Raw genomic sequence first — 144,179 nt, 5'->3', positions numbered from 1 at the left:
AAAGTTTTTGAAGCTCACAATTGCTAACGAAGCATCTGCTCTGCTCTGTCAGACTATCAAGACATCTTCCGGCGTTCCTTCGCCGCATGCCCCCGTGGTGGGTGTTTGTGTGAGGAGAGGATCGAAGCAGGACCTTTCTTTGCAAGAAGAATTCTAGTCTGATGTGAGACACATCAAGCAGTACAGGAGTGGTGTGAATACTGCAAAAACTCCTACTGCAAGCCTGCATGGAGGGGATGCGTAATTAACTTTTCATAGGGTCATAGAATGGTTTGGGTTGAAATGGATTTCAAAGATCCAAAAAGCCAAAGCGGCTTTTTGTTTCAGCAGAACTTCTTCTGTGGCTTTATTAAACAAGCTCAACAATATGTCACACTTGTTCTGTAACATCCGGCAAGGGCCCTTAAAACCCAGTATCACTATCCAGGCTGAGGCTGTACCAGAATATCTTTGATGTCTGTCTGCAAAGATTGTTTCAGAAATGGTCTCCATGATAGCAAGTTTAAACACAGTGTATTGCTCCTTGTGCTGTAAATATTATGTAAAATATTAATGGTTCATACATATTGGTTAATGGATGGTTGTGGGGGTTCTCGATCCCCACATGTCCTCCCTGGATGGGGGAGAAAGTCCTTGCCAGGAGTAAGAGACGAACAGGACTTTTGGATCTTCTCGGTCTTCAGATTGTTTATTATATCTTATCAGCAATTTACATGCCACAGACATAGCATGAAGCAGAGCAAGTACCAAAAGACAAAATGCAGGAAACTCAAGGCCCTTTTAAAGATAAATCACCCAATTGTCACTAAGAATGTACATTATTTTGACTTCTCTACCAATGCCTCATGAACTATCTATTCACGTAGCCCTGTACTGCAGCATTTCCTAACCAATCATTCTGTGCTACCAACACTGCAGAAAATGGAGTAGGTGAAGAAGATGAAAGAGACATGAAAAATGACAGGGATCCTCCATCTTGCCTTCATCTACTTACCATACTAATAAACCTAAAACGTTAAATTTTGCACCATGTGACAAACTATATATTGTACTACCACCTAACTCACACCCTTGTAGATTCTAATTCATCCCAAAGCCTGGGCAGCTCTCTCCATGGACCAAGGTTAAAAACAGTGTTTCCCTGGGGGGGTGGGTCCCTCAGGACAGGCAGAGAAACATTCCCTGCACTCTGGGTTCCAACAGATGGTAATGTAATAAGATATATATGTATGTATAGCAGTGTATACTCCTGCATCTTCAGATTAATATTGTCATGAGGGACAATAGATAAGATCCTAATTTTGTTCTATCTGCCCAAGAAAGAAAACCAAAAAGAATGGAAGCTGTTGCTGAATGCATTACCCAAGAAAGAAATTTAAAAAAATAAAAATTAACATATTCATTACAGAGGATTGAATCCCATAAAAATATGTGCAAAGCTTCTTCCTTTGAATAAGAGCATCCACTGCATCAATGGAGCAGGGGTGCTGCAAGGTGAGTACTAGTCCTACAGAAAGGGACCTGTGTATTATTTTGGACACACATTGAGCATGAATTAACAGTCTTGTTGCCAAGAAGAAGGGATAATCTCATACTGGGGTGCAAGACACAGACATGTGAAGTAGTATTCTACTGCACTGAAGCACAACTGAAGTACCGAGCCTAATTTTGGTCTCCATGCTTTGAAGGTAATGCATACCCATGTGAAAAATTCCACAGATAACAAGAATGATCAAGAGATCTAGAAAACATAGCATCTGCTTTACATTGTCAGACAGAATTACTGTCCTCAGCACATCTCTTTACTGAATCAGCCGGTACTTTAGTCACCCCTAAAGTTTATTGTAGAAACAGAATCCATTATCTTTAAGTAATTCAACTTTTACTATGTTGGTCAAGGGTACTATTCATTATAATTGATGTTGCAGTCATGAAACAGAACAAAAACATAAAATAGATTATCCCAATAAAGCAGTAAAATTCTGGTTACATAGAGTGATTCAAAATGAGTCAGTAGGGAAGTGGACACGTTTCCTTTCACCATGGGTTTTAGTCTGGATATTTACTTGATGGCTTTAACCTCTCTTCTAGAAACATTCAGTACAAATTTCAAAGTTTGTAATTTTAGGTCTTTGAGAACTTCCTAACATATTTAATACTGAAGTTAATAAAGAGTAGGAATAGCTTACTAACAGAATAAATGTATCATTACTTGAAATCATCACATCAAAATTGAGTTTAACCTGGTTTATAATGACAGCATTCATATGAGTTAATTCATAGTTTTTGACATGGAGACTATTAACTCAGACAGCAGAAAGAAATGAACCTCTTATTTATTGAAATTGTTGAGAAAAACTGTGTCAGCCTTGTGATTGTGTTCATGTTTAGAGTGCTTGACTAGTGTGGTCTGTTTTTTCCTCACAAATGATTTTGTGATAGATAAAGCAAAAGCCCCAAATTAGGTCAAGGTCCACTCTCTATGACAGTGAATTCCACATTAAGGTATTTCAGTAATTCGGTAGTGACCATGCTTTAGTCTTTATACATTAAACAGGAATGGTAATGAAATATTCACAGAACAGATTGAAAAGCTGGGGCACTATTTTTCTGGCTGTAATGTACCTCAGCCCTATCACAGATATATTATACCTCTTCAGGTATAATTATTGACATAACCTCTTGTCCCTCTCTGCTAAAATATCTGGCAATCATGTTTACCATAATGGCAATGATTTTCTACACCACATTTATCCTGATAATAACAAGTGAATAATATTCTTCTGAGAAGCAAGGTATTTGTCCTCCAGATACAACCTTCTTTCTGAAGAAGTTCCCTCCTTAGGGATAGGGGCTATCCTTAGAAGAAAGTATAGAACTAGAAATCCTTTCATTTCACAAACCAAAAGACACCCATTATATCCTTTGGAAGCTGGGGGAAAGAGATTCCCTGGGAACAGCCCGCAGGTGGGGGCTGACAGCTTTCACTCCCCTTCAGTGGTCACTACATGAGGCACTTGGGCTGGTTTAGCTATTTTCTAGGGCAGCCTAGCACTCAGCTCCCAGGGGCCTCCATGGGCGTGTTCCTTCCTCCAGAGAGAGAGTGGCATGAACAGCTTCCATAGAGAGCAGAGCCAGGCTGCCAGTCTCCACAGAGAAGCTGTCCTTCAGTTTACCAAAAGCTAGTGGTGCTCAAGAGCCACAGATTGGCCTACTATGCTGTATAACCACAGGGCAATGGTAGAAGACTCTGCCAGTCTGTCTCGGGGAAAATAGGGTACACAGGATCCAAATGTAAATCTCTAATATGTTTAATGATTTGGATAAAATTACCAAGAAAATAAATTATAAAAAAAAATAAAACCAAACAAAAAAACCCCACAAACAAACAAACAAAACAACACCCAACCCCCAAAAAATTGAGAAGCTGCTGTGCCTATTAGCTGAACTGATTTCATCCTACCTTTGCATCCTTCACAAGTAAGGGCATTGTAGTGGTACCCAGAGGCTTTGTCACCGCAGACCACACAGAGCTCATCTCCTTTCACTCTTCCTGTGGAGTGACCCAGTCTAGGCCTTTTGGCTGCAGGGATATCCATTATCTCTGTCTCCCTTGTGAAAAAGGTCTCTGAGGGTAACCTCCTGAGTTCGTACATCCCAGGGGAATACCATTCCTCATGCTGCGGAGGGTAGAAGCCTAAGTTGGAGTAATAAGGTGGCGATGAGATCTGAGGCTGAACTTGGGGAAATGGCACATTGTTGTACTGTGCATAAGGTGACACATCTGCCTCTTGCACTGGAGAACTCATTGGTTCTGAAAGGACACCTGGAAAATAGCAATGCAAAACCAGTTTCTATTACTACCATGAAACTGTAATTATCAGAGAAGTTTCCACTTCTAGATGTTTATCTCAAAAACCAGGCACAAGCATAAAGATTGCATTCTCTAAACTCAGATTTGCTACACAAATACACTGCAAGAAGTTTTAAAAATAATTTATTCCTTCTCAGACACTCATTTATAATTGGTGGAAATGTCCAGCACTGGCAGTTACATAAAAAAAATCTTGAAAAATATTGTACAGGTAATCATATAATTGTTCAGTTTACAGGAAAGAGCAATCCACACCCCAGGGAAGCCAGCAGCCCAAATTAGGCCTTAAAGCAGAATGGAACAAGTCCAAACAAATGGCAAAAACCCCATGGCACTGGTGAAAGCTAAATCAAGACTCCATGTTAATTTGTATTTAATTCTGAATGAATACATCATGACAGACAAAAACTGCACTGGGGAAAAAATGACAAGGGCGAGGCTTAATTAGAAGACTAAGAAAATGAAATAAACATTCAAGAAGAGCCTGAAATAGGAAAGTGAGGTTACCAGGAAAGAACAAGAAAGATATTCCTAATGTAAGTGGTGAAATGCAACCTTCTCACCGTCCAGCCTCCATTGGCCAGCCAGACCCTACAGCCTGGTCCCCAGCCCCTACAAGCCTGTGCTGTTCGGTGCAGCTGTGCAGTTCTCATAAGAAGCACCTCTCTAAGTCAGCATTAGTCACCTCTGAGCCAGCAACAGGCCTGGCAGTGGCACAAGGAGTGGCAAAATTTCCTGTCGGGAACAACATGGTATCTGGAGGTTACCTTAACCTTGCTTGTTAAATAGCATGTTTAAAATTGCAAACAACTGAACTCTCATTTCTTTTCTGTACTCCAGACACTACAACATCTAGCAGTCCCTGGATGGTGTAGCTAAAATCAAGCCCATGTCAAACAACTGAAAAGCTGAATTTGAAAGTTATTTGCAAACTATTTCTTATTTTCTGTTGGAGAGAGCCACATCTTGCTGTTTCATGAAAACACTGACTCAATTCCTTCAACAGTTCCAAGAAGAGTCTGAGAAAAATAGTGCATATTTCCAGGCAGATGACCAGTCCACTTTTATTTGAGTCAACAGCAGTATTTACAAGGAAATCATAGATTAATGTTCGTTGGTGACCATCACTTAACAGTGCTTCAGAAGAACTCCAGAAACATTTTTGCTGACACAAAATTGGTCCCAGACAAGTGTCCTTTTGCAAGGAATCAGAAACAACAAAGAAATGTCAACAATTAAGAGGAGGGAACATCCGTAATGACAAAAATAATTAAAATCTATAGTGGGGGATCTTCCCCTCTCCTTTGTCTCACTTCAGTTAGTGCCACAAACTAACCTTTTAATTACACCTACTTTTTTGCTTTCAAGGTCTCACGCTCTTGCCCTGCAGCTTTCTGCATTTCCTACTTTACCATGCTGTAGAAGCCATGCAAGTGTTTTGGGTTTGTGTGGTTGCTCTATTATTGCCCACAGCAAGGGTTGAGGTCCCAGCTCCAGAATAATCAGCAAGATCTATGACTGGAAAAATGTGACACAAAACTGAGTGAGAATAATGGTGCCCTTTGTTACTTGTAATTAGTTTAATTATGGTTGCATTTCATTGCCCCAGAAGAGGCCAGGACACCAAGTGCTACACTGGCAGAGCAGAGTAGCAGAAGGCACTCCCCAAACCCAAGGTTATGCCATTTAAACCAAGAGTATAGACATACAGAGGGCATCTGGGGACACTATGGAAGAGCCTGGAAGTGAAATTACAGCTTCATGCATCAGATGCAAACTATCACTGATACCTGCCAGCCACAGTGGTGACAAAACAAGTAAAGGGTGAGGACAACGATGAGTTGATATCCAGTATAGGTTTAATGAGTCTTTAATGGGTCTTTAGCTATATTTACCACTTGTCAGGGCCACTGCTCATGAAGACTGGTCAAGGTACTTTAGGTACAAAAGCTGGGGTTAATTGTGGGATACACATTCATTTAATCTCTCTTTGGAAAGGAATCTGTTCACCATGGAAACCTAAGTTTTCACTTGCTAGTTAGTAATTATTTAATTGAGTTTGCTAAAGGAAAGTGGGACAATCCCAAAATGAAAAAGAAGAAACTGTTGATTTTTAGCTTTCTGCCTCCACAGGAAACTCCACAAAAGCTGTGTACCAGCCTCCTGAACTTCTTGGACCTCTGAAAGAGCAAGAAGAGAAGGCAACATTCCTCCCCCCAAAAAAAATCTCAGGGCTTGTTAAAAACTCAGAGCTACTAAAGAACTGCAGCACATCCTGAGACAATACTGGGGGTGTATTTAAACAACTGTAGAGCCATTTGGGTTACAAATATGTTTAAAAAAATCTTCCCAACCATTGTACTCCGCTTCCAGAGGAAACAAACAAAAAAAAGAGTCTGAATTAGTTAAGTTGAACACAGGAGAAAAAGCCAAACAGCCTATATAATGTCCTTTTTCCTTCTGTATCAGACTCAGATTTAAACAATTTAGCTGAACTGAGTCCATGCTCAGGTCAATGGAAAGAAAAAGGAAGAACAGACAAGGCTGAGGCAGACTGAGAGAACATGGTCTTGTTTTATGTAAAGTAGACTTATAGCTAAAACTCTGGGAAGTGCTCAAGGACCAGTATGAATTTTAAAGATAATTAGGTTGCATCTATGTAGGTTTTCCCACTTTAGCTTGAAGTTCTGAGGATTTTTTGTTTGGTTTTGGTTTGGTTTGTTTTAAGTAGACCTGAGCATGATGTACCTGTAGACCTGCACATGAGAGTCTAGACCAAATAATTTCTTATCACAAAAGAAAAGTAATCTTATCTTACCAAGCGGAATGTACATAAGCTTTTCTCCAGATATATATATTAGTAGAAATCTGGGATGGACTGGTTTCATGCAGCTAAAGCATGAGTAGCCCAGTAACATCATTGAAGTTGCAGTACTATAAGCAGTGAAAGTGAAATCAAAAATGAGCTCACTGGACTACACCGACATTTTGTTTGTGTGGTCTTAAATATTTTGTAACATTTATCAGTTTTTCCTTTTGAAAGCATACTTTTCAGAGTTTTAAGGAACAACTATTTAAGTACACACAAATGTTATGCTACTTATAGCTGCAGACTTTTTCAATTTGCCAATCTTATATTTTGCAAGTAAGTGTTTTTCAATGAAAACCTTTTACAAAAATAAGGAAAGCTTACTAAAAGCAAAGTGAAACCTTCACATATATGTGATTATTGTCCTACAAATATTTTTTCTACTTGCAACTTAAATTTATTAGAGAGTTTTACTTTTATTACTTTAAATTTTACACAGAATATTCTACATTAAACTTGAAAAAAATATTTGACTTGTAGAAACAAGAGATAATTTTCCTTGCAGGAATAAACTGTTTTCAGTTTGCAGGGCTAAACTGATGTCTTGTGTAAGCTAAAGGGGATTTTATGCAGAATATTAAATAAATTACAATGAGATGACATTTTAATGTAAAAGTTATTGTTCCACTCATACAAAGCTAAACAAATTCTAAGCAGGTTTAAAATATGAACCCCTGTCTCTCCTTTGTTTTTTTATGAAGGAACATAATAAAATAATGATATTCAGAATTAGGTAATTTGGAAACCATGGCATAGCCATTAACAAAATCCTGGTTTAATTCCAAACAAATTATTTGTGTATCTTTTAAAGATCCCTTGGTTTAAAAAACCTACTAGCATCCTACAATTTCAAGGAAGAGTGCAAGAAAAGATAACAAAAATATCCAAGTGAGAATAGAGCAATATCCTACCTCAGGCTGTGTTCAGTCTGACCATTTCTTGACGAAAAATACTCTCCTTAGGGTGCCTCAGTCCTCCTTTCCTTCTCTTTTTTCTTTTATACCTCCTAAAGTCTATATATACATGAAACTTCTCAATTCTGCTTTGTCTGTGTCCTGTTAACTTCTTTACTGTGAGAACTTTCTTTAAGATTAGAAAGGAGTGACACAGACCAGAGGTTATATAGTTTACTAATTAACTTCATTACGAGAAACTTGTTTGTAAATGCCGGAAATAATGTCTGTTCCCAGTGTGGAGTTACCCGGATAAAATTGGGTTACCAGCTGAGGGGATGCCTCCAAGTAGCCTAGCCATTGTATTTTTGTACCTATTGTGGTTTAGTTACAACAAAATTTTATATCAATAAATATTTGGTAAGGCCAGGTGGTTCTGTGCAATAGATTAACCACTTCAGTATCACAGGAAGCATGTTTCTAAGCGCAGAAATGTTGCATTCTCAAAAAAAGGCCAAAGTGCTCAGACCCTACTGGACACATTTGTATGACAAGATAGAATGGTTTGGGTTAGAAGGGACCTAAAAGATGACCTAGTTCCAAACCCCCTGAAATAGGCAGGGACACCATCCTCTTGAACAGGTTGCTCAAAGCCACATCCAATCTGTCCTTCTCATTAAATTTTTTACTCACATTGCCACTCTGTTTGGTTTGGCTCTCTTCATAATTATTATGCATCCAAGATTTTCTGTTTTAATTTGTGTTGGTTTGTTTCCTTTTGATTTGGGGGTCAGTTATGAGCCTAATTATCTTCTCTGCAGGGATGATGCCAGATGTTGCATCAAATGCCAGGTGGTGCTAAAGACAAGTAGTTATTTAACATATCTTGTGATCTTGAAGCGGTTTAATCAGTTTGGACACTTGACCCTACTACCTTTTTTATTACTGTTATTTATTAAGAAAAAAAACCAAACCCCAAACCAGAAAAAAAATGCAGATTTACCTAAAAGGAGTCAACCTTTTAAGCTCCTCTTAGGCACTGTTCTATGTCTACAACAATTTTCAGTGGCATTCGTAGTTCTTTCATTAAGAAGTTTCAATATATTGCTTTTTTCCCCGCTTTGTAACATGTCATTTTTTTTCTTATTTTTCCTCATCCTTTTCAATACAGCTTTTAAGAGTGTTCATTTCCCCTAAAAATTCTTTCCCAGCTAGGGACATGTACAAGGAGGGTAGCATTTCTTGTCTTGTTATATTTTAATGTCACCTTACAGGAAAACATTTTCAGGCCATCAAAAATACTTAAAATAGGTCTTCATTCAAACCAAGCATACAATAGTACTGCATTATCTTTTCAGGTTCTTAGAAATAATTCCATTTCTGATATCTGAAGTTTCACACTTAGTATCTTGCATATTAACTTCTATATAAGGTAGATACCATCTATTTATCATAGAAATGGCAGTTTGAGTCATGTATTTCAGGTGCCACACAAATATATAACCTTACACATATAAGATTTGAAGGAGAGATTTTTTTGGTGTCTGAAAATTCATTCAGTCCCTTGTGATAAAAGACAAGTGAAGACCATTGAGAGAAATAAGCTAATGGGAATATAGGTATTTAACAATGGATTGTCTCTAATATGAAAAAATTTCAAAGGCAATTGAAAGATGTTATCAAACACCTTTTTGCAACAGTCCTGCTGAAGTGCCAAGCCTTAGAGCAAGGCTTGTCACAGTGCTCTGCTAATGAGCCTCAGCATGTTCTACGTCACAGCTTGTGTCCAGCCAATTTGGGGCAAAGTGGAGGAGCTCAGATCAGTCTAGGTTTGTCATGGTAGACATGTCCACAGAATAAATTCATGGCTCCAAGGTGAACTACAAAGCTTCCAAAGATTTTAAAGGAGATTTCAGTCCTAAATTACAGAGGTTAAAAAAGGAAGGTTGATAGGTGTGCCACTTTCTCTTAGGTCAGGATATGAAACTGGCCCAGTCTTCACACAGCTGGCCCTGCTCAGTACAATGGGACTTGTGAAATGAAAACAGGATTTGACTGAGGAAGGGAAGAATCTCAACAGGACAGGTCTTATGGAGACCCACACATTTCTGGGATTTCTTGTTACCAAGAGTCCCTTTCCCTCACTGGGAAAACCAGAGCTGTAAGAAAGATAAAGTTGATTTTGTGTGCAGATACTATAGAGGTTGTATCATTTTATATATTTGGTTTTGGCTACTTCTTCAAAGATATATTTCCTGTAAAGAGATCTAGGATATTTCTAAATCACCTGAGTAGGGAGCTGGAAAAAGAAAAGCAGTTTTTCAGGAAGAGAGGGTGGAAGAGAAGCACCCTCACTTTTACTAGGCTAAAGATCCTTCCTCATTTGCATTTTGAGGCCCTTTTCCCAGGGACTCATAACTGCAGAAGTGAAAATCCATAGTTAAAACACACTAACTCCAAAGACATACAGAGATACTTTACCTTAGACATACGCTCTTCAAAGAGCAGCATAAAATTTTCAGCTACAGAAAGGTGAAAACCTTTTTTCTGAAACCTGCTGCAACTAGAAGCCTTGAGGCTAAGTATGTAGAAGTGCCTTGGAATCACCATGGTGGTGAGGCACAAGCAACTCAGAATTGACAACATTTCTTTTGAAATACCTGAACCTGGAGCTAATGTTTGGAGATGCAATTAGATTTGTTTTTGAAGAACACTCTCCCTGTAGACTGAATAAAGCATAATGAAAAGAAAACATATTTCCAGGGATTTTTTACAGAAGGCGAGTGTGCATCTTTGAATAAAGGAGACTGGTTTGTATAAAGGCTAATGCTTGTAAGCCAGCAATTTTTAACTTGTGAGTTACAATGTATGAGAAGACCTAAAAGAAACGCGCATTATAAGGACCATCTAAAAGAAAAGCTTTCTTCCTGTTTTCTGGGGTTCAGAAGTCACTTCCTGCCAAAACTGAATGTGAAAAAAATGCAAGTAATTTACAAAGATAAAAAACTGAGAGACAAAACCATTTCCTACAAGTGTTTTGGAGAGATAGAGTCATATTTTCACAATGAGTAAGTTTCCCTGTGGACTCAGTTGCATATTATTTCTGATAGGCTTTTTTCCAGCTATAAAAGCAAAAAAGACACCACATTAGAGTGACACCCCACAAAAAAAAAGTCAGGTTAAGTGAAACACAGCAGGAGAGCTAGGTTTTCTTTCTAATGGGACCCCGATTCAACTCCTTAATACATTATTTCTTTCTGTTACAGAAATGTCAGTTTGAATTAAATCTCCATTGTGCTGAGCTCTGAACACCTATAATGAGAGACACAATCCCTCTTCCGAAAGCTTCACAATTTGTAAGTAAGATTACCCTGTGGAGGGCAAGTATTTTACATTAACATTCTTCCTTGTGTTTTCAAAATACCTTATCATTACTCCTTAAAATAATTAAACAATTAAATAAAAAATAGATATTGGGTCAAATTTCTTGACAAAAATCTGAAGTAGCTCGGATAGGCAGGGGTTTTAAAAGATGACTGGATATAATATTTGACACCCTAGATTTGAACATCATTCTCCTCTCTGTATATCATGGCCTGACATTGGAATTAAGAGGTAGCAAAGAAGTTGTTTAGCTGTTAGCATATTATTTTTTAACAACTCCAAAACATTTCTCCCACCAAACCCCAAAACAAAGAGGGATAAAAACCAGTAACACACAATAATGGAGTGGGTTCTGCTTATCATTAGTGATCATGCTTTAGTTTAGCTGTATGGAGCCAGGACACTGGAAGTGGTCTGACTTTTAGAGATGTTCCTGACTTCTAGGAGCTCTGCAGCTGGAGCAGCTCTGGGTGTCAGAGTCCTTCCTTCCATGCCCCAGGCACTACTCTTGCTCCAGACAGATGAAACTGGAATATGTTCAGTTTTTCCAGCACTCAAAAAGGCAGAATTCTGGTGTTATTTGGACTGTAAACTTCTGAGGTGTTGCAGCATTTTGTGGGGGTTTGTATTATGTGTGCATCCCTCAATGTGCCATAACTTACTCAATGAAGGACCCACTCTGCTGTGATGTATTATCCTCTTTTTTTCCCCTTAGCAGTACATATATCAGAAAAGATAAGCTTACCCATGCTTATAAAATATTGACCAAGAATTTTTCACTCATTAACAAACTCATGCTTAGCCTTGAAAAATTCAGTGGAACTGGAGCAAGGAGGATCTTCCAGCCTGCTTTATAAACTTTCTTGTGTACTGAAGTTAATAGGATAAGTTTTTAACGGTGTTTTAATTTAGGTGAAATTACTTTCATAAATTTGCATAATATGGCAATGCAAATACATTGCACTGTAATTTTATTACAGATTTACTGGAAATATATCTGCTCAGCTTGATTTAAGTGACTCACATGAAGGTAACATCCAGCCTACATACAAAAGTCTGTCTTTGCCAAATGGTCTCCAGTACTAGAAGAGTGTCACAAAAACAACCCATAGGTTCTGCTAAGAGCAGTGATGAAAGCAATGGTGTGCAAGATTACATTAACACCACAGATGTATTGTTTGTTATTCCTTTCACAAGTGTTGAAGATTCAAGAAGGTTGGCACATTTCAGCCACCTGTCCTTGATTTGAAATTTCGGTGCATTTTCCCCTAGGTTTCTGAGTAAAGGACAGCTTACTATTTCAACCTAATTTGGTGACTTACCAAACAAATGAGGACCTTCAGCAAGAGGAAATCCATCAGCTGTGGCTAGCTGATGATGTCCTATTAAATTCATTTCAGATCCCATTTATTCTTCAGTTCAGGAGGAATATGCTGATTAAAAAGGAGGTTGAAAAGAGACCCTGAAAAATATGAAGCAAAAAGAGTATTTAGAACAAGATAACTAACTTTTGTGTACCTAGTGTAAGGCAGGATGCAGGAGGCTAGTTCAATATTGCTGTAACAAACATTATCTTGAAGTTACAATACCTAATTCGGCCTTTAAATAAAATGCTACATCCAGCCTGTTGGGTTTTTCCTTGATGTGGCATATTTTATTTACCCTCTTTCTGTTCATTTTAAATTAATGGAGGTTTATGCCCAAATTTATTCAAATATTCAGAGTGAAGCACTGGCCTGACCTCCTGAGGGCATGCTGCCCAGCCCTCCTTCCATGCAATACCAATTGTTTGCATTATTTTTCACCACCCTTTCATCATGTCATTGCTTTCACTTACTGAAAAGTGCAAGTTTATGGTTAGATCAGAAGAACACAGACAGGAAACTTGAGTTTAATTTCCAGGGACCAGCTCTTTATCTTGCCTTCAGTGATTACTGAACAAGAGGAATGGTGGGAAACGCAGAAAGCCAAGCCTGGCTCTGGTAACCAGGCTCGCCCATCCGCTCTCTCGGTGGTCTCAAGCAGCCACACAACTCTCACCTGGGGGAGGCTGGGAGAGGTGGGAAAGGGGCTCCCTTGCCCAGGCCATGTGGGTGGAGTGAGCCAACTCCAGATTGCCATTGAGGCAGGACCAACAGGGGAATACAGAGCTCCAAGGAGAGGTCTCAGGGGCTTCTACAGACACCAAGAGGATTCTGCATAAAGTTGACAGCAACCTGTTTTCCTTTGCTTCATAGTCTTAATTCTTTATTTGGTTTTATTACCATGGGACTGTCCCTGGGACTACATTTCCACTTACTGAATACATTTGAGAGTTACAGCCTAGTCTGCTTCCCAGTGAGATCTCAGCATGTTTCTTGAGCAGAAATGAAGTCATCTGACAAAAACGTGAATGCTGCAGGAGGCCACAATGCTGAGCAGACTGAGAAGTAGCTTGTGAAAGTGGCAAGCACACTCTGTAATTATATGTCGTAAGGATTCATTAAATTCTTTCTTAACATAAACAGAGGCCCTCTAATTAGACAGATGCATTTTAAATGTCTGCCCACAGATAATTTAAAACAGTTTACTTAGAAATGTCAAAAGCTACTTGTATCGCAGACCAGATAGGGTTCTTGTGGCAAATAACATGTAAACACAATGTCTCAAATCTAGCACAGAAACATAGTTTTGCAACAGCAGAAAAACTCCATGTATCTTGGATGGGGTTTGGCAATCAGCCCAGCCACCCCACTAGGTCCACATTTACTTCCAACCATTTTACTGCCTTGCTGCCTCAGTTGCCGGGGAAGTTATCTGCCGAAATCAAGAGGTGGGGCTACCCACATAGCTCTAAGGTCTTAAAATTCCTGACAGACAGTTTTCTCATGAAATACCCGTGACAAGCTCTAGGGATGCAATTCCTCTTACAGTGCATTACAAGTGTTCTGGAAGGAGACAGCAGCACAGTCAGGACTGCCAATGTATAGTCAGACTTTCAGTGCATAACTTCTTAGCTTCTAAGGTTTATATTCTGCATCCTTCTAGTTTGTGATGCAAATAAAGAGGAAAGCAGGCAAGCTATGTTTTTAAATGCTTGTAAAGTGCCTGTGTTTTTACAGCCTCTTTGATATGTCTATAAACTACTTTCTTGCTTCATTGAGGCCATTCCCTTTTTTAACATATATATAATGCCCCTCTTTAACCTCAAGATGGACTCCTTAGAATCTATTATTCTTTGCATACACACACAAAGAGACCCAACCCTCATGTTATTAATACTGCCTTGTTTATAGTAAGAATCTTGAAGACATATTTGTAAGAATCTGTGCTTTTGTAGGATGTTACAGGTTTTGTAACTTTAAGCCTTCTGCCACGTAAATTTTGGTCTGGATGGATTCAGTTCAAGCCAAATGTTCATGATAATTTTAAAGTTCCCAGAATTTTAATACTTCATTTTATTTAATATATCCAGCTGATGTAGACCATTTACTAGATTTCATGAAAGAGATTACTCCTATCTTCTTGGGATTTCTTCAAGGCACAAGATTACCATAAAAAAAGGCTGGATATATATTTTCCATTGCATGTAGCTTTGCTACTGTAAATTTCACTGGACACCAAACTCTTCATTAAATACTTATTAATGTTTGGCTTTGATTTTCTCCTGAGTCCAGTCTGCTGTGATCTAACCTATATTAGATTTACCCACATAATTAATTTAACGTGTATTTAAAAGCAACAGATGCTGATTTCTAGCTGTAACACCTACACTAGGTACACAGTACAGAGAATTTAAGCTACACATTGTTCAGCTCTGGGAAATAATATAGGTCTCTATATTGGGCTGATACTCCATTCTGAGGTGTAACAACAAAAAAGAGCATCTGATATGTAAAAGCTGAAATAAAGGCAATAGAAGCACAGGAAATCAATATTGCTCTCCAAAATAAGATGCCTACAAGAGAAAAGAAGAGGCATGTGACAAATTAGAAAGCTTCTTTTTCCAAATAATTTTTTTAGTTAACTTTTTAAATAAACCTATTTACCCTACCACCTTTGGAGATTATCTTCATAGGCCAAAATATATAGCAAAGAAAAACAGAGATCAGTATGTATAAAGTAAAATATGTGCCAAACTGATTGAGAGTATTGTCTTCAATTACGTGTCAAGAGCTCTGAATTACATAAAATTTTATTACATTTTAACATACTTTAGAACTGTCAATCTATGTGTGTTTACACATTCTATGTTTGACTAAGAAAATTTACATGTATATTATTATTTATGGGGCTTGTTTTTCCACTGTATGGGTGCATATACATGTTTATTCAGATTTCTTATGGGAAATGTGTTCATTGAGGTATACAAATATGTATGTATACACAACTGGGCTTACCACTTAACTCTAGGTTTCAGATTTATTGTGGGCTCTTACCTGTGCACTACCTCTGACCTTGCTATGGTCAGTAGTAAAGCTCTCCCTGGCTTCTGTGTAAGCAAAGCCAAGTCTCTTAGTGAAATAATTAAAGTTAAATCAACTGAGATCACTGAAAACAAAAGCATCATGGCCCCACACTTTCAAGTAATGTAAAAATATGTTTCATCACCAGAAAAGCTCCATGACAGTCTAATTGTAATTTACCTTCAGAAGAATGATTGAATCTATTTCAATTACTCAGCAAAGGAAGATCTATCAAAGCTCTTACAAAATTTTTCACGAATATTAGTGAAGTACATTTCCTTCCACCTTTCCCATAATATTTTACTATTCTTCATACATCTGACTGCCTACTGCTCAAAGAGAAATTTCAGTAACATCATTAATCTATGGCCCAATCCAAACGTTGTTAACATCAATGGGAAGATAGATTCCCATCTCATTCACAGGCTTTTGATGTGGCCTCATAGCCTTTTTGTAGAATATTTAATGCAGTGCCTCAGTTATTTGAGAAGCTATTTTATTTGCTTACCTGTTTGTTTTAAAATGTATCAAAGAGACCTGAAAGCATTAGGGAGATTTATGCTCTCTATTTCCAGCCTGTTGCTCTCAGGTCATTTTGGCAAGAACAGCACTACAGGCAACTGCACAGCAACTGATGCAAAATGCAAGCAACCGTAGGAGCAAGTTTGAGAACCAGAGGCAGGACTAGTGTTACTGTGTTTATTTGAAATTTTCTGTTAGATTTCTCAATATGGCATTTAAAATCAGAGCAGGAAAGAGACACCGGACACAGAAAAAAAAATTCTTGCTTAATTCTGTAGCAAATCCAGGTGTCTGAGTCCCATGTAGAACTGAAAACTCTATGAGAAGCATCAGTGGCATTTCTGTAAGCAGGTAAGTAACTGCAAAAAGTGGGGCCAGCTTCTGACTGTCCCTGGGATTACCTCCTAAACACCATTTCTGTGCGTCTTTCTTTCTCCAGCATCTCTTTCATGTCTCACCTGATAAAACTGCAAGCCCTCCATTCCTAACTTGTTTTTGGACTGCCATTTAGACTAGTGGAATTCCAATTTAATTCCCAGTCTCTAGGTTCTCTGTAACACAAGCAATAGCCATAAAAATAACAAAAGCAAAATGTATTCCGCCACAATTACAGTTTTCTGAAGATAAATGAGTAGCAGAACACTCAGAATAGAATTACATTTTCTTAAAAACTAGCAATGGATTCAAATGGTAATCACTTGAAATTTGAAACCCCCTTTTGCTCTTCCTAGTTACGTGAAATATGTGCTAAAGTCTTCAACTTTGGAAGACACACTTGGAATCTGTACGCAGAACTGTCAAAGAAAAATCTACATGAAACAAATATAATTTTCCCTTTCTGGATTGCTCTCAGCTCTCCCATTAATCACATTGATAACATTTTCTGTTTCTAAAAGGATAAAAAACCAACAAATACAATTTTAGAGCTAATGCACACAATTAACTAGATAGTGCTGTTGCAAGAAAGTCTCATTATCGAACTTACGCCTTCTGTTCCAGTGACACACAGAAGCCAGCTTTCTAAAGACAAATTTCAACATGACCTTATTTTCCACCTTACCATTTTTCCCAAGGGGAATTCCTACTGTTGAGACAGTTTTGTGGATGAAATGACTTCTTACATTATTCTTCACTTTAATTTTTTTTTTCTGATCAAAAATCCATTAACATCCACTAAATAATTCAGGTGATAAAATTACTTCTATGCTACATAACAGCAAGAACTATCAGTTTAAGGAATTATTACTTACTGTTCTTTTCTGGAAGACTGCAGATGGCAGGATGTAAGACAGTTCTGTGCTCAGTTCAGTATCCTAATGATTCTCACATAGGAACATTTTTGTTTTGTTTTGCTTTCATGTTTAGCAGAAGCCTGTAGTGATAACACAATGCATCAAAGCTTGCGTTTGTTGGCTCAGTGCCCTAATGGACAAGGATTACTCATTAACAATTCTTTCTTTGCGAAACTCTCCAAGCATGGGCTGTATTAAAATGTTGTGAATTCCAACTTGACCAGCAGCGCAGAGACTTGAGATGCTTGTTAATACTCTGGTCGGGTGCAGAGGGGAAGTTAACTCAAACAGTGGGGTGATAGCACCTCGTTGCTCATCATAAGCCTTTCCTTGCACATGTACATTTTTATGACATTCTCAGCCTCCTTGTCTTTCCCATCCAAAGAGTCCAGGTGTAATTCCGAGACATAAACTTGATTTCTAAGTATTTCTGTTATTTTTTACCCTTTTTAGTGAGACTGAGCATTACACTGAGTACTGAAGAAAAATAGGCTATAAATTACAGCATCACAGGGACATGAGGACATTAAAGTTTAATTCCTGTATCTGCAAGAATCTCTAAAAAACTGCACCATTTTGATTTGGGCTCATCACGTAGAGCTTTAGACAAGAAACTGAGGCCCCTAATTTTAAATCTGTTAGATTCATGCACTAGTTGTGCACAAGGGGAAGAAATTGGTACCTGTAGATTGAAAACCACATCCTTGAGTGAGCTGCACTGTATCTGAAAACACCGATGTGTTGTCACTGGCAGAAAGGGGACCTTGAACTACTACATCCCCATTTACCCTGCAGAGGAAATTAAAGTGAAGTGGAATGGATTGAGGCTATTTTATTTCAACATCCCACGTACACAGGAAGCATAATAATTCCCGGGTTTGCATTGCTAAACATATCCAGTGGGCATGAGTTGATCTGGCAGTGATACTGAGACAAATTTCAGTCAGAGGAGACCACTGACAGCATCACTCATGGTAAGTGAGTTCATGATTGCCACATAGTATATGATCTCCATCCTTCCCTAGGCATTTGCATAGTCTGAGCAAGGTTGAATACACAGAGAAACAGGCTGTGCCTCCTGCTTGAGCAAAGAGAGGCATTGGGCAGCCAACACAGTCCTTTCTATGTGAAAGGTGAGATCTGCTGGCCCTAAAATTACCAAGAATAAAATTCCTTCACTTTGCCTCATTTTAAGAGAAAAAAATAATACTTTAAAAAGGTATATTCATCCTCAAGCTTTTATCAGAGAAATTCTAATTCTCTATAAATTCTCCATACTTCTCATAAAAATATTATTAATAAAGAGTCCCTTTTATGTGTTCTGTCCCTTGCAAATTCACCTGGTAGCCAGCCAAACAGTCATGGTATGACATATTTCTGAAGAGAACAGTGAGAGAATGATGCTATAAGGCTGTCACTGGACACTGACTCCCAAGGGGTTACCGTTTTCAGGGAGTAATGCCTACAGCTCATTCCAGCAGGTACTGGCCATATGATAAGTATATTTAAGACTATGGCTCTCTCAGTCCTCATTTCTGACTCTCTGAACACCATCTTACTTCTGTAAACAATGATGTTTCTGTTTGACAAATTCACGTTTAGCAAAATTGACAAACTACTTTCAAGTAAGGGAATTCTTCCAAAATAACCCTACCCAGAGGTGACAGAGGGTCTCTTCAACCAAGCATGCCAACAGCCCATCTGACACTTTCCACTATACGTCCACTCCAGTGGTGCCTAGAAAACACATGCCAAAAAAACCAATTTCTTTGGTCATCCTGAGGCCAGTGATGGGTTTTGTCCCACATAGGAAAAAAAGCAGAAGTGCAGCCAAGAAGTCCAACAAATTTCATTATGTCTCATGAAGCTTTCTGTCTTTTGGCAAGTTCCAAGGATCTGAAATCTCTTTTCCATCTTTCAACTTCCCCCAGCATTGGTCTGATGTAGTTGGTGGCACAGAGAAATTGCTTTTTAGAAGTCCCTAGAGACTAACTATCAATAAGTGTTCTTTCCCAAAAAGCATTTTCCTGTGTGTGGATGTTGTTTGTCAGACAGCAAATAGCTTAGCACAAAGGAAATGGAATTTAGTCCCCCTATTCACCAACACATTTGTTGCATTAAAACATTTTTTTCTTTCCTTATGATAATAAAGAGGCAAGTGCCAAAATGGTCCTTTTTCCACTAATCGATACATTCAAGATATTACTGGAAACAGCAAAGAAATAATCCACGTGGTCAAAAGAGGAAATACTGCCTGTAGCAATGACATGTGGCATTACTGGTTAAAGCCAGGTGTTCATATTTATTGTGGTTCATGTACAAATGAGAATTGAAGAGAAAGGAATTAGAGCAAATCAAATATATCTTCTGTAGTGTTTCAGGAGATTACATACACAGCATCTCAGGAGAGAAGAGAATGAGAAAGTATTCAAACACAGATATTTATAAATGGAATATCTTTCCTAAGATATCATTGCATTCTATAATTTTTAAAATCTCAGAATATTATCTGACATCCTGAAGCTTCTATGGACAGTAGTAACATTACTTCTGTAACTGACAAAGAGCATGTGTTCTACAGTACATTTATGCCATTACCAGTCCAAGTACATGTTCAGCAACAAAGCCAGGGATATAGAGAACATTCAAAGCTAGAAATCTGTCTGCCTAGAAAATACCACTTCATTAACTTCACACTCCATGAAAGAATGGGGGTGTTTGCCGTAGCTCGTTTGCTCCTCCTCCTGCTACTCTGTCTTTTCTCCACTGAAATATTTGCTATTCCGCACTTTCACTGGCAAGGAAGCTCCATGGCCTGGGTCATGGAAAGGCAAAAATAATCCTGGCAACAAAGTAGTTTCCCATCAAAAGTGTGGATGGGAAAAATCTCGTGCAGAAAGAGATAGGGGGAAAAGAAGAAAAAGTAAGCTGGGCGTTCACCTTCAACATATCCTTCTCTTCACATCTGGATGAATGCATCATCACACATTAAAAAAATTATGAAAATAATACACACACAAATGACCAGTACCTGCTCCTTTGTGCTCAGAAAAATTTTCCAGCAGCTGAAAAGCTTTCTGACTACTCACAGCCAGTTTTCTGGAGCTCCAACACCACTGTACACATGACAGTTGTAGAATCGTTCAGGTTGAAGAAAACCTCTAAGGTCATTCAGTTCAACCATTAACCTAGCACCACCAAGTCCACCAGTAAACCATGTCCTTAAGTGTCACATCTACACACCTTCTAAACACCTCCAGGGATAGTGACTCAACCAGAGTTGAGTAGTAGAACTCAACCAGTTCCCTTGAGTAGCAGAACTCAACCAAGATTGTGCCAATGCTTGACAACCCTATTGGTAAAGAAAGTTTTCCTTTTTTCAACCTAAACCACCCCTGGCACAACTGGAGGCCATTTCCTTCCTGCATTAGACAGTCATTACCACAGGGAAGGTGAGGACAAGGAGTTAAAGCCAGATAGATCTCTGCCAATGGATTAATTTCTCTGTTCCCCATGATTCAAGGGGAGAAACCTCCTGCCTTTCCAGTGGGAAAATGTATCTTCTTGGCCTCAGGATTCTTGGGAACATCTTGGGGCAGGTGGGAATTGCAAGAAGGAGTAGATCTGGTTTGGCTGAAAGATAAATCAGCATTTCCAACTGGCACCTGGAGCTGTCAATACCCTGAAAACACCTGGGCATTTCTGACAAAAGATCCAATTTGCAGCAATCACAATGAGTGAGATACCTTGCACCTGTGTTTGTTTTATAGGCCAAGGGATCCATCTTGACTGAGATCTACTTGTGCTCAAGGACTTCTTTTTCCCTATTCTCACAGCTCCCAGAATGAATGGTACTGCAGGCACCTGAGAGATCATGTGAATGAAACTGTGCCTCAGTACAAAGCATCATTTTCAGCTCAGAAAGTGCTCACAACATGATCATAAAAAGTTGCCGCTAAACAGCAGTCACCCTCAGCTCTTCTTTCATCCCTGCAGCACCCCTTATTTATTATTGCTACACAGATGATACACACCATCTACACCACTTTGGGCCATGGTCTGTCTCCTCAAACCAGCCGTTTCTTACTCTCAGACACCCTCAGCTTTCCATTTCTGGAAAGATGTCCAAGCTTACAACAAGCTTACAATAAATTTTATCATCTAAAGATAATTAAGTAATCTTAATAGAGATGGCTGTTTCTGCACAGGTTGAAAAATTGGTGAGGAATGGGTGCAAAGTTTCAGTGAGTTAACTCTAGTGTCTGTCAATTTTTTTTTTTACCTCCTGCATTTCAAAAGTGGAGGAATAACTGCTTTTAAGATTAGTTTAGTTTGTTGAATAAGTCTTTCATTAATCAGAACCTCTTCATTTTAAGTTGCTCTCTGATTATTCAGTTTCTGAGCAGGGCAAAATTTATTCAATAATCTTATATTTCACCCTGATGAAATAATCTTTGTCACTCACATATTTTAAGTGGAATGTCATGAAGGGTAAAATGACCACAGAACAATCTGTCTGATGAGGGGGAATTCCTCCCTGGTGGCAGGCAGTTAATTGTTAGCCAGCATGGTCTAGCAAGAGCATATATGTAAGATACCATCTTATGGCTGCCTGGGTGCAAGAGGAGAGCTGAGTATACGTGGCATCAGCTACAGCATCAAAAGCTAAGTTTCAGTAGGGGAAACTTGGTCTACTTCCCTCCAGCTGACTTAATTGAAATTTAGGATGTGTTTTTCTATGAATAAGTTCTGGTATTCCACATTAGATTATCTCTTATTATTTTAAATTTTAATTGAGACACTGATATTACATGTTCTTCCCCACCCCTACCCCCTGCTAGAGGTTACAAGTTTACAAGTTCCTAAAGAAATCACAGCTTTAAATTAAACATGTTGGGACAGTATTAGCTGATAAGAAGTTCTTCTAGAGGCCTTGAACTAAATATATACTCTAGTCTTACAATTTTTTCTCTTGACATTTTGATGTTTTACAGTGTGATAGTGTTGAGTTCAATAAGGGTTAGCCTTCATTTATGTAAATATTTGGAGAGATAAAATTATAAAGAAATGTTGATCTATTCCAGTAAATGACAGCACTGTCCTTTCATTAATAAGTAGTTCTTTTAAACTAAATGTCAAAGGTGACAAGTGAAGTATTATTAATAAATAAATATTAGGATATTTTTAGATGAGTTTTTGAATTGTTAAAATAATCAGTCTAAGTAAATTCATTCTGCAAACTTTTAAACCTCTACTTTTTTCTCATCCTTTGTATAGTGTCAAGGAAAAAGAGATGTTTAAAAGAACCAGCTCAGTAGCTAGCAAGAAACCATTTCTTTCTGGATGGGAGAGGAAACGTAGACTAGATGTCATATGAATGGACAGTGTAAATCATTGGAGGTGCAGGAGGAGTTCTGCTAACACTATCTAGCAAGCCAGAGTCACTGTTAACCTCTTAAACCCTCAGTTCTATCATTTATTGTTCTAGAGGAGGCTTTACCATGCCTTGAAGCATTGCAGGCAGATGACTGCTCTCATTATTCATTGAGAGAGAGGGCTGCAGAGCCAGCATCAGATGCCCAACAGGTACCGAGGGCAAAGCCCGGGGGAATCTCCCCATCCTATCTCAAGAAGTCCATGATAACCAGGGAAAAATGGGAATATTGCACACTCAGCAGCTGATGGAGATCTCATTACATCTTTCTTCATATCCAAGAGAAAAGGGAACGTCAGATTCCACTACAAGTAATAATGCAGTGCTCAGTTTGGGAGAAGCTGCCTTCTTCCTTCAGCAAGGCAGACACTCATACATCAGGAAGGAGCAGGAGTGGTTCTGTTCCATGAGGGGATAAAACTGGAGCTAAGGATAGCTCCACAGTACCTGAGGAGCCAGGGTGCTGACAGCAACAGGCCCAGGGGAGGGAACATGGTAAATGAGGATGAGGGGCTATCCGGGTATCAACCAAGAGCAGCAGGAAGAGGTAGGGCCAGATGGAGGCCTGGAGACACACTGCTTGCAGCATCAGCCCAAGGTCCTTCCAGGAGGCAGAGCAGAGACAGGAGATAATGCAGGCTACAGTTTAACACCTGCAGTCCATCTGGGGAAAAATCCACTCATGAGCCAGGAGATGACAGGACAATACCAAACACACTTCCACAAGCTTATCACAAACCAGGGTTAGAAGGCCAGGCTTGAGCTTAAACAGCATCCTCAACACCCAGGCAAGGCATATTGGAGGCTCCAGATGAGGCTGATCAGGCCTTTTAAAGCCTTTTAGTGCCTCAGGACCCTAATGAAGGGCAGCTCTCAAAGCTTTGTTGACTCTTCCTTGTTCCCTAACAGAATTTAGACAAATGATGAACATGGTTATGATCACTTGTGGCAGGCAAGAGGAGTAGCAGCAGAACTAGACCTTCAACATCCAACTTGCACAGAAAATACTAAGACATGTCACAAGTTTAGCTGAAGAGTATTTAAGACTCCACCCAGCTAAGAAGAGATGAAAGGAGCTGGAAATCAGATAATATTAGGACCTGGATATAGCTGAGTTATTTCCAAACTCAGAAAAACAGTTTCATGTACCAGGGCCCAGGTCAATCTGATCATCCTTTTAGTTTCCACCTAGTAAAGAGTTGGTACTGAGGAAAGAAAGGGAATTGGAGGTCAAGGAAAAGTGTGGTCATTGAAGGGAAAATTAAAGGGATATTGAACAATAGATCTTGGAGGAATTAGTTTATTTTCCTTTCTTTCCTAATCTTCGGTTGACATCATTGCATTCTGAAAACAAATTGCTTCCCTTTTTAGAAGAAAGAAACTAAATACGGTATAAAGTTTATTAAATTTAAATAATGCATATCAGGAAATGGAGAGGTTACTTATCTCATACCAGTATTAGCTTGGGCTCAATCTGAACAAAAGCTTCATTTATCAATATCTAATCTGAATACCATTTTTGTCCAAAATTGGGTCTCATCCCAAAATATGGGATCATTTGCATTGGCAGATCCCTTATTTACGTCAAATCTCACTTGGCTGGTGTCTTTTATCTCCCCATCTCATCCCAAAACACAAAATATGTAACAAAACCAGGTTATCTAGAGTAGATTGCATGCATGGGAAGTTTAGCTAGTTCTGTTTCTCATCTTTTGTGACCCCCTCCTGCAAAACTTTCACAAGGGAGGGAATCTTACAAATCCAGGAATTTTAGGCAATTAACTGTTTCTTTAAATAGGCAGGTAGGATAAGACAATTTATGAGGAAAAGGGAAAAAAAGTCAATTCAAAGCATGGCAGCTCACCTACTCAGCAACTGAAGCCATTGTTTCTCCCTCTACACTGGCTCCTCACAAATATGGAGCCAAATTAGATGTTTCTACCCTTTTCCTTGAGGTTTCCTCAAAATTGCATCAAGTTAGTGTGGGACTGTGTCTACTGCTTTCTGAATTTACAAGCCTTCAAGCAAAACTTGTATTTCCCTTGGTCAATGGAGTTGCCTACCCAGAGAATGTGCTGTGCTCATAAGGAGATGGCCCTTTCTCAGCTGCTAATCCATGGCAGAATAACTCTGTGCAAGCCTGTGGGATTCATACCTACATATCACAGCCAATTTCAGCCATATTTGTGCTTCTTGAACATAGTAACTGATTATCACAGTGGCAAATGGGGAAAGGAAGGTGCTATCCTTACAGAAGTACCACCTAGGAAGTTCTTCAGAGAAGTGGCTGGATCGAGGTGTTAACTCTTTTGTCTGGCAGGAACTGGCAAAGAACTGGGCTCCAGTAGTAATCAGGAGCCCTTCTACCAACCTCTTTGATGTACAGAACTGCTTAACAAAAACATCCCCAGGCCACACAAACCAGCCACCATGTAGTATGGAGAATACAGCTCCAGTTTCTGATCTATTAAATTTGAGTGAAAAATTAAAATGAGACAGCACCAATAATGAGAGATGCTATTCTGGTTGTCATGAGGACTACAGCTAAGTCTTAGCTGCAGCAAAATTACCCATGAATTTTTTTGGGGGTGAAGCACATATGTGTCTATATGTAAGTGCTGTTAGTTCTACTATTTCTACTAAAGGAAACAGAATCTCTACATGTGATTAAATTAACGTCACCAACAAGAGGGGCAAAAGTCACGCCCTATTCTCTTTCCAGTAGACTTTTCCCATAACAGCTACTGCTGATAAACTCAGCAGCAGAAGATGATGGAAATATCAAAGGTACCAAATATTGGAACAATAGTGTGATTATTAGATGTGACTAATCCTGTTCTAATATTAAGAAACTGATTACTTCCAGTATGTAATGTATACCTCCAGAAAGTCATCCTCATGTAAACACAACAACAAAAGGGGTTCCTTCCTGTATGCATGAAAATTACCCAAATACCAGCAGATGATTCTGTTCCAGATTGTGTCTCGCTAATGTGCAGTCACTACACATGCATGCTGCCAAATAAAAGATTAATAGAGGCGGAAAAAAAATGCATGTAGCAACATTAGTTTTTCAAAACAGAAAACAATTTTCTCCTGGATATGTGATGTCAATCTGGAACTGCATTCTTTTTCCTCTACATCCAGTTCATTTCAGAGAGAGCAAAGGAAGAATATACCTAGCTCTTACTACTTTTAATTTAGTCCAAGGGATGTAAGTCAAAGTTAGAAAATGTGAGGGAACTGCTATTTTCCCAGTGACAGAACTGCTGTTGAAATAGGTGATGAACTATAACCTTAACCTATGCAAGACCTTTATGTCACTGCTACAGCATGATACTGTCTATAGTCAAAAATATTTGCTCTGAAGAAACATCAAGTCTTAAATCTTTTTGGAAAACTGGCAAAGCATAACCTTTCTGTATTGTAAAGTTGTTCTAAAACTGGAATTTGCCAAAAAGATGCCTCTCCTGAAGCATTTAAAATTATACAAAAATTAATTGCCTGAGAAAGAGGATAATTAATAAATGTCAGAGGCTTTAAATAAGCAGAACAGAAAAAATTTTAGTATTTCAAATTTCTTACAACTCAGAGAACTGTTTTTTTATCTTCATACTTTCTAAATACCTTTTTAAACTAGCAGAGCTGATACTCATTTTATCCGTTTAATCATTGACTTGTTGCTTAACTTGTCTTGTTACCTAGGTCTTTTAAAGTCAACAGATAATAATATGAAATAAACAAAACCTTTGTCACTTATTCCTACATCAAGTTTTATGTAACTCTCCTAAATATGAGTTGCAATAGAAACCTTTGAACAGCCTGCCAGTAAAATGGACTGTATTGCAAAGAAGCTGATAAAGTCTTGTTTGGGATATCATCATTTTTTTCCAGCAATTAACCAGATATTTTAGGCTTCTTGAGCGTAATAAATCTCTGTTCTGTTAATATACTGCTCCTTGCTTCTTCAGGTGGAAAATCTTGATCCATAATTGCCAGAATACAGTTTTTTGAGATTACCAGTAAAAGTGGGCAGAGACATAAGATTTTTCTAATTGGACTGTCAGCCAGCAGGTGCTAAAATGAAATGAGACCTTGACTGCCTTTAACCTTGGATTATTTCAAGGCAATAACTGAGGTATGGAAAAGCACTCTTTTCCTGTACCTATGCTTGATCCCTCCACTTAATTTCACAATTCAACAGTATTTTAGCAATCTACTTCCCAGTCCAGAGTTTTAGAAATTAATTAAAAATTTGGGGTGTCTCCATTCTTTGTCTTTAGATGGTGGATCATAACTCTGCATATGTCAGCATGTTGAGGAATTGTTTGGAAGAATATCATGGGATATGGCTCTGGAGAGAAGAGAGGTCCAGAAGAGCTGGTTATCATTCAAAAATCACCTCCTCCAAGTTAAAAAACAATCCATCCATAAAGCACAAATCAAGCAAAGTCATCAGGGGGCCCGCATGGATGAACAAGGAGTTTCTAACTAAAATCAAACATAGAAAAGCAGCATAGAAGTGGCAGAAGCAGTGTTACATGGTCCAGGAGGAATACAGAGCATACAAAGCTTGCAGAGACAGTTTTAGGAAAGTTAAACCACCCCATTGCATATGGCAAGAGATGGGAAAGGCAACAACAGAGACTTCTACAGGTGTATCAGCAGCAGAAGGAAAATTAGGGAAAATTTGGGCTTGCTGCTGAATGGGACAGGGGACAAGCTGATAAACATAGAGAAAGCCAAGGTATATGATGCTGCCTTTGCCCCAGTCTTCGCTGATAAGAGCAGCCTCCAGGAATTTCAGGTACCTGTGTAAAAGTCCAGAACAAGAAAGACTTGCCGTCCATAGAGTAGAAGCAGTTTAAGGAGCATCTACACAGACTGGACATGCACAGGTCTATGGGTCCTGATGGACTAGGAGTGTTGAGGGAGCTGCTGATGCCACTGTAAGGTCACTTCCAATTGCCTTTGAAGGGTCATAACTACTGGGAGAGATTCCTGATAACTGGGAAAAAATCAAACATCACACTGGTCTTTAAGAAGGGAAGGAACCAGATAGCCTTCCTCAGGAAGAAGACAGGCTCAGTGAATAAGGGCAGAGCTTGAACTTAACAAGGCTTTCAGCACTGTCTTCATTGACAAAATCAAAAAGCACATACTAGATAAGTATGAAGTGAATTTAATTTGAAACTGGCTAAACTGTCTCAAAGGTTTGGGATCAGCAGCATGAAACCCAGCTAGAGGCAGTGATTTGTGGTATATCCCAGGGGTGAATTTCAGAGCACACCCTCAACAGCTTTGCAGATGATGCAAAAGTGGCAGGAGTGCTTGGCAGCTCATCATGCTGCCACTCAGAGGGACCTTGATACGTTGTAGAAATGGCCTGACAGGAATCCTATGAACTTCAACAAAGGGAAATTCAAGTCCTGCAACTGGGGAGAAATAGCCCTGTGGAGTAGCCAAATTGACCTGGGCATCTTTCACTAAGACGCTAGCTACAGAAATCTATCTCTCCAAAGAAAATGTAGCATTAAAATTAAAATGTTAAGCCTACCCACAATTTGGAGAGAACACCAGGTATGGAAACTCAAACTCTACACAAGTTTGGTGGACTTTAGTTGCTCCTCCTTAGATATTTCATAGTTTCTTGGGAGAAGCACTAATGAAAATATTACTGAAGGAAATGCTTTTTGTCCTAGTAGGGTTTATACAAGGCGTTCCTGATGAGGAAATCTGCATTTGTGGTGTGTTGGGCTGGAGGTCTTGCTGACCTTCAGGTCTTGCAGCAATTTGATGGCTCAAGAAAACATCCTGTGATTTTTTTTTTTTCTAATTAATATGTGTCTGTGTCCTCTGAAACCGATTCCAGCCATTGACACAAGCAGAGAACAACCTGCTAGCCAACTTCTTCTATTTGCCTTTTTGAAGAGGCAGATTCTTTTGAGGTAAGTATTTCCCAATAACTGAGTCAGCATGAGTCAGCACCATATCTTCTCTGAAAGACATAAAATTGCCCAAGAATCATAGAATCATAAAATAGTTTGGGTTGGAATGCACCTTTTAAAGGTAATCTAGTCCAACCCCCTGCTATGAGCCAGGACATGTTCAACTAGACCAGGTTTCTCAGAGCCCAATTTACCCTGACCTTGAATGTTTCCCAGGCTGTGGCACCTACCACTGCTCTGGGGAAGAAGAAGGGGGCAAGAGGGGGGCATTTACCAAAGGTACAGCTCAAGGGCAGTGAAGGAGGGTTGGACTGGGAGCACTGATGCATAATGGACTCCTGGCTTGGAATACATCTTGGGACAGAGAAGGAATTCGATGTGGGGCTACTCCTCATCCCAGGTAAATACAGCAGCAGAAGATGCCAGTTGACAAGAGGCATTTTAATCTGCTCACAGTTTTCCATGAAATTGCAATAGAGGTTGTTCCTTGGGAATAAGATTGCGTATGAGGAATGCCAAAACTTACTTGGAAACACCAGGTGTTTCTCAGGTCTTACAGTTCCTGTACCCAGGCAACCAACAAGGGTAGGGGACAAAGATCCTGAGTGCTTTGTCAGCAGCTTTGCCCTTCAGACCCCTACAAGCGTGACAGTTTGCTGTGTGCTCTGGCAGAGCAGAGGGAGCAGGACAGGCCAGCATGGCCTTGACCTTTGGCCAGCCAGGGTAACATTTCAGCTGCCCACCATGGACCCACAGATCCAGCTGCTGCTGCCAGGAACCTTAGCACAAAATTTACCACTTCCTAGCAAAAATAAAAAATTAAAATAAAATAAGGAATACACTAAAAAGTAAACCCTTGCTGATTTTGACTTTGGGTTGCCCTGGTGTCTTGTACACCATTCCATCAGTTAGCAAGGGTCAGGGGAAGCCACTCATGAAAACAAGAAAATACAAGGTAAAGATAGGGGTCTGGCGTGACTGCAGCACTTTTCTACAATGCTCATTGTAACAGGTAAACCTGCAGCCAGTATGGGGCACTGGGAAATGGGAAGTGAACAGTGCAGGAGAGGTAATTCCATTACACTCCCTTGCTGAGGGAAAACCTACCTGTTGGGGTTACTCCCAGTTGCCCGTGTCTGCCCCACACAGCAGCATTATTCCATAGAAGTAACATTACATCCATTCACACTGATTGTCTTTCACCTGTTTGTCCTTAATGTTAATCTCTTTCACATCTAAATTCAAGTTTCATGTTAGTACTATGATTTCCCCCTCACCCAACATACATCAGTAAGGGCCCATAAGCCACTTCCAGCCCCCTGCAGATTTGTACCAGCACAAACTATACAACTGATCATTGCCAAGAAATAAATGGGGTCGCTCAGGACCTGCCGACATCTTTCTTTTGATTACACACCAGAGAGGGGGCAGGGAACAAGCAGATGGGATCAAATTCCCTTCCCTAAAAGAAGAGAAAGTCCCCTTTCCCTTATCTTAAGCACTGTGTCAGTAAGTTTCTCCCACTAATTCCTCTGCTGTTCATTACAGTTATTCCCAGCTCAGAGAAAGCACCTGGCATGTTGTTTTTGGTGATGACTGCCAGCTCCAGAGAGCAGAGGTATCTTTACTGGAGCTACTAAAATACTTCCTGGTTTACAAACGTCGTCTTCCTGGCTGGTGCTTCAAAGATTTGTCGGATACCTCTGGGCAACCAAAACTCTGAGCCAATGGAGATGTATTTTTCATGAGTTCCAGTGATTTCCAAACACATATTTAACAAAATAGCCATGACCTATTCAGAGGAGCTCTGAATTTGTCATGCAGGTAGAACAAAGTCTAAAACAAGGAGCAAAATAGTTGTCAAAAGTTTGTACAGCAAGTGTCTGAGCACTGACTTTATTGAGCAGATAAATATGATTATAGATAAACAAGTGTAGTCTGTTAGCTGCTGCAGATATCCAGTGCAGTAATTAAATTGAGGGGAAGTACACGACAACATGGGATAAGGGACAACGAATTAAATGGGTCAAATTTTTATTTTGATCAAGACTTAAAATAACCAAATATTCTGTGGAAAAAGTGTGTTGGCTCTTATTATGCTATAGATCTGCGCAAAGAAGTACAATCTTACCACATTTCTTACATAAATTTCCTTCTTTCCTTATGTAATTTTGCATGCAGAAGGACTGTAAAAATGATAAGCAGTATAAACACAAAAATAAAAAATGTTGAGATAAAAAAGGGACAATTTTTTCTCTCAAAGCTAAACACTGTTATCAAATGGAAGTTGAGAAATAACTGGTACCAGTATGTAAGTAGTTGAAAGCATTTTTACTAAGGAGCCTGTCAGACTGTCTTCTACATGTACGTATAGAGCTGCAATAGTATTAGTAGTGTTACCTTTCCAGCAGTGTTATCTAATCCAACATAAGCATTTGGAAGACATAAGAATGAGGAGTTTTTAATCTCTCCATTTATTCCTGATTTCATGAGAGTTAAGCTTTGACATGAGACTGGAGTGAATTCTCTGGACCCTAGGATGATGCAGAATATTAGATCTTGGCACATCCTGTAGTTTTTTAACTCAAAAATCTAGAGAACTCCAAGTTCTGTTTCCAGGATTTGAAAATTGATTTCTTATCCATCGTCAGCCCTCTGTCTGCATTGCCTTGTGGCTGCAATTTGCTTTCTCTTTTTCTCTAGTCCTCTTTCTATTCTTTAAATCACAAGAAATACTCCTCTCTCTTAAAATATGAATTATTAAATAGCAGTCTAAAATTAAGATCTTCAATATAAAATAAAAAGAAAAATAAGATAAAAAATCTTGGTTTTTACAAACCTTTTCTTAAAATAATGACAAAACTTACAGATCTCTGTAACTGTCAAAAGAAGTCAGTTGGAAACATACATGTGAAGCCTTAACACAGTTTGCATTTAAGTTGATTTTTACCTTCTTGCTATCAGTTAATTATGTTACACATGAGACTCCTCCTGGCACTTTGTTAACATCTGGATGCCCTTGTTATATATTTTACCCCAAAGTCTGTACATTCTTTTGGACTAAGTGATTATTTGCCTGGAGAAGTTCCTACTCAGGTGCATTTTTCATAATTTCTGTCATTAATTTGTCCTTTCTCACTACAAGGAACATTTGGTTTAACTCTCACAAGAATATAAGAGAAGTATTAATTATCACTAAACTTCTGCTAGTAGTGCCTAAAAAATATAAGCTGTCAAAGAAATAAAAGCTACAGCTTTCTTTTAAGGAAGATCAGTAGGTAACAACACTGAACGACATATTTCTGGGACTTACTGTACTGCTTTTTCTCTCCTCAGACTTGAATTCATGTTCTGTGGACTATCCTACCATTTCAACTTACGGAGAGCTGAATCTTCCTCTGGCTTACTTAAGATCTATATTCCAGTGCAAAGTAAATTCTACTTCCTTCTACAATTAGAAAGCCATTTTCAAATCAAACTCTGACTTGTATGAGCACTGTCATATATGAAAATATGCAAAAGTTATTTTGGACATGGGGACAGAAAAATATTCAAGCAATGTGATAAATGAAGTTTAATCAAGCTATTCTCCATAGAAAATATCACTTGAGTTATTCACATCCACTACCATTAGAGACACGACTTTTTAGAAGTCTGAGTGGGATATGCCAATTTCCCATATTGTTTAAATGTTCCAAGTTCTAACAGATTTTAAGAAGACAGTTTGTAGGAGAAACACCCTCAGTGACTGTACTTTCTTAGACTCCACAAGAAATTTCTATTGGAGCATGTTGCAAATAGAAACATCCAGCAAAACTGGAGCTACAAAGTCAGTTTGTTCTCAATAGGTTGTCTTTATTCTTTGTCGTACAGGATTGTGGAAGCCACTGTGTAAATCAAAGAGTTGATTAAGTACAGAGATTTCCAGGAAAAAGAAGTAGTTTTCAACTAGTGCTGATGTTTACACTTCATGCAATATACCTGAAATATTTAAACAGGTGAAAAGGAAAGTGAGAAAGACAAGCCAAACATCTGACTGTGAGTGCCTGGAAAAGCACTGTGGCATGTATGTCACTTGAACTGGTAAGGATTGATATATTGGGTTAGTGGAAACAGTTAAATTTAGAAAAGAAAGAAAGGGGTTTTTTAAATGCAAAAGCTTGTCCAGATGTTTTTAAGCCATTTCTTTCAGGGTATTAAATAATGCTCAAATGTCCATTGAAGTCAAACTTCCACTGAACTAAATCAGTGCAGTCTGTTTGGGGATACAAAATGATCCTGCTAAACCGAGCTGTGGCTTGTCACTTGTGACAGCTGTGACACATCTGCAACAGTAAAAAAAATAGCAGCTACACTCACCAGATGGGCAACTGAGCTCTCATGGGCCAGTTGGCTATTTCCCAAACTGTTGGGATGTTTGTAGCTCTTTGTCATAACAACATTTTCTTCCTTTATGTTCCTCTTAATGACAGGAAAGTTACCCTTCATCATTACTGGAAAAGTGATGCTGCTTCTAAGCAAATGTTACTGTTTCTAGAATAATACATTGTCTGATCTTCTCTTTTCTCCATCAGATTATACTTACACAGATTCTTACATTAAATCCTTTCATAATATGGTTTCCTCTATTGGACATCCTGTAGCAACTATATGAATACTACATTATTGGAGAGGGAAGAAGAAGCTGTTTGCTTTACACATAGGCAAAGCAGTGGCCCTTATTCTTTTGTAAATTGTGGTGGATGTTGCAAAATAGTTTGACAGCAGCTGGTCCTGCTATTGTGATAGACTGATGAGAACATTTGACCCAAGCTCCTGCCAATTAAATCTGCCAATGCTGACTATAACCTGCAAGAAATAAGGTATTTTCTTATACCTATTATGCCTAAATATCAGTAGTGAAATAAGCAAGTCCAGTCTAAACTGAAGTTTTGAATTTAAAAAAAATATTCTTCTCTGACTTAACACAATAAAGTGACAGGATTTTTTTTGGAGTAGCTGATTAATAAATTGATGTTTTATAAAGCAGGGTTGAGCTGTACCATAAAACTACCCCTTTCATTAAATTATCTGCTCATACCAATTAAAAGTCTTCACTGTAGTCAAATTAGGCATGTATCCATTCAACTCACTTTCCTTCTTATTTATATACAGTTGCAGATTGGATTTTGCTGAGTAGAAGAGAAACAAGAGATATGAACAGAGAATTAGCTAACTTCCCAATATACTTGTTTGTAGGGAAGATGAATCATCCATGGATTCAAATGAATGTACAAGTGTAATTGCTCTCATGCTATTCAATTGTGCTTCAGTATAACAGCAAAATGCATCTGAGAAATGTTCAAATCTCATGTGCATCACAGTGGCTGCATATGGTACATGAGATCAGTAACACTGAAACATCACAAAGCACAGCCTAGGCTAGACAAGATAGCTTTCACTTGAGTTTAATGAGGCAGTAGTCATAATGAGAGACAAATTAAATCACAGCTTACTGAAATTATCCATTCTGAAAAGAGTATTAATGCCACAATGAGTGTCTGAGTTGCAGGTAACTGTTTGAGATGATACAGCATGCTCCACTGGCTGATTCTAAAAATGGTAGAAAAAGGCTAAAGCCACTTTATACTGTCAAATATATACCAATGGCAGAGGAGAATTACTTTTATACATAGGTACCCTGTTAACTCTCAAATGGTACAGTGCTTCATTCACAGCAAGAACAAGACTGAGGCATTGAAAAGTTACAGATCCAGAACTAAAGACTTTACTCCTGTAAGTTAGCTTGGTCACCTAAATGAGGACTCTTGGTGTCGAGACCAGGAGCTCTATCAGTATAATACTAGAAAAATATATTCAAATTACTTCACAATAATGAATTGAGTGAGAATTCTAATCAAAACAGGGCTAAGATTTCCTTTCATAAGGATTAATAGTATTGCATCACTAACGATGATTTTGTATTCAAAATTATTTCATGCCAGCACAAAATCTTTGGAGGGGGAGAAATTTTACAAATATCCATTTCATTGTCTTATCCATACTCTGTGGACTGCACATATAAAGATATCTGTCAATCAATTTGTAGGAACTGTTGAAGCAATCCTATGTCACCTCTACTACATGTTCCTCTTCCCCTTGTTGAGTGGCCATTAGTAATTAATTACAGCCTACTGTCATAAATCTGCTTTTCCCTCTGCTCTGATCTTTTAGCATGAGCTTGTGGTTTGGCATGGATTAAGCAGTTCAAATGCCACCCTACAGGAATCCTTAAAAGGCAAAGCAGGGCTGCTCACTACAGACTGTGACACCACTGGAGACCCAGGGATTACACTGTGGATACACCATCTGATATCACTTGTCCTTTCTCTGTTTAAATGAGGGAACTCCTTGCTCCTACAGTCAGTCCTACAGCTTGCATCAGGCAGGAGCCCTGCCAGGGCTGGTCATCTAACTGTCACAGAAACTCTCCCAAGGTGATACAATGGCTGGGAGAGGATCTAGGATCACTTATCCCAGTTCCATTGCCGTTAGCCCTCTTACACACCATTACGAGGGAACTATCACCCCTCAAATCTAGTCATGTGGCCAGATGTTACATAATTGAATACGACAATAAATATGGATACTTGATGATTTGGGGCAGCTAGGCAGAAGGAGTCATGGGAATAGCTGCTATACAAATCTTACAGTTTCGAGTATTAAGACAAATCTTGAAAATTTCCATTTTCATAATGGTAAGAAGTCTGTTCCTCCATGTCTTGAGTTACTTGCTTTTGCTTCCTCCATTCCCTTCTCTGTACTTCACTATTTTGATTGGTAGCACCATATGTTTTCTTTGGACTTACAAAAGTTTCATTGTTCATCTCTGTTTCTTCAGCCAGTTCGTCCTGATCAATTATGCCACATTTCTCTTCGCTGAGGTTTTCAGGGTCAGCCCACTCCTGCTTCTCCCCAGAAGCAAAGACAGCGTAGAATATCACACCACTGTAGTGCACCAGGGCTGCGATCAGAAAGACGTTCTGCCATTCTTCACGGGTCTGAAAGAATGGTGCAGGTCTCATTAAATTTCCAGTAATAAGAAATACTACTCTCTGAATTAGCATGGATTAGCATATATTGAGGAATGACCATGATCACTGTTTGATTCTTGATGCTGAAGACTGAACAATTTATAAGAATCATTGAAAAGACTTTTTTTATTTTTATAACTACAGCAAATATAATAAAACTTGGGTTTCTTTGTTGGGATCTTTCCTCACAGTGAAGTTTCTCTCTTGCACGTGAAATATTAATGGAGTTGGAAATGCAGGGATTTCTCTAACTACATAAATACTATTGTAGATCAATGATTGCTTAGGAACCCTGCCATGGGGGTATGGATGCATTGTAGAGGAGTTTTCCAAGTCATATAAGCATTGCACAGTTATATGGAGATATTGCAGGGACTCAGGCTCAGGTGGTATAAAACAAAACCCCCCTGCACAGATATTTCGTTTATAATAGCTGAGAATCAGGCCAAGGCAGTATTAAAAAGTGCATGTTTAAGACAAACAGAGACCAATGATGAAATGGAATCCCCAGGAATCTTTGAAATGCATTAACTTTTGTTGCATTACCTAACCCTTTTCCTAGAAAACATGGAGAAATATTACCTTATGTTTTGTCATTGCACCAACAATGAGTGGGCACACCATTCCCGACAGCGTCCCCACACCGTTGGAGATGCCCATCAGAATGCTGGCATAACGAGGGGCTATGTCCAAGTGATTCACATTGAATCCTACAAAAAATGAGAGACAATGGTCAGCTATACAGCACTGCACTACCAGGCCAACAGGGCTTTCTACAGCCATTCTGGCTGAAGCAGCCTGAAAAGGGTATCAACGTTCCTATTACACCTCTGAAGATTATGTTGTACAGAAAATAAAGTTTAGTTTGGCTCTATTTAAAGTGTCTGTACTTTCCATTTTCTCATACTGAAGCAGTGCACTTGGAAAATATTTTTAATTAAGGAAACAATGCCTCAAAGTAGTCTTCTTTTTACTTACACAGTAGAGTTTTTTCATTCATTTATTTCAGTGGTTTAAGTAGCAGTTTAACAACATGATAAAAAAATAGAATATAAACCAGTAGGAAAAATAAGTACCCTTACTGTAGTGTGTCTTCTGAGTACATATTTTATTAAGAAATAAAAACAAATGCTAAATATCAGCTCAGATAATTACCATTCCTTAAGTAATGAAAATTAGTCATATTAACTGTAGTTGATCACAAGAAGTGACAATGAATTCCAAGTGCATGGTAATAAACTAAGTAAGAAGTAGACTACTGGGAAAATCCTGCAATAAAAATTGATTGATAGAAATGGCCAGCTATGAAAGGACCTGTAACTGAGCAGCAAAACCACTTCCCATCTGCAGAATCCTGAAACAAATGAGGATGAGTAGTTATTTTGCTGGTCAATTTTGTTCAATAGACCCATGTTATTGGCAGTCTTCTTGGAAGATCTTCAATCTTCATAACAAAATCTTCACTCTTTGTAACAAAAGGGGTTTTTTTCAGTCATGCTGGTACTGATGGTGCTACAAAGCAGCCCGAGACTACAAAACGTGGGTGATACCCATGAAAGAAACAACTCTTCTGGAGAAGGGCTGGATGTAGGATGCAACAGAGGGAGGGCTAACACAGAAAGCAGAAACCAGATGCTAGGGCTGGGGGCAGGATTGCAACTGATAGCCCTTGTGCAACTATTCATTGCAGAGTAATTCTCTCTCTCTCTCTCTCTCTCTCGATCCCTCTTTCCCTCCTTCTCTCCCTCTCTCTCTCTCTCGTTTTAGAGACACAGCTTAAACAGGACGAAAAGGTGACAGACACTGTAAAAGTATATTAGAAAATAACAGCAGAAAGCTGATGTAAACTGGCGTCAACAAAGAGCAGGTTCTTCTTAAATCTTCATGTCCCATGTGCAACACATGTCATAGATACTGAAGTAAATTATTTCTGATATGGGAAGAAATACAGAACACCCCATAAGTAGCCACATTAAGAGCAAACATAATAGAAATTATGACATTAAAACCAGTCAGGATAATAACATCACTTTTGTCATGAATAGTAAAAGCAGGAATAAGATTAACTCTTACCTGAAATTGCAAAGCCGCTGAAGCCTACTGCTAACACCAGAAAGGAAATTGCCACACCTTTTGTGTGAGAATAGCCAACCACCAAAAGCAAGGTTGCTTCCATCCCGAAGCCTTCAAATGAAACACATGAGAATGAATTACATTTAAATTATTGTTGGTCATGAAAATACTAGTAAGCACTATCCAGAATAGCAGCTTAAAATCAGAGAAAATTCTTTTGTATCTTTTAGCTATTCTTGAACATACTTGGGAGCTTTGTGCATTTGCAGAAATACTTGTGTATTTGCTGTTTGAGAATATACTATTTTTTTCTCCTCATTCACTGCTGTATAAATGACCCAAGCAGTTGGTGAAGTCAATTCACAGAGCAATAGAGGAAAAAACCAAGAATGTGACTCTGTGCAAAAGGCAGAAAAAATCACAAACACACAAACATTATAGAGAAAAGAGAAAAATGTCTTTGATTTCTCATGGTTGTAGTGATGCAAGATATCCTTGGTAAATAGAGCAAAAGAGAGTTTTACATGCAAGTGTGCGAGCAACACAGCAGGACATCCCTGAGCATGAGGGTCTATTTGATCATACCACTCTATTGCCCATTCAATTATTAACCAGGCTTCTTGTCTCCTCCCTTTTTAAAAGCATGCTCATATAAGTAAGGATTTATGCCATGAGGCATCAGCTCTGCTTTTAGCACTTCAGATTAACCAGCTGTAAATGCAATCTTGAGTAAATCGTCTCTTGTTACAATTAAACATGGACTAAACTATGATGCTTGGATCAACTGCAGCAAACAATTGAATGTCATATTTTCAGAATCCAGTAGTACCTCCACAGTTCATGACCTTCCTTACAGTGGTAGTGGTTAAGATCTTCCTGCTCCGTAAGAAGTCAGCTAATTGCCCTCCGATGGGCACAATGATCGTCATGACCATGTGAGGAACTGCTGACAAAAGGCCAACCTGCAATTAGACAAATGAGTGCTTACTATCATTTCCTCTTCAAGATTTAGGGGCAAGAGAACAGGAACCATAACATTTCTTCACCTCTTTTCTTCTGCATTAGACGCTTTATCTGATTAGAGCAGATGCTCAAAACTGGGTGAGGGAAGAAACATCTCTTTGTGGTCCAGGAGGAGAAACCAGAGCACAAGTGAGAATTTCACCTTAGAAATGCCATGCAATATCCCTAGTACTCATGGTTACTCTAAAGAGCTGCACTGAAGATTTTATATTAAATTCTGCCATAGACATCACAAAGGCCTGTCTGATGTGTCCTGATATTGGAGTGCTCTATCTTGGTTTTCAACTGCTTTTATATATTTTTGTTATTTATGTTCTCAAGAAGCTCCTTCCTGAATAACAGATCTATCCCTGTTACCTGCCTCTGTGTAAAGGAAGGAAGAACCTGCACATTTGCATACGGACTGAAGATCATACAGCATAAAACTTGACACTATTATATAATTATAAATTATTAAATAAGCTTATATGTAAAGAAATGGATTTATTTTTATTCTTGTGGGATTACAGCCTACAAACTGATGGTCATCTTCTTTTCATTTTCACAGAAACCCATAATCCCAGAATGGCTGAGGTTGGAAGGAGCTTCCTTCTGCTCAAGCTGGATCACCTAGAGAAGGTTGCCCAGAAATGTGTCCATACAGCTTCTGTATATCTCTGAGGATGGAGATTCCACACCATTCTGGGGAACCTGTTCTAGTATACAGTCATTCTAATAGTAAAAAAGTGTTTCCTCATGTTCAGAATGAACCTCCCGTGTTTCAGTTTGTGCCCAAGGCACCACTGAAAAGAGCCTATTTTCATCTCCTTTACACTGTCCCTTCAGATATTTGTACATATGGATGAGAACCCTGCTGAGCCTTCTCTTCTCCAGGCTAAACAGTCCCAGCTCTCTCAGCCTTTCCTCACAGGAGAAATATTTCCATTCCTTACTTTCATGGCCATTTATTGGACTCTGTCCAGTATGTCCATGTCTCTCTTTTACTGTGGAGCTCAGAACTGGACACAGTACTTGAGGTGTGCCCTCACCAGTGCTGTGTAGAGGGGAAAGATCACCTCCTTTTACCTGCTGGCCTTTGCATAACACAGCCCAGGGCACCATTAGTGTTTAGTGCAAGGACACACTGCTGGCTCATGTCCAGCCTGGTGTCCAGCAGGACCCCCAGTTCTTTTCTGCTAAGCTGCTTTCCAGATGGGCAAATCCCAACACATACCAGTGCATGGGCTTGCTCCTCCCCAGGTGCAGAACTCTACACTTTCCGTTGTTTACACATTTCCTTATGAGGCTCCTGTCAGCCCACTTCTCCAGCCTGCCAGGGTTCCTCTGTACAGCAGCACAACCCTGTAGTGTATCAGCCACTGCTGCTAGTTTTGTGCCATCTGCAAACCTGCTGAGGGTACACTCTGCTGCATCATCCAGGTCATTAATGAAGATGTCAAACAGGACCAGACTCAGTACGACCCCTGAGGTAGAGCTTTAGTGATCAGTATGTCATCTTCGAGAAGCTTTTCTGTGAAGCAGTACTTTAGTGAGAAGTTTGAGTTTACTTTCTGGGGTGTGCAACCTCATTACATTGACAGTGGGTTTTACACTGGTTTTAAATTAGTGAGGTTCACAGAGATGCAACTCTAGCATTAATGAAAAGCAGCCCAGAATAAACACACATCATTTTTTTTAATATTCATCTCCATGCTGACTTGGCCGTTTAGAGTGCCATTGCTACCATGCCATAACCACTGCTACTCTTGCAGAACCTGGGCACACAGTGCTCCCAGAATAAATAATGATGTTCTTTGTTATCGGCCTTAGACTTGCTTGAAAATAATTACCACGTAACAAGTATGTATGCTAAAGGAAAGGGGTTTTAAAACTTTTCTGAAAAAATTATTGTGTATTCCTCATTCATGCTCCAAAGAGGGAGCGCAACTATTTGGATTTGAATGAAATGGCGGTGGCAGGGAATATAAATCTATAAAAAATTTTATCTTCATTGCTAATGAAAAGTCACAAAAATCAAGAAGAGGATAAAAATTACCTGGTGAAATGCTAAACAGTCAACACCAAACAAAATGTGCATTTCTATTTACTTACTTACTTTGTGGTTTTTCATGGTAAGTGGTGGCTTTTAATCAACTATTTCCCAAAATTACTTCTCCATTCTTCCCTTTTTCTAATAATTTGATGCCCACATACTTTTATTTCTATTAGGGCAGAAGAAGTACGTCATCCCAAATACTTGGAATAACCTACTGTAATGGTTCCAGGTCTATCTGGTTTCTCCTCAAACAACTAAACTGTAGCACTAAGTGCCACGTTCAGTTATTTCTTGAACATCTCCAGGGATGATGTTCACCTCCTCTCTGGGCAGACCATTCCAATATTTAACCACCCTTTCAGTGAAGAAATTCTTCCTGATCTTCAACCTAAACCTCCCCTGGTGCATCTCCTAGGATGAGGTCTGAAGGTCACTGCTTCATCTCAGACATTTACCTTGCTTATTGCAAATCCAAAGACTTCTTCAAAGTAAGCAGGCTGACTTATAAGGAGCAAATAGAAGGTCCAGCTTCTGCAGAAGTTTGCCACAATGATTGCGTAAACTGGCATTGAAGTGAAAAATCTCTTCCAGGGAGTACTAAATTTCTAGGGGGAAAATACCACAAAATTGGGTACACAGAGGCAACATAAAAAACCAGTATCTTTTATTATCAAACCTGTTTGGTACATTCTTACACCAAGGATAACTCAGAATGCAAGTGAAATATATCTCTTGAATTAATGGCAAAAAACAGGTAGAGAAATTTTCTTAGAACAGTTAGGATTTTTAAGATGAATACTGCACTACTATTGCCCTGCTTACTGAAATTACATGAGGTCTTCTGGAATCCTGCTATTGGGATAACAGCATCAGTAAAAGAATCAAAGGAAACTAGAGAAAAACTTGTGCTATTCCCCACTTCTTGAAATGATGCAGTTTGAGACATTCTATTGAAAGGAGTGTGAAAAAAGGGTTGTCCAAGCTAAGAGACATGCAGGGGCACAGCAACAAGCAGCTACCTGCTTCAACCTAATTAATTTAATTCAGAAAAAAAAGGGTCTGTCATACAGAATTTAATTTCTGTAACTTGCTTTTTGGCATTTTCAATTAATATTTTTGCTCCAATACTCCACAGAGCAGGAAACATACTTCAGAGACCTATTGATTTGTAATAGAATTCCAATCAGAAGATGAAATCTGTAGCTATGGCAGTACACATTGATATTCTCCTTTTTTTTGAAAAAAATGTTAATTGTGTTCTACAGGCCACTGTATGCCTGTGGCTGTGTGTGTACCCATGAAGGTGGTACTAGTTTCCTCTGCAGTAAAACCACCGTACTGCAAGGAAAATCCATGATCTAGAACAAGTGTGTGTGTCTCCAGCCAAGACCTGAGTGACTTCAGCCAAATTTCAGAAGCATGCCCAAAAGGACAGTCTGGTATTTTACACTCCTAGCAAGGCTGTTGCCCAAAACATGTAGAGGAAAGAACTGGAGTTACTTTGTTCCAGAATGTTCAAAACAGAAAGCTAAGAATGAACGGTTTATCAAGAAACACCTTTGTTTTTCACTACTAGCAAAAAAAGTTACCTAAGGGAATGGAGGGAAGTTTGATGGGAAAATAGGTTTTAACTCAAAGTTTCCAGGATATTCTCAGAGAGAGGATGAGAAGTCTTAAAGCACCTGAGCTGCTGTGAGAGTGAGCAGGGCAGAAACTCTCCTTAAGCTATTAGATTTGCAATCATCCCTAACAGGAGTACAAAAGGCAGATGGATAATTTAACATCTGCAGTCAGATTCTTATTTAGCTAAATCCATTAATATTTTTTAGAACAAACATGACAGTTACTCAAGAGCAGGAGACCAGAATATGTGGTTCCCCCTGCCAACCCATCCCTTCCCTCCCTAGCTCAGAGAAGCTCTGTAAGCCAAGAGCTTAAACAACATTACGTGTTTTCCTGTGCTCATCCTGTCCAGCTGCAAGAGCCTGATTCTGTAATTTTCATGAAAGCAAAAGCCCCTAGTTCCACCACTCTTATACAGCTAACAGTATCCATCCAGTCATATGCTCATCTTGTGCAAAGTGCTCACAGATGACAACAAGAAAAGTCCTTTTTTTACTTACACTTGCAGTAGCAAGGCTGGCTCCTTCTCCTATACTTGTTTCTATATATATCCTTTCTTCATTGGTTATTGTTGGATGCGCAGCAGGGCTCTCATAGGCATGAAGCAGCCAAAACACGTACCAGACAATCCCAAACATTCCTGAAGGGGCAGGAAAAGCAACTTCATTTTAAAAGCCAAGGAAGCTGCACTTCAGTATCTGCAAGCCTTGAAGTTTGTTTCAAGTGCCAGTTAAACCAAACCTGCATAGAAATTATGCCCGGGGAAGTAACAGAATATGGCAACTAACTCTGTGTGTATTGTATGCCTGCTTGCAAAGCATTTGAGTATTTTGTCTCTTTTATTGCGTTATGCATGGGGCAAAGAAAAGGCAGGGTGAAAGCTCTCTGTAGAAGCTGGGAAAGGAAAAAGCAGACAGGCCATAATGTGGTCACAATCTGCATGAAGGGACTCCACCATAAGATGGCAATGGCAAATCTTGTGGTGTGTCCTGAATCTCCAGAGACGACAGAGAAAACCCATCTTAACTGAGCTGCTGATGTGCAAGGCTGGGTTGGAGCCACCTCTGCCACACTGTGAGGGGAAGAATGAGGCACCACAGATCAGCCACAAGGCCATACCTATGGGACCGCTTTGTAAAGATGTTTTATTAAAGATGGGCAGCATGGGGAGGATTTCTCAGGGCAGAAGTTTTCAGGTCCATTTGGCTCCCCATCAGCAGCATTTGCTGTAGCATTCGCTGTTAGCATGCACTCCCACTTGTGAGGCAGGTCTCACACAAGTGTTTGTGCTGCAGAGGAACTTTCGCAACCACATCCAATCCTGTCACTGGGTGACCATGAGCTGCAGCCTGATCATTGCAATTTTACATTTTGTAACAGATGATTATGAAATAAAAACTCTTAGAATCTGCAATTAGTAGAGAATTAATTGGAGTACCCATTTGCAACCTCTTCATTCATCACAACAACTTTGATCCATCCTTGTTAGACCGGTTTTAGTAAAAAACTGGCAGTACTGATCTAGTGGCAGAGGTCCTTCATGTTAAACAACTCACCATAAATATAAAAGACTGATGACCATCCTATATACTGTACCAGCACACCTGCCAGGGGCATGGCCACCACTGCACCTGCATAAGACCCTGAAGAGAAAACAGATTAGTAAAATATGTCAGCTATGATAGGTGTGCCCAGCTTTCAGAGCAGATGATCCAGACAGGTGTTCATGAGAGCAGAACTGGAGGGATATGTTCGGCTGATTTGTTATGAACATGGAGAATGGGATGGAAGCTCCAAAGTTTTGACTGGGGTGACAGGAAGCATTGACCCCTCATGGGTCACCAGTCTCATTTTGCAGAGTTGTGCCCTGTAGGTAAGTAAACAGGATTTGCAAATCCAAGACTGATGACAAACCACCACAGAGGCATAAGCTATATGTGTGCACTTGAGTGGGAAATCCCACCTGGAACTGTGGTGTATGAGGTGGGTTTTGGAGAAGCTAATGGCCGAAGTTTCAGAAGCCTTCGTGGGGTTCGGGAATCCTGATGACTGCAGATATGTTGGGAGGCTCTTGTCATGGCCCCAGACCCATACCCACACAAGCACTGGTAGCAGAGGTGGTGTTCAAACCAACCCTGAGTCTGTGAAACCATGTTTAATTCATAGCAACACCATAAACAAACAGCTGGAATAAATAGGCAAATGTTGACATGGGGATAAAAAAGGATAAAAACATGGTCTGTGCCAAGGTTTCTGATTGGGAAATACGTAACACTGGTGAAATAGATTTCTTAGTGTCTTGTGTAAAGAGATGAGTATATAAGTGCAATCTAGACATCAGGTTTCAGTGCAAGACAGTGACAGTGGCTTTTCATGTGAAGAGTGTTGCCCTGAATTATTCTAGGAAATGAGATATTTGTGGTTTTGAGAGTAGTACAGAGTTTTGTTAATAAACATTTGTTAATGTTGTACTCATTTGTATATTACTTCTCTGCAATGATTCAGTGATCCTTCTCCCTCATCTTCATGTAATTCATTTTTCCTATAGCAATTGAAAAGCTCTAGGCCAGAATGTAGATAGAAGAGCCAAGAACCTGCTTAACCTGCAGTTTCCTAATTTTTTCATTGCTCCTATGCACCTTTCAAGTGCAAGGATCAGTGATCTGTAGCCACTAAAATGGGTGTCAAGCTGAAGGATGAATCTTTCTCTAGAGATCCCATGCTAGGAGTTTCAAGGAGACAACACTGAGGGTGGGGAGAGGCTTTTCTTTGGATCTGTTCTTCTGCAGAAAGTAAACACCTAAATAATCACTAAAACCTGAAGTCGTCTGTAGTAAAAATAAAATTCCCATAATATGAAAACATTTTCCACTTGCTTCACTCCTCCTTTTATCCTTTATCTTGTTTTTAGTGCTGTATTTTCCCCAGCCATACAACTCCACTGCTCATGGACAAAATTTTTTTCCTGTGACTTTTACATTTTCTACTGAACATTTTCTCCTCCAGACATTCATCTTCAGCTGTCAGCATTGGAAAGGGACTCAGAGAAGAGAGCAAAGTACATGTCTGATCATAACTCAAAACAGAATGAAGCAGAACAGCTACTGGCAAGAAGTTACAACACCTCCACTGCAGTATATTGAGCAGCCAGCCTAAAGTACTGAAGTGCTTTTAAGATATTTTTTAAGTGTGTGTTTGTTTAGGAGCATCCATTGAGTATGTATAATAAATGTAATCCCTAAGGATGAAGCAAATTAAAAAACACAATATAATTTCACTCATGTGAATCTCTAGACTCAGTTTATTATGAGAGCCATTCTAAGTGTTGGTTTAAAATGATAAAATGATGACATATTAAACAAAAAAGGACTCACAAGTTCCTAAGCATAGGGTACAAGCTGATTGTAGCAAAGGGCAGAGGGTTTGCACATCTCTTTCAAATAATGAAATTAATAAAACAAATCTAACAGGAATATGTGCTTCCATAAACCATATAAGCCCATCAACTCACCACAGAATGACGTGGTAGCCAACCTGCTTCTCTCCAGCGGCGGAGCCCACTTACTCCACATCCCGTGGCAGGCTGGGTACGTGACACCCTGGCAGACATTTCACACATCACATGATTTGCTTTCACTGCATTCCACTTGAAGTAGTTGCTGATACTATCCCTACTGCCTAGCTGTTTGTCCTCATGGAATGATATAGGAAGGGTTAGCTAAGTCTGGAAGAGTTCTATTGTTTAAGTATGAAGATGTCAAATCAATCAGGATTATTTATTACTTGAATAGTAATATGTTCTGAGGTAAAAACAGTTTAGTAGGTCCAGTCAATGGCACAAGAAAACTAAAATGGCTCAAACTGCAGCACTAGAAACATGAATTTTTCTTTGCTTTTAAGTAAACTTAGGAATATAAATCAGTATAATTAAAAAATTATCATCTAAAAATGAGCAACAAGTAAAACCGTATGTCGATCAGAAACCCTAATCAAGAGATCTTACAACTTTTAAAACCAAATCTCAAAATCAAACTCTGTTTGGAAGGACCAAAATTGCGTGTGCTCCTACCTCCACCAAACCTTGAAGAATCCTTACAAACATTACACAGCCATAATGCACTCTTGCTGCAGAAGGGATGATCATGTTCAGTGTAGATGTTAGAAAGATAGCTGCCCCAAATACCCTATGGAGAAAAGTAACATGAAAGGGAATACAATTATTATCTATTTTTCAGAAGTGTTTTCATGTTCCACTTCGAAATATTTAAAAACTTACTTTAAAATATTTTGTTACAATTTTTTCTTTTTTTTTTAAAATAAGTATTTCAATTGTTTGCATTTCAGTCTCTGAAAACTTATTCACAGGAAATATATGTGACTTCATTTTTGTGTCTGGTCTTAGTACTCACAGTAGGATTAATGATTGTGTTACAGCATGAAAAATTTACAGTCAGAGAACAACACTGTTTCATCTAAATTCTCTACACCTATTGACAGAAGCAACAGCCCATGCCTAGACAACTCATTATCTGAGTGACAAGAAAGCACTAAACAGATGAGCACAAAAGCAAAGAAGCTGAGTAGGCTGGCAGAGAGAAGTGACAAAGGAACTGATTTATATAGAGAACAGTCTGAAAATATGAACTAGAATACAAAGCCCACAGTCATATCTTGACATTTAGGAGACTGCTTTCAGAGCCAAGTAAACATTTAACTGAGAAATAAGTGTTACTTATCTCTCTATTGTGATCCCTGAAGAGAAGACTTTCACCTTTTTCTTTCTTACCACTAATAGAAACATCAGGTCTGTTATCATAACACTATTGACTCAGGGAGCTACAGCAAACCGTGTGAATTAGTAAGCATGTGAAAGAAGAAACTGTAACAAACAGAACATGTTTAATTATCCAAACAGCTGTCTCTAAAGATTGAGTTTCCAATCTCTGCTACTTCTTTTAATGCCAACTCTTAATATGCCTAGGTTGTAAATTCGTGATTTATACTGAATTAGAACCAGTCACTCTTCTGCTACTGTTTAAAGGGTTGAGTATTGTTTCCACAGAGGCAGCAGCTTTTCATCAGTTCCCTGACATTTATTCCAAAGAAGTTGGTCTCCATCTTGATGAGAAATATTCCATTTTTTTTCAATTAATTCACATATTCTTCTGTCCTCTCTACCACGATCCCTGGGCAGCTGCCACTTTGGGATCAAAACAGACTCCTTCAGCTACAGACTCCTCTGCCCAGCAGAGTGCTCTTAGTGAAAACTGATATCAAGAGGTGCCTCATGTTTCATGCATCCACCAAACAATGCTGAAATCACATTTAGATGCGTGTTTGAGGGTAAGCAGCAAGTTAAAGGGATGGTGTCATTAAATGGTTCATGAACTCTCTGGTGGAATGGAGATCTACATCAATTTGGATAAATATATAGAGTAAATTACATAGTGTTAGAGGGTTTTGGTGCAAACCATAAAGTACTCGATATTTTCAGCCATTATGAAATCCACTTGAATCCCACATTGGTATGGATAATTATGTGCATTAAAGAAGTGCCTGGGGTGGATCATCCAAAAATATGTTCAAGGTTGCACAATTTAAACAGGTGGCAAAAGAGTCTTTGCCTAAATCTGTAAGGTCAGTAATAGGATAGAATCTCATTTCCAAAGTGCAGCTGGGACAAAAGAAAGTTTTTGTCTTTCTAGGGCTGGTGGGTGCATTGGCCACAGAACCCCTGGTGTTCTGCCCTGTGTCTTAGCAAATAACCCCTCTGAAACTGAAACTTGGCACCACTGGTGAACCTACCTAAGCAGAAACTGGTTGGGTAAACAAGGAATAAAGGAAAAATATGGACTCAGTGAATCCTATTACTGCAAATAGAAATTCTGTCTGAGCTCAGCTATTTTTGTTCCCCAGCAAATTCTCCTCCTAAACCCAGTTATGATGGTCAAATCCATAATATGATGTTGTGGCATTAGATTGAGTTGGAAACTCTCACAGGGATAAATACAGAGCTTTCTGTGCTTGTGCCAGCCTGTACTTAAGGAAGCACTCTGCTGACAGAATACATCAAGTTACAGTATAAACAAGGTTAATTTTACTATTCACAAGTAAATTAAGGAAACAAAAGCCAAACTAATAATATGCTGGATTATTCAGCCAACAGTGTGCACATCTGTGTTTTGGAGCCCTTCTGCTGCAAAAGCTGGTGGCAAGACTAGAAAAGCTGGAGAAGAAATTAAGCTTAGCTAATTTGATTTGTCTTACTCAGCAGATGGAAAAATATTCTGCCTAGGCACTGCTACGTGGTAGAGAAATGAATAATTGAGGATGCTAACAGTGCTGAAGAAGCAGTGAACACTGAACTCTGAGTAACTTTTGGTTATGCACAGGAGAGAGTTGGGACTGAAAAATCTGAGCAATTCTGTGGGATGACTCTGCTCTGGAGCAATTTTCACAAGGGGATATGGGTGGGAAGAACATTCAGGCATTCTTGTAACCCCTATAGCTCTTTGAGAATGCAGAAATTAAAGTACTTTGATTTGGGGCAAAGTACAATATATAACTGGTTTTAAAGACCTTTTCCAATTCTGACAGAATTTGTAGATGTCACATCTTGTTTGCAGAGAATGAAGTTAGTACCAGCCATCTGGGTTTTTTTAGCTGAAGATCCCAAATACCCTTAATGTGCACATCTCATGAGTTCATTCACAACTAGCTGTCTTCAGACAACCTCCCTCTCTCTTGTGATCATGTTCAAAGTTCTGAAGACCTTTTGAAGCAAAGTACAAAGCCAAAGTTAACATTGACAAAGTTAGCTACTTTTCTTATTCACATTTTCAGAAGCAGTTGAATTTAAAAAAAAAAAAAATTGGCTGGCAAACACATTGATCACAAAAAAAAAATCTGTACAGATTCTCAGAGTTCACCAAGCAGAAATCAGGAGGATCTACTAGAAGTTCTATGCAATCTTAATTACAGTCAGTACTGTATCCAGCCATGGCAAGGATATTTGTGTGCATGAGGATGGATTTGTGACTTCAGAACATAAATATTTCTGTAATTCCTTTATGCTCAGCTTCAGTTCACAGGGAATTTTTAAAGGAGAAAGGTCAAACTCTGATGGAAAACTGGTGTTAAGTTGAGCTAAAAAGCATTAAGGCAACTTCTTAAAGACAAATGCTTCAACCATGGTTGGAAGCATTAGGTGTGATTTTCCTAGAACTCTCCAGAATACATTATTGTTTAGAGAAGAAATGTGTAAATATTTGAGATGAACAAGTTAAATTGAAAGAGTCAGCAACAGACCCATAATGGAAGTCTTGTCCCAGTTTTTGATTACAGACATAAATACTGAATGTTCAGTTTCAGATGTGCATTTCTCAAACACTTTAATTCACTATTTTAGTAATCATCATTTACACAGCGTAAAACAGTTGTCAGGCTCTAAAGCTTAATCCTTTTGGTTATTGTTTTCTTACCTGTTAGCAGCCAATTTGTTTGAGATGAACCCTCCTGGAATTTGTGTCACAATGTAACCCCAGAAAAAAGAGCCATGAATGAGTCCTACAGTCTCTGGATCCCAGTTGAATTGGGCTGTCTGTAAGGGAAATGGGACACGTGCTGCCAGTGAAGCATACTCATTGAAGGTAACTATTGCTTAGAAGTCACACAGAAGTCACCCCATGCTCCAAATCAAGCCCCTTTACACTGGCTGCTCAGGGTTGCTGAGCTTGAAAGGCAAAGCTAAGGCAAAAGGATGTTCAATTCCCATTCGAGATTACTGCTTTTGCTCTTAGCTGTCAGTCGAGTGCAGGGGGAAAGGTTTCAGCCATAAAGTAGCTAATGCTGGACCTTCAACTTTGCCACATTGCCGCTGCTTCCCCCTGGGCTCCTTAATCTTGAAGCCTTTGTTTTCAAGACTGCTCAGAGTTATAAGAAGGACCTGATGCCTTTCAATGGACATATCCATTCTCCCAAAATTATCAAGGTTGCTTAAGTCCTTTGGGTTGATTCACTTCCTGGTCAGATTTATTCATGATTCTCCCTGTCAGGGCCAAACTCTGACCATCTACTGTCAGCATTAAATGGCATGGGAGCAGAAAAGAGTTGGGGGCAAGGATATCTGGAGACAAAGCAATCTGAAAATGAAACTAGGTAACACTAGCCACTGATTAGTGTATCTTTTATCAGAAGTGATGCCAGTTGTAGGGCTGGATTTGGATACATAAGGACAGCCACAGGCTGGTCATAGGTCGTTCCTAGTCAAAAATCCCTGCAGCCACGAGAAATGCTTTTACCATGTACTTTATCTTTGAATACCATGCAGTTTCAGTGTTCCCAAATTTCTTCCTGAACAAGGACTTTTCTATTTTCTGATGACATTTTTTTACATACATTGCTGAGAAGATGGATAGCCGAAGTCCAGGGCAAAACATAGAGAAAATAAAGCAAAGAGAGGGAGATCCAAGGTGCCTTTCTGCCCTCCATTCTGGGCCTGAATCAGTATACACACTATTGTAAGGTCAGTGTTAACTTTTTCTCCATGAGCCCTCAGCTCTGAAGAATGCTTTTGGAGCAATAAGAAACCACAATGCTGTGCTTTATGACTGTTTTCATGCTAATCACACGTCTGGGAAAGGTGGCTAAGCATTCTGTGAGGAAGCAGCACAGATGTCTTTTAAACTCAGAATTAAAACTGTCACTAAAATACCACAGAGAATTGGCAACTATAGTGATAAGCCTTAACATCTCTTTTTTCAATATTACTTTCTGCATGTAAAAAGAACAGTTTTCCCACTACATTGATTTTTTTACTCACAAAGAAGCAAACTGAAAAACAGCTTATTGTTTGACCTGCAGGGAGATGCCATTAATTGACCAGACATGTTTACAGAGGGCTAAAGGGTTTCCCTCCCCATAAATATGCATTTTTATGTGTCCCACTTTCTTGTGCTGAAACACTTCTGTTTAAACATCTAATTTTCTACTAGCATTTTCCAGCTGAGTTTCTAGGTAGTGTTAATTTCTAAAGGCAGAAACACCATGAGATATGGAAAAAGTTCCTGATTGAGGAGGTTCTCATGCCCAGACCCTATGAGTTTAGATTTGTGGAAGGAATTTATTCCCATTTCCTGAAATTACCTCTTCTGAGCTTCCCAACCTATGCAGGCACATAGTTTCTCTTGCTTAAGTACAGAACCTGGAAGTCCCAGCAGGACCACAGGGAGAAGGGATTGGACTGAATAAACACAAATTCAGCAGGAAGTCTAAACATGGCTCCTATGATTATGAGTCATGGAGACTGGCACACTTTTAACATTGGAAACTTACAATAGACATTTTCTGCACTCTCTAACAAAAGTTAAGATATCTAGGAGAAAAGCTGATGAATAATTGCACAGCATTTCACTCAAGAGTAAAGATTCCTGTGAATTCTTTAGGACAAAAACATTCAAAAGATATCCAAAAATAAGTCAACAAGTAGAGCAAATGTAGAGATTCAAGTTCATAAAATCCATAAAGGGACACTCGACATCACAGCTAAATACAGAGGCAGGATGGGCAATGCTGAGGTATGGATTGAACCTGCTTGGGTGCATTGATAAAGCTGTGTAGGATCTTCTGCGGACCACATGCCATCTACTGCAAATTTGAAAATAGCTTGGCAACTAGCTCTTAATAGCTCCAGAGAGCAATCCACACTGTCAAAAACCTGATGCCTTATTGCCAGTGACTGTTTTAAGATCTTGAAAACTATCCACTGATATGAATAGAGTGGCTGCAGCCCTACACAAAATAATTGATGATTCCTTCTGTAGTGTAATCAGAGCACATTTCCCTGAGAGATAGTAAAAAGCAAAAGCTTCTGCCACCACAGCAAAATCTGTCTACAACTGACAGATCAGGGACCTGGTAGACATGCAAACTAATTTAGTTTTCATTTCTGGTACTTACATCCTCTCTATGACAGTGCAAATCCTCAGATCTTACAGATTTTTAATATGACTTCATCACATAAATAGGAACTAAGTGCCTGCACATCTATGTGCATCAAGACTGGTGTGTCTCCCTCCTCCAGTTTTTTAATCTATCTATACGCAGGACTTTGCTGTGTGGCGCTTGGATGATTTTGCAACGGGATCTGCTCAGAAGAGTGAAAGGAAGCTGTTTTCTTACCTGCAGCTCTGGCTTTCCATCGATATAGACAGTGTTATTGTTGACCATTTCCACGATGGCCACGCCCAGGTTGCACCTGATGCCGAAGGAGATGCAGAAGCCCAGGCCGCTCATGATGGCGATGATGTAGCGCTTGGGCAGGCCGCAGCAGTAGCACTCGCACCGCGCCGGCCGGCGGCTGCTCGCCAGCACGGGCCGCCCCTCTGCTGTCAGCTCAAGGGGCTCCTCCTCCACGTTGGTGCCATCAATCTTCCTAAATGGATGAAGAAAGAAGAAGTGAAGATGCCCTCTTGTCTCAGTAAAATTTGCTGAAACATGGATGGACAGTTCCATGCTCTGGTCACCTGCTAATTCCTGTTGTGAGGCACTTGTCTCCTGGTAGTGAGGTGAGTTAATGATGGGCAGGCTGTGAAAGGTTAGCAGAGACTACACTTTTTCCTGAATGACCTCTTGAAATTTGCACATCTGAGCCATCTAGCCAGACAGCCAGCTGCAAAAATGTTCAAAGGCTGCTCATGAGCATAACTATGAGACCTAACTGGAGGTCTGTTGTGATGAATTCCATTGATTCTTAGGAAAATTTACACACGGTTAAATTAACCATAATTTCTAACTGGATCTACTAAGCAGAGCTGCCAGTAGGTTTCAAGAAGAGGGCAAATACAACACAAAGCATGGTTTCACTCAGCCCCAAATTTGTTTTCTCCTGTGAGACAAAAATCAGGGCTGTATTGCAGAGGAAAAACATCTCTGGCATCAGAGCCCCTACTAAAGATGTAAAAGAGACAGGCCCAAGTCTTTCTTTAGCAGAGGCATTTGAAGTCATGTGTTCGTTGCCTCTTCTCTGAAATACACTGTGACTGCAAGGACTTCATTTGCTCCAAAGCAAACCCCTGCAAATCCTACTGTGGAACATGTTGCCCTTTGTGTAAAATACTTACTATGAAATGAGATCTGAAGGCAGACAGGGACTTTCTGGGCAGTTGATTCACAATTCCTCAGCAGCAGAGGCTGAAGGGCTTTGCCTGGGATCAAATTTGGTGTGGCAACTGCAGTGCAGTTGAGAAGAACTGGGAGGGAAGATGCCACAGATGGGGCTTGAATAGGAGCAAATGGCACCCAGTCATATCAGCCTGTGAGAAGTTGCCCATCAGCTACCACCAACTAACACAGGAGTGCAGCTCCTCAGGCTTTGCATATCCAGCCTTTCCTTTTCCTACAGGCAATCTAGCTGAGAGATTCATATTAAACAAAATGGCACTTCCCTGCAATCTGGAATTGCATGACAGTGCAATTAAAAATTAATTTGGCCTCTCAGTCTGATTAACATCAGGCTGCAGGACCAGGCAAAGTCTCTGGTAGAAAAGGTGAGGTAAGAAAGAACTAGACACACCCACCAGACCAGAGCTAGATAATTCCTTTCTGAACATCACCTTCCCATGCATTTTTTTTAAATGCAGAGTATGGTTTTTCTGACATGCTGAAACACTTAAGGACATGGCTAGCTGTGATTACATGGTTAGCCCACTGAACACCATCCATGAGCTTAAGGTTAAGCCTTTACTAAGAGAGGCCCTAATCAGCAGCCTTTCAGTTTTGGCATCACTCTGAAGCAGTGAGCTCAGGATCCAGCTGTTTTTGTGTCTGCAATGGAGTTAAATGGAGTACTGTGAAAATCTAAAGGAAGCCCAGCTTGCCATGCTTGATGAAATTATTTCATTCACTTTTTTCTGATAAGGAATAAATTACTTCCTTCTTTCACACATCTGGCTGAGTGTACTTAAAATCCGATGCACTTCAGTTTTCTGTATGAAAATCTACTGTAAATTCTGACAGAGCATACATGGATGGGCTACATCTGACTGGGTTGGGTTTTTTGGGACAGTGTTGGTTTAATCACAACTTTCTCCAGTTGCTGTAAGTCTAATGTACTACCCATAATGTAACAGACAGTACTCTACACTAGAGAGTTTGTAGATATAGGTGGTAAGTATGGCTTCTCGTGCACTTAAATATATCTTTCCAAGATAAAGTTCCACTTAAAAAGCTCATCATTTTTAGGCTTTAGAGAGAACTAGTGCATCATTTACTATATTTCTCCTTTTAACATCACTACATAAACCCATTATTTCACCCATAGTCTTAGCAAAAAGAAAATAAGCATGCTAAAGTCCATCAGCTGACATTTTCAAGAAACACTAGAATCACAGTGTTTTGGGCCAAAAGGGAGCTCCGGGGATTATTTTATTTAATTCCTTTCTCAAACCTGTGCTCACTGCTAAGTTAGATCCTCAGCTCATTGTCAGACTGGAGCAAAGACTTTCCATTAAAGCAAGGTAACACAGAGAACGTGATCTTACTGTGGTGTTATTGGGGGTGATTGAGACCTTATGATTCACCTGCAGGGAAACAGCATTTGTTAGTGAAATGGGAGCACAGAGACTAATTCAGTCAGGCACTTTAAAAGGAAGACAGATATATTCCATGCATGTATATTCCATTCCGTGTCTTAATAGAGGCAGGTGTAAACAGAATGAGATATCAAAAATAAAGACCTCAGGAACTGAAAAAACAATTCAATAATTCTTTTTTAGAACTGTTGTCAGTTATTAACAAGCGTTATTAATAAGCCAAAAGAAATAATTTAATTGTTTTCTTCTAACATAATCTAAAATATCGATGGAATTACATCAATTAACAATTTTTCAAATTTTTTTGTACATTTTCCAGGCTCTATTTATAAGAGAAATGTTAGACTTTAGTGGGTGCATTTTTTTTGGCAGCTGGCAAAGATTAGACACTTCATGCAAAGCCAAAACATCTGGATGTTTTCAGCTGGCTGTCAATTCCGATAGGCATGAAAACATCCTTCTGCTCCAAATTCAGTGGACTAGGACTAGAACTATGGACCAATATTGTCTCTGCAGAGAAAGTAATTATTCTGCTATTGCATTTCACTAAGTAAAAGAAGCAAGTTGAGGACCGATCCATGATCCCAAATCCACACAGTTTATTTCCTATCCCCAGAGATTAATGTTAATGCCTCTACACAAGGTTTGTCTTGGAGCAAACTATTTTTCAGTAGCAGTCCAAACCCACAGGTATTAGAGCAGTTCAGACATTCTCAGAGCCAGTGTCTGCCCTGGCTTTTTGGTTTTATTTTATATAAATACATAATGAAGATATGGCAACTCCATGAAATGATGAGAAATTTATCTTCCAATTGATCCATACATTTTGGTACTGTCAGTGAAAATTTTTATTTGTTGTAGACCAATGACTTGGATGAAAACTACTTCAGGGTCAGTGCTCTCCTCTAATTTTCTGCCCCATGCAGGAGATGCAGGAGTGCCTTTTCCTGCACAGGAAATGTTCGGTCCTTAGATGTGTTTCTCCTTTTTTCAGCAAATGCACAACACTTGGCAAGTAAGAAGAGCTAAGTTACTTGAAGGTATCTGCATCCAGATTCTGTGCCCAAATGCCATAATAACTGTATGCAAAATTTCTCTTTTTTATTGAATACCTACTCCGGCATATACAGAATTTTGAAAACTTAAAGAAATTTTAAAAATTCCTATCAGTAATAAATAAAATCCCTAGAACACATATACATTCAGCACTCTGCATTTTAGGGGGGTTTTATCAGAGGAATTAGTTCTTTCTTAAAATGATAAATTAGGTGTACTAGAATTTAATTTCATTTGTTTAAAAACTCATTGATTCTACAGTAACAGGCAAATGTTAATATTTTTCATGTGTTAAAACACATTCTAGAATGGATTTCACCAATGCTGCTGTCTTTCACAGGCAGCTGGAGCACAACCATACATAATGTTCACACCCCACAGCTACAAATCCAGTAATTACATTGATCCCTGCGTAACTTCAGAAACCTATACACTGATTATCAAAAAACATCATTAATCCAAGAGCAGATACAATCTCCTGAGATCCTATTTACTCTTCAGGGATTTGTCCAGGTGATAATTTTCCACACTAAATCCTGTGTTTGATGCATTGGTACCAAATCCCAGTAGAGACATGCAAACTTTCTTAGGTTACTCAGGGCATGGGACCTTTCTTGCTGGTTTCTGCATGGTATTTACATGAAACCCCTGGCAAGTCTCAGAAACCAAGGGACTGCATGTCCCAGGTGCTGCACATCTTCTAAGATCTCACAAATTAAACAGCTGCCAACAACCTAAAGAAAGGATGGCTCTTGGGTCTCCCAGTTCAATCCCCCCTGCCTCCCTTCCAGGATTCAGACACCCTAAAGTCACCTCCTGTGAGCAGACTCTTTATTTTGCAGCACCCACCAAATAAGCACATCTGTGAGGAGGCAGTAAGATGCCTTACGCTGCTTGTGCTTTCGCACTTGAGCTGGGCTGTGGACAATTGCTATGGACCAGCTGCTCTTGCCAGGCATCAGCTTCTGGGTCAGCTCTGTTGTTTGCAAGACAGAGGACATGTGGCAGGAAGGCATAGACCAGTCACATTTACCAAAGCTAAAGAGTATTTTTCTACCCACTTTGCCAGTTTTGACATCAACACATTACAGTCAGTGAAATCACACTTGGAGCCCTAATCAAGGATGTGCATTAATACAATTCATCATCAACCAAATGCTAGAAGATAAACCAAATTCTTCGCTGATTTACACCACATTAAAACCAATTGGACTGGATGAAGAGTAAAGTCAAGGTAGAAGCTGGTATATAGGTACATGTGCAATCATGTAAAAACACAAGTGTATACTCTTATTTGTAGACTAAGCTGTAGAGAATGAAGTTCAAATTAAAAACATGCATGTTTCATTCATTTATGGAAACTTTCAAATATGACTGCGTATTTCCTTCAAGACTGCTCAAGTTGCAGCAATTCTTACTTAGATCTGACTGCAGACATACTAAAAAGATTTTATAGTTTGGATTATTTCCTCTGCTGATTGGTACATCTAAGGAAGGCTCTGGGATACTTACATTTAAAACAAAAAATAATTAAGTTCAGCAAACTTTCTTGTATCTCAAGTGATATTTGGGTTAATTTGATTCAGGAGCAGTGTTGCTGAAGCTGGTTGCCTGTACTATCAACTGTGTAGGAACCAGCATGACATCTTTGATACATGGCTACAAGAGGAGAGCAATCTGGATAATGTAAAGTGAGCCCAGTGTACTGCCACATCATGTATTCACTAGATACAAACCTTACATGGATTTGGTCAAATTGGCCAGAAGAGCCCACAGCAAAGAGAATTTGTCATTGAATAAATGACTTAAATCAATGTTCTAGAAGATAAACAGATTCCCTTGAATTGCTGTAGAGTATTGTAAAAGTAAAAACAGCAAAACATCAGGCTTCATCGGTAACACTGTAAATTAAAGAAAGTTAAGTTGAAACTGCATAGAGCACAGATATTCTGTTCATGTGATACAGAAATAGAGTAACTGCAATCTATCAGTCTTTGTTATGAATCTTTCAGAAGTGTATATACTGTAGTATGATATGTGTAAATTCTTACACATTTTCTCATGATCAAAGGCTTCTTTAGATACGGCAAGAACTATTTCTTTACTCAAAATAGCATTCCCAATAGAAGGCAAAGGGATGCACATGAAAGCAAGTACAATTCATTCACTAGAAACACCTTCAGTTAAAATGTTGGCCTGATACACACAAAGATTTAAAACACAACATCAACATCAAGCATGGAAGGAATGCCACTAACCCCTCTGGCTCGCATCTATTGATTACACAAATAAGTGTTGTCAGTAGCCATTACTAGCAGAGATATTCTTCTATTTAAATGACAAATATCTTTCCCTTTATGAAACTGGTCATTTGTTACATCAGATTTTAATTTCTCTAAAAATAAAAATCTTCCATTTCTTGGTTCATAAAATTGTCAGGTTAAGATGAAAATCTTTAATCTTTTTTCTGCTTTTGCTAGCAAACAGCTGCTTCTCTTTATTCTCTCTCTAATTTGCTAGTCTCAGTAAACACACACATACACATCTCTATTTAATACATTTTCTCTTACTAATTTGGAACAAGTTTTTAAAAACGCCAAACCTGTAATTTAGGAACATTAAATATAATTTCAAGAGTGGCATCACTGGGAGCGTTAATTCCCATTAAATTATTGCTTTTTCTCATGCGAACTAAACCACAGAATTATTCATATTTAATTATTTAAATTTTTTAATTAAACACTTTTTCAAGCTCTTTTTAATATTAGAACATTATTTCATAATTTATTGTCACCTTTGTTGTTTAATATAAATATTCTATGATCTACAGTCCTATGCTGTTGTAACTGCTCCTTTTACACCTTCTGTCTTACAGCAAGGTGTCTCACTCCCTGAGCTCGGATATTAATTTTGCAACTCTATATTCTGTTCTATGTTTATACCTTTTTTCTATACTGCATTTCTCTTAATAAATTGAATCAATGGACCTGTCTGGGAATATTCTGTTGGGTTTTACCTTCTCAGATTCCCCAGCGAGTCACTAATGGTGTTCTTCACCTCTTCCTTTCCTGGGTTAAAAAATCTTTCTTTCAGTGAACCGAGCCCTTTGAAAGGCATTTTGTCTTTCTTCTTCAATAAATCCCTTATGTTAACAAGCATTCACTTCTGCTGTCATATTTCCCAATGCCAGAGTCGGGAGCCTCCACCAGTCCCCTCGGTGACCTCTGCAACAACAACCAGTTGCTCAAGAAAGGAGGGGGTAAAAAATAATAAAAAATAAGTCAGATCTTGCAAAGCCAGAAGGGAGAAGCTGTGGAGCGAAGCCCCCTGAGAAGCACTCGGGGCCTCGGCTGGCCCGTGGAGCAGCTCTGCCGTGCCGGTCGGTACCTGTGCCGGGCAGATGTCCGGGGCTGCAGCTGGCGAGCTGCAGGTGCTGCTGAGGGCCAGCGTCCCTGGGCAGGACGTGCTGCCTGCTCCACAGGCAAACCTCAGGCTGGTTCGCTGGGGCTCATCCTCAGTGCATCCCTCCCTCCCTCCCTCCTTCCCTCCCTCCCCTGCCTCTTTCTCACCGAGATCCTGTGCAAGGTGGTGCTATAGTAACAGACACAATACCTGTCCTCAAGCCACTCCAGTTCACTAATAAGACCTCATCTATGGCACAGGCCAGAAGTTTATTAAATATTTACGAGTCCTTTCTGCAGGGAGGGAATTACTACAAGCTATAGTTCCCATTCGCTGTGTACCCTCCGCCCAGGGGAGGCCCCCTACCCCAGTGCACTTGCTGGTTTGAACCCAAAGCTGCCTTCCCATGTCTGGTCATTTATTATTGATGTTGCTGGGCCCTTGGGCAGACAGACATGGAGGTGCATTGGTGCGATGCTGTTTGAATATGCAATGGAAGACCAGCCATAAATTAAATCCATTGCATTTTTAAAACACAGAGCGGGTCAAAGAGGTGAAGCAGTCCAATTCGGTGTGACTTCATGACCACAACACACTTCTCCTAGCATGGCAGAAAGTACTTAATGAAAACTCTTGTGGAAATGCAGCCCACCACTCCACTGATCATGCCTACACATTGGCTGGAGTCAAAGGAATAATTTCTGCTTTTGGCAAGGCCTCAGATATTGGATTTGGGATATGGACAACAAGTAAAAAAAAAAAAAAGAAAAAACAAAACAAAACAAAACAAACAAAGAAAAACAACCAAACAACCAAACAAAAATCCCAAAACAATTTAATATATCCCTTCTCTATCAGCCCCTCCCTTTAGGTGAGGGGGAAGGCAGAAACCTTGTAGATGGCTAGGAAAATGGAGAGCTTTGAATTTGGCACATTACCTCGCTCCTACAAGTACAGTTAAATTAAGAGCCTGTCAGTGCCTCATCAGGCCACGAGCACAAGAAGAATTGATTTTTCCTGGAAGTCCCCAGCTGAGAGTTGCCATGTGGAGGCCAGGCAGCTGCCCACCCACCAACCCCAGCTCTTGTTTTGCCACAGGCCACCTGGTGTCCCTGAGCCAGTGGCCATGGCTCTGGTCCCTCTCTCCTGCCCTACACTGTCCTTATCCTTTCAGGCTCAGGAGCCACACTTTCGCCCTAACTTCTGTTCAGAGCTTGGTCTATCCAGACTCTAAAGAGAGAGAGGAGAAAAAAAGAAAGCCAGAAAGCAATTCCTCCAGAGATAGGAACTGGATCTGTGTTCTTTTCACTTAAAAACTCCTCATTTGGGTGTTTGAACTGAAGGAGTAGGTTTGAATGGGATGTAAATCTGGGCCAAAGCAGTGCAAGGACTATGCATCCACCACTACATTCCTCCCCAGTCTCTGGGTTTTATAAGTCTCCATAACACAAACACCAAATGTCTGGATTGTCCCAGCTCCACTTTGAGGTAGGCAACGTTGGAAAATACATTTCCCCAGGGTTATGTGAGGCAGGCAAACACCTTTCACTGAAATCCTTTATTCCTAGTATGAACCAGGAGGGGAGAAGAGAGGGAGGGAGCATACTTAGGAGCTGAGAGTTAGGCTTTGCTGCAGTCTCTTTTGTTGCAGCTCTGGTTAGAGTTTCTTTATCCGCTTTGAATAATTCATGTGATGTAGAGAAGTGTTGGCTCAGCACGGCCAACACATTTGTCCTTGCAGAACAGTCCTTCCATAGCAAGCATCTAGAGCATGGGTACCTCCAGATCTCAGCACTACCTACCCACATGCCTCTAGCAGGGGTTCACTGGGTGTACTTCTGTCTAGTTGGGTTGAACAGCAACTGCTCTCACTGCCGAATCAAGGAGCGACCAGTAACTCTCCCTGAAGCTTGTCCTGCTGCCCTGGGAACAGCTGCACCTCCTCTTCCTCCTCTGCCTCCTCCTACTCACACTGCTCAGGCTTGAATCTGGCCATCTCCAAACTGAGCAAAAGGAAGAAATTCCTCCTGGTTTCTCACTCCAGACCCCTAGCCCTGGTTTACTGCTGGGGTGTGCCAACAGGCGAAGCAGCAAGGTCACCACAATGGAAAGGCCCAAAACAATCACATGTGTGCATTAAAGCAGCCTCTCCAATTTTCACCAGGCACACAGATAATAAGTAGGCCAACTGCCAGACACCAGACGTATGTATGGGTTTAGGAATATATATATATGTGAAACAACATCATGAAATTTTCTTCCATTTAAACAAACATGTATTTGCTGGTGTTTGAGATAGTTTCCTGAATGCTCTTATGGCAGCTGAACACCTGAAACTGTGGAAGAACCCAGCTCCAAACTGGAAATGGTGTGAACTTCAGTGCAAGGAATTCACTTTAGAAGACTGAGCCTCAGGTTGGAAAGTGGTATTCAAAACCCGTATTTCCTGGCAGCTGTGGAAAAAAGGATTTTATCTTGCCATGCTTTCTGGGCTTCTGGTCCTGGTTTGGATAAAGAGAGCACAGAGCAGATACAAGAAAGGGGTTATGCTTAAAATTTAGTGCTTTGTTCACTTATCTACATATTCTCTAGTTGCATTTAGCACAGATATCTGAAGTCTGTCCTTCACTCATTTGGGACTGATTCAAGTAGCTCCCTCAGAGATATATCCTGGCTGGCCCCTGGCAGGGTACTTGCCCCTCGTGGGTGTAGGTGTCTATACAATACCACCTGCCTCACCATTAACGGAATTACACATTTCTCACAGCAGGTTTCCTCTCTCCCTTGTCTTTACTCTTTGCAATCCTTCACTGCCTGCACTTCTGCAGTGCTGCAGCAGTAGCCCCTTTTGAAGTTCACTGACTCTTTCTCTAAGGTCTGAAGAAAGCGTGTTACTCATGCATCTCTGTGGGGAGGCAGCTCGACAGGAGCAGTGCTGCTTCTCTGTTTCCTGCTCCTCAGGCTCACAGAGTAGCAAAGTGCCTGGATTCCAAAACACTGCTGCAGAGACTGTCACACCAGCTTTGCAGTGCCCTGTTCCTGCTGGAGCACCATCCACAGGGGCACTACCCAATTCCCAACAAGAATGAGCTGGGTGAGGCCATGGCAATACCTAGGTGACTAATCCCAGCACACATTTTGGAGCATCAGCTGAGGAACTCTTTCTTCCTAGGTAAGACCTAATATGATAACCCTTATGGACCCAGTTGTCATTGTTACTACTTTTTTCTTTCCTGATTTAACCCTATGCCCTAATTTTCTTTTTCAGAAATTATACCACATTGTGATCCTCCTTTTGCTATCTCAGACCTTTTCAAAACACAGCAAATTACATACATGTAAGTCTGCTGCTTGCAAGCTGGAGGCTAAGTCGAAGACACAGCATTTGCCTACACTTGCAAAGAAATATTTTGCAAAATTAAAACTATATAACTCACATAACTTGTAGATTCTACTGAAACTACAGGCTCCTATCCCCAAAGACCACTAGTAAGTGTGTTAAAACTGTATTTTAGACCCAAGATAGACCTAAACCAGCATGCAGACAGCCGCTGCTGTGGGCTCATATACCATCATTACCTCAGGTGTTCAAGAGTAAAGTGAGTTGCAAGAAAACTTGAAACGGATCAAGTGCACATACAGGAGATGTGCCTTCCTAACCATAGCTGTGCCTTGCAGACACAGGGCTTGATTCAGAGTAAGAAAACCAAGCATGCAAATATCAGAACTAGCAATAAACATAACTTATGTGGAAGAGTAGTTTCTAGTAAATGTACACCTAGAGGCTGTCAAATTTTTTAGTTATTTCGTTTGTTGAAAAGCCTTGAAAAAACATCTTTATGCTACTCCTACCTATGATTCCTCAACATAATGGATGGGGTAAACTTTGCCACATTTAAGAGAGATTTTTGCTACTGGTTTCAGTGCAGACTGGATAGCATACACATTTTATGTGCCGGTTGTCTTGCAAGCAGCCACTTCTCCTAATGCTTGTAAAATATAAAATTTTGAACTCTTTACAAATGTTTAATTATCACAGTAATTGACACCCTGACACTGACATCCTGGGAAAGTCAATTTAACCTTTTGGCATTTCTGCTGAATTAACACAAAGATGCTTCACATTGTGCTGAGCAATCAGCCTTAACAGTAACCAAAAGCTGCTGGGGTCTTCCAGTGGAAATACACGAGAATAACTGTGAATTTTTAATCAGTTTCTTTTCAGTTCAAGGCCATGTGATCACATCCCTGGTGCTTGTGAGATGATTTTTGGACCACAGCTTGCTCTTGTTATCTGGAGGAACCTTCTTTAATTAACGCAAGAAAACTTTGCCTTTTTAGCTCTCACCAAGAGCTCAAAGGCTAGAAAAACCTGAGTGACCTCTCTTCCTAACTGAAGATTTCTTAAAATTAAATTGAATTAAAACATTTTGATGTTTCAAAACTAAGCTTCTTTGAAAGTTTTAAATGCCTCCATATCTTCCAAATGGAGCAAAGTAATTAAGCAGAGATAATGAATACTGGTTTCATCTGCACATAGGCCTTAGGGTTGGCAGACTTTAATGTTCACAGCACTGTTAAGTTTGACAGTGCTTTGCCCAAGAACAAGGCCTTGGTAAAAATTGGGTGGTAGCTTTCATTGAATCATGAAATCATTCTTTCAGGAAAAGACCTTTAAGATCATCGAGTCCATCTGTTAACCCACCAATGCCAAGTCCACCACTAAACCAATGTCCTTAAGTGGTGCCTAAGAGGTCCACCCAGGTGATAAACATATTTTATTGTTATGCATGAAACTTTGGGCTGAAGCCAATTCTTCCTTTGTATTTGTATAGTGTCTGGTGTACTGGAGATCCTTATTGTATTGGCACCTGTAAAAGTCATTGCAACATTACATAAAAAAGAGGGTACTGTAGGAATTCAGCCGACAAGATCTACAGCATCTGACGTCAAATAGAAGAGGTGACCTGGGATCTCATGTTATACAAGGGTTTAGAGTAAATGATCGATCTGGTCCCTCAGATTTTGAAACCTATGGCTTTACATCTACAATTTTCTGCCGTAAATGAAGAGGGACTCAAAGACTTCAGAATCCTGGTTTCTATTTTACCACATATGAGAACTGAGTACTTTCCTGCCAGGTTAAATGCTTTGTGTTGAGTCAGCCCAAATCAATGTTTCAGATGTTGTGTTTGTTTCTCTGATAACTGCAGCAAAACCAGCACTAATTCCAAATAGTTAAAAATTCATCTTTAGTTTCTCACTTCTACTTCCCGATCAGATTGCCAGTAGGAAAGACATTTGATCACAGTTGGACACAAAATAAAAATAGTGGTTCGTAGCATGCTATGTAACATATAAAATAATAATGGAAATAAGAAATCCTATTTATAATTTTCCTTACTGAAAACTGCTAATTAAGTACTCATTTCTTACCTTACACTGTAAGAGGCTTTTAAAGCATTTCTATGTGGAAAGTTCCTATGTGAAGTATGTCTGTTTCTCCACAAAAAGAAAAAAGGACAGAGCTTCTACACCATTGCACTAATACAGATACACTTGATGATGATTTCTGTGCCTACAGGAATAGTTTGTTAATTAAAAGTAAGTCCATTTTTACTTTCACAAAGCTGTATAAGGAGAGTCTTGTAGCTGGGCAAGAACATTTCTATTATGTTTGAAATGTATTTGAAAGTTCCTTGGGTTATAGTGACACCTTATGGCAGTTTTCTTGTATCTTACAAATAATTTTGAAATTAACATCTCATAACCTTTCACAGCCTGTCACTATCAGTAAGGAACTGCTTTCATGTTTTTAGAAATCTTTTTGTTACAAGTTATTTAAAAGATCATTCCACCTCTTCAAATTTGTGTTTTCCCTTTTCTTCTTACTAGAAAAATACATTCAAAAGGGGAGTGGTCTTTGGTATTGTCTTCTTTCCATGTTTAACAGATTATCTATGCCAGGCAGTACACTTATAATATACTATTAGTAACTACCTGCGGTGATACCCAATCGTGAATAGTTGTGATTGATTCACCAAATTATAGCATGTAGCTCATTGTGTTTCTCTAATCCTAGATCTGAACTCTTTAAAAGAGAACATAATGATAGAAGTGAATGATACAATTCTTTCCTTTTAAATACTGTTAGAAACCAAAACTGTGGGATATGAAAATAAAACTCACTACTACATGAAGATCAGAATTCATAAAACCTGCCTTCCTGGGGGCTCTCCTTTAAGTGAATTTTCTAGTGCCTAACCAGAGCTATCTCTGCAGCCCTTCCCTCACCTGAAGTGCAAAGTCAGTCTGTCTAATGAGGCAACAGTTACCATAAAACTTACATTAATTCTTTATCTTTGGTATTTTAACAACGCTTTCATTGAACAAGGGTTGAAAGTGGGCAACAGGTTTGAAGTTGCAAAGGGCTGAGAAGGAATGAGGGAGAAGGATGACTGAGCAGTCACATCAATCTTAAAAACAGAGATGAAAATCTATATATGCTCTAGTAGACTTGAAGGGAGAGTTGAGTTTATGCTCAACTGCAGCTAGGGCTTAGTTATGTTAGAATAAAATAAGCTCCAGAATACCTTTCATGCAACCTTTTCTCATTTAAAAATTATGACATAGAGACAGCTTAAAATGATAAATAAACTTTTCTTTGAGCAAAATATTTGTTTAAAATTAATATTTTAAGTCCTAACAGATGTGACTAAATCTGTCAAATCTCTTACCATCTATAAATTAAAAAACTAAACCTACATGCCTTTGCCTGTGTTGCAACTTCAGCTCCCAAACCTCTTGGTTCTCAGGTAAAAGATAATATTTTCATTGATGTTGTTAAAAATGGAGGTTCTTCTTTGATTATCCCTTAGATGATTCTTGCAGGAGAGTGTAAAACCTAGTCTTTTGAATGTTGTGCAAAAAGTGAAGCATTTTAAGAAATTCCATGAAAAAAGGCCAAATAATAATTATGGCAAAAGCAAAAGGTGGATAAAAACCTCCAACCTTAGAAAATTGGTAAGTATAGGTAGGTCACTAAACTTCTACCATTTCTAAGTTTCCAATCATTTCACATCCACAACTGCCTTAATTTGCAGGAAGAAACTGCAATAGAGCCTAACAGTACAGTTCATAGGCAGGTGTCCTACAGAGGAAAAAAAGAATTTTTTTGAAGTCTAGAGTTCAAATTTTATGCCTAGAATTCTTAGTAAATTGTTTTAGAGCTTGAATAACTAGTATTTATTATTATTTAGCTGCTCTTGGGTTTGTGCATGGATAAGAGTATAAACTGAATTCCTGCTTTGTCAGTTTGGCACAGGAAAACAGAATCCACCTTGTTACTCTATGAGCCATTTTCCAACCTACTGAGCTAGTGCAGCGGTCTTCAGCTGATAACACAGCTTTACAAATGCTGATATAAAAAAGATTAACCTAAAGTTCTGGTATATAACAAATCCAAAGGTCAGACTAGAGATATTTAAGTGATGAAACACAATTAGCTGCCAATATCAAAGGATTCCAGGCAAAGAATAAACAACTGCAAAGATCTCCAGCTTTCCCTGCTTGAAGGTTTATGCCATCTGAATTAATGAAAGAGTTTATAAAAACATCAACTTTACACCACAACAAACCAACCCAGAACATCTGGATTTCAGCACTTGAAACCTTCTTGCTTAAGAAACGGGTAGAAGTTAGGGATCCTACCAATATCCAGACATGGAGAGACAAAGAGAACATTTCCAAGGTGAAGGACATACCAGTCAGATCAGGACTGTGATTAGCTGAGCAAATTAAGGCGGGCATTTTCTCAGCAGGGGGCTGGCGTATGACAGGACTGTGCTCACTTGATGGATACAGCTGTGGAAGGAACGGGTCTGCTGCCATCCTCAGCAAGTGAAAATGAAGAGAGAACTGAAGCCACCTGGCGCTACTTTTCCATTTTCACCGAATCTATCTTTTTGTTCTACTCTCTTCTCCCATACCATCTCCAGCCAACAATGATGCTTCTAAGCAGATCAGAAGCCAGATGTCTTGTACTTGAAGAATTTGTACCATACTAAAAGCTGAGAACCACATTCCTTCGGAGTGCTGGCAAACTCTAACCTTACAAAGCAGTGTATCTTGAAAATCGGGTTTAGAGAAAGGGTTGGTTTCTGGGTCAATGAGCTGTGAAAACGCAAACTGAGATCACTATGTATCATCAGAATCCCAGCGTGGGCTTAGAAAAAGTAAATGATAATTTTAGAGGCATCTAGTGTGGCAGCTTTCCCCCAGAACTTTTATCCATTGCATGAAAGCAGTATCGATGACATTTTACAAATGTCTGGACAGCAATCTCTAAGAAACGAACATGAAAGTATGTAGGATAATATATTTCAAACAAAATGTACAGGGAAAGAGTTTTCTACAGAAGTTACTATTAGTTAATTTAATGACAATTTTCAATAAAAATATCTTCCAATGTGAAAATATGAAAAGTTCATTTATTTCCATAGGCAACCTAATTCAGAATACAAAGTAGTGTGTATTTCTCAAAACTGTCACTGTACCTTTTACATAGCTTCAAAGTAACTGATCTAAAAGATCTAAAAGAATAATTTTGGTTTTGAAGAGCTGTCCAATAAACCAGATATACACTGATGCCATGCTATGACAGTTCTATTTATGAATCACAGCTGACACAACAATATCATTTTATAAATCTCATGAGAATTTTAATGTTTTACAATCAGAACATAAATCTGCCACTAGTACAGAGACTGTACAATTAGACAAATAAACAAGTATTAAATATTTTGCTCAAGGCCTGAGTTCACTATAACACATTTTGATTTACAGCTTCATCTCAGGAATCTGTACAGCAGTTAGACCTGTTTCAGAGAACTTAAAGACAGTACAACTTCGGGGCTTGTTTGTAATGTTGATACAAGGGTGAGGCCTTAATGGCAAGAGGATTTGGTGTACGAATCCAAGGTTTTACTGCCTTGTGTAATTTCCTTGCAAAGCAGTCAAAACCTAATGGAAGGTAAGGTACAAGTCAGAACCTCACTTGAAAATCAGCTAACTCATCTGAAATTCTCCAGATAGGTTTTCTCACAGCTATTTCAAAGGAAAAGTTCACAATGAATATATAAAATGCAGCATATCTCTTAACAAAGAACATATACAACAGGGTACTTTTTTTTTCTGTACTCCCCCTCCTTATTCTTCTTTTGTTGGAAATGGCACAAATCAGCAATATCCCACCCAGCCCCAATAAAAAGCCCCTAATCAATACACAAAGGTCACTCTGAAGTCCAAAACCTTTACTGTAATGCAAGATCCAGTGTTCATAAACTTATGTTTTAAAAACTTTCCTTTTCTGCTCAAGTCACACAGATGTAGGCAGACTAAGCATGTATATTTATAACAGATAACACAAGTATCATGTCATTCTTAGCCTGCATGGAAGTTTTATGGAATTTGATTCAAATCTAACTTCTCATTTAGTCTCTGTTTTTTTGGTGCAGTTGAACTGAAAAATCCAAAAATCCTATAATCTATAATATAATCACACTTATGTATCTACAGATACAGGTAACATAACAACAGAGGTTATAATACAGAAGTCAACATACATTTTTCTTTAAAAGGCCATCAGGGTATTTGTTACGGTTTCACATAAATGTGAACCAGTTGTAGCTAAAAAGACAAAACAGAAAAGGAAAGTTTTAAAGAATAAGGCTTGAAATGTTGTGCACCTACACATCCAAAAATTCAGCCTTTTACTTGGGAGTACTCAACACCTGTGTAAGGCCACAGCTTTCCCACAACATTTCTTATTCACAGTGAGGAGAACATTGTATCTTCATTAAAACAAACCAGGGCACTCTACCCATGTTCCCAGTAAAATTTCTCTCCCCATCTCCCAAATAATTGGTAGATTCCATTACATTTCAAGAGACTCCTCTGGTAGTGCTGCCCTCCTGCATAAGCAGCTTCCAAGGCCTGTTCTGTGCCTTATTCACACTACCTGTGTGATGAAAAGGAACAGAAGATTTGCTCCCTCCTCCAGTGACACCTATGCCATTTCACTCCCAGCTTCTCTCAAGAGTCAGAATCATAGGTTTCTAAGCTAATCTGAAACTTAGTAGTTTTAAGGTTCTCCATCAGCCCAAACGGAGGTTTTTCAAGCCTCTAATACAATGCTTCCTTCTGACAGGATTAGTTTGCTTTCTGTGACTGAGTTTTGAGAGGATACTTCAGCGGCTTTCCTATTTTAACCCAAATGGAACCAAGAGCTCTAATATGGAAAACACTTCTGTCTTGGTGCAGTCATGTTCATTTAGCATACAGCAGAGCCGGCAAAGCACAACTGATGTATTTAAGATGTGCAGCTATTTTCACTTAGCTTCTCCTTTTGTACTAAATATAATATAGATGAATCACTTAAAGAATAGGAACTTACTCCCTTCCCTTTACCCCCTCCTTTACAAATGAATGTAAACTAGGTGGGCTGGGCACTTCAGTGCAGACCCTGTTCTCATTTCCACAGTAGAATGAAGATACGCTCACAGTGGGTGAACGCAGTGGGTGCTCCCACATTTTTTCCTTTAAATTAGGTTGAATACAAAGGGCAGAAATTTAGTGCAATTTACAGTCTTGCAGTCTTGCTCAAGGCATTGTAAAGAAGAACAACTTTTTTACCAGGTTACTATTTCATTAACAGCATTTGTAGTTTCTTAATCAGGTACCAATTTCAAACCTGTGTTCTCCATTTTACTTTGCATGAGACCCTCTGCTTCAGGCCAAGCTAGGTGTAACACCGCTTTCCATCCAAGTTCAGATGCAGGAGGCTCCCACAACACCCACATTTTGTAACACTGTCCCTTCACCTTCCTCCTTCTCAAAAAAAAACTTGGATGTGAAGCACAATCGCTGCTCTCAAACAATTCACTCTGGCCACAACTCTTCCAGCCTCTTGCAGGGCCTCACAATGATGACTTGTAAGTGGAGAGCTCAATTGGACAAGGCTTTCTAAAGAAAAACTATTGTAGCAGGAGCCAAGGGGCATGTGGCCATGGTGACTTACCTCTTGCAAGTCCTCTTTCCTTTATGTTAAGAAGAAATAATTAGAGAACTTCACACACACTGAGTTTCCTGACACACTAAGCAGGAAGCATCAACATGGAAGGGGGATTGGAGTCACTCATTTTAACTACAGTTTGGTTTTTTAAAATTTTTAAAAACCTGGAAGATTTTGTTAGAAGTTTTATAAGCACCCTTTTCAGTTTTCTTTGTTGTTCTTCTACTCTGGGCATTCTGAAAATTGCAGCAAACAAGAGAAATCGAAATTATGTTCTCTAATATAAATGGAAAAATGTCCTATTGCTTGAGTCAGATAAAGAGCTTATTCCATTGCATTACCACTTCATCAAAGAGCCACTTTTAATTTGAATCTGTAGGGTTTTTTTCTACTTTGTTCTTACAAAATGGATTATATTCTCATACAGCCCATGCCAAAAGCACATACCCCAAACCACACAGTTTAGGAGGTCTAGTATATGAAATCAGATCAATTTTTTTCACTTATCTTTCTCTGCAATAGGTTAAACTAAATCCAGTTCTGAAGAGCCCCCAGTCCAGAGAGACCAGTGACTGAAACCCCAGATCAGGACACTGACTTTTACGACTGCCCTTGCCATAGATGTATTAATTTAATACATTGTAGAGTCCTATGAGATGCTGCTTTTAATATAAACTTATTCTCCAAAAAATTTAGAGGAATACAGATTCAAGTAATTCTTCAAAGGCTTGCCTTAGGTTACCCTAACAAAACACAGCTTTCAGGAGTTGACATAAAAGACAACATTAATTAAGAGTATAGAGTGCCAGCCACCATAAATGAACTTAAATAGTTCAACAGTTCTAGTTTTGAATTTAAATTTACACAGGTATTTTAACATAACCTACAATGCTTACCACAAATATTAACAGCACATAAGCATCACAATATGTTAGGTATTGTTTTCTAGACCACAAATTCATTGGTCCCAAGTATTTTAAAATAACAGGACTAACACAGCAGCTATTAATACATAAAGGATTCTTTAAGAAATATGCTTAATGCTATAACTGCTTAGAACTGTGGAAGTATAACAAAATACAAGTCATATTTACAGCATAAGGCCCTTTGGTTTCTTAAGCAGCAAATGAAAGAAGAGTTTCTTCAGTGAAAGGCTTTGAAAAATAAAGCAGGTAGGCTTTCCGTAAAAAAGGTTAACTAGTTCTTTCCTTCTCAAAATAACCATTTACAGTCTTCAAAATATTAGTTAAGAAAGCTCTCGAAATTCTTAGGAAAAAAAAGTTAAAACCCAACAGTAGTATCTGACAGAGCAGAGATTCCATCATGGGCAAGCTGAACATACACCTTCTGGGAAGTAGAAGAAACTACTACTTGGATTTCTTGAGACCTTTATTGAATTTAGAGTAATACAATAAAAAGGATCTGAAATACCTGTGAATTTATCATATATTCTAGAGCTTACAAATCCGTATTTAAGAAATCACTTAATGTCAATCTATCCTTCATAAGGACTTGATTTAGAACAAAATTAAAATGAAATAGTTCACTCTAGTCAAGGCAATTTATGGCAGTCTGCTTTTTCACACAACCCTGTGCAATTTGTATATAGCCATCCTTTTCAATCTTCTCAATTGAGTCCAAAATTATTTATTAATTCAAGATATTTCTGTATAACTATATAAGGTGTGTTTAGTTACACAGCTGGGGCAGTCAACATGTGAATTTTACATTTACATTCATTTTGTGAAGTTTCATAACTACAATTATTCTTTTTACACATCTGTTAGAAGCAGTATCATATTAGCCAAAACAATGGAATATATAGTAAACGTGATGAAATCACCACATGTATTTTAAAATCCGGCTTAAGTGGTGTGTTGCTTTTGCTATGGGGCTTCTAACAAGGATCTGGCATTATAAAAGAGATTGTAATCCAGCATGACCTTTGAAGCAGTGTTCTTACTCTGTTTCAAACCTGAACCACATTTTAGAACAACTCCTTATGCCTTACGAATCTTGTTACAGTTTACTACCACATTCATTACATTAGCTTACATGAGAGAAGGAAGTCAAAATATGCTCCCTTCTTAGTCTTGCCCCCACTTATCGGTTAGAGTTCTCTCTGTATAATTCGGCTATCAAAAGTTTTGGGCCAGCGTAAGAATTTTCGCAAACTGTCATAGGGCAAAATGACAGCTTGTTTCAAATCCAGGCAATACAAATAATTCTCTAGGTTTGCATCCACTAGCATCATTATCCCCTAAGTATTTTTGCTTAACTTAAGAAACAAAATTTTGCAGGAAATTTCATAGGAGTTGACTGAGTTCACCTATGAATAATTTTGATATACTTCTTTTTCAGTTGAATATATGCATCCTACCTTCAGTACTCTCATGTTGGTAAAGAGACAAAAGACCTTTAGCATGTAAGATGACTTTGCACTTACACAATTCCACTGCAGTACCAGGTGAATGCAACATCAGCCTTTTTTCCTGTCCAAAAGTCATTACTTTGCCGGGTTGAAAGTTTCCCCGAATCATGCTTTTACTAATCAAAACAAGATGTTAATCAGCTTACCCATGATCCAAATTTCATCAATCTTTGAAAGAAGAGAACAAAACATTTTACCCAAAAAGATCTTTTAAGTCATTGCTAGCTGAACTGCTGTTTGTCATTGTGTCTGCTGGTTGTGCGAAGTTCTGAGGAGAAAAGAAAGGATTACCCTGTATGCCAAAGCCCGGCTGTCCTATCATGTTCATCTGTGGTCCCAAGGCTGTATTGCTCGTGTTCGGGGACCCTGGAGGTGGCACAAACTGATTAACCCACTGGCTTGATTTCTGCTGAGCCAACTGTTTCATGCTAACTTTGGGTTTTTGAGGACCAAAAAGATTATCTAAAGCAGACATATCTGGGGGTCTGTTTTGTTGTGTCAGTGGAGAGATTGCAGATGCAGCATTCATAGGACTGTAATTTGGCATATTGGCAGGTGGTACTATGTTCATCTTGGTTGCTCCTGCACTTGGACCACTGAAAAAATTCTGAGTGGCAAGACCTGCTCCCATAGTGAATCCAGCAGTCTGAAACCCCATATTTGTGTTTAGTCCGTTTGTCATATTTCGTTTTGTGTTGTCAATAGGTGATGAAAATCCCATTCCAACACCCATAGAAGGAACAGAAGAGAAGCTGTTTGAAGATGCAACTTGAGCTTGGTTGATAGGACGGCTACTCAAAGATGACATATTATCTATCAAGGTATCTGTCAAGTCTTTTGTCTGCAAAACACATAAAATGCAGTTAAATGTTTTTCCTGTAAAGACATTCTAGCAACAGTATTTTATCATTACTCCTGCAGACCTGGCATTAAGTTTTCAGAAATTAGAATTCACTGCATGGAATTGGGCATGAAATGTAATAATACACAAGAGAGATTGGATTATTTTTGTGCGTTGCTGCTTAGAACTAATTGTTAGGCAGCTTTAATTTGACATCTAAGACTACACAAAAAGTACTACTGTGACTACTTGCTTAAATGCCCCATTCCTATCCCCAAATCCTTCATTTATTTACTTAATAAACTCTTCAGAGAAATACCTTTCTTAATATGTCCTTTCCTTATCTAGAATGATAACCCTCTGATAATAATGACACCCCTGGAAACTCTAGGAATTTAAAAAGTGGGGAATAGTGCTAACTATGCAAATGGATGGCACATGAAAATTTCATTTAGCTTTTCTCAGCTGTGCCACTGTACCACCAGAGAAAACAAAAGTGACTCACAGGAGGAAGAAATGCTAAATGCATATAGCCCTTGAAAAGGCATCAGAGTTCCAATGGAAACAGTGCAGTTGTTTGTTCTCTCTCACCTGCTTCACTGGAGGGGTTACTGTAGTTGTTTGGGGCTTAAGAGGTTGCTGGCTTTTCAGTTTCTGTGCCTGTTCTTGTTCTTTAGCTAACTTCTGCTTCTCTTCCAGTGTAAGTGAGGCCTTAAAAGGGAAAATAGAGATAATAAGTTGCTCAAAATGGTTATTCTTTCATACGTATTCTGTACATTCAGATTTTTATTTCATAATAGCACGCTCGTTTCAGTAATATGTGGTGAACAATACAATTATTTACACAAAAGAGAAAGCCAAAAAGCAAAATCTATTATAATATTTACCATATTGCTAGAAAGTACTTAAAGCAAATATATACAATACTAAAAGTAGCATAATGAGAAATTTGGGCAGATCTCAAATAGAAGAGATATATCAACAAAACCACTTTAGCGTTGTTTCCTTAATATTGGGAATAAGAAAAAGCATTCTTCTCAGTTTTTGTTTTTATATGGTTACTAACTTGATACAGAAATGCAACTGACCATGGAGCTGAAAAGGGAATTTAAATTTAAAACTGCTCGAGAGTCTTTTGAGGATTTTAACTCTATTTTTGATAATAATGAAGGATAAAATAATTTAATCATTCCCCCTTAGTCTAAAATTAGTGAGAGGATTCAGATAACTAGAAAGAGAAATGATAAAATATGTAGATTCTGGGGAGCCATTTCCATAATTATTAGCATGAAAATAATTTCACAGTAGTTAAAGCTTGTATTCTGTTATGCTGTGTTTTTCCTTTGCTTCTTGTATTTAACCCCAAATTGACTGTTTTCACTTAACTTTGAAAGGTACAGGGAAAGTCAGTCTCTGCTACAACTTAAAATTCTACATTTTATCTTCATTTCTCTTTGTCATTTTATCATAAGGACCCCTATTTTGTTTTGCAATAAATCCAGTGGTGAAGTTTTAGTCTCATTTAAATCTATACTTAAGGAGAAAGAAAATGACCACAAATTTATAATCCTAATTGCTGCCTACTATGTACAAAGCTATTTTCAAGGAAAGGCTCACATGGAAATCAAAGGATATGATTTGAACATTTTTCATGGACCTTCTCACATGACTGTGCAGTGGTGTGCTATATAAAAGCAGTTAGTTTCTTTACTAAAGCTTTAAGTATGGTACATATTTACATGCATTGTTTTTCTGCAACCGTATCTAATACAACCTTGTATTAGACATATGGACAAAAAAGAATTACAAAATAAAGTAAAGCACACCTTTCTCTGTATTGATGAAATCTCATTCTCTTTACTATCAGATCCACTAGTTAGAAGGTCAGTTCCATTATTGAATACCTTGTCAATCTGTTTAAGGTCAAAGGAAAAAAAACTTTCATTACCTGAAATACTGTAATTTAAGACTTTGTAAATATCGACTAGATAATTTTAAATTTCGATGTTCTATGTGTAAGTTACATATTACTGCTTACCTGATTGCCTGTACTGCTAGATCTTGCCTCTTCAGAGACACTCATTTGGTTGGCTATATCCAAGGATCTACATAGTGCAGAGTGTATTACAAAAAGACAACTTTGTAATCACATCCACAGCACTGATCTAACAATGCAGATCATTCTTCTGCATTTAAATAATACCAAAAAACCGCATTAGGAGAGCACCACCACTTCTATATAATGCCTTCAGGAGACTGACAAATGTTCCTATGATAAATAGTAAACACCTCCTAATCATTTCTCTTGGTCTTTATTTCTCCCTTTGAGCAGGGTGACCCAGATTTCAGATATCCCAAATTATTTTGCCTCAGAAATCTCACCTCATATCAAACTCCATAAAATAGCTCCAAATACTTTTAAAAAATCACAGCCTTCTAAAAGGCTGCAATGTTTATGTTTCTCTGGTACGTATTATTTCTCAGCAACTACAGGAAAGCAATTTAGCACATAGAAGCAAATATTCTGACAACTGTGCTTATTTGAGGTAATTCTCAACTACTGAACTTAGAATAACCTAATTTTTTTAATGATATGGCTAGAGTTTTCTAACACTTGCCAAAAAATTACTACTTCTCCAATATAAACATTAACACTTACTTCTGTTGCTCTTGCATGACATGAAGTTGCTCAAGTTTTGTTTTATGCTCTGCTTCCAATCTGTTGAGCATATCTTTTATAACACAAATGAAAGAATTGAACTGGAAAAGAAATATGTAAGAAGTTTGGGTTTTGTAGCAATGGAATTCAAATAGGTGTAACTTAGCAGATAATACCTCATAAACCTACAATACATAATGTCAGATAAAGTGCAGATTTTTAAATAACTTACAATTGACCTTCATTATCGTGCATTACATACAAAACTACAAGCAGAGTGCACACTGAAACAGGGAAAAATACAGGCCACTAAAAAAAAATTGAAATGGGGCAATGCAGACAAACCCCCCACATATGAGTATTACCAGATTGATTTTCAAACAAACAAATCATACTATTCCCTTTTCCAATATTTCATAGCAATATAGCATTTTATTTGAATACTTATCATGTCAGTAGCTAACGGCTTTTGCAGGACATTTGGAAGGTGAAAGTATTAATTTTTAAATTTTACACCAGATCAGGTAAATACACTGAAAAATAACAAGCTTCAAACACACAAATACAGTAAACCTGGGAAGGGTTTTGGTATGTCTGTGTCTGTTGTAAAAACAAACAATACTGTATTGGGTTTGTTTTTACAACAGACACAAACATGCAGTAATGTACGAATTTTTTATGACAACAGTTTAAATTTATTCTCTGATAACTGTCAAGTAAAAGCATGGAAAACAGTCATGTTCCTACCTGATTGAGATTAAGATTGTTCTCAATACTAAGAGGAATCAGATGGGGCAATACTTTTCCTGCAAGCTGCTCTTTGGTAATTCCCAACTTCTTGTGAGTAAATGTGCATTTGTAAATACCTAACACATAACATCAAAATAGCAAAAATTGTTAAGTTCAGTAAACAATGTGAACAAACCCAAAGTAGCACACTCATATATGTATTGATCATCTGAACAATCACTGTGTTTGTGTGCAAGCAGGGACAAACATGACCAAGAGAATCAGAAAGGCTAACTACTGATCCACAACAAACAGCAAGAGGCTTTGCTACAGTTCAGAACAAGAGGATATCCAAAGTCATATTTTGCAGTTGTGAAACCTGGTATTAGTCAATGTATTGTTCTGGCCAATTATCTGAGAATATACATCTTTGACAGATCATGTGCAAGTGAGTTACCACAAACTAACACACCGCCACTTGAGAAATCAAGCTACATTAACTAAGGATGTGTTCTCTCCTGGCACAAGTAGCTAGGATTAACTATCATCCTGCTCTCATTTACAAATACTATTACCTAGAAGGTTGGGGCTGGGTTACATGTAGGATCAGAACTCATGCATAATCTTTATCTGTTTTAAGATCACTGAAAAAAGAATCCTGACAGGCATGAGAGACCCAGTGTTAAGCCCACACGTTCTGTAGTGTTTCTAACAGGAAGAGTCCTCTGCTTTAATAGTCCAGCTCTGGTGGCAAACACTGAACATATGAGCATAAAAGACACAGCAGCTTTCCTCTATGGTAGTTACCAAGACAAAGAAGATAAAGGATGGTATTACGATTCTGGAAGAAGGGAGAGCCTGAGTATATAAAACTGTTTCAGCCCATCATTTCCAACTTAGGATTCACTTACTCACTGTATCTGAGTAGAATTCAGGATTAACACAAAGCAAAAAATAGTGTCCCTTATTCTTAGATAGCAAATGTAAGTCGAAGCTGCAAAGATTAAGGGAAACAGGCAGCTTTAAATCAGTACAGGTTAAGATGCCTTCTTGCTGCTTTTGAGCAAATAAAAATAATGCTGCCATCATGTATTAGTACAGTGTTTAATGAGGGTTATTGGCAGTGCAGCTCAGCTGTTACAGTTGGTCTACACCACTTTGGTGTCAGCAAGAAAAATGGTCACTGTCTTCCAGACTTGGCCAAGTAGTCACACCTCCTTCTTGGCAGTGGCTCTGGTCATCTGGACTCCTTAAGTCCATTCAATTTGCTAAACTCACACACCCTGAGATAGGCAAGCACCAAGTGGCAGTAGGAAAGCTCAAGTAGGAGTGAGGTCTCCCATTCCAGAAGTACCAAGCCATTAGGTTTTGTTAGTCATTTTGTGAGACCTCACCCAGACTGTGTTCCATTTCTGTGCACAGGCACCACTGTGTGCCTAAACGTCCAACAAAATGAGTCTAACAAAACCTGCAGTAAAGAACAGTAGATTTGTACACCATCACTTATAGCATCTGCCATCAAGAGTGGAAGAAGAAGGCAACAGTAACATCTCGAAAGCTCCAGCCAGGAGCTCAGCATCTGAAAGACAGTTCAGATACTCTTCTGAGAAAACTGCCTCTCTGACTGTGTGGAGCATGCAGTTCATGTAAGTGTCACAGCCCAAGAATTGCAATGAGTACTCAGGAACTGCACTGGGCCCTGAAGACTAAAAATATATGTACTAGTGCTCAGATGTCATATATAAGGTAACTGAACAGGGACATAACTCTAGAACCAGAAATAGGAAGTTTTTAAAAGTCATTTTAGGGATACACTATGTAAACATGTTCAATGATAACATAGAAAGCTTTCAGATTTACAATATCAAACCACAAAAGAGAAAGTTGGAAATATTAGTTACCTAAAATTCCCATGAGCACCGCAGGTTCCTTTGATGGAATTTGTTGAAGAAAAGGTAAAATATCGTCAAGCACAAACCATTTATCCAAGTACTCCAAAATCTTGCCCAAGCACACTAGTGAGTTTACCCGGACCTGTGAAGTATGATAAGAATGAAACAAACTCTTTATTTAGAGAAAAAAAAAAAAAACCAACAACTTTACAAAAGACATAAGAAAACCTTTGTACTGAAAAATTCAAGACAAGTTAAAAAATACTTTTGTATCATGAAAGAGAAACACTTGTTTTTATGCTCACAAAAACTTGGCTTTTCTGCATGACAAACACTGTCAATGTGCATTACTGTGGAACCCAGTTCAGTGATTTTTACAGTATTATTAACACAGTAAGTTGTTAACAACTTTAAAAATTGTTTAAGAAGTAAACGGTGCTTTTGCACTTGTAAGAAGCATTTAGAAAAAATTTCAGTAAGAAATCAGAACATATTGATAGGCTTTTCTTTAAAGATGCGACATGGTAAACCCAAAGTAATTAAAAGTTACAACATTTTCTGAAGACTAGAGAACATTACTATGATACTCACAGCAAGAGAAGAAGTTTGCAAACATGCATTCTTAATTCTTGGAATTAATGAATTTTTCATTGATGGGTAATCTATTAAGTTGGCAAACGTGGGAATTATGTTTAGGCAAAGCTCCTACAAAAAAAAAATTCCACACAAATTTAAAAAGAAACATGCATATTTATTATAAAATTAGTACTAATATAACTCAATATCAGTTAGCTTGAAATGTCTTCTTAAGCTTTCCTTTTAAGGAAATATTTAAGGAAATATGTTCAACTAAGCTGACTATAATCTATCAGACTCACTTAAAAATAGCTAGGATAATAAAGCATCATGATATGTATACAGAACCTTCAAAAATGGATTTTAGAAAAAAGAGTATTCATAAATTCATAATATTTAAACAGCAAGAATATCCTGCATTTTCATGAGACACCTTTATATAAAACCCAGCTTTTACTACAGCAAACTATCAATCTCCTACATAAATCAAGAAAATTTCAAGGAGTATCATCAATAATACTGCAGTACAATGATAGACTGAGAGATAAAATATCACATCAAGATCAACCATACTTAAGCAACAGAGAAAAGATAAACACACAATTTCAGCCCAATCTCAAAAATAAGAGACAGTAATATTAAGTGTATGTTGTGAGTAAACACCTCAGTAACCAAAGTACGGATGCAGAAAAAAACTCATGCCAGGTACTTAGAAACAAAAACCTTTCTCCCTAATATTACAAAGGCTTTGCAAAGGCAGAAGTCACATCTGATTATCCAAAACCACCTTTGAGAAATATTTTGTTTCTTTATCTCCCACTCCTAAATGTTTTTGGAAGTTAATTGCTGTTGAATGATTAAAAAGATCCCCAGAAGAATCTTAGAAAGGTAGAGAAAGCATAAGGAGAAAAAAAAAAAAAATGAATACATAAAAATGTCACCAGAAGGTACATTAATATGATTTTACAGCACATCAGGTCTCTGAGGTAACTGTCAGCACAGATGTTCTTACCAGTAGGAGTTCAGAATAAGCCACCTCTCACTGACTGGTACGAGCATGCATGCCTACATAGTTTCTGCTGCACAGGCAGTGAAATATAAATGCATATCCTACTTTCTGCTAGGGTGGCTAGTAAGAATTTAAGATAAGAGCATTAAAACAACAGTCAAGTGGTTACCCTCCTGGAAAATAAGGGAACTAGATTTTACTGTACCAGAAACAAATGTTCTTTAATGAAGCATTCATCTCTTTCAACATTCAGACATATTATACAGCTTTATCTTTTTTTTTTTTTCTACAAGTGAACAAACACAGGAGTACACAAAAAGTTGGCACAGCAGCTGAAAGAGGAAAAAAGAAGTTATAAATAAAGGCTGCAACTACTATACCTGGATCTGAATTGAAGGTGCTTCCAAGGCTCTATAAACCATTGGTAGAACGCTGTTCTTTATTTCATCTGGTGGAGTTTTGGTTAGAAGCAAGTCCATTTTTTGCAGGAAGATTAACAATATCTGTTAAAAGAAGGACAATTCAGAAGCCAAAAGTTTTAACTGCAAAGCATATATTTCCAATTTAAAGTATGTTGCAGCATATCAAAAAAACTTCAGAAGTTTTCTTATAACTCAGTAAATGTGATCACTTACCATGTTGCTTGCCTGAAGGCATGGAAGACAAAAAAAACTTCAACATGTTATTGCATTTTAAAACCAGCAAATACAAATCAAACAAAATACACATGTTCTAGACTGACCCTTCTGAAATAACAAATCATAATGGCTCAGTAAGGAGTTCTTGTTTCTATTTACAAGAACTTGTAAATAGTTCTTGTTTCTATTTATGGCCGTTTGTTAAAATACACCCACAGAAAATCTTTATACACACATCACTACTGAAAAAGCTAAACTTTAAAAAATCTACCACTCAAATTCTGTCCTCAAAGCACTTGATCAAAACTCCACACATACAAGCTGTATTCCATGTGTCTGAAATCAAAACAGGGACATAACAAAAAGAGTATTACAGCTACTAGATGGACAAAAAACACCTTGCATCCATGGATATCAAGACTCCTTTTAGAAAATAGGTTAAACTAGGTGGATAAACTATCACATTAATAACAAAAAGCCAAGTATTTTATAGGAAGATTTAAATTTTTGTCTAAAAATACATGGCAATCAGTGCTTGTATGTCAAATAAAAAGAAGCATCAAAGTGTAGAAACTGAAATGTACCAAGACCACATTACAAATTCCCCCCTTTTATTTGTTTTCCTTTACAGAGAAGAAAAACAGATTTTCACACTCCAGCTAGTAAGTGTTTTCTTATTGGATATCTATTATTTTCCAAACTGCACACACACAATTTCACTCATTCATTCATTCATTCATTCCATGAACATTGATTCTGATGCAATATCCCCCTATTTGGGACAATCAGAGTGAGATGGATGAGACCAGTTTTAAAGATAGATTTTATAGTTTTCCTCAATATAGAATCTTTGTTTGCCCTAAACTTGACTTCTTGAAATCTACACGTGCTCTTAACACATGTTCTTCTCTAACAACCCTATAGTATTGTGGAATTACAATTTCTATGTTAGTTAAATCTATAGTTTTGGAGAAATATCATTGGATTGTTTTTGTAAATTTGAAATGGACATAAATGAGACCTGTTATTTAACAACTAGAAAACCTCCTTTAAAGTAAGAACCAAGTACTATATAATAATTTAGATTTCACAGAAGCAGTTCAGCTCCTTACACTGGCTATCAAGGCTTTTTAACTAAGATAAAGCTGTATAATTTCTGATCTCTCTTTACCTGTGTTTAACTACAACATAGTACACACTGTTCTAAAGAAGACTTTTTATTTCCAGCTTCTAGGATCATATTTGATACCTTTTATCTATTTAGGTAAAAACTGAGATGGTACAGTCACAGATTCACACAGGCCATCTAATAAGCAATTAACAGCAGCTGCACTCTAAGTAATAATGCTTCATTCATTAATGCATTCATTAATGCAGAGCCCAGTACTTGTCAGGATACACTTCTGTGTAGTGAATCACAAAATGAATTTACAGCACTTCCTACACTAACTCTCTGTGGAATCCTGTGGATATAAATTAAGGGTTTGTCTGGGAAGCTATGTCAGAGTAAGCTAGGGTGTTAATCTACAGCACACAAGACTCCACACTAACCCCAAGAGTAAATTTAACTAAATATGCCTTTTTCATATTATGAATTCCCTCACAAAAAGACATTGTGAACACTAGCTAACAACTTCTTCATATTGAATTAGAGCAGCTTTCCTATGACACATCCATTTCCTAATTTAAATACCCTACTAAAGTCAAGCAACAGGCCCATCATACAAATCTGTAACATATTGAAAGAGTGTTTTGAAGAAACACTGGCATCTTCCCTGAATGTCCCTTCCAGGAGTTAAAAACACACAGAAGCCAGACATTTTCTGTCTTGTACAAAGATAGTCAGATCTGGAAATCCATCCTCAAGCACTCTGAACCCTTGTATTTTTTCCAGAATTCCTGATATACTAACTTTGAAAGTATGATCTATATTACCTAAACTTTGCCATACGAAAAAGACCACAGAAATAACAGTTGAACAAGCCATGTAGCACTTCGCACTAAAAATACCAGCAGAAGAATTTAATAGAGTCTAGACAGTCACAGAAAAATTTTTCAAAGCTCCGTCTTTATGAGATGACTCCAAGTTTATTTTGCTTCCCCCATTTCTCAAGACATAAACCAGCTTTTGTGTCCATTATGCTCCAGTTGTAACTTCGCTACAAACTTTTTGCAGCGAGGATTGTGTCACAAAACTAATATTAAAGGTGGCAAAACACGGTGTTACCTTTTAGGATGACACAGCACAAATGAGATGTTCACTGGCTTTTGGTTGGTTAAACATTGACTTTTTTCAAGAGAACAAAGCTAACATAAAGCTTCAGTGTACCAAGTATAAACAGCATTAAGCAGTTCAAATTTCCTGAGGTATTCTCAGTTACACTTCTGATGCCTTCCCTGCCTCCTCAGTGTAATGACAGTTCTCTGGTCCAGTTTTCTGAAACCCAGAAATAAAAGGTCTGCTTGTTCATTCCTATGCTTATCTTGCCCTTTAAGTGCTCTGCAGAAAAACAATGGCACACAGGAGTGAGCTCGAAGGAATGCACTGTCTCTCATCCATGGAGGCACAATGCCTCACTTTGTGACAGATTTCTCAGGAATCATCATGCAAATGGTGATGATAAAAGGATGTAAATTTTTGATTCTTTACAGTAACAATTATGTCTTAATACTTCTATACATTTAAACAGCAGGAAAACCAGCATATTTTACTTACACATTACATTTGTCAAATTAAAAGTTAAACTAATTTCACAAATTTTTGCACAGTCCACAAACAAGTGCTACTCTTATTGTAAATAAATAGCACTCCTAAGAGTGTGTCAAAACTAGTTTTTCCGCCCCATGATCTCAATGTCACCAATCTGGATACAAGAAAAAAACCAAATTAAAAAACCCCAGGTTCATGTACTGGTAGAATATATACAAACACTGTACTGTACAACCCTGCTCAGATTGCCCAGGTAAGTGTTAAAATGCCTACAAATATATCTTCTACAATCAACCAAAACCAAGTGGGTAAATTAAGTTTTTTTTGCAAAACTCATCTCATCTATAAATGCAATATACCCTCAGAAAACCCATCTAAAGAAGCAGAGGTAGACGCTTTTTGAATTTCCTGGAAGAATCTGTTTTGTATGAATCAAGACTGACTGTCTGGACAACTACAGAGCAGGTTGGGCAATGTGTGTGAAACTGGAAAAGGGAAACAGAACAATTAGTCATTTTTTCAGGGAAAAAAAATACCAACGAGAAAAATTGTAATATGAGTAATATTAACATACCTGGATTGGTTCTTGCTGCTTAAAAACAGGCCCAAGATCAGGCAGAATGAGCTTGATATATTCTTCTTTGGTGCATTCCTCAGCAATTAGGAGAACATTAGGCAGGACAAAGGGTACCATATCAGGATTCACAAATTCAGAAGTCAAGCAAGGCAAAATTCGCTGAATTATAACGCGCTACAAGAAAAAAAAGAAAACAAGTATGAATCATGTACTGCACTGCAGTAAGTTACCACTGTGCCAGTTCAGCAGCTTTTGTATTAGCCTGATATTTACAAAAAAGCAGACAGATAATTTTCAGTTTTGATCTCTTATTTGCACTGTAGCTAATACACTGTGCTACTCTGCTTACTTTTCTGTTTGCACTCAAAACATAAATGAAGATGTTAACAACTGTGAAGATCAACAAAAAGCAACTAACTGTACAGAAAATAGGACTTTCAGCCACACACAAGTTACAAAAACCTTGCTCTATATGCTTTCTTTGAAAAGACCCTAACAAGACCCTTAAAAAGACCCTATAAACCTCCAAAATAGTAATTTTTTTCTGTACCCCATCATTCACTGAACAAACATATAATCCTACTATACCTCCCTGTAAAGCTCCAGGTACATTCCCTAAAAAGGATTCTGCTGATGAAAAAGATACTTAAACTGTGGATGTCTACTGTAGAATTAGACATCCTTTAATGCTTTTGAAGCCAATAAACAGAAATATATGGTTCAAGGCAGAGTCACTTCCCTCATAAAATATACTTTCAAGACAGAAAAAAAATAGAAAGAATGCCCTATAGATGATTAGGTCAATCACTGGCTGTCTAAAGTTAGGTGAAATACATGCCACCTATTTCCAAATTCAAAGCAGCCACCATTTCTGATCAAAGGAAAAAATTACTAAATTTAAAAGAACAAAGTATTAAATATGGAATCTGAATGTTGCACTGCGTAGTGCAAAACAGAATTAAAAATGAAGAAATTTAATGCACTGGTTGAGAAGCTCAGTTATTCTATTATGTATTAATACTATTTTTCTATTACATATGCATTACGGCTGATGTAAATTAAATTATACCACAAAAGGAGCCAGTCTAGACATAGTGTTTAGCACTACACAGGAGAAACATGTAATGACAGGCATTTGCTTTTGAGATTTCTGAGCACTGCCAGCACAAGAAACCACTTGGTCTACTGAGGGAAGGAAGCTTTGCATTATTCCACATTAAAGTACTGCCTTGCTATGAAAAAACTTGAAGCAATCTTATAGGAAGAAAAGGTGGCAAAATGGCTTCAAAGAGCTATGATGGCATCTGGAAACACAGGGAAAGCCTTGTAAGAGGAGAGGAGACAACTCCCTTTCAAACTAGGATGAACTACAACAGGACATGCAAATGATGGTTCCTTATTTGGTTATTTGCCATTTTCCATTTAAAGTACTACTGATTGCTGAGGAATACTTCCACAGTAAGCATGTTCTAACCTCCCTTTATTTCCTCCTACTCTATTCTGACAGTCTCATGGCAATCTGTTATGCTACAATGCTACAGAAAGTCCAGCATTCCAAGACTCAAAACGCTAACAAATGTTCATATATTTTAAAACTTGCCGTTACAAGACATCATTCAGACAAACCTTAGGTAGTTTTGGCAGAACTTTTGGTAGTCCTTTAAAAAACTGTGATTTCTGCAGGTTATCCCTTTGAAATAACGAATCAAAATACTGAAGCGTCATTGCTCCTACATCATCGAAGAATGGTATCTAAAAATAAGATTAAAAGGTTGTCATCTGGAGGGGGACAACATTGACACTGCTACAATAATTCCAAAATACCACCATCTATTTACCTTTTCAATGTACTACAGTAAGCCTTTACAATAACATGTCTGCAACTAACAATTAGAAAATTAAATTTTTACATATCAAGTAGTATAATATTCAGATACAGGTTGATTATTAAGACGGAACTTTCCTAGCATTTTTCAAAAACTCATGCATGTTATGTGTATCTAAGCTAAAACATTATTTCATGCACAGTAAATTGCTTACAAAAAAGAAGTAATGAAAAATAAAAACTTTGCATAAATATTCTCCTAGGAATAACCATGCTGTTTTATGTTACAATGACCTACTAGGTCATCCACATCCGGCTCCCACCCCTGGAAACTCCAGAAAACCCTGGAAGCTCTGATACCTCTACCCTATGATTCAGTGTGCAGTGTAGATATGGTAAAAGAGACTCAACATCTTTATAAAACCATAGTGCTTAATACAACCACTTAGAGATTTGTTTGTTGTAGTCCTTCAGACAACTGAGCTGATACCTGAGAAATATCTGCCAATTCCCTCACTCCCACCTGTCAGCATATCAGCGGAGAAAACCACCACCTGTTTCCTCTCTCCTCTTCACCCACTATTTCTTTCAACAGTTAAAACACTGATTTCTATCTCTGCGTACCATCTTTTTACACCATAGCAAAAGAATAGAATTGTTTAGCAAAGCAAATCTATAAGCAGGAACCTGAAAGGCTATCAGATTGGAGAAAATGGGGCATAAGACAAGGGAAGAACCATGCTTTAAGTTCTACTTTCAGGAGCAACAGTTTGCCAAATTAAAACTTACATTATATCCTACTTGCAATTAAATTTTGCTTTGTTATGGCAAATAATGTCTGAATACACTTTTTTCTTCTGCATATTTAAGAATACATCAAAAATCATAAGCCAAAAGTTAATCCTTACATTTATTGCCCTTTATAATTTTCTCACTTTCAAATCCTTCCAATATAATTTTAAAGACTGAATTGTATAAAAGCCTAGCATAAAAAAGCTTCCAACTGTATGGAAAGGAATAAAGCAGTGTTGCATTGAATAATTTTTCTAAATTCTGTCTCAGTACCCACTTTTTCCATATGAATAAATGTCGGATAAGGACAACTTTTGGCAGCAACTAACATTACATCTAAATGGTTAAAAAATATTTAACATTTCAACTAAAATGATTAACAGAAAACACTTTAAAATAGCTCTACAAATCAAACACTAATTTCTCTCTTTCCTATGGCTACTGTATTTTCCATGGACTCACCTTAGTGATTTGATCTGCGTCTGGTCTGACTGCTGGGGCTACATTTAGGAGTAGCTTTACATGCTCACGCACCTCCTCGGGTATGCTCTGAAGAGTACTGGAGCTTAAACGGCTCAGCTGTGTAAGTAATCCAAGCATATACACCATGAGTTCAGAAAACTATATAACTATTTCCAGTACGCAACAGGCTTATACTTTGTTCTCTTGATGGTTTCTCTATCCATGCTTTTGATATCCCTCCCTTTTCCCCTTTTAGATGATTGCTCATAGCCTTCTCGGTTTCCCAAGAGCCTACCTGTTTTAGGTCCCATCCCTCTTTTTTTCAACTTCCCATTGTAGTTCAGGTTATCAGAGAACACAAACATGATGTTTTTAAACAGGAAAATGTCAAGATCTGAGGTGGTGCCTACACACATTAAAACACAGTATATACAACTATGGCAATTGGGCACCCAAAGAAGTTACAAAAGGAAACCTGCATATGAACAGACATTATGTCAGCTGATCCAATTAACTGTGACACTGTCTTTTCTGTTAATATTCACAGTCCACAAAGAATGTGAAATAGTGACAGCTAAGTGGATACCAACTGCCATGTCAAGTGATCAAATCACTCTAAACCCAGCCCTCCTCAGTGGTCCTACATAGGTAATTCACTGCCATGTGTTTCATATTGTTCACCCCAACAGGTAAGCATTATTTCCCAAGACCAGAATTTAACAGGTTTACAGAGAAATCAGGTGAAAAATGCAATTTTTAGATTATAAAGTTGGTACACGTAACCTCTTCTAGACATAAGTTTTATTTCCCATATTTTGCTATGTTTTTTTCCTTGTTGTAACAACAGGATGCAAGGTAAGATACCATTGTCAGATAGTTTATGTTGGAGCACTGATAGTGTTCTCAATATTTAAACCTATTTTACAATAATAACTTTTCAAATATGAAAATCAACAAATAGTCATAAAACAAACAAATACCTGATCCAGCTGTCTACTAAAGCTTTTATAAATATCTTGCTTGTTGACCTCAAAAATTGGTTTCCCTTTATTGAACACTGCATACATTACAGCTCCCAGAGAATACATATCACTGGCTGTCTCACAGCTCACAGAGAGAATATATTCTGGTGCCAGATACTCAGGATTTGGAAGACACAAGGATGGCAAGTTTGGATCCCATTCCTTACAAGGGAACTTTGGCTACAAGAGAAGTATGAGAAGTGAAACAAAGTACATTTATCAAGGATTTTTAAAGACCATTTTCAGTAAGAAACTCAAGCAGCAAAAAATAATTAGGCCTCTCAAATTCAATTATGAATCAAACAGAAACAGAGTAAAGCAAAACTGTTAAGAATCTCTGTCTGTAGCTTAGAGTGATTAGCTGATGCAGTTATGTCTGGATATTAGAGCTAGGAAGTGTAATGTAAAATCAAAGCACTGCTGGTAACGAGGAAACATGAGCTATGACGGAATTCATTTTAGGAGGTAGCAACCAGGCACTGAGTAGATGCAACACACTAAGTTAGGCAGGTTTGCATATCATCCAACACGAAGGTGAGCAGAAGTGGCACAGGCTCCAGCCTCTGTTTGAAACAGTCACTAGTCTACTGTGACTCCACTGAGCCCACTGAGGCTCTTTTTCTGGGATGATCAAACGCAGCACTTCAGTCCAGACCCGTGCCATTACGTTCTAACTTTCCGCCAACAAAACACAGAGGTGAATATTAAATAAGTGATTCTATACTGGAACGCAAGATCATGAAACTGGTTTTAGATAAAGACCTGACTTTGAAATTGAATGATGATAAAGGTTATTACCGCCTGTTCAGATGGATTTGTTGATTGGATACAAAAATCAAAGCCCGTAATTTTCCATGCTCCACTCTTATTCAAAATTATATTTTCAGGAGTAATATTTCCATGGACCATTTTGACACTGCTATGCAAAAATGACAAACCTTCAGAAACCTGTTAATAAAAGATCAATATTTCAGGTTAAATATTTCCCCAAACATCCTATAACACATTTACAAAAATTCTGTTGTCACAGTTAAATTCCTAAGTTAACTAAGAAACAATTTTTCATCACTATTTTAGCTTACGCCTCAAAAATTATGCATGATGGAAATTAAACACAGATGGGTCATCAGTAGGTGAGATTACTAATGTCAATTAACTATCACAGCATAAGTGTGGTGGTGCATTCCTCTCTCCCCTCAGGCCACAATATGATCTCAGAAGAACAAAAGTGCTTTACAAAGTTGACCAACATATTCACCAAACAAAACCTGGGAGCTAATGGTTCTCCACAGAACATAAAGAAAAGATTCACATATGGAAGAGACAGCTGTAGCATAGACATTTACATGGAAAATAAAAATTAATTGAATTTTCTACTTTACATGTCAGAACAAGCAAAAAAAGAGTAGAGCTTCCAGTGTTTATCCTCTCTTACACTTAAGAGTGATCAGGGCACTATGATCTCCCACCTCACAATTATTTGATTTACTACAGGCAGACAAAACTGTGGCGGTTCAAGGACTTTATAAAAAAAAATCATTAATACTAAAAGCAGAAGAAAATTATAAAGACAACCTGTACCATACCTGAAGCAAACCATATTTGGTCTCCACATCATAAAGTTTGTATTCTTTAATGTCTGATGGCAAAGGAGAAGGTAGGTTGTCCCAGCTGCCAAGAACATTAGCTAAACTTGCACAGACTGGTTCTGTACAAAATGCCAAGCAATCCCTGTATAGGAAATGCATTAAAAAATTTCTTGTACATAAATGTAATATATCTCTTGACTGCAAATAAAGAACCATACAAACATCATATTATACATTGCCAAAGCACCTGGTGCTACCGAAAGTCATGTTGTATTTCAGGTTTTGAATTCTTATACTACTATACTAAAGAGAAACACATAAATATCTGCAGTTTAAAAAAATACCAGAATGAAGTTATTTTATTCTCTAACATTCACATAAATCACTAATGATTCACACAAAGCTTCATAAAATTTTTTTAAAAAATAATACTTTTCTTGTCCTGATACAGAAAAATTGATCAAATAATTCTTACTACTATTAAAACTTGCAAAATCAGACTTCTACCTATGCCTAAAACTAACGTGTCCCTAACTGTCCCAATAGTTAATGTGGTCAGACAAAGATCAGAAACTAAATTAATATAAGGGAGAACCAGAATATTCTTTTACTTTGCCAACTGATAAAGAAGAGCTGCAAACACAAATACACTTGCTATATGAACTGCAGTTTGCATGTTTTACAAATTATTTTACCGATTTTTTTTCTTCATGAAAAACTAATGGTCTTGTTTATGCAGCTTTGTGTCACCTGTGTTTGAAAAGCACAGATGAAGCAAACTTCCACACATAAATTGGACCGGTTGTAACACTGTGCTTCAAAATTTCTAATTTCAAAATTGGTCCTGAAACCAATATGTCTCAGTTTCACAAACTTCATGCAACACAGAGTCATTCTTTACATCCAGTTTCTTCATACTGGTCTGCACATCAGTGGAGGCCCTGGACAGCCATTACAACTCACTCCTTAATTGTTTTTTAAGGATTTTTTTGAGAAAGCATTACATGGATGGTAGCACACATACCTGCTTTAAGGGTGATTAATTCACAAGGACACTAAATACTGCATCAGTATGAACACCGAAAACAGAAATCGAGTAACAAAGATACATTTTTGAATATAAAGTTATAGGCAGGTTGGATCATTCCATAAAAACATCAGAAGACACGACTCAGCATGAATCTACCACATATTTTTTAAGTATTTCAATAATTAACAAGTTTGACCTTTGAAGCAAAATAAGGCTGCTGAAACATGCAAACCTCTTACTATTCATCCAGATTTTAGTTTTATCTACTGCCTCTCTAAAGGAAAAACAACAGAAAAGTAAAATACATCGAATGCTAAGTGTCAGCCAATCTGACAGAATTTTTTCTTGCTTGGTTTCCTCCCTACCATTCTGTTAATGACATACCTTTCATGTTTCTATTAATATGACTAGGGCTATAAAATTTGTTTCTGTTATAGTCACAAGGAAAAACCAGAACACAGAATGACAAAGTCCTTTATTTTCAGTCTGACTTCAACTTTACCACAGAGCTTATCCATTTAGTTATGGTTAAGGCACAGATTACAGAAAATACCTAAGGAAAAGTTATTCGGTGGTTTTCATAACATAAACTCTCTGATTAATGCTGTTTTGAGGGAATAAAAAAATGGCTGTTTATTTTTTACTTTAGGAGCTAATTAAAAAAGGGCCCAAACCACAATATTGGAAGGATGTGGTAAGCCTAATTAAAATAGCAGAATATTGCAGAAACTGATGTCTGCCATACGGGGCAGCTGCTTTAACAGCTTCCTGGATAATATCAAAATTAAATTCAGAGTAATAAAATAAAAACACTTTAAAAATAAAAGCAATGGACAAAAATGCATATGCTTTTTACAGCAAAACAATGTAACAAATGCAATGTCTAGTAAATGATCAGGGACAATTCACACTACTATTATTTTTAAAGGCTAGCAATGAATTATGAGTTAACTTTCAATTTGGTTTTTTTATCCTTTTCTTCAGTAACGAGTTAAATATAAATTAATATTGCTTTCCAGCATTGTTAATGGAATTCAAGACCATTTGTAAATAAACATATTGATATTAAATATTTAGTATAAATAAGGAGTTACTCATTATATAAATGCCTGTTAAGAGGTATACATCATTATATGCATTATGTACATTTATATTAAAAATAACTATGTTGGATACCAATAACTTGTAGTAGAGACATTCCATTAATAGGAGAAAAACTACCTATACACTAGCATCAGAAAAGTATGGCCTTTCTTTCCATGTCTACTTCAGCCCTCCAGGTATACCAAGTATCCATCTGCTTCATAAAGGAGGAATAATGGGTGACCTGCAAGCAGTTCATTACAACTGTATATTACTTTGGGGAAACACAAAAAAAGAAAAAAGAAAGAAGGGGAAAAAGAAGAGAACAGGTACAGTCTAGCCAGAAGCCCATGACAGATTTCTTCAAGAATAAGCTCTCTGGAAAGACCTGAAATTCTAAAGCAATCTTACAGCAGGCTTGCACAAGGCTACACACACAAATATTCTATGTAAACCTTTCTTTTATTCAACTCCTCCAAAAACTTGTTACATCAGTTTCTGGCACAGCAAGCAACTGTACAGGTTTTGTGCTTCTGGTGTCTCTACCAGCAGCTGAGTGTGCTGAGTATGGAATGGAAAACAGCTGAAGAAATGCATAAGGCATTACTAAAAGCTCATAAACAAGAACTCTGATGTAACCATACTGTTAATTTCACTCAAAAGGCTTAAATGCTTCACAAGAACACCACCAAAGCTTTCTTAAAGGTATGAATCTTAGCCTTTTCTTCTGAAGGTCAAAGTTCAGGGGAAAAGCTGCTGAGTCAACTGGAAAACTGTGACAATTTTAGGAAGAAGCCTCAAGTATGCTCGGGGATTCACTTGCATACACTGTAACTTGAGATGACCCTAGGCCATTTAGCATGTAATAGTTTATTTACTGTTGTAGAGTTCTGAGAGCTGTCTTCAACTACCTAATTAACCTTCCTTAGGCCTTTGTAAGGGACATACTGAATCATAGGCACAATGACAACTTTGAACCCCTGTTAATGTGAAATTTGTTTAGTACTGGAGGAAAGATAGATATGAATATGTAAGTGCAATTTAATCCAAGAAATCTGTCTCAAAGCAGGCACTGCAAAGATGAAGAAGCATTCCCACAGTATTCTCGGCTCCTAGAAGCCATCTGGTAAAATTCAAGGTAACACAGAAATGAATATATATATATGTATATATATATAATGAGTCCTTATCAGGCTACCATTTAGGATCACAAAATTGCTGGGGTTAGAACGCACATCTGGAAATCATCTAGTCCAACCCCCTTCCTATTTTGGGAAAAAAAAAAAAAAAAAAAAACAAACCTGAAACCTTCATGATCATCTTCGGTAGTATCAGGATCCGCTTCCTATTTTAACATGAAACCTTGATTTTCTTTGCTAGATTGTAGTGTGCTGTTATCACTATGGCTGAACAATAAATCTGTAAGACTAACCAGTTACTGTGCCTAGTGACTGACCTTTCATAAATCAAATAAGCACTGGAAGAACATGCTGAATTTCGTCTCCCTTGACTGGCATTTGAGGACCTTTCCAACACATATGTAGCTACAACACATAGAATTCACCAAAAATCCCTTGTCTCACATGTACTAAATACATCTTACACATGGAACAAAATGTAAGGACAACTTTTTGAAAGAAAACAATTTTTGAGAGTTCTATAAAAGCAAAATTAATTAAACTACCAAGTTTTCATGCTGTAAGGGTCATGTGTAGCCTTACAGCTGCAACTGGACTAAGATCAAGCAATAGATTATTTATTAGCTTCATACCAGAACTGCATTCTATGGCAAAGACGGGGGTAAATATGAGAGTGGGGTGAATACCACTGTCATATGAATAAATACAGTAAACTTGACTCTCATCAGATGTATGTGTTGAATGTTCCAGATAGTTTACATCCAATACCTAAACAATGATTAAAAATAACTGTTCTCTACTTCACTACAGCTTACCTGGATTCTTCTAATGGATGTTGAACAGTGAGTAGTCGAGGATGTCGAAGCCTAGTTAGTTGTTGAACACCTCGTTTTAAAGAATCAATAATCTGATCTTTTTCAAATTTTTGGTACTTGTCTATCAGCTTCTTATCAAAGACAAAAACAGCTACTTCCTGCAAATAAGCAACAGAATTCACTCAGTATATAACACAGCCAAAACCAAGCCTATACACAATTACATACAAACGTGTGTTTTTGAATCAACAGTACAATCCCACTAATACAATAACCAAACAAAGAAACTTGTTCTTCTTACTTAGTCCCAGTTATGGGAGAGTTTACTGTACATAAACTCTGAAATACATGTTTAAGAGTTAAGGTACTAATGCTCCTTTATTGTATAAACAGTAATGTGTAAACTGTAACACCTATCTACACAGTGACAAAGCAGCAGATCCACAGTCAGAAACCAGCTTGATTTTAAGTAGATGAAAGCACTTATATCAATTATGAATAGTCAAAATATTCTAAGTATATTTGCGGTCATTGAGCATTATATATATCAAGTGGAGCTTTATTAAACCAGGTTCTGTCTCAGTGTTCCGCTCCAAACCAGTACAATGTGACAAAATAGTCACTGTAATCTATTAATCTGATCAGACCATTCATATGATAAAATGCTAAGAATTTTGTAATGCTTCAAGATGTGTAAAAAAAAGTCACAAAAATGTTAAAAACAGAGAAAGTCTCTCCAACGTCTGCAACTGGACCAGGAGAAAATTAAGAAATTTATATGAAACTTTGAAATTACAGAGGTCGATGTAAAATAAAAATTAGATTACATCACCATCTGGGAAGTCACTAATGTGAAATCTATCAACTGACGAAAAAAGTAATTAAAAACTTTATAATGAAACAGACTTTTATATACTGCTACAACAGCATTATGAATAATAATAAAGGTTAGAAAGCAGTAGAAAATAACATGAAAACACAGTTTTCAGTCCCAAGAGGAAACGTATGCTCTTTTACTGCACGTTATAAACATTACTCTAATTAAAATCTCACAGGAACAGCTATATGATTAATTAAGAAAACCCCTACAAGCTTCTAGAAATAGGCTATCCAAACAGCCCAATACACAAAAAATTGTTTTTTAGCTATTTTCATTAAGCTGTTAGCAGGTGAATATTTATAACTAACTCAACTAAGTACATTTCTCCAGCTTCTATCCATACTGGCTCCCTGCTCCAGCTCTTAAGTGTGATGGATCAAACATTAGCACAAGGCAGAGAAGAGTAACAGGGGATGGAAGACATAACACTGAGCAGTACCTGACCAATAACAAAATTTCAAACTAAGACAGCATTTCTGAAAAAACTTCTGTTTGATGACAAGCGAAGAGAACTAGAAAGTGAGTATCAGCTATGGCTTGAATGTTTTATGATGGCTCGAAGTTAGTTCTATTGGTGCTTGCTGCAATCCTGCATGCTTTGTTTAAACTCATTCCCTGCAACTGTCAGAATAAAACACAATTTGTGCTCCAGATCCTTAACCAGTTGACTCAAGGCCATTAGGTGCCTCTTGACTCTCTGTAGCCTTGTTGTTGGGACTTTGTCGATACCCACCTGGAAAAACCAGTAATGGGTAATAACCACTGGGCTGCACCAGACTGGGAAGCTTCTTCATGACGTTCCTGACTCAGACCCCCGGGAGCCAACACACCTCCCTACAGATTGGGTCTAGTCAGCATACTGGGCCCTCCATTCCTCTCAAAAGGGAGACACCAATGACTACTAAACTTCTTGTCTTCTTAACGGAGGAGGTTGTGATGTGGGAGGCTGCCCTGCCCTAGGCAACTCCTCCGTCCTGGAAGAACCTTCATCCACGTTCTCATTTCCCTGCTCCTCAGATTTCAGGGCCTCACACCTACTGTCCAAGGGAAGGTGAGGTAGGTCAGGAGAGAATTCGCCTGCCACGCCGAGCAGAAACCCATTTCCACTCCCCTCCATCTCTAAGGTCCTCTCCTTCTGCCTGGTGGTGAGACAGCAGGGCATCCACTGCTTCTTGTGACGTGGAGGAGGGGTCCACTTATCTGCGGTACGGCAGGGTGTGCCTCCACAAGTCAATCTTTCTCAGAGTCCCTAATACTTGCACCTTCCTACTCTGCCCCACCACTAGGCTGAGCAGATGGTGGATTTGAGGACACCTCACACAGCTGTTCTCTTGGCTGCCCTCCCAGAGCAGCTCAAGTTTTCTTGCTTTTCTTCTTCCTATTTTCTGCCCCCAGCCTGCCAGGGATAGGGAAGTGAGTGAAGAGCTGTGTGGGTGCTGGCCAGGGTCAGCCTGCCACATCCTCCCAGACTATTTGCAATCCTGAATTTTTTATGAAACATGCACCAGTTTGAAACACATGTTGATAGTTTAAAATATGTGTCCTTATTTACCCACATAGACATCTTATAAACTAAAGAGAATGCAAAAATCCTGCTTCTATCTTAACCAATGCAACTCCTAAAAAAAGAGAAGGTTGAAAGCGGGAAAAAGAAAGAGAAATAATTTTTTTCCAACAGGAAAAAAGCAACCAGAGAACCACAGCATATCACATTTTCTTTCCTGACCCTAAGAGGAAGGCAAGCATTCAAAAACACACCGGGTTTGTGTGTCAATAAAGACGCAAACCAAACTAGAAATTATTTCTAAAGTAAACACTCTAAAAGCTGTGGATATGCAATGATAATGGAACAACAGTACGTCTTCCTATTCACCTCACTGGATACCGAGAAACTATGTTAACAAAACCTGTAAAACATTCAAGCACTATAGTGGTGAATACTATACAAACTCAAATCCTAACATTTTAAATAGGGTGAAGAAATAATGACAGAGATTAAGCACGGAAAAAAGAAGAAAAAAATCCAAACTCCACAAAAAAATTAATAAATACAGTTCACCATCTATCCTGTGAACTGAATTGATATAGCACTCTCATGGAAAAAATCTTAAATGTGATCATGTTAAAAACTAAATCGTGAACATAAAATCAAAGGAAATTTAAAGGTAGCAGTCAAAATGCTTGATTTTAGAAACTGTTTGTTTTCCCTTTCTTTTTTGTCCTCTATTTTACCCATAGGTACTCATGCAGATTTCACATGAAAAATCAAATGTAACCCAATATGCAAACACATATTTTATCACAGCCTCCCACTGAAATAAGCAAAATAGTCACTGAACTAAAATACTGGAAAGCACTCCAATATTACTCTGGTCTTTTGCCAGAAAAAGATTTTTCTCTCCCTTTTGGGGCTCTTATTTTTTTATAAGCTTGCCAGTGTTTTTTCATAACCTTACTTCCCCGTGAGTTTCTCTCAGTCATAAGGTATACAATACAACTATTATTTCCGTTTCAAAAATTTATCAGCCTTCAAAGTTTTAATCACAGGAAGATTTAAGTTGAAAGTTGCGTATACGCACAGCCAAAACAACAGAAAGTTGACTTACCTATCTACCATTTAGTACTATCACAAGAAAAGTTAAACACAAGTACAGTAGTTTTGAAGCACAAACCATTACCTTCTGAATTCTGCTAGCTTTACAAGTGAGCCGGCAAATACTTTGTGACCTTCTCCTATCTATTTATGATTGCACTTTCTAAGCAGAGGGACAAGTGCCATATTATGCCAGAAAAAGTGTAAGTGCATGAAGTCCAAGTTAGTAAATCCAAGATGAGCAGAAATACATACTGTAAAATTATACACTGATCAATAACCAGAGTGACTCATAAAGGTTTCAAACAAACAGCAGCAAATCAGCTATGAAATAACACCAGATAAACATATGTACACAAGTAAGTAACTTCCTCACGTTCTTTGAGGCTGTTACTCAATCACCTACAAAGTAAGCAAGAAAAGGCAAGGTACATTAAAAAATAATAAAAAATAAACATTCAGAAATCCCGGAAGAACAGCAAGGCAGGAACCAGGCAGAATTTGGAAAAGAAGTATAAAATCATAGATATCTACTGTCACCAGAGATGGAATATTTGTAACTGCCCACTGACTTAAAATAGAAACAAAAATAATCCTGAAAACAAAGATTTCTGATGGGATCTACTGCTGTAATGTTAAAACCTCCAAATTTAGCTATTTTATCTGGCTACAATGACTTATTGGTAAAGTGTTGTGGTAAAGTGACAACAACAGGGGTAATTAAGCCCTTACAACCTGTTTGTCTGATTATAATACACACTGCAAAAAAAGCTTGTAGCTTCAAGCTAGATATACATACTTGTAATACAGCAAATATGTGCAACACTGCACAAAAGTGACTGCTACCACCTGGAAAATGACAGCCAGCCCAAAGAACATTCAGAAGGTACATGGGAAAGAAATAAAAAAACCATGTTAAAGAACAGATATATTGCACAACATAGCATAAACCATATTGCTGCACAGTTTTGTTTTGCAATGGCAAAGTGAATGTTGACATGATGTTACCTAACTGGTAATATTAATAATGAATGGTAACTGCATGTCAAAACACCAGCCATCTAAAATTCCATGAAGTACAACTGCTGCGGTATTTTTAATTACTAATAATGACATACAACTGCACAGATGTTAGTTAGGGTTTATAGAGATATTGCAGGACCACATGGAGCACCTGAACTAGAACTCTGTAATTGGTCAGAACATCCATTCAAGGCTTGAAAAACGTGATCAACAGGAACCTAGTTACATATACTCTGTCAACAAGTGAAAGAAACTTGTTAAAGGTCTCCAGACTTTAAAGATATACCTGCTACAGGTCAAATGCTTACTGGGCACATAGACTGCATAAAGCCTATCAAAATTACCATACTTTCAATGCTTTCAATTACTTCTTTGTATAGCTGAGTAAGACCAAAAAAAAGCCCTAACCAACTGGTATATTGAGTAAATTCAGTAAATAAAAGATGCACAGAGCTCTGCAACAGCTAAAAAGATGCCTGAAAACATGGCCAAAGTACCCGATTAAACATTATTCAGACTCTGTCCTACAGAATCAGATCACACATTCTTTCCAGATTATTTGTTCTGTGTATTGTATTTCTTATCTATTTGCTACTGCTTATTTGCCTATCATCTAAAAGATTGTATAAACGTTTTCCAAAGTTATTCCTTTATGTCCATTTCTTTTTGGTACTTGTGCAGCAAGTTGATGCATTGTCTAAGTGACTTCACGTCACTTCAGAATTAAGTTTAACTAAAGAGCATAATTTATTAACACTTCTATTTACAATTTGAAAATTGTATTTCCTCCCCAAATTTGAAAAAAGACTTTTCCCATTTCTCCAGTGTAACAAAATAATTTTCTATAATAACAATTCTTAAACTCTGTTTTTGGTAAACCTTCTTCCAAAGTCACAGTCCCATGTTCATTTTTACATGGGACTTCAAGTGAGTCAAAAGTTTGTATATTAGTGCTCTAAATCCTAATACTTTAGGGAAACTAAAGGGGAATACTGATCTGAAAGCAGCACAGGGAAAGCATAACTAACTTCCTTCACAACCTCCTCCTCTATCCCATGCCTTCCTGTTACAGTATCCCATGACTTAACATTTCTAACCACTCAATTTCTGTATGGTAGCTGAGCAAAAAACTACAGTGTCTTCTGCTGGCAACAAATGATGACACACTTCATTATTATTTTAGACCGTAAAAGCAAAAGAATTGTTACCAATAAAAAGCTGCAAGGTGCAAAAAACTGAGAAACCAACCCATGTTAAAGCAAACTTCTTCCTTCTTGTCAGATCACTTTTAACTCAGATGAATCCTTGATCTTGGTTCCGAATTGTATGATATGAATGCAGAACCACTTCTTTCTCCAACAGTGAAGGCTTAAAGCAAGTATCACTTATATAGCAGAGAATAATGTACTTAAATAGAGCTGAGTTCTTTGTGTCATTTCACTACCTTTAACATTAGTCCAGCTGGATTTTAACTGCCACTTACCAACTGCTACCTATCAGTCTGTCATCTACTGTTTATAAACTTAAGTCTTTACTTGATAACTCACCTGCTTTGTTGATTTTTTAGTTCCATTAAATATCTTCCAAGCAAGACCATTACCTCCACTGGCAATATGTCGCCCTACATCGAATTCCCTGGTAACAGGATTTCCCATGACCGCACTGGTGACATCAGCTGTCACCTTTGTGACAGTGCTCTTCAGCTTATTCAGCATGGACTCCATGGTTTCAACTGTGCACCAATGTCGTATCCTACAAAGACAAGAAAAGAAACTTTTCACAGTCCTCTCAATTTCTGTTAAGGAAAGGTACAAGTTGAAAACTGTAACTTCTAAACAAGGATCCAACTGGATACAGGAGCAACCCCCATAAAGAATACTGAAATGTAACTACCAGGGCTTTGCAGTTATACATATTCACACTGCATACACGTATCTGTGGGTGTATGCCTATGGGATTGTATGTCATTGCTTCTACTCCTCTTCAGGAACTTCTGAATCCCTTGATTGTTCTTCATTGGATATAACAAAGCAATTAATGACTGAGAAATTCAATCATTTCTTGAAAACAGTAATCTAATAATGCAGAGGATTTATACACTGCCTCCCCGACAGGAAAGGTTCACACCTTGTGTATGAGTATCCATCAAAAAGAGAAACAAATCTGAGGAAAAACACTCCTTTAATTCCAGTGCTCACAGAACTAAAGTTTTCTGAAGTGAAGGATGGCTTAAGATCCCAGGCCAGCAAAATAATGGATGTGCATTATACAAACAGCAAGTAAAAAACAAACATGTTCTTTCCTACACATTGCTTTTCAAAAGACAAGCTCAAAATGCAGTATTTTGCCCATCAGATTGCTGACATTACCATTTGTATGATCCAACTATTAATGAACCTAAGTCTTAGTGCAGGGGAAGGAAACAAGAAGCCATCCTTTTATCCTTTACTGAAATTGTACAAGGAAGTTTTTTTCATATCACCTTTCAAATTTAAGAGCTAAAAGACTGTGGCAGCTTCCAATTTACTTCATCTTCCCCTGTAGTGTGTACTTCCAGAGTTTTCTATATTTTCATAATAAATCTGACTTCTCTGTTCTGCCAGATACAAGTTCTGAAGCCTGAATCCCATTTATACAATTGTTTCTCTGATAATGTATATACAAGAAAGAATGAAGGCAGCAAACAAAAAGCAAAAAAAAGAGATAGAAATTCATCTTCCTTATCTGTGTGAGCAAAGACAAAGAGGGAATGCAAGAAGAAATTATATCCAGGACTCAGTATTATGCAGTATATTCAAAAGCAACATTTAAAGAGATTTCTTCAGTCTCTCAAGTAAGATGTAAAGACACCTGTATACTTCAGTCAAACTTAACCAAAATCAACCACACTGACGTTACCTGGACACGCACTCCTTCTCTCCCTGGTACTACAGATTTGTTTCCACTACAAATCAGGACAAATAGTCTGATTAGGTTTCAATTGCAAAGATAGACCTGTTTTACAAAAGAGGTAATAAACATACTAAACAGAACTTCTTTTAAAGTTCCCTGTGTCATAGAACAATTCACTCCAGTGCAGCTGTGCATAACACTATTAGCCAAGCCATAAGCAAACCTTAGCACAGTGCTGCATGTGGAACAGCTATGCTGCTCTATCTTGACTATTGGTGCAGTTATGTTCCACCTTCAGTATTCTTCCCTAGGGAAATGCAGGAACACACAAACGCTATGGCGCCATAGATATTTCTCCAATTTCCATGTCAGCTGAACTGACACAACTTCATGCTACTAAATGATGAACCCCACCAGGAATTTTAAGAAAATATATTTTAAAAAAGACAGGAATCCAGCTGCACAGGTCTCAATCCCGCAAATACTCAAACTTAAATCAGATACAGTAGTTATGACTTCAACAGAGTGACACAAGAGCAGAATCAGACGTTACTACAAGCATGTTAAGGGTGGAGTTTGTCTTAATTATGGGGACTGTGAGTTTTAGATATGACAATCTTAAGATTACAAGACAATCTTAAGAATAACTACATACTTATTTGGTATCTAGTTAGTGTTTTGTTGAGAACATACCTTGAAATAAATTGTGGAAACACAGAATTCCTTTATTTAAGTGTGGGACATTTTATTATTACAAGAAATTAATTTTACTTTATGATTCATGATATTGAAAAACACATGCAAGTCCTAACTGTGCAGCCCTAGACAAAACTGCTATGAGGACACTGGCTAATACCCCCTGTAGAAAGGAACTTTTCGTTAACCTAATAGGTACAAACAAGGATCATGGCTTATCCAAAAAAGAAGCTATAGGCATTTCCAGCTCTCAAAGATTTTATTCAGCAGCTATTCTACGGGCAAACTCTATATGCTAAAAGACTATAAAATCAATCCTAATGAGTTTAAGATAATCCCAAACCTAATTTATGTGAGTTCAGATCTTGTGCTTTTTCCACTGATTTGTTCGCTCCCAGCCATCAAATCTTCTCCAGTACCAATGCAACATCATCCTATGTTAGGACTCTCAAAACTAATAAAACACTTCGCAAAATTAACTGCAGAAATTTTACAAAGAAAATGCATGTGCATGCATGTTCAAATTCCTTTGTGTAAGTCTAAAAGGAAGCTTCTTTACACAGATGGTGGCAAAATGGTGTAGTATTCATTAAATCAGAAGTGCCCACTGCTGTGGGTAACAGACTAACTGCAGTGAGTAGCCTGGAAAAGCCACTAGGTGAGAATGTCAACAGCGTTTCAGTATCTGAAGTGTTAGAATTTAAAATTCAAGCCTGGTAGACCCTGTCCAGCCTGTTCTTCTCCAGCTTGACAGTAGACAAAACTATTGTTTAGTTTAGCTTCTTAACAAGGAGTACCAAGAAACTTATTTCTCAATAAGCAGATGGGGTTTAAAGTTTACATCCATCTAAATGTAAATTTGTAGAAATCTTCTTATCAACATTTGACTGTAAGTTAAAACAGTGTATTTTGCTTTATAAAAACAATTGCTATCACCTACTTCAATAAAAACTGTACGCATGTCAACAGGAACAACGTACCTAGAAAATCCATGTCCCACCACAAATACCTATTTTGGGTAGTATCTATAATACCACAAATCACAACAAGGTTACCATATCTGAAATATGCAAGTCTAGTTCTCAAATGCAGGAAAACTCATTTATTCAGTTAAGACTGGTCTAATATTTCTGAAAAAATTAATAACCAAGTGGCAATAAAGTCAGTCATCCAGAATGAAATTTGCATTTCAAGTTAAAAGGTAATAAATGAGACAAGTGCAAAATCTAAAAAGTAACAGTGTTTGGACAAGCAACACAGGACATACAATAAATGTTTAAGAACTCTGATTTCTTCCTGTTTGAATTTTATATTAATGCTACTGATACCAAGTCCACAAAACCTGGAACTAATCCTAAAAAATTCTGAATGTTCAATAGGTTCTTTTTATGAATGCCTCTCACAATCAGTAATGGTTTTTATGCTGATGTACATCAGCAACAATACGGCAGCATGATGAGAACCATCACTTAGCAAGGTAGTAAGCAACAAGAAATGAGGCAAAACATTCAAAATGTTTAACTACAGGTTGTTGAAATCCGAAACAAAGACTGTCCACCATTTTTCAATTCTCACTCATATAAAGAAAACTGCTTAATGTAAACCCATCAATTTATCCTCAAACTAATTCATAGCTTCATCTGACGTATGGCTATGGGTGCACACCGTACAGCAGTACAACATACACTACCACTATTCTGAATTATAACAAGCCGGGATTCCTCTTTGGGAACCAAGACAGCAGGCTGGCGCACAGCTACTTCATGCCACCCAACCGCATCCTATCCATCTGCCCCAAGCCAGGATCAATTCACAGAAGAAGTAAGTGCTGGAACAACTGAGTCACAGCAAACAAAAGGACAAAACCCCAGCATTTTTCAGGCACAACCAGTCTTTTGCATTTGTTACAAAAAAACCCGAGAGGGTCAAATGCAATGAAGCACTGTGCCAGGTGTAGCTGCTCTCGCTACACATCACCTTCTTAACTTTCATGCACCATTTCGGTACTGAGCTTCAGCTGAATCCCTACCAAAACCTCAGGGAACGAGATCCATGAACAGGATTCTGTCTGTCGCCCGGTGATAGGTGAAACCCAGCCCGCGCGCTGCACAAACGCCGGGTCAGCCTCCTGCGGGCCAGCCCTCCCGGACAAAGTATTGACTGTTATTTACAGCGAGAGCGGACTCGCACTGCGCCGCAGGGCCGGTGCCTGCGCTCCCTGCTGCGCGGGGCACCCGGGAGCAGCGCGCCGGGGGGCGGGCGGCGGCCGCGGCCACAGGCGGCAGGTGACCCGATCCGCCGGCTCGGGCAGCTCAGCGGTCCCCGCCCGACCCTGCCCGCACGGCGATCGAGCCTCCGGGGCGGTCCGTCCCCTCCAGCCCTCGGTGCCGAGCACCCAGGACCCGAGACCGCCGCCCCGGCGGAGCCGGCCGGCCCTGCCCGCCCCGCGCAGCGCCACCAGGCCACGGGCAGCCGCTCCCGCCCCGGGCCGCGGCCTCTCACCTGAGCCCGCGGGAAGCTGCCGGCGCAGCGCCCGGCTGCCCGTCGCCCTGTGGGCCCGGCGGGCCGCCTGTCACGCCGACTTCCTCTCTCGCTCCGGCCCCGTCCTGCCGCGGCTACTCCATAGCGACGGCGGCAGCCTCGGCGGCGGGGCGGGGGCGGCCCGAGCTCGGCTCACTTCCGACCCGCAGGGGCGGCGCTGGGCGCGGCCGGGGGCGGCGGGCGGGAAGTGATGTGCTCCGCCAGCTTCCGCCAGCGGCCCGGCCGCGGCCATGGCGGGGTATTTGACTCCCCGCTTCAGGAGGATCCGCAGCCAGAGCGAGTTGCAGCCGCGGCGGGGGAGCGGGCGGCGCCGAGGTGGGCGAAGAGCGTCGTCCCCGTCTTTCCGCTGCAGCATCTCGCGCGCAGTGTTGGAGGGGCCGGGGAGCGGAGTGGGCTGCGAGGGGCCGGTGCCTGCCCGCTGTTTGTGTTGCCACCCCTGGCTGTTGGTGCCGCGGGTGGGGCCGATGGCCGGCGGCGGGCAGGGCGGGGCTAGGGCGGCTCGGCAGCTGAACGGGGCGGAGAGGAGCTGCCTCCGGCTGTGCCCCTGGAGCTGAGCTTACGGGGGCCGCCGCTGGTAGGGCTGGGCGTGGAGCTGGGCTGGGTGTTCCGACCCGGAGGCGGGGGCGGTTAATGCGCTGCAAACGCTCGTTTGGCGTCTGCTGAGCTGGGCGCGATGTGTGAGGATAAACTGGGGGCTGGGGAGCACCTCCTCCGGCTGAGGTTGAGATCGCTGGGTCTGCTCAGCTGGGAGAAGAGAATGCTCGGGGGGGTTCTCTGCAAGTAGCTAAAGAGAGAGTGCAAAGAGGATGGAGCCAGACTCTCTTCAATGGTGCCCAGAGAGGTTGTGATATCGTGTGTGGACATCTGCACTTCTGGAGATACTCAAAACCTGCCTGGACGTGGTTGTGGCCGACCAGCTCTGGGTGGCCTTGCTTGAGTAGGGAGGTTGGACTAGATGGACCCCAGAGGTTCCTGCAAGCCTCGGCTGTTTTATGATTCTGTAATGATTTAATGTGTATGTACACAGCACATACATACAGTATGCATGGTCATAACAATAACAAAAACCCCTTCCTCGCCTGTTTTTAGTGGATTTTTTTTCTCTTCTCTTGACTCTACCATAGTGGGTGTGAGTCAGCTTACAAGAAGGACTGAGTCATGAAATATTTTCTTTGCTTTGTAAAATTCAGCTGATTTCTGAATATTTTTAAAGATATATAACTAAAATCATAGTGTAATTTTTTTTAAATATTAAAGGTTTATAAATCTGTGAAACTTTAATATAAATATTTTGCAGATTGTGATGGTCCTTTTCAAGCAACTCAGCTGTGGAATAGTATTATACATGCCCTCCACAATCAAGTGGAAATCAAAAGACGTAGACAACACCTGAAAACATATAGAAACTGTTTCACTGGCTCCAATGCTGTTGATGTGGTACTGAGCCATCTTATGCAAAGCATGTACCTAAGCTGCAATGATATTTCTCGGCTGAAGGGAGTCCGTGTATGCCAAGCATTGATGGATCACAAAGTGTTTGAGCCAGTTGGAGCCAAGCTTTACTTATTCAAGAATGGGAAAGAAACAGAGTTTGAAGACACAGACACTAGTCTCTATAGATTTGTAAATAGCAGTCTTGATTCTCTTCTTCCAAGAAAAAATAAGGACAATGAAAGCTTCTCTCCTGAACGAATCTGCAAACAGAAAACAAAAAGATGTTCCAAGTGAGTTTTTCTGATGTATTCTTTCTCTTTTTTCTTTAATAAATTAAGGAGGGTTACCTGTAGATGAAGTTACGTCTGTCTAAACAAGGTGTTATGCCAAAATTGTAGATGCTACCACATATTTTTGGGTAGAGTGCTTGCTCTGCCCTTTGTTATTTGGAATAGAGTCCGGCAGAGTAGCATAAGCCTAGGAGTAATTTGATTTTGCAATCAATTGTGCTGAAATCTGGGAATTAGCAGGAATGAGCTAGTTATTGAAAGCTGGTAAAAGAAGTGGAACTAGCAAACAGTATTTGGAATCAATATCCTTGCCCTTTCCACAAAGGAGATTTAGATGATAGGAATTCTACTAGCAGGATAGACTCCAGATATAATGAAGCCCTAAAATTCTGATTTAAGAACAATTCAGTAACAGAAAGACAAATGTGTCCTAATAGTATTTGTTATACACCTAACCTTTTCTTCACTCCCTAAGCAGAACAAAGTGTGACACAACACTTTCAAACCCCTTAGCATTGGAAGTAGCTGATAAAAAGAGGGTTGAGGAGCTTCTTCAATCAATATACGTTCACGCATCTTCACCTCCGAAGATCATGGTTAATGAACCAACTCGCCTGCTTTCAAAAGGAGGTGAGGACTGAATTTTTTCTTTTTACAACTTGATTGTTCTTCACTGTATCTTGGATTGAGTGCCCCATTTCTTTAAACAATGCTCCACAGAGACCCAAATTTAACCTGTCACTAATGACAAAATATCTAAATGAGTGTTAAAGGAGTTAATACTTGTAGTAACTAAACAGAAGGAAACACAACAGGGTTATGTTTTTGCATAATTGTGCTATTTATGCAAATACTACTTCAGAAGGAAATAGGTTTTAAGACTAAGAATATCTTTATTGTATGATTCCTTTGCTTTTCACTTGTCTTTTTTTTTTTCTTCTACTAATTAGAGTAGATTATTCGGAATCCTAATATGATGGGGGAGACTTTTTTTTTTTTAGTGTTCGTATTTTGATCCCTTCTTTCCTGACAGAGCAACTTCACACTACACTGTTACTCTGTTTTCTTTGAACACGTAAAATATTCTTGTGTGCATAAAAACAAAGGTTAGCTGTTTACATAAGATCTTATTTCTGAGGGTTTTTTGTTTGTTTATGGTATCAGTAATAGAAGATGTCTGGAAACAGCAAACTCTGCTACGACTGCTGCAGTTAATTGATGTTCCCCTTCTAGAAGATATCTTGGTGTCTTCAGTGAAGACAAAATCAGACAGTTTTGGCAAAGAAGACGACATGATTATCTCAAATACTTTCCTGGACAGAGAGGTTATGTGTAGCTTAAACTTGCCCGAGTAAGTTATACATCTATAAAATGAATTTATTAGTGAAGGCTTTATTTTACTCTGGATCAAAGATTTGTGTTAAGTGAACAAACAGACATAATTATGCTTGTATACTTGTAGACAGGGGTGGCAATAATGTGATTGACTTATTTTCAGAAGTAGTAAGTGATTTCACAGGAAGTATATGTTTAGAGTTGGACATTTGAGCATTTTAAGTAAACATTAAAACTTTAAGCTCAAGTGTTGTAAACACTCCTAGTTTCTAGACCAGATTCTTTACTCTTAGGTCTCTGTAACAGATAGTAGGACTTCAAAAATTTTATTCTGAGGCTTTTTGTTTGTTTGTCACAGTTCCTGGTGGCCATGCTGTGAAGATACAAAGTCAATAAGTCATCTTTTGTTAGCAAGAGAAGAGGAGAAACTAAGCTGTAGCACTGAAGAATGTTTATGTAATGAGAGTATAAAAGCAAAAGTGGCTGCATGTTGTCAGTGCTCTTTTCCTTAAATCTTCTCTTACTTTTGTCATGTTCCTGTTTACTTAAACTAATCTCTTATCTTGCATTTTCCTTGAATGAATATGTCAAGGCTCATGTGAATGCCTTTAGGAATTATTATTTGTGTCAAATCAATACAATTTTTATCTGCAATTTCACAAGCTTTGTTTCTGCTCTCCATGATAAAAATAAGATTCTATGGATCTTAAATAATATTTGCAACCTGTCATTGGTTCAGATCAACTTATTTTACATCCAGAATCATATAAAATTACTTGTCCCTCTGCCCCACACATTTCTATAATTTTATATTGTTTCTGTACATGGTTGAGACTTTTTCCTCTGATCTTCTGGCTTATTTCAACAATGAATTATCCACCTGAATTTCAGTTTGTTCTTACATTTTCTTCCCTTAGTTAAGATTTACAGACAACAGATACTTGTGAAAACTTATGCCTTTGTAGTAGATCATATAGTAAACTGCTTCTGTAGTCTTCTGGAATTTAACCTACATTTTTTTTTCTCTTTTTTCAAACTGTCTTTTTTCTCTTCTGTAAAGATCCAGTCCCTTGGTTTTTTTCACCCTGGTTAGCCCTGGTGAATTCTCAGTGTGTGTGTTGGAGTAATGGTGGGGTGGTGTTTGGTTTTTAAATACTAGCTGAATTCCTGGGTCAGTGACAGTCTGTCATGATTGCAGCTTGATCTGGGTTTATCTCAGGTGTATTGCCTTTAGCATAGGAAGAACATGGAAGTTGCTCATTTTGAGCAGGTCCTTGAACTGCTGTAGTGAAATAAGTTACATAAACTGCTTAATAAACCAGTTCAGCATTGTGGTTCATATATGTGACTACACCTGCATGGTTATGTCTATCTAGTTTTCTTTAAAGGATTAAATGGACCCTGAGATAGCTCAGTTGTTTAGAGCATGGTACTAATTACGCCAAGGTTGTGGATTCAATCCCACTTACTTAAGAGTTGGGCATGATGACCTTGTGTGTCCTTTCTGACTCAGAATATTCTATGAACCTGTGAAAATAAAAATAAGTAGAGCATTTTAAAGCAAGCACTAAAACTAACTTTTCCTTCTACAGGCTTGACCGATGGCTCTATGCTGCCATTGAATGCTTGGAGTATTTTCCTGACCAGTTCCTAGTGATGGTTAGTGAGCAGTTACCTCAAAGCACTAACAACCCCAGCAGTCTGAATACATACAAAAAGATTCTTTTTGATGTTATAATGAAGTATTACACTCAAAAGAAGGACTCTCTTCTTGCCACTCAGGATCTTGATATTCACTTAGGAATTATAGAACTTATAGGTAAGAGCAACCTGGAACAAAAAATACAGGTGAAAGCTGTGTAGAGGATGTCACTAAGCAACAATTGACTGAATCATGACACCATTTGCAGTGCCATTGCAGGTGTACTTTTTGGGTTGGACAGAAATGCTCAAGATCACTATTGAGAACCTCTACTCAAGACAAGAACAAATTTCAAAGTTAGATCAATTTGCTTAGGGCCTGGTCCAGCTGAATTTTGAAAATCTGAAGGATAGAGATTCACCAACCTCTGTGGGTAACTCTTTCAATATGTAACTACTCTCGTTGTGGAAGTTCCTTACCCCAAGTCAGAATTTCCCTTATTGCTACTTCTAACTAATAGCATAAAACTAAAATCGTTGCTATGAAGTTTTTCATGTTAACCAGAATAAGGTTTTTAAAGTTCTGGACTTAGGGTCTTTTTTAGTAACAGAAGTTATTTAAAATGATAAAAGGGACTATTGAGAACCCTCCCATCATATGCATACAAGTAAACCAGAAGGGTTTCATTTAAATACAAGTTTAAGATAAATCCTACCCTAAATAGGCTTTGTTGCTACTTCAGTCCTATTGGGTTGTTGTGCCTTAACCCCAACTGCCAACTAAGTGCTACAAAGCTGCTCACTCACTGCCTGCTGCCACCCTGCTCCTGGTAGGGGAGGAAAAAGTAAAATTTGTGGGTTGAGAAAAGAATCCTTTAATAACTGGAACAAAATGAAATTTTGTTTGGAAGGAAAACCTCCCAAAAGTTGAATTATTATTGGGATTTAAATAAGTACTCATGACTCTGAAAATGAATAGTAACATTGGATGTGCTGTTTTACTCCATTGCAGAAAAAGGAAAAACAGATCACGCTCTAGAGGCATTACAACTTTATTTAAAATTATTAGCACCAAATATTAGTGAAGAACTGCACAGGCTCCTTACATTCCTAGCCATTGCGTCGGAATCTCATGGCTACAGATTGCAAAAACAAGTAAGTATCTGTTCTGCTTAATGTGAAGAATAGCACTTTTTCATAGTAAAGCTATCATTTTTGTCCAGTTAGAAGTATTCTGTTTACTGCCTTTCTGTGTGATCTGTTTTAAAACAAGTATCAAGGTGTTCTTCCCACTGCTAGCATCCTGTTATACTTAGTCTTTGCTAGGACACTGCAATTCTATCTAATGCCAAATCTGGGTACTGCTTTTTCTAGTTTGAGAACAGATTTGTGATCATCAAGACTTGTACAAAGTTCATCTTGCAAAACAGGACACTGTCAAAACTACAGGCAGAACTGCTGACTCAGTTTCTTATGGACAATCACTCTGAGCTCTTCAAGGTATCATTCTCTTTACATCATTGGCTTTGTTGTTTTAAATGTTAAATGCCATGAGTTGCCTTTTTTGGAGTATGGCAGGTCTGTTCCATTTGTTACAGTTTAACAGTAGAGCCAAACAGGGTGAGAAGTTATTCCAGGCTATAGAGGACAGATTTTTGAGAGCTTTGCAATCCTTTATAAATTATATCCTCTCTTTATTTGCATGATTTGTATTAGGAAAATATTTAAAATACTAAGAATTTTTGAAGGGTCATTTTGGGACCTTGTTCCTAATGACTGCCTACTAAATATTTAGGTATCTTAGTGTCTTTTTCCTTTAGAAGTACACTGTTGTACTCTGAGTGGTATAAAAATGGCATGCCCTTGTACCCCAGTGTATGTGTATAGATTTGACAGCTCTGAAAGATCCTTCGGTATTTTGCAATGTTAACTTCTAAATTAAAGAAAACAAATAGAACCACAAAATGGTAATAGCCTTTTTATTAAATTTGATGAATTGTGTAAAGATGTAGACTTTTTATGGTCTCCTTTTTTTATGTTCCATCATATTGTCACATGTGAAAAGATGAGACTTTACCATACCCTATAAAAATAAACTTCACAGGAATTTGGTTTCAGTAAAACACTGGTTTTTATTTTTATGCAACACATCAATTTCCACTTCTGACTTCAGGTCAAGAGACATGGGAGAAGGTACTTTTTATTTTAATTAGCTCCAGTTTAGTTTGAAGTATTAAGTGATTAGTGAGAGTTTTTTTATGTGTTAATATACCAATCCTCAATTTTTTTTTTTTTTTTTTTTGGTTTTTTTTTTTTTTTTTGTTAAGGATTCTGACGTGAGGGTTCGGGTTTTGATTCCCCACTGGAGTTGGGGCCAGAACTGTGTAGCAGTGACAGCAAGTGGGTAGTGGTTCACTGACAGCTGCAATTGAGAGCCTTAGCTGAAATCAGCTTGTTTTACACTACAGTTTTTGCCATGGAAAGCAAAATCTAGTACTTTTTGCTTCCTATTTCTTTGGCCAGAAGATAGGAAATACCAGAAATAAACACATGTATCTTAGTGAAACTATTTGTTCTAGTGCAATTCTGTGAGAGACTTTGAATGTGTACCTAAATAAATGTAGGCATAGATTCTTTTTCATTTAACTAAGTGTTTTTAAATTGGTAATCTGAAAGCTTTAGATTCTCAAAATACAGAAGTATTGCTTTTGTAATTTTTTTCTTTGTTGTGTTGTATTTTCAGGCTCCTTTAACTCTTCTGGAACTAACAAGTAGGAGACTTCAGAGTTTGCTAGAAGGGCAAGATCCAGATATCAATTCAGGTAGATGATGTGATACATTTTTATTGAAATTATTGTATACAAACTGTTTTATCATCACTTGACTATAATTTTGCATAGACTGTTCTTTTCCTTTGTTATAAGTGAAGCATTAAGGGGATTAGTGACTAATGCACTAAATACTAAATTATACGCTATCAACAAAAGTGGTGTGAATATTGAGAACAAGGATTCTATTAATTATTTAGTTTGGATATATTACAATTTATTTATTTATTTATTTATTTACCAAATAATTACTTCTGGAAATAGTAGTGCAAAACATGCTTCCTGAAGTGATTTGCTTATAATTTGGTTTGTGAATTTGATGTGACTTTGTATTTAGGAACAGTATTCTTTTATTTTTGCCACAAGACACCTAGAAATTCTCACAGAACTCAGTAGTTCAAGGTTCTGATAGATGACTTGAGCACGTACTTTGTTTGTTTACTGTTTTGACTAAATGTTTTGAAGAACTTTCTTCTTTTTCTGTGTAAGTACAAAGTTTATTAAGAGCTTAGGACTTACACACCAAGTGTCAAATACCTTCCTTTTAGGCTACACTACCCTTCTGTATGTGGGGTTAATGCTTTTCAGCTTATTTCTTTCATGAGCTAACATTCCATCTGGCCTTGCTGCCAAAAATATCTTGCAACACTGATTAAAAGGGTTGGCCTAAGTAACTGAATTTCTCTCTGACTCTTTACTTTCTCTGACTTCTGTATTGCCAGTGCATTGTGTGCTTAAACACTGAAGAGAAACCACTCAGGAACCAAGTAACACTAAGTTATTTTGCTGTGTAATACTATATTTAATACAGCAGCTGCCTGAGAAGTAGTTTTGGTACACTCATTTACCATCTGTGTTGGGTTCTGGAATGAGTCCAAATTCCTTCCAGTTCAGTGTTCTGAGAATCACATATTGTGAAGCCAAAGAATCCAGAGATGAGCAACAGAGGAAAGGCTGCCTGTCTGTAAGATTCTTGGAGCCGGGGTGATCTCCATGAGCACGTTGAACAGACAACTGAAGTACAAACCCCATGCTACGTTTTTCCTACTAAGTTTTGGAGTCCCAGTCTGTAAATGCATATAGGTTCCATCTACTTGTTGAAATAGTTAGTTTGATCTGATCGTAAGCTCTCCGGCATGGCATATTCCTGTTTGCCTGTGTGCCTCATAGTCTGGTGCCTCATTTTCCCTTTTCTCATGAAGGAGACAGCAGAAAAATCTTTCCTAGAAGCTGTTGAGCATTCTTAGCTGGTGAACTTCTTAAATCCAGGTGGGAGCAGGAGGGAAGGCTGGGAGACCCAGATAAGAAAAGGGGTCTGTCTATGCAGGAGGGTAATCCTTAGGTCTGCTGGAAATAAAAAAGACTAAAACCAGTGCGAGAACTGGGGTTGGTTTGAATCTAGTAAGACACTTGAAACCACAAGACTAAAGGATCCATGCTGAAGTTTTAAGAGTTAAATCTCTTTCCCAGTTGTTAAGCTTCCCCTTTTGAAAGAGCTGTCTTTTTTTCTTCATCTGATTCTACTATACCATAAAAAATATTGATGTTTGACAAACTTACTGTAAAAGAAGGGGAGGACAGCTCCTTGTGAAAACTCTTGACAGCTCAGGTTAATACTACTATGTGAAGCCTAAAGATGATGGTGTTTGTAAAGAAGATTAGTAAGCATTTTTTCCCCTTTAGGCAACTGACACTTGTTCAACCAAATTGCTCTCTAATATCTATGGGAAGGAAAAGAGTGGAGAAGTAGCTGAATGCCAGTCTTTCCTCAGGCCAGAACTCACCTGCCCAGTGATGGGGCTTGAGTCCTTGCAGGGCAGTACTTTACTGCAGAGATTCACAACCTTTTTATAGCTAAGATATGCTTGAGTTGAGTATTTCTCAGGGTTGTTCCTTGCTCTGCCCTCACCCTGAAACACTGCCTCTTGGATCAGCTCTGCTTCTGCTGCCCAAACCATGCTCAACTGTCTATTCACCTAGAAGCTCCTAAATTCTATTCCTGATTTTTGAAGTGTGGTTTACAGGCAACTGTTTCTCCAAAGTATTTGTTCACTTGCATTAGATACTGGGCCTTGCCACAGATCTGATTTACTTACAGGGAATCTTTGGATCCTGACAAATGCAAGGTACCATTCTTGTTGTGTAATGCTCTTCATTGTGGTTTCTGTGTGAGAACTGTATTTGCTCCTTGTCTTGCAGGCCTGTGTGCAATACAGAATCATCTATGATACTGTGCTTGTAACACTGCTTTTCAACTTTATTTTTGCAATTAATGTTTAGATTTCCATCCATTCTCAATGGAGGGCTGTATGTTTCACATTGATTGTAGATGTAATCACATCTGAACTGGAATATCAGTATACCTATGTTGCTTACCATGTTTTTTAACACGGCTTTTACATGATGCATGAAACTTAGTCTGAACCTCTGATTTCTTACAAAGGCTTCACCTTCTGTCAGCGCATTACACCTAAAGAATATGAAGATCAAAAACAACAAACCAATCAGCATCTTCTAGCACTGATTCAAGAGATGGACAATGACCCTACTGTTCCTTTGAAGCAAAAGAAGAAATTAATCAAAGAATTCCGAAAATACCATTCTCTTGTCTACTGTAGTGGTTGTAAAACTACATGCGAATTTTGTACTCCGAATGGTTAGACTTCAATACAGCCTTTTTTTAATCTTTTTTTTTTTTTAAAAGAATGGAGGAGGCACATGAAAACTGGTCATAAAAAAATGTTTTCTTCTTGTGTCTTTACATCTTCAGTTTCAGGAAATTACAACCATCAAAATTACTATGCTGCTAAAAAGCATTAAATCTAATTAATCTTTTAAGTAGAATACACTTCCTTACTTGTAATTTAGTAATAGCAGCACACTGCTTGGGCTGCCTTCAATTCAGGGTTTGGCACTTTTTTCCATCTGTCCTACAACTCCACGGCTTTCTATCTGAGCCAAGTCTATGTTCTGAGCCATGCTTGGGTTGATAATCAGTAGGGGGTTTTAATCTTTTCTATCCGAATTAATAATAATCTAATCTTAAACTGTAGGTTATGACTCCTGTGGGTATTGTAAAAGTGTACAAAGTGTGTCAAAAATGTTGGAAGCAGTGGGTTTTGAATCTGCAGCAGGAAAGATTTATTAGGCAGGGGAGCTGTGTGTGCTTGCAGTCAGTAATTAGAGCCTGTTGTTACTGCCTCCCCACTCTGGCAGACTGAGCTGCTGCTAATTCAAGTAAAAAATTACATTTTGAAGAAACATGAGAAATAATGGTCTTGTTTTAGATCTCTTGGTATATTTGAGTAATTTATTTTAACATGAGAATATTTTTATAGTGTCCAGTTATTTATCATAAATACTTTGGTAATGTTTATGAATTCATAGGGCAAAGCTAGAAAGTATATTGGCCTGTCTTGACACATTGATGGTTAACTGTACATCAACAAGGAAGTGTTGATCCAAATCATTCATAGAATGGTTTGGGTTGGAATGAACCTTAAAGATCATCTAGTTCCAAACCCCCTGCAATGGGCTGGGACACCTTTCACTGACCAGGTTGCTCACAGCCGTATCCAGCCTGGCCTTAAACACTCCAGGGATGGGGCATCCACAACTTCTCTGGGCAACCTGTGCCTCATCATCCTCACAGTGAAGAACATTTTCCTAATCTAAAATCTAAACCTATTCTCTTTCAGTTTGAAGCCATTCCCCCTTGTCTTGTCATTACAGCATGCCCTTGTGAAAAGGCCCTCCCCAGGTCTCTTTGTAGGCTCCTTTTAGGTACAGCAAGGCAACAATTAGGGCACCCCAAAGCCTTCTCTTCTTCAGGCTGAACAATTGCAATTGTCTCAGCCTTTTTTCATAATAAATAAATATGCAGTATAGTGTGATAGGGGTTGTATTACTTCTTCCATCCTCGCAACAGGCATTTAGTCACATATTGGACAAAGACACAAAGAATTGGTATTGGAAGGGACCTCTGGTCTAGTCTCACCACTCAGCTCCAAGTGGAATCGATTAGTGCAGGCTGCTCAATGACTTTTCCAGTTGAGTTTAGAGCATCTCCAAGAACAGAGATGCCACAGCCTATTGGATGAGTCTGGTCCAGACTTTCACCAGTCTCATAGTATTTAAAAACAAGCAAACAAACCCTGCAATAAAGCAAAAAAACCCCAACCAAAATAAACTGCCTTATGCTTAGGTAGAATTTCTTGCACTGCCTCCTGTCCTGAAGTGTCTGGCTCAGTCGTCTTTACTCCCTCCCCTGAGTATTCTCAAGGCTAAACAATCACAGCACTCTCAGCCTCTTCCTTGTGTGACAGATCCTCCAATTCCTTATCATTTTCATGGCCCCATTGCTGGACTAGCTCCACTATAAGCATGATTTTTTTTGTTGTGAATGTGCTGCTTTAGGTATCTCCATCCTCCCCTAGGCTTCAAAGGTAGTCAAGTCAGCAGGATACCAAACCTTTCTTAAAACAAGTGCTCTTTTGTTTTATAAATTTAAATAGTTACACTGTTAGATATAAACAACACAATCTCTTACCTGTACACTTAGTTAACTTGCATATTTGAAGTAGCCTTATTTGAATGCCTGGCCCTATTGGAAGTCAGGGAATATAGTTGAAATCTCTGTCCACGAATCCCTGTTTATGCACTTGCTATTTAATTGTGACTCACCAGTGTGAAATAAATAATTTCTAGAGGAGGAAGAAAGTCCAAGTTTCACCTTTCAGAGGTGAATGCCCTAATCCCTACAGGGCTATGTATTATTTTTCTAGCTGTGTGTGGGGTTTTGATCATTCTCCTAGAAGAGGGAGCATATACAGAAGCAGCTTATTGGGAATTGTACACAGGAAAGTATTTCCTGACCAAGTGCTTCTGGTGTTGAGTAGTGGAAGAAAGGGGTTTTAGGAAAAAAACAACTAATCTCTCTCTCTTTCTCTCTTTCTGTCCTTAGTCCCTTTACTGCATCTTACTCAAAATACTAAACCTGGTTAACAGGGAGGGGTGATAACAGGGTCATTTGTAGGCTACACAGGCTGGGAATTGCTTTGGGGAAAACTGTGTTTTTAAAAAACAAACTTGCACTTTGTGACTTGATCAGAACTTTCTTGTGCTAATTTAAAGATAATAAAGAATTGTATAAAAAGTGATGAGTCTTATCATTTCATAGTGTGTTCATAAGGAAGAGGCAGCTCAAGGGGTGTAGAATCAGGTATTAAACAGTAAGGAAGTGTTCCAAGCAGTAGTTTATAGCTGTCATGTGGTTCCCTTCAGTTCATGGGACAAGAAGTTAAGATTGATCTAGTTCTGTAAAGGAAAGGAAGAGCTCAAAACATACTCTGTCACATACTCTGACAAGAGGATCTACTAACCTTTAATCTTCTGTTGACAGAAGCCTGTTATTTTACATCTAAGGGCCCACTGAACAGAACAGGTTTGGTGAACTAGAGACTACTGGTTTTCAATCAAATTCCAAAATGATAAAAATTTTATTGGACTTAAGAAAGTTCTGTCACATATTTTTCACAGTATTTGACACAGAATCATGTGGTAGGGAAACTTGGGACCTGTCACTCATTTCTGTTTATGATTTCTAGCATAGAGCTATCATATTAATTGTCAGTATGAATTTGTTTGAAGTAGAAAATTTTCAGAGTGAAGAGTTTAGTTGATTTGGTAAGATTTGACTTTTCAGTACATTCCTATCAAAGCACAAGTGATGATGCCACCTTTAAAGGAGGCTTGCTTCTATTCATAGAGCATTCATGTTTGCTCCTACCAAGGAAAAAGTTCCATTAGTGCTTTCATGGGAACAATGAATATGTTTCTTTAAGTCCCAGCTAAAGCATGCTGATATTTTCATGAAGCAGTTCATTAAAAAAACGAGAGCTTGGACACAAGGACTTCTCCACATGGCTATCAAAGTAACAGTGTACCAGAATTACTCATGTCCTACGCAAAGTCATATAATCTCTGTCCAACAATTTGTAGGTGCTGGTCTCATGCCTTCACACCCTAGCTGCCTCCTCTGTGGCTCACGTAGCTGCTAACAGCAGGAGGAAGGTACCCCTTTCATTCCTTTCAGCAGGTTATAGAGTGTCTCGGGGTGACTTTATGATGTGTATCCCGTCTCGCTGCCCTATGCCCAGAAATTAATTTGTGTACCTTTCTATGCCTTTAAACCAAGCCTGAGAGGGGGAAGGAAAAACTGAGCAACACTTTTTCAAAGCAGTTTGTAGCTTGTTCAAAGTCACACAGAGATAGAGACTTTTTTTTTCAGCTGCAGCAGGAGAGCAGGAGGGAAGGGAAGCACCCGGCTTGCTTTCCTTTCCAGCCAGCTTTCGGCAGTTTTTTCCTCAGCTCGTTTTCCTTCGGAGAATTGAACTTTCATTTTCCTGGGACTTTGGTTTTTTTTTCCTTTTTTTCTCTGCTGGACTGTTTCAACATCAGAATACATTGGGAGGACTTTCCACCAAGGCCTTGGCCCTGGAGGTGGGCTCACCACCCCGTCTCAGCTCCAAGGAGGGGGAGAGAGAGACTACGGAAGGACTCTGAAATCTTCCCAGGTTTCTCTCAGTAGGGCAAGGGGTTTTATTATTTGGCATTATCATCCTTTTCCTGTGTGTTTGTTAAATAAATAGTTTTTGTCTCTTTCCTTCAAGGAAAATTTATTTTTCCCGAACCTGGTGGGGGAGGGGTGGTTGTGCCTTCTCTCAGAGGATATATTTCTAAATTTGACCAAACTGGCACATGGAGGAAATCAACCATGAGCTGGCAGTCCAAGTAAAAAAGATCATATTTAAGAAGAAAGATTATCTCCCATTCTCTGAAGCACTGGCTACTCTTTGATGTTGCCCTTAAGGAAGGTAGCCAGGTAAGTGCACTGTGTATGAATACTTACTGGTTTTATGTTAGGGCGGACATGACAGGGAGTATGAGACACAACAGGATATTCCTCTGCAAATCTGAGACCACCAAGTATCACCAGACCTACTCCAAAGGCAATTTTCCTGCAGCCCGGTCAAGGTCAGTGTCAGCACCAGTGTGTCCATTATCCACCCTGTCCAAGTGCCCATCTCTGTCCCAGCTATCAAGCAAGCCAGCTGGGGCACCCCTAATGAGCCTGGCCCTCCCAGCCTTCTCTCTGTAGCCCAGGCTGTTGCTCTTCCCTCTCCTGCATGCCGTGCTGTACAGACTGATGGCAGAGTAACAGAGCTTTTGCTGCCAGAAATAACAAGTACTGGGGTATTTGTGTTGATCTAGGATGCGTGGATCATCACCCAGGACACAGCTGCAGGTTTTGTTCACCTTTGTGGCACCTTTTTTCAGAAAGGTGAGGGGAGTGACAGGAAGCTTATTTGCTCAGCCGTTGTTTAAAACAAAAAACAAACAAAAAACCCCACAACCTAATAAACTAAAAACCCTTTAGAAAAACGGAATGTTCAAATTACTGTTTTCTCAAAGCCTAAGTGTATTGTCAATAGCAGTGGTCACATTTCAAGTATATTTCTCTCATAGCTACTCACTAAAATAAGCAAAAAAAAAATTCATTTATTTCTTTTCAGGAGAGGCAACATCAAAGGCTCCGTTTGAGATGTGTTTAATGCCCTTTTAGTTGCAGGCATAAGTTAAAATAATGTTAATTTTGAAAGAAAAAAACCAAAATCATTTCTTCTCACTATGTATTAGCATCACACCAGTACAAGCATTTGATATTTTTATTGCCTCATGCACTGAGGTTTTCTGCAATAAAAATAAAATGAAGCTATCAGAAAAGATGAGAACATAATGAAATCACAATGAACATATTATTTCATAGTATTACACTTGTAAAACTTTATTTCTAAACTATTAAAATTATTTTTTCTCAACCCAATTCAATACAGGAAAGCTAAAACACAATCCTAGCTGATGGAAGAGAGGTTGTAGTACAAAGAATTCCATTCTTAAGTAAATCAATGGAATAACAACATATTCAACTATGCTACCTATATATCAAATTTCTCTTCACAGATATTGTGTCCATGTTCTTCATAGTCTTCTCTAGTTACTATCATGTCTTCAAAATCATCATTTTCAGAAATGAGCTTCCCACCTTCCCAAGAATAAGTAATAGGGCTGGAAAATGAATAAAGTTATTGTTACTCATCTATAAAATCATGTAAAATAGAAGTATGCAGTGATGATTTCCAGGACTTTTATTTAGCCATACCTATTTAAAACTACATTTTTGATTGCTAAATCAAACCATTCCACTCCAGAGAAGTTATGAGACAAAGATTGAAATTTTAGCAGGACTAGTTGACTTGGTTTTTAAAAAAGGGCCTCTTTGAAGGCAGGTGTGAAGAGGGAACAACATGGGTATGTCTTTGTATTTACTTTGCACAGATCATAATTCTTTAATAGTATTTAAAAATACTCCTTAACAACTTTTTTAAAAGTAGATCTTTTTTTTGTGCATTCAAATTATACTTGTTTTGTCTCCACTCCTGCAAAAATGTTACCCCTTCCTAATCCCCGAAGTGGCACATTAATGACATGAAAGCATTCGGACGCTGCTGTCAATTCTTCTAAGTAAAAGACTAAGCTCCACCTAATGACAATACAGTCTTATTTATCTGTTTACAATAAAAAGGCTGACCCTAAAAACACTTCCTCAACTTTATTAGCTTACGTGCAGAACAAGCAGGTGATTTCTAATTTATTTGGTTTGTCTGAAAATACACTGATTTAAAACATTCTTCGTGCACAATTTTTGTTCACTTAATATTTAAATGAATGCCTTTACTCAATCTATCTTTTTAATCAGCAGAAGGAACCCTACTTCACTGTTTGTTCCACTAGAAAGATAAACTCCCTTTTATTTAGGAGCTTAGAACTCACTTCTCAGGAAGAACAACGGAAACATCATAGTCAGTAGGAGTTAGACATCGAACTTCAGAATAAACCCGATCTCTGAAGCCTGGAAAAAGGGTGTTTCCCCCAGTCAGAACTATGTTCTTGAAGAAATGAGGCTGCATTTCTGTAAAATAATTAAGTAAATAGGTAGTTAGAGACTGAACATGTATCTAAAGATTAAAGGTGGTGTTTTTTCCAATTTTGTTATGAATTAGAACAGAAGTAAGAAATATGCATACAAAAAATTTATGATCATCTAATAAGCGTATTAGTTAAATCACCCTGTGTTCTTCCTGATTTCAGATTTTGGTTTTGGTAACTGCTGTTTTCTTATATTGTCTATTAAATTTCATGTTTGCCAACACTATTCCCCTTTCAAAAGGGATTTTAAGTGACACAGGGTTTTTAAGAATACATTAATAGCCTAAATGCTGCCATACTTACATGGTATCATAAAACCTATGAAAGTCTTCTTTGTAATAATAACAATAATCCCCTCTACATAATCTATGAAACGAAAGCCTTAGTATTACTTCTGACAAACAGCAGTCAGAAAGATTTTATTCTTTGATGCTTAAATTACTGAATTTTGGTCAGTTTCACACCAAACTAAACCAACCCATCACAACATCCCTCCTTCTCCCACCCCAGCCTGTCCTTTTCAAAATACTTTCAGGATATACCTTCAGGTAAATTCTGAATAGAATAAACAATGGCTTCAGGAATTCCCATCTCTTGAATGCCAATATCCGAAGGATGGAAAAGTATTTCTGGAACTGCAAATCTTTCATTTGTTAGACGAAGTATTTGTTCACCAGTCTTGTATTTTCCACTTAACACCATCTCTTCCCTTGGCTAAATTAAAGACATAAATAGTACCCACTGCTTAAGAAAAGAAATCACATTCTAGAATATTCAGCTAATCTATTTCATGTCCTGCAGAGGTAGGCAGTGTATGCTACACTGTCATATTATCTATCAGCAAATCTTTTAAGAATAATGCATTCTCTGGTATTAAATCTGAAGTGACTTTGCTCTTACCAACTGTAGTTTCGTCCAAAGCAAAATAAAACTGGTATGCCTGAGAGTGGCCTTAAAATATAGGACTGCTTTCAAAACTATGTCTGGGTCAGTAAATGAGATAAAACTGCTAAATCGTCTTCATTGGTATTTCAGGCTCTTCTATAACATGACTTTGAACCTTCAACCTATTAGGTTATTTAAATCTAATTGAGAGAAACTTTAAAAAAACATCAAAGCAGAGAAAACATTTCATAACTTAAGGTTAAAAAACCCAAATACTGATATGGGTAAGTTGTAGGACAGAGCACAAACAGACAAAGTGACAATTGTTGAACAATAGAACATAAAATGCTATGCTGGGAAAACAGCATTTTGTTTTCATCCCAACTTACTAAGGAGAAACTTTACCAATTAATGCATAGCACAGAAAGATGTTACAATACAGCATTAGAAAAAAGGGAGTATTTCTAACCTCTCCAATAGACTTGTGCAGGGGAACAGTCCCAAAAACTTCAAACCTATCATTACCTTGCAAAATCCCTTTTTGATTGTGCTGAAGTCTGGCAAAACATAATCCACCATTACAGTATTTTCCTCTCCTTTCAATCTGAAAAAGAATGTAAAATTCAACAGAATAAAGAACAAGTTCTAAATTCCAGCTATTTATACTGACAAGACTTCTTTAACTGGGAAATTTTCTGATTAAGAGTATAGTTTTATTTGTTTGTACAAACAGATTATTCAGAAGTACCAACTTTTACGTTTAGTACCATTGTATACATACTTGGCAATGTCCATGTCTTTGTAGAAGTCTTGAGAAACATAACACACATCTTCTTTCACTTGATTAATTACGTGTGTTTCATCCATAACATGTAGCTGCCTGTGAACAACAAAAACCAAAACCACAGAAGTTTGAGAATAATTGAGTGTTCCATTTCCTGTGCAGTTTTCCACTGGAATTGAGCAACCATTGTTTTCCAGCCACAGGAAGCTACTGTCTCAATACCTAAACTTGTATTCAATTTACAAAAGCACTCCTGGCCTACTGGAGCTTAGTATTTTCCTGTTTCAGAGTTCAGTAAATAGATTAACCTCCATTTGCCCATTGTCTTGCTAACAAACATAGCTGTACTCCTGCAATTAGCTCTCTCAGCAAGGACCTTTACCTAGAAAAAGTTCCAAGCTAAAGGATCCTAATGAAAGGTTGATCCTACTGCATTTTATTTGCAGTATTGATACAATCAGTCAGCAAAATGACTGATGATCTACTGAGACACCTCAGAAAATATGTTAAGAATTGTGTAATTGTGAACACACAGGTAACCTCAGCAACTTCAAAAGCACTGGCACTTTGAAAAATAACAGCCTAATTCCTGAAAGGGTTTAAATTCTTCTTAATTCATCTTGATCTTAAGGTCAAGATGGTAGCTATCAGATAATAACAGACAAAAAATTCCCTTCTCCTTTAAACAGCAATTAATCTAAAATTCACAGAACCAGTAAGAACACCCCACATTCATACCAAGTTTTAGAGTGAAAAAATTAGCATGCTTTACCTGTAAGAGATGATCTCCTTTAGATGGTTGGTTAAGAGTTTCCCTCCAACATTAATCCTACAGAAAAAGAGTAACATGAGGAATTCTGTCATTAACTTCAGGCACAGCAAACAGTTTTCTAGAAAACATATATTGTATATATCAGTATACCTGATGATTGCCTCTTTCTTCTTCTTACTTCTGCAATAAGGTACAATGTGGGTAAAAGAGTATCCGCTATCCACAATGATACAACACAGCTCAGATGGATTATCCCGGAAATACCTGTGTGCACTAAGAGCCCCAGCTGAAATACAAGAAATTTAATTCCATTTTTATATGAACATTTAGAATTTACAGTGATATGAAGGTGTACTTGCTTCATATTTTAAATGCCTTTGACAGACTTTCAAGACCTCAATACAAAATACTATGGCCAACGCCTGAATTAATTTTGACAGTGGTTAAAACTGTTGTATATGGCCCCATTTGATCTTTTTCAGGAATTACAGTCCATGTTCAGTTTCCCCTGAAGTCCAAGCACACTGATCACGCTACAAACTTATCAAACTTATCTAAAGGAGTATCCTATGTCCAGTTATCGTTCAGAGGGGGAGTATTGTTGTTTACACATTCCCTGTCAGATACATTTCAGGATTGTAACACTGCGTTTTATTTGCTAACACATAACAAAACTAAACAAAAAACCAATCCTACCCCCCAAAAAATGGAAAGCTATCAAAGACTTCATGCAAATTTCTGGCAGATTTTTTTAAAATGCTGTCCCATTTCAAAATCCATCTGTTATTTCTGTCATCCTTACTGTCCTCAAATTTCCTGTAACTATATACCATGACACTCTTTAGAAAGTAGTACAAGAGTACAGATGGAATTTATAAAAGAAGTAATTTTTAAAATGTTTAATCTGCTTTTACTCAAGAGCCAGGAAGCAACTGAAGTAATTTTTTTACTATGTATATATATGTGTGCATGTGTGCTTGTTTATTCATTTATTTAAAGGGTTATGCTTCAAAATACAAAAATGAAAACTAGAAGGAGATATACTCACCATTTACTCTAAGAACTGCTTGAAATTGATATTCTTCAAATAGAATTTCATTCATAGACTCTTGTATTGAACTGAAGTTAAAATAAGGTTCGGTAATAATAATATTGGTATCTACAAAATCCACCTATGAAAAACACATTATGATTGTCATTGCATAAAACTTAGAAATTAATAATCCCTTACCACCTTTAGCAGCAGTGGAAGATCATGTAAATCTGAAGACATGATTACTACTTGCCATATCTGTTTGTAGAAGCTAAACTTAGAATGTTTTCGCTTTTTTAAAGGCTTCATAAGCAGTGATACAAGTTTATCTAATTAATGGGTAAAATACATAATAGAAGGGAACACTTTCATGCATATCCTGATTCTGTTCCCATCCTTACAGATTGTAATCCAGCATTTTAAAGAGACACCACAAAGGAACACTACAATTCTAATGTAAAATACGTTACACTAATCCTGTCAAATACAGAAAGTCTCCTTGACAGCTCAGCACTTGCACCACGAAATTACTCGTCTAATAACCAAAGTCCTGTACAGTGAAGAACCTGTAATAAAGTTCCCAGTGACCTCCACCGAGGCCAGCAAAAGATCCTGGACTTTCCATGTTTATCAGTATCTGAAACACTCCTTTAGAGAGGACTTCATAGGGTTACTTCAATCATAGCTGGATATGGCCCTAAAAATATTACCAGCCCTATCTCTCTGTAGTCTTCATTAATGAATTAAAAAAAAACCACCTCAAATCCATGACTACATTGAATACAGTTCCAAAACTACAATGAAATTTATGTATCAAAACCCAGCTCTCTATATTTTTGTGTACAGAGACTAAGCTAATTTGAGGCATTACTTTCATTCTCAGTATGTAGGTGCTAGAAAAAACCCAAGAATTTCCAGAGAACATAACATTTTTAAAAGAAAAAAATAAAGGAAAGTCTTAATACACTTCCGGTGCTAAATCCAGCTTGTGTGATATGAAAAATAAAGTATCAGATATTTATATTTTATACCTTTAAGTTATTCATGGGTAGGAAATGGCTAGCCAAAGATGATTACTAAATGTGTATGTATTTTGGCCTACTGACCCAGCTCATCCCTCCCTTTTACACTAACTATTTCTTGATCTCTTAACTACATTGTATCTGTCTGTGATTATTTTTTATTAACTTGAATTCTTAATCATATTGATACAAATTTCTTATGGGAGCTGCACTCAGTAACAGTACATACATACAAGACTAAAAAATTTAAATGTTTTTTAAATTCTACACCAGAACTCAAAAACGCTTTCAAAAACACAAATTCCTATGATTTCTAATTGAAGGCATTTTCAAAGAGAACAGTAAGATCACCCGTCCTACTTAATATTTGTTAATTCCATTAGTCAGTATTTAATCTACACAAAATATGTAATTAAGAAAAGGCTCTTACTTGATACATTTCTTTTCCAAAGAGATAATCCCAAACCTGTCTCTGAACATCCCAGTTCACCAAGTAACCCTGTAGGAATTTAGAAACATATTTACACTGTTTAGAAAAAATAAAATCATACTTTAAAAAAAAGTTGAACAACAAATAATTGACACCAATAATATAAAAATTTGAGAGTTAAAATGTCTAAATTTACATTTTTACGCTAAGGAGTAAACGTTACATAGGATTAAGGTATGTCACAAATACTCTCCATTGATATGTTGATTACTGCACTACAAAACCAATTTACATTGTGTTTTCTGTATACATTATTCTTTTTGTCAGAAGCTTGTCAGTGTTCCTCAGTGCCAGGGAAGGTTATGGAGCAGATTACTTGGAGTGCCATCACCCAGCATGTAGAGGACAAACAAGTGATAAGGTCCAGTCAGCACGTGTTTATTAAAGCTTGACTAACTTGTTCTCCTTGTATGACAAGGTGACCCACTGAGTGAGGAGGGAATGGATGTGAATGTTGTCTACCTGGACATTTTAGTAAAGTCAGTCAAGTCCCTGACACCATTTCCCACAGCATTCTCCTGGAGAAGCTGGCTGCCCATGCCTTGGATGGGTGAACTCTTTGCTGGGTAAAAGACTGGCTCAGTGTCCAGGTCAGAGAGTGGTGGTGAATGGTGCTACATCCAGTTGGCATCCCCTCACCAGTGGTATTCCCCAGCGCTCAGTATTGGGGTCCCTGTTATCAACAGTCTGGACAAGGGGATTGGGTGTACCATCAGTAAGTTCACAGAAAGCACAAAGTTGGGTAGGACTGTTGATCTGCTGGAGGGTAGGAAAGCTCCATAAAGATTGCTGGACAGGCTGGATTGATGGACTGAGGACAATCTTATGATGTTCAGCAAGGCCAAGTGCTGGGTCCTGCACTTGGGTCACAACAACACCATGCAGCACTATGGGCTTGGGGCAGAGTGGCTGGGAAGTTGCCCAGTGGAAAAGGACCTGACGTTCCTGGTTGACAGCAGCTGAACATGAGCCAGGTGTGCTCAGATGGCCAAGAAGGCCAATGGTATCCTGGCCTGTATCAGCAATAGTGTGGCCAGCAGAACCAGGGTAGTGATTGCCCTCCTGTACTTGGCACTGGTGAGGCCACCCCTCGAATCCTACTTTCAGTTTTGGGACCCTCACAACAAGACATTGAGGGACTGAAGCAAGTCCAGAGAAGGGCAACAGCTGGTGAAAGGTTCAGAGAACAAATCCTGTGAGGATCATCTGAGGGAGACTGTCTAGCCTGGAGAAAAGGAGGCTCAAGGTGGACCTTATCACTCTCTACAGTGAGCTGAAAGGAGGTTGCAGTGAGGTGGTGGTCAGTCTCTTCTTCCAGGTAACAAGTGACAGGACCAGAGGGAATGGCCTCAAGTTGCACGGGGGAGTTTTAGATTGGAAACATTTTCTCACCAACAGGGCTGTCAAGCACTTGGCACAGGCTGCCCAGGGAACTGGCAGAGTCACCACCCCTGCAGGTATTTAGAAGATATGCAGATGTGACACTTAAGGACATGGCTAAGTGATGGACTGGACAGTGCAGGGTTAACTGTTGGACTTGATGATCATAAAGGTCTTTTTCAACCTAAACGATTCTATGACTGTTAAACTTCACACTGCTGACTGATTCTTTTATGACACTACATACAACCCTGCAGTTGGGACATGTGGTATGAAAAGTATTCCTTAGAACAATTTACATTTGGCTGTAATGTTAAACTGAGGATATCTTACTTACTTTCTGAAAGGGAAGAATATAAAAAAGGCCAGAGGGATCCTTAATTTCATCCAGTTGATTTGCTGTAAAGGTTTTCAGGCGTGCAGTCTTTGATCTGAACTGACAGTTGGGAATAACGCTGGGAAAGATTGGGAAGTCTCCTATTAAACATGGTGTGAGGCACATTCGCTTTCTTCACTCCACTTTCACAAACAAGTGTACTTTCAATAATATTTTTTGCTGCTGTATTTTGGCTTTAGTCCATTAACTGGAACTAGTCAGGAGGGAAAGCTTTAATTTCTGACAACTCCAGTGCAGAGGAGACACCTTTTGGAAAACCAACCACCACCCCCACCTCCGCCATACACTTCGCTGAGCTGCAACCACCACCCCCTGCCCCCTGCACATTAAGAAGAGCGCCAGGGGTTCTCCGCCCACCCCGGCCGGTGGGGCACGGTGTGACACGGTGTGACACGGTGTGACACGGTGTGACATAGTGCAACACAGTGGGGCACGGTGTGACACGGTGTGACACGGTGTGACACAGTGCAACACCGCGGGACAGCGCGACACACCGGGGCACGGAGGCGCGCGCCGCAGGGGCGGGGCCCGCAGCCGCCGCAGGGGCGGGGCGGGGCCAGGCCGCGCCTCTCGGCGGCGAGCGCAGGCGCGCTGTGCCGGTGGGCGGCCGAGGGGCGCGGGGCCGGCGGGGAGCGGCAGCGGCGGAGAAGCCGCGAGGGGACGCCGAACGCCCGCCCTCGCCCTGTCCCGTCCTCTCACCTGACGTTCGCGTGGCTGTAGCCGATCTTGGCGTTGTAGGCGCCGTTATCCAGCACCAGCGTCGCCATGTTCCCCACGGCGCCACGGCCGCCGCCGTCCCAGTATTGATCCGCCACCGCCGTGGATCTCTACGGTGACCATAGAGCGGAGGAGCAGCGCGCGCGGGGCCCGGCGGGACGCGGGAGTGCCGGCAGCGCTCCGCCTCTGCCGTGGGGCGCGCGCCCTGCCGGTGACGCTGGCGGAGCTGTGGGAGCCATTGGCCGGGCGTGACCCGGCAGCGCTCGTCACACGGGTGGGCGGGGAGGGGACACGGCGTCATCGCGGACAGCGCCCGGGCCGGCCGCACGCCTCGCCCGCGCGGGCAGATGCTTCCCTGGCCGCCGTCAGCCCCGCGGGGGCGGCACCGACCGCTGGGGACGGGACGGGACGGGACGGGACGGGACGGGACGGGACGGGACGGGACGGGACGGGGCTGTTAGGGCGAGAGTGCGGTGTGGCGGTGGTTTAGTTACAGAGCGCCCTGCTTCGGGTGTCCCTGCCGGCTCGGGATGCTGCCGTGCGGGAACCCCGCGCCTCGGGAGAAACGTGATGAGTGGCCGTCACACTGAGAAGTGCGCAGCAACGCGGGCCTGGGCTGTGTAAGAATGGGACAAAATGAAAAGGGAGACAACTCTAAATTCCATCATCATTATTTTACTGTTATCGAATCACAGAAGCAATTAGGTTGGAAAAGACCTGAGATCGCCCAGTTCAACCTATGACTGAACACGATATAGACTAGACGGTGGGTCTAGGTTCCATGTCCCGCCTTTCCTTAAATACCTTCAGGGATGGTGACTCCACCACCTCCCTGGGCAGCCCATTCCAATGTCTAATCACCCTTTCTGTGAAACAAAAAAAAGTTCTGCCTGATACCCAGCCTAAACCTCCACTGGCGCAGTTTAAGAGTAAGTCCTCTCATCCTGTCCCTGGTTGTCTGGGAGATGAGATCAATACCCAACTGGCTACAACCTTCCTTCATGTAGAAAGTTGTTCTAAGCATGCTGTAATTAACACTTTTATTATAAACAGTATGGAAAGCAGTACTACTGGAATTCTTTGTCCCTGACCAGCTTTTGTTTTACTGAAGTCTGTGTAATATAGCACACACCTTTATAGAATCACAGAACCATAGAACAGGACCAGGTGGAAGGGCCCTTGAAAGAGCATCTGGTCCAACCTTTCGTGGTAAAGGGAACCGTGATGAGATAATCTAACACCCTGTCCAACATCATCTTGAAAACATCCAGCAATGGGAACTCCCTGAGGAGAGGTTTTTCCAGTGATTGGTTGTTCTCACTGTGCAAAAGTTCCCTATATCAAGATGAAAGCTCTCCTGGTACAAATTAAATTTGTTGCCCTTTGTCTTCCTGTGAAGAACCAGCCTCCATCTTTGTAGTCACTCTTTAAGTACTGCAATACTGCAATGAGGTCCCCCGTGAGCTTCTCTAGGCAGAAAAAACTCCATCCTTCAGTCTTTCTTCATAGCGTGTGTTCTTGAGACCTTTGATCATCCTTATGACCTCAATTTGGATGCTCTCCAGTAGTCCACAGATTTTTGAATTGCTGGGAGCAGAAGTAGACACAATACTCAGGTGTGGCCTGAGAAGCACCAAGCAGAGTGGGATGATCAAGTTTCTGTCCCTGCCAGCAATGCCCCTGTGGGTGCAACCCAGGATCTGCTTTGCCTTCCTTGCTGCAGTGGTGCACTGCCAAGTCCTGTTCAGCCTGATGTCCATCCAGACCCCCAGGTCCTTTTCCACAAGGTTGTTTCCCTGGCACACAGGTCTGAGCCTGCACTGGGCTCTGTGGGTACATCGTCTCATGTGCAGCACCTTGCACTTGTCTTGATGATGAATTTTGCTCTATTTATATGTTTTTACTTAAAATCACTAGTTCCTTTGTTGTAAAATAGAAAGTAAAATAGAAAGAGCGTTACAGTTTTGTATTTGTGTGTAATTGACTTTCCTTAACTTAAAAATGTTACTCTGTATGATGACTCTCTGCCCTAAGAAGTATCAAGTGTCTTTCCATGAGCTGGGATGTTCATTGGAACACATGGCAATCTGCTTTTAGACAAATCCTCTTTATGTGCTTGTAAAGGAAGTGTAGCTTAAGGACAGCATCCTTAATCCTGACTCTAGCAGATATGTTATTTGATTCTTGAGAAGAGGTCACAGGAATTATCAAGAGCTTGTTTTTCAAGTTCAGGAGCTCTTGGGTGCTTTTAAAGAACACTGTAGGTTGTTCTCCTTTTTTGCCTACTGACAGGTATAGCCATAGTAAATTTTGGGTTTGTAATTAAAATCCAAAAGACACAAACAGAATAGTAACAAATTATTTAGGTATTCAGTGTTAAAGAGAAATAAAATAAAATAACAAAATATTAACTCTTAAAATTGCAAGACTTTTATTTTATCCTTTTATTAATATAAAGTTCTTAGAATAATTGTTTAGATTCAAAAAAACCTAATATCACTAACTTTTGCCTTGTGAAAATAAAAGTGAAAGACCAGAATTTAGTAAATTACTTTTTCCCTTCTAAATACTAGCTCCAGGTTTATGAAGCTACATCTGTTATCATTCAATGACTTGTGTTGGATTTGGAGTTACTTTCACTTTTTTCATATTTTTTTTTAAGATGTAGGACAAGTGAGAGGCTTTTAAGACTTCACTTAGATTTATGTGTAGTGGTTGATACACATAAATATTTAAAATCTCTTTGAACTGAAGTTGGTATATTTACTGTCACTGCTACCTGAGGGCAATTTATACATATTTATTGAGGTTGTTTACACATTCACCCATATCTTGATAATACTTTCTGTTGTTGTTGTTAGAGTACATAACACAGACAAAGTCAGCCACACAGCAAGGACACATACATAGGGCTTTCAAAAGTCCATGTGGTAGCAAACCTTATACATTGCCCCTTACAATAGTGAGAATTGGTATTTTGTGATGCTCTTTGAATAATGGTCTGTAAGACTACGTAAGCCTTGCACATCTGCATTTGAAGACAGACCATTTTTTGCATTTTTTGCATTATCCATAAGAAGCCATGCCAAATTTCTCATTCTGCAAGTATGATACAAAGCACCCACTGAAACTTAGCTTGAATTTAGTTTGTTTTACTACATCTCTTACTATTTTATCTAATATGAAAAACAAATAATTTTTTTTATTAATTCTGTGACCTTCATGTTTCTGAAGTTGCTTGAGCCCCAGTTGGTTTTGGTTTCCTCTCAACTCCATTCCAGTTTTACAGTTAAGAAATCCCCATGATCACCTCAAACTCCCTCTGCACACCCTATACAAAGCACAGGTACTTTTTTGGCTCCACTCTGTGGGAACGAGCAGCCTCAGAATGACCAAATTGTGCCAAGTGCAGAATTTCCAGGTTGTTTCGAGCATCCAAAGAAAAATATCCTTCAGGAAGAAGTTATTGCACCCTTTGACACAGGGGGTTGTTATCCTGGTCTTCACATCAATGAACTGTACTCCACATACCTTTATCTAGGTGATGGTGAAGGGCAGGTTGGTGGGTGAGATGACTGCCTGATGGAAAACTCTACAGCCATGGCTTCTTTTTGGGTGTTCTGTTGAATTCACAAACTCTGTTGTGTTCACAAATAGGCCCTTAAAATACCTATGGCAAATATAAGGCAAATTTTTTCTTGGGATCACTTTAGTATCCTGGATATGCTCACAAGTGGGGTTCTTTTTTGGTGACATGAGTGCCAGCTGCTCTGTGAGAGAGAGAATCTGGGAGCTGGGAGGGATACTGTGGCCAGCAGGGTAGGGCCTTGCTAGCCAAGGCCTGTCCCACCACCTGCCAGCCAGGGAGCAAGGCAGACAGGCATGGGAGTGAAGCCCAGAGCCCAGGTTATCAGGCAAACATGGTAATAAAGCAGGTCCAATGTCAAGCACGTAAAACAATCCTCAAGTCAGGATCAGAATCAGGACTGGTTGGATTAGCAAGAGCCAGACATAGTCTAGGGATCACCATGCAGGTCCATGGTGACTGGGAAGGTCTGAAATCAACATGAGAAGTTGGTGCCCTTCTAACCCTTCTGGGTGGAGAGGGTGTGGCGTGTGGTGTGTGTTGATCTGTGCATTTTCCTCCGTTCCTTCACACAGTGTGTTCCAGGAGATGGGAGTACCACACGAGATCACGATTCAGATCAATCTGGACAGAAAGATTTCTGTTTTTCAGTTCTGACATCAGTGAAGAGCCTCAGGACTTCCCTTGTTCTTCCAGAGCCATGCTTGCAGGACACTTGAAAGAGAACACATGGCATGGGTCCTGCTTTCCTTGACCCTTGTATTTTCTCTCTGGATGAGAAGCTGACCCATCATGATGATGAGCATTGTTTCTCCATGATACTGGTAGACTTTTACCCAGTTGAGAAAACTGAACTTAAAACAGGCATAAAAGTGTTAGCTTCATACACAGCCCATTCCTACTTTATAAATCTCCTTAAGAATATAATGAGGCCAGTATTACACAACTTACTGATTTTTAAATGTCTGGGAAAATCAATTGAAAATGTTAACCTCCTGACCTATTTTTTTCTATTACTGCTTTATATTTCTCATTTAAAAGTCCTTAGGGTTTTGGTTCATTGCTTGCAAATTATTAATGTTACGTATATGAGAAGCAGAGAAAATAGTATCTGATGTCTTTCCTCTGCAGCTCTACACTATTACAGAGCACCATCCTGCATATGGAAGTCATATCTGAAAAACATTTAAATTAAATTAAATTAAATTAAATTAAATTGATAATTTTTTTCTTTTTTTTTTCTTTTTCTTTTTCCAGTTAATATTTTTAGGGTACTTGGTTACCCACCACTGAAATTCTTCAAGATGCCTTTTCTGAATGAGGAACTGCCAGAGGAAAAGGGCTACTGGATCAACAAAACTAATACAAGACATTAATTTCTTAACTGACTTGGAGATTTTGCTACAGCATGAGAGGCTGTTCTCTCAAAATTAAAATAACTCATAGGCCTTATACTTGCCACAGATACACAGTGAAACATAAGCATCTGAGGAACAACCTGATTTTATAAATCTCTGGGTTTGAGCAATTCGGGTATGGGAAATATATAAATATATATGTGTGTGTGCACAGATGTGAATTTATTGCCATAGCACTGTAAGTTTCTGTCAGTGAGCTCATCTTATCTAGCCTTGTTACTTTAGTGTGGTGCTGTAGAAGCTGCAGCTATCCTGTCTTAGCTCGGCCAAAGTCAGGCCCAAGCAAAGCAAAGATGTGATGGTTTTGGGACATGCTCCACAGGCGGGAGGAGCGATGGAGCCACAAGCGGGGATGCAGAGAGACGCTTCCAGAGTTTTGGAGATGGGAAGGCTGAAGAGGGATGAAAGAAACAGCTGGCGGAGGAGAGCGGGCGGGCGGGCGGGCAGGCAGTGGGCATGAGACGGGCAGAGGCTTTGGGCGCTGAATGGGGACGAAGACGCTGATCAGGCGGGCAGGGGCTCTGCGAGCAAGCGAAGGGCGTAGGCGCCGCTGCCCCTACGTGTGCCCGTGCCGTGCCCCTGTCCCTGTGCCCTGTCCCCTACTCCCTGCCGCTTCCCCTTCCCCGCTCCGCCCGCCCGGGGCCGCCGCTCTCCGCGCGGGGCGGGGGCCCCCGGCCCGTCCCGCCCCGTCTCGGCCCCGTCACCAGGCGATGCTGCGGCCAAGATGGCGCCGGGCGTCGAGTGAGCGCAAGTGGGGTAGCGGCTCCGCGCCCGGCGCTTTCGCACCTCGGGCAGGGGCGGGCGCAGGGATGAGGTGCGTTCCTGGTCCCGGCTGGTCGTCGTGAGGGGCGCGGGCAGGCAGACACCATGGCGGGGATTATCAAGAAGCAGATCCTGAAGCATCTCTCCAGGTCAGTGGGGTGCGGTGCACCGGGCAGGCTGAGGGGGTGCGGGGCGGGGGCGACGGCGGGTCCCTGTCCCGGTGAGTGACCCCCGGGCTGGGCGCTGGGCGCTGGGCGGGGGAACCGGGTCCATTCTGCCCGCGGAAGGGGGAGCTGAAGCCGCCTCCTCGTAGTGATTTAGAGGCAGGGGGGGTGGCCGGGTGCTCGTGTGGGGCTGGCCGGCGGCCACAGCCGCTTAGCTGGCCCCTGGCCCTCGGCTCCCTCGGTCGGGGCCGGCGGCACAGGAGGGGAGGGGGCTCGGTCTGCCTGGCGCAGGTGGGAGTCAGCGAGTGAGTCACCGCCGGGCTCCGGCCGCCTCCCCGCCGGGCAGACGGTGCCCGCCCCCGCTGCCCGAGGTGTGCGGGGGGCAGAGAAGCGGGGGAGACCGACCCTCGTGATTCCCAGGCGGCGGGGGCGAGCAGCAGCCGCCCCGGTGCGCTGGCTGGCCGCGGCTGGGGCAGCTCGGCCTGTGTCCTTGCAGATCAGCTCGCGAATTCCGAGCTCTTGAGACACAGGTGAGGCCGGGCAACAAAAAGGTGCGCGCAGAGGGATGAAAATAAGTTCGTGGTTTTCTGGGTGACTGAAATCATGTCTGAGGTGCCTCGCGGCCTAAAACAAAACAAACAAGCCTACTGTAAATTTCTTAGCTGTCAATGTCGTGTGCTTGAAAGATGGAGAAATCGCAGAAAGTGCACAATCTGATTCATACAGTTTTAAAAAGCCACATCACGTTTCTCCCATTTTCTAAAGAGAGGGAAAAACATGTTAGGTACTTGATCTGTCATAATACCACAGCGTTGCTAATTCTTCAGAGCTTACTTTTATATCTTAAAAAATATAACCTGAAATACTTCAATTTTTTAGTTATTTGTTACCAAAATGTTCTATTCCACTTTTGTGTGGTATTTCTGGAAAGTGTTTATGGAGAAAAACAAAATGAAGTGACAGATTGTCATTTGACTAATCTGTTGATGATGCACATGGAAAACATAATTCTCATTCCAAATAATTTGATATCTATCTGCTAAATGTGATGTATGAAGCAGTAGTAGAAAAATTTTTCTTCTCCACCCTGCTCATGAGTTTTGTAGCAGGGAATGCTGATAAAGAAATCTTTTCTTTGCATGAAAATGACAGAGCACCGTGTGAATGGAAATGCAACGAGAAGATGTCATCAGGCTTGAGTCAGTTTTCTAATCAGCAGTGTGCTTGGCATAGCTGGATTTAGCAGCTTGTTTCCTGTAGTGGTGTATCGCAAGCTGTATGGAAAGAGAGGTGAACTCTGATGTCTGTACTACAGGTTATATGTGTCTGGAACTAGGCATGAGTAAGATGAGTTGTTTTTTGTCTAGTTTTTCAAATGAACAGCTGAGATTAGAACTAAGTACTTTGTCATGTTGGTAAATTTATGATTGCTCTCTTGTGTGTTGTGATCCTGCTTACTCAACAAGGCTCTGTCAAATGATTATGACACATTTTATTACTTCTGGAAAGCTTATGGAATATATCCAGTGATCTGAGGCTTGTAAGTTGAACTTCATGCTCGTAATCCATCCTATTCAAAGAGTGTATTTGCTACCTAAAATATAGACAGTATTATTAAGCCCCTTGTTATGGGTATTCTTCATGACATGTTCAGATAATATCTTTACTTCCTGCAGAACAGGTGTTTCAGTGGTTGCAGAAGTTGGTTACTCAGGAAAGCAGAATTCAAGCGACATGAGCTGCTTAAATTTCAGGACCTTGATATTTCAACAAAAATTAAACCAGCATTATTTCAGGATTTTCTCTAATAAGTTTTGTAAGAATATGATTAAGGAGCCAAATGCATAAGGAATTTCCTGTAATAGAGAGAGTGCCAAAGGACATTTTCACTTTTTACTCTTACTACATTAGTTCCTGTCCTGCAGTTTTCGTAGTTTCTTGAAACTGCCGCCTGTTTGTCATCTTCAGCAAAGCAGGTATTAGTGGCAGGATTAAAATTTATTGGAAGAAATCCATAAATAACAAAGCAATGGTGGAACGAATTACCCTCTTACCTCGACTTATTTTAATTTCTGATTATTTTATTTCCCTTTATGTTTGAACAAAGATATGAACTTGTACCTTAAATTACAGAGACCTACTTCGATTTTTTACCACAAACCATGGGACAGTTGAGGTTGGAAGGGATCTTTAGCCATCATCTTGTCCAGCTCCCCCAATCATCATTGATTGGTCAATGTTTGCCATGATTGCTGCAATAGTTGTTAATCATGTGTTAGCAGTTTTCAGCTCTTTTTACTATCAAGGTACCTTACTTGCAAATATAAAAGCGTTGTGTCATTCAGCAGTGCAGTTTCCATTTAGCAATTCACAGTGCTTTTATTAGCTGAACTGATAATGGGCACTGGTGTGAAGGAGCCTCGTCATTCTACATTTGTTAAACAGCGAAAATTTTACATAGGTATGAGTCTTTAACGTCTGAGCACAGGAAGATGATCCAAACTGCATTTTGAAACAGTTTTGATACCTAAATTACTTTTTACCTTTGTAAAGGGTTTTTCTTATTGCTGTGTTACAGTTTAAGAGCAGTGAAAGTAATAAAGCTTGTTTTATTCAACTTGTAACAAGTCTGTATCTTGTGTCAGGATGTGGTGATGAGTTTTTTGCTTTTTCAATATTTTAAAATTTTTAAAAATGTCCTTTATCTTCAACATGCATTGTTCTTTCCCAAGGCTGTGGTAGAAAATGAGAAGCAGGGAAGGGCTAGGAAATATATGTGTTTTTGTTGTACTTCAGATCATGTGGTGCTTGGTGTAGGATACTAACCTAAATCTATCAACTAAACTGAAGAGATGAGTTTGCCATTTGGAGGTTTTAATTTTTGTCAGCTCCATATGTGTTAGGTGTAGTTTTGCTGAATACAAATGATGATGTCTTTATTTCATAATAAATGTGCCCTAAAATGAAACAAGTTTCTGGATAATGGCATCATCCTTTACAGAGGTGGGAAAGACAAACCATCCCTGGGAGAAGTCTTCTCTGTAGTGTTGGGAACACTTACTGTGAAGATCTTCGCCAGTGAACTGAAACTTGTGTTGAATCTTCATTTGTGCTGTTACATATTTTCAGTGGGTGAGAGATTTCTTGTTGAACAGCACCTTTTATTATGAGATTTTTTGTTCAGTGCTCTGCTATGATGATTGCAGATATCCTTCAGCGTTCCTTCTTTTTTCTCAGACTTTGTGGACAAGTGTATGAAACAATGGTGTTAAAGATTTCCAATTGGAATCTAGATTTCCCTGTGCAAGTTCACTGTGGTGTTACTGTAATACTGTCTCTGGTTGTAAGGGGATCATCTCCATGGCAGGGGTTGCATCTTGGGTTGTTTGGGTGGGAGGTACAGAGATCAGGTATTACTAACACAGACTTGTATAAGGTTGTTTTCAGGTGTTTTTTAGTTGTGGCTTTTAGTATCATTGAAATTCCCTTTCTAGTTAATGAGCAGTCTGAGTCTTCTGTATATCTGCATGATCCATGCCCTTCTATGAAAACCAGTTTTGTTTATCAAGGAATGTATAAGAAGCATGAAGGCAAGCTTGTAAACTTTGACTCTCTGTTAAGTGGCCACACTGAATGTGATAGTCTTCACCTCAATTGATATTAACTCTTAAGTTTATCAATGATAAGACATAGTTCAACTTAAAAAGTTATAGTTTGTATCTTACTCATTATTTTCCACAAAGAAAACAGGAAGAGGTTTTAAAGTGTTTGATATGGCAGAATTTTTTTTCAGTTGTGTCATTAGTTAATGTTCTGCATGAACTTAGACCTTGGCTTTTGCTCATCTGAATCAATAGATGTGAACATACTAAGATTTCAATAGAAGAAAATTGCAGTGAGTTTTGTGACAGTTGTTTTCAACTCATAGCTGGGAAATCATTCTAAAGCTCATATGAAGAATGGTTGTACAAAGAATAGCATACTAATTGTATGGATATCAGGAATGGGTTGGTCCTGATATAAACAATGATACCCTACATCATCTGGTACAGCTTCACTAATCCGTCTCCTACCAAAATACTTGCCCTGTATATTGACCTGCTTTTATGCCAGTCAGACATGCCTGACTGGTCAGGAATGTTACCCTCTCAAAACATCTGAGGTGATTCCTTTTAGAATAAAGCCGTGTAACATCTTTGTTTGGCTAGAATGGGCTGTTTCCTTCCTGTAAGTAAATGACCAAAATTGTTTGGATGAACATTGAAAATTCTGTTGGTAGCAAAATAAGTAGGTTTTTGCTTATTTTCAGTTTTGTGTATTCCGCTTCTGTGTCACTTTAGTTTTGTGAAAGTTAACCAGTTCCTTTAGCCAGCCAAAGAGCATAAAGTGTGTACTTTTCTGCTTCTCTCTTCACTTGTACTAATTTTGCAGAGTGTATTCTACATGACTGACTTTATTGGCTTGTGTATTATGTGAGAAAATTGCAGAACACAATGTAGACATAACAATCTCTGTTGTTCTGAATGAGTCTGTATTGAATCTGAATACTTGCAGAAAGTGTTAGCAGTAAGTCTGTCTTAAATGCTGCTCCTAATGAAAGAATAAGCCTAAAAAAACCCACAGGTAGTAGAGCAGAACTGCTTGAGACAGCAGAAAAGAAGAAGGAGAAAGAGCAATTTAAAGTTTGACTATAATCCTGTATTTCTTAAATTCCCTTATGTTTGAAAATCAATACTTTTAGTATTTAAGTGGAGACTTCATGCCAACAATTTCTTCTGTGTGAATGTGTTGGTGATGTGATGAGCATAAAGGAATCAATAAATGCTTTTTTGAAGAGAATTTAAAAACTTTCACTTTCTTCTGTTTTTGTTAGTAGCTTCATGCATCATAGTGCATTTTAAGATTCTGTAACAAAACATCTTCCAAAATCCAAACTGAAATTGCTGTGGTGCTTTATGAAATTATACAGATATCTTGGAGATAAAGAAGCAATAATGTATTTTCTTGTAAAATTCTTAATCATTACATTTATTAAGATTTGATATTAAATCTTGTGCTCCATCTCAGAAAGATCTCTTAAGCTTTCAGTAGCATTTGGGTTAATGAAATAAACTCACAGAATCTGACTTCTCCTTTTCAGTTTGTTTTATGTTATTTTTGCAAATGTATTATAAATTTAAATGCTAATTCTACAGACATTGCATTTGTACAATTAAAGTTCTGCTGAAGCTTTGTTGAAGTCAGACAACTCTTGTGCATACATAATAAAAACGAATACATTTGCACAATCAAGAGGAATTAATCAGCAGCATTTTAGTTGTATGTCATCATTTTCTTTAAAGAATTCTCAGAATAGTTTTACTAGTAAGTTTCACAATGAAAATTATATTGAAGATCACTGTGTTCAAGTATCTGACACGCTAGTATGAAGTATACCCTGGGAAAAAAGGATATTTAAATAAAACCTGTGAGGAATAAAATTGTTTCTTAAGATCAAGTGATTATGGAGTATGTAAGAATCAAAACCAACCCACAGTTACATTTTTTAAAAATTTGTTATTTCTCTTGCCAAAGCCTTAGTGTTTTGAGGGTTTTTTTTAATATCAAAGCAGAATAAAAGTCTCTACTAAATAATTCGAAGAATGAGAGGTGCTTTTTAAAGTGTCTTGTTTTATTTTTTTCTTTTTTCTACAAGCACATTGGATGAAGGAGATCAGGTAATTTCTGATGAGACATTAATGGAATTATAAAGGCTTACATGAAGTGGTTTATTTCACAGGTTTTTTGCAAATCATGAGAATAATTTCTAACAAGTATCTTATTACTCAGTGTTATCTTGGGTTTGGCCACTTGCACAACAACCCAGGTTTCTCAATCCAGTAACTCCTGTACTTTCTGGAGCTGGTGCTAACCACGGTTCAGATATCTTCATTGTCTGCTTTTTTGATGAGAAAAAACAGGAGAGGAAAGAGCTCCAGCTGGGCTGTGCCTTTTAATTCTTTCAGCCTCCCCCAGATGGATGTGTGAGCCTTGCTGGAAGAAGAATGTCCCCAGCACAGATTTTGTGGCAGCTCTGCCATGCATCTTTACCACGTAGCTTGAGAATACCAGAGCTTTCTTTTTCCTCAGAGACACTTGCTGCTTCTGACTCCTAGGAAGCAACACTTGGATCCAGCTACCCAGGAATCTGAGAGTTACATGGTTGCCTACATCTGGAACAGTTTTCATATTGTAGTTTCTTCCATTGCTGGGGGTCTGGAGACCTGAGAAAAATAAAAATTTGTAATTAGGTATCTCTAATTCATGTTAGTGATAAATCTCTTAAATGCTGTTCAGATATCCCAACGAACTGCCTACCAAGGTCACTGTCCAAATGTTTGGGTTTTATTGCACCCAAAAGGGTAAAAGTGTAGGAATTAGTTATATTTAAGCTGAGGCATCTCTTTGAAGTGAGGACAATTAACAGAGAATTTTTTTTTGAGGAGCTTATTGTACTAAAATTTCATTGCCTGCAAAATCAGACTTTCAAACATGTGCAAGTCTTTGTAGCACCACCCCAACCACAAAAACTAATCCAGAAGTTCCATTCCCCCATATCTCTAGAGTCAGGTTTCTTTAGTATGAATTTTGAATAGCTGAGACACTGTAAATAGGAGCAAATAATGTGGGTTGAGAAATCTCAGGCTAGGCAAAACAAAACTGAAGAGTTGTCTCCCATTTAAAAATAAAATAAAACCCTCTTACACTTCATCTTTGGGCTATCTTCCTTCTCATCTTCCAGATGTCCTAACTGAGTATCACTTAAACCACTTGGCTACATTATAGAGATCTTTTCTGCATGATTGAAATTTGCTTCTTAAGCTGTTCATTTAAACAGGGCTGCAGTATTGTAGCATTAGACAGCAAGGGTTTCTCTCATGGGAATCTAGTGTTTTACCCAGGTCTGTTTCCTTTTGAATTCTGAAGTATCATGATGTGTAACAAACTGTTGTAACTGCAGTTATCTTCAGCTAAAACTCTCTTACATTATTGTATCACTCCTTTTTCCCTTTGAACTTGATCCCTTGTGTGTCCCCTGTGTCCCGTTCCCTGCAGCGATCCCAGCTGGCTCTGGTGGAGATTGGTTTGCTGTGAATATCCTTACTACCAAAATGAGTACCAGAAGCTTCTCAGAAGCCGTGGCAACTGACCACTTGCTTTCACCAGGAGTAGGGGCCTTATGTCTGAATACCTTGCCCTCAGGTAACTTCCCCTCTCCCGCCTTTGTAGAGTAAATATAAGAGGTGGTATGTATTTATATAAACGTAGGAGTGAAGTGTGCTCTATAAAATGTTACTTGGGTTTCCACTCCTGTTTCTTTTTGTAATTTAAAATTCTGCAAAAGATAATAGTTTGCTATGCAGCTGTGTGTTTTGGCTTCTTTGGGGTTTTTATAAGTCCTGAACTAAATTTGCAAAACTGGTTTGTGAACTAAATCAGCAATCCCATTATAAACATACCTTTATGTGTATTTTCTAAATGTAATCTGGGTATTTCCCGATATGTTTAGGCTATGTGACATTTACTGTTTATCATTTGCATCTACTTAATTCCTTTTCATAAATTATTGTGTATTACCTCTGTATTGATGTATTTGAAGGATCCGTCAGCTCTTTACCTAATTTACAGAAGAAAATGACTGATGTTATTTTTTTTTTAAATTAGAAGAGTTCTTATAGTTAATGTCTTATCAAAAGATCTTACTTTGTTGTGAAGTCTGATCAGTTAGCATTAAAAAGATATCTGCTAATGTCGTATAAATAAATGATGCAGTTTCCAAAGCAGGTGTTGTTATTATTTTATGCTGTATCATTATTTCTTGATTTTAAATTTCTAAAATGATTTTTCATCAAATGGGGGTTTTTTTGCATTAGGTACAGAATATTGTATTTTAAGTAGAATTTAATTGTTATCAAGTATAAGCAAATTGACGTGGTTTTATTGCTTCCTGCAGTGGGGAAGTTGCATATACATTGCCACATGTGGTTTAATATATTCAGGATTTTATGTTATCTTGTACTCAACATATCATTAAGGCCTGGCACGTATAGGATTGTCATGTTTGAATAAAGTTCTTTGGGTTTGATCATACTGGCCATTTCTCTGCTTGATGTGAAAAGACTCATGGAATAGAAAAGCTAATATTGGTCTGTGAGGGTTTATCAGAAATGAAAGATAAATTTCTTTAGCAATATTTTGCTTGCAAGATGATTATCATTCATGCAGTACAAGCTCCTCATTTATGCGCAGTGCTTGGCTGTGTCTGCACAGATCTGCTTCATGACACATAATTAGATAATAACCACTGATGACAGCAGCTGTCTCAGTTCTGCCTGTACCCAAAAAGCAAGCAATACAGCTTTTCTAAATAGAAACAAAATCATTTCCTATATGTGTTATTACAGAATTAACTAGGGGAAGCATTATGTACTGCCAAGAGACTTGGTGGGGATGTCAGTATTTGAGAAGTGTGGAATGGGTCTTGAAGTGAATAAGAGTGTACTAAGATGTCTTCAGGAAGTCACCTGGAGTAGGAGTCCATGCTAAAGTCCTGTGTTGTGATGAAATGGAAGCAATTATTTGGAAATGTCAGCAAAGCAGATGTATTATTCAGGGGTCCTATTATGGGATGGATAAGGGGGGGGTGTGACACTGCACCGGATATATTACGCAAAAACGTGTTGCTAGTTGAGCCAAGGTCCTAATTAGTGATTTTCCTGGAAAGGAAGATCTGTCTTTAGACTATGATAGGTCAAAAAGCATGATCAGTGATAGGTGCTTGAGGCCCTATATGGTAGCCTGTCCCACCTGAAGCTGTAGGGTTGTAGGTGGTGTTTTGGACTTGTCTGGTGTGCTATAACTCATGGCCAGCCTGAGAGCAGTAGCTCCATGGGTGTGTAAACAAGGGAATGCCCTGTCCTGCTCCAGAGGGTTGGACTATGAGCACCTTCACAAAGTGCTCTGCAGCAGGTGATGCAGATCCTCTGCATGCTGGACATCCAACAGGCCATGGAGGGTTCTCCATCTTGAAATCAGACACCAAATACACACCTGATGATTCTGTAAGCATTCAAGGTGAAATTAGATAAAGCATGTAGGCATT

General features: G+C 38.8%; 6 protein-coding genes across 19 annotated transcripts in view; 2 read left to right on the top strand and 4 right to left on the bottom strand.

Annotated features, from left to right (window-relative positions):
- Positions 1–17,374, bottom strand: part of NR1H4 (nuclear receptor subfamily 1 group H member 4) — a 37,022-nt gene extending 19,648 nt beyond the window's left edge. Inside the window, exons 1-3 of one of the 6 annotated variants that reach the window (XM_042026670.1) lie at positions 17,238–17,374; positions 12,343–12,482; positions 3,464–3,826 (exon numbers count right to left, since the gene is read on the bottom strand). In XM_042026670.1, coding sequence (XP_041882604.1) covers positions 3,464–3,826; positions 12,343–12,427 — 448 coding nt within the window. In that variant the 5' untranslated portion in view covers positions 12,428–12,482; positions 17,238–17,374. Of the gene's footprint in view, positions 1–3,463; positions 3,827–7,654; positions 7,791–12,342; positions 12,483–13,060; positions 13,079–13,319; positions 13,436–16,445; positions 16,464–17,237 lie in introns of those variants that run through there. The other 5 variants (XM_042026711.1, XM_042026701.1, XM_042026681.1 and 2 more) reach the window with 5 other exon arrangements.
- Positions 17,375–30,515: 13,141 nt separating this feature from the next.
- Positions 30,516–59,310, bottom strand: SLC17A8 (solute carrier family 17 member 8). The gene is made up of 12 exons (XM_042026657.1): positions 59,151–59,310; positions 52,668–52,920; positions 49,970–50,088; positions 46,558–46,672; positions 46,000–46,087; positions 44,045–44,131; positions 42,989–43,128; positions 41,321–41,470; positions 38,637–38,769; positions 37,808–37,918; positions 36,317–36,444; positions 30,516–35,701 (listed from the first exon to the last, which is right to left on the bottom strand). The coding sequence occupies exons 1-12, from the start codon at positions 59,291–59,293 to the stop codon at positions 35,363–35,365; spliced, it is 1,806 nt and encodes a 601-aa protein (XP_041882591.1). The 5' UTR covers positions 59,294–59,310; the 3' UTR covers positions 30,516–35,362.
- Positions 59,311–68,231: 8,921 nt separating this feature from the next.
- On the bottom strand, positions 68,232–105,160 carry SCYL2 (SCY1 like pseudokinase 2). 3 transcript variants are annotated; one of them, XM_042026602.1, is made up of 19 exons: positions 105,013–105,159; positions 100,470–100,674; positions 94,427–94,584; positions 90,357–90,501; positions 89,569–89,718; positions 88,729–88,950; positions 87,749–87,865; positions 86,296–86,421; positions 84,667–84,843; positions 81,380–81,391; positions 81,125–81,247; positions 79,751–79,864; positions 79,169–79,301; positions 77,286–77,404; positions 76,539–76,639; positions 75,918–75,984; positions 75,706–75,792; positions 74,471–74,590; positions 68,232–73,879 (listed from the first exon to the last, which is right to left on the bottom strand). In XM_042026602.1, the coding sequence occupies exons 2-19, from the start codon at positions 100,644–100,646 to the stop codon at positions 73,232–73,234; spliced, it is 2,796 nt and encodes a 931-aa protein (XP_041882536.1). In that variant the 5' UTR covers positions 100,647–100,674; positions 105,013–105,159; the 3' UTR covers positions 68,232–73,231. The 3 variants fall into 3 exon arrangements, with proteins under 3 accessions (XP_041882536.1, XP_041882547.1, XP_041882539.1); XM_042026613.1 differs by lacking the exon at positions 75,706–75,792 and having other exon boundaries at positions 105,013–105,160; XM_042026605.1 differs by lacking the exon at positions 81,380–81,391.
- Positions 105,161–105,209: 49 nt separating this feature from the next.
- DEPDC4 (DEP domain containing 4) lies at positions 105,210–115,417 on the top strand. Of its 4 annotated transcripts, none has more exons than XR_006015806.1 (10): positions 105,210–105,366; positions 106,349–106,775; positions 107,251–107,405; positions 107,940–108,126; positions 109,703–109,929; positions 110,764–110,906; positions 111,126–111,251; positions 112,495–112,573; positions 113,302–114,705; positions 115,023–115,146. XR_006015806.1 is itself a non-coding variant. In XM_042026645.1 (10 exons), the coding sequence occupies exons 1-10, from the start codon at positions 105,282–105,284 to the stop codon at positions 115,051–115,053; spliced, it is 1,488 nt and encodes a 495-aa protein (XP_041882579.1). In that variant the 5' UTR covers positions 105,210–105,281; the 3' UTR covers positions 115,054–115,146. The 4 variants fall into 4 exon arrangements, 3 of the variants coding, with proteins under 3 accessions (XP_041882579.1, XP_041882568.1, XP_041882557.1); XM_042026645.1 differs by having other exon boundaries at positions 114,678–114,705; XM_042026634.1 differs by lacking the exon at positions 113,302–114,705 and having other exon boundaries at positions 107,254–107,405; positions 115,023–115,417.
- Positions 115,418–120,288: 4,871 nt separating this feature from the next.
- Positions 120,289–129,321, bottom strand: ACTR6 (actin related protein 6). Its single transcript, XM_042026595.1, has 11 exons — positions 129,090–129,321; positions 128,331–128,448; positions 126,554–126,622; positions 125,117–125,240; positions 124,219–124,354; positions 124,069–124,125; positions 123,294–123,392; positions 123,038–123,116; positions 122,170–122,341; positions 121,472–121,610; positions 120,289–120,706 (listed from the first exon to the last, which is right to left on the bottom strand). Exons 1-11 carry the CDS (start codon positions 129,155–129,157, stop codon positions 120,577–120,579), a joined length of 1,191 nt encoding a protein of 396 aa, XP_041882529.1. The 5' UTR covers positions 129,158–129,321; the 3' UTR covers positions 120,289–120,576.
- A 5,476-nt stretch (positions 129,322–134,797) lies between these two features.
- The window catches only part of UHRF1BP1L (UHRF1 binding protein 1 like), a 51,933-nt gene continuing 42,551 nt past the window's right edge, over positions 134,798–144,179 (top strand). For 2 of the 4 annotated variants that reach the window (XR_006015778.1, XM_042026584.1), the window contains exon 1: positions 134,798–135,022. Coding sequence is in view for 3 of the 4 variants with exons in the window: in XM_042026584.1 (XP_041882518.1) it covers positions 134,979–135,022 (44 nt within the window). In the remaining variant the exon portion in view is untranslated. Of the gene's footprint in view, positions 135,023–142,132; positions 142,280–144,179 lie in introns of all 4 variants that reach the window. The other 2 variants (XM_042026564.1, XM_042026554.1) reach the window with 2 other exon arrangements.

The sequence above is a fragment of the Corvus kubaryi genome, unplaced genomic scaffold (assembly GCF_017639235.1).
Source record: "Corvus kubaryi isolate FWS band 111438036 unplaced genomic scaffold, C.kubaryi_AGA036_p1.0 129, whole genome shotgun sequence".
NCBI classification, from domain to species: Eukaryota; Metazoa; Chordata; class Aves; order Passeriformes; family Corvidae; genus Corvus; species Corvus kubaryi.
Note: the sequence above shows the minus strand (reverse complement) of the source record. Positions and strands in the feature narration are given on the sequence as shown.

Bases quoted from the DNA above. Each gene is read 5' to 3' on its own strand.
- DEPDC4 (XM_042026623.1), top strand. From the start codon at position 105,282: ATGGCGGGGTATTTGACTCCCCGCTTCAGGAGGATCCGCAGCCAGAGC. The intron at 106,776-107,250 runs GTGAGTTTTTCT...TCACTCCCTAAG, and splicing joins AAAACAAAAAGATGTTCCAA to CAGAACAAAGTGTGACACAA. The intron at 112,574-115,022 runs GTAGATGATGTG...TTTCTTACAAAG, and splicing joins AGATCCAGATATCAATTCAG to GCTTCACCTTCTGTCAGCGC.
- SCYL2 (XM_042026602.1), bottom strand. From the start codon at position 100,646: ATGGAGTCCATGCTGAATAAGCTGAAGAGCACTGTCACAAAGGTGACA. The intron at 79,865-81,124 runs GTATAGTAGTTG...TTTTTTTTGTAG, and splicing joins CACCTTCAATTCAGATCCAG to GAGCTTTGCCTAAACATAAT. The intron at 73,880-74,470 runs GTGAGAGAGAAC...TGTGTTTTGCAG, and splicing joins TAACCCCTCCAGTGAAGCAG to ACAAAAGACTTGACAGATAC.
- ACTR6 (XM_042026595.1), bottom strand. From the start codon at position 129,157: ATGGCGACGCTGGTGCTGGATAACGGCGCCTACAACGCCAAGATCGGC. The intron at 123,117-123,293 runs GTATGTATACAA...ATTCTTTTTCAG, and splicing joins AAAGACATGGACATTGCCAA to ATTGAAAGGAGAGGAAAATA. The intron at 120,707-121,471 runs GTGAGTTCTAAG...TTCATTTTCCAG, and splicing joins TCCGTTGTTCTTCCTGAGAA to CCCTATTACTTATTCTTGGG.
- SLC17A8 (XM_042026657.1), bottom strand. From the start codon at position 59,293: ATGCTTGTTAACATAAGGGATTTATTGAAGAAGAAAGACAAAATGCCT. The intron at 52,921-59,150 runs GTAAAACCCAAC...TCATCCATTTAG, and splicing joins TCGCTGGGGAATCTGAGAAG to GAAGATTGATGGCACCAACG. The intron at 36,445-37,807 runs GTAAGAGTTAAT...CATTTTTTGTAG, and splicing joins CAGCGGCTTTGCAATTTCAG to GATTCAATGTGAATCACTTG.